This window comes from Diadema antillarum, unplaced genomic scaffold (genome assembly GCF_040938485.1).
Source record: "Diadema antillarum isolate AM-2024a unplaced genomic scaffold, OU_Dant_1.0 seq00000367_RagTag, whole genome shotgun sequence".
In the NCBI taxonomy this organism is placed as follows: domain Eukaryota; kingdom Metazoa; phylum Echinodermata; class Echinoidea; order Diadematoida; family Diadematidae; genus Diadema; species Diadema antillarum.
In genome coordinates this window covers 1611575-1755753 of record NW_027271368.1, presented here as the reverse complement: position 1 = coordinate 1755753, position 144179 = coordinate 1611575, and the positions used below count along the sequence as shown (strand labels likewise).

At 38.1% G+C, this 144179-nt stretch overlaps 4 protein-coding genes across 4 annotated transcripts; 3 read left to right on the top strand and 1 right to left on the bottom strand.

The window, feature by feature from the left end:
- Positions 1 to 36478: 36478 nt before the first annotated feature.
- LOC139731244 (uncharacterized) lies at positions 36479 to 50549 on the top strand. Its single transcript, XM_071642129.1, has 11 exons — positions 36479 to 36556; positions 39027 to 39141; positions 39545 to 39662; positions 40415 to 40516; positions 41144 to 41208; positions 42113 to 42217; positions 43513 to 43709; positions 44779 to 44962; positions 47125 to 47267; positions 48425 to 48593; positions 50490 to 50549. Exons 1-11 carry the CDS (start codon positions 36507 to 36509, stop codon positions 50547 to 50549), a joined length of 1308 nt encoding a protein of 435 aa, XP_071498230.1. The 5' UTR covers positions 36479 to 36506.
- Positions 50550 to 55391: 4842 nt separating this feature from the next.
- Positions 55392 to 64491, bottom strand: LOC139731270 (uncharacterized). Its single transcript, XM_071642156.1, has 3 exons — positions 64110 to 64491; positions 57264 to 57439; positions 55392 to 55826 (listed from the first exon to the last, which is right to left on the bottom strand). The coding sequence occupies exons 1-3, from the start codon at positions 64489 to 64491 to the stop codon at positions 55392 to 55394; spliced, it is 993 nt and encodes a 330-aa protein (XP_071498257.1).
- A 15739-nt stretch (positions 64492 to 80230) lies between these two features.
- On the top strand, positions 80231 to 112494 carry LOC139731269 (uncharacterized). Its single transcript, XM_071642155.1, has 16 exons — positions 80231 to 80944; positions 81832 to 82617; positions 85276 to 85419; positions 85911 to 86396; positions 89786 to 89848; positions 92338 to 92436; positions 93611 to 94042; positions 94623 to 94811; positions 96799 to 97215; positions 101347 to 102063; positions 102678 to 102812; positions 103527 to 104127; positions 107643 to 107926; positions 109030 to 109466; positions 110029 to 110498; positions 111294 to 112494. The coding sequence occupies exons 1-16, from the start codon at positions 80731 to 80733 to the stop codon at positions 111547 to 111549; spliced, it is 5730 nt and encodes a 1909-aa protein (XP_071498256.1). The 5' UTR covers positions 80231 to 80730; the 3' UTR covers positions 111550 to 112494.
- Positions 112495 to 133050: 20556 nt separating this feature from the next.
- LOC139731234 (uncharacterized) lies at positions 133051 to 139497 on the top strand. The gene is made up of 4 exons (XM_071642121.1): positions 133051 to 133329; positions 136867 to 137303; positions 138214 to 138683; positions 139126 to 139497. The coding sequence occupies exons 1-4, from the start codon at positions 133116 to 133118 to the stop codon at positions 139379 to 139381; spliced, it is 1377 nt and encodes a 458-aa protein (XP_071498222.1). The 5' UTR covers positions 133051 to 133115; the 3' UTR covers positions 139382 to 139497.
- Positions 139498 to 144179: the final 4682 nt, after the last annotated feature.

Below are 144179 nucleotides of genomic sequence, written 5' to 3'. Positions count from 1 at the left end.
TCTTATTTGATCATAAAAAACAAGACAGGTATATTTAAACATTTGAGTTTCATCACATTTTTCCTCAAAGTGAAATTAGTCGCAACGACACATGTAAATCAAATGCACAATGAAGTCATCAACTCGCTCATTGATTAGCTCACAAATACATCATAAAAATCATGTTCGTGGTCGATATTTAAGCAAAGGCAACCCCTTCCCCCCTCAAAATTCATCTTTGCTACATATTTACAGAACAGCAAAAAATCACCTTTAGTGACTTTGCTGAAATCTCTTCCATTCTGTTCGTCCCCGTTTATTCGTTTTGTAGAAGCAAACTTTGCGATGTAAGTGGTAAAATAGCATTTGAAGAGCTCAAACTTATATTTATCACTCCCATGGTTTATTGTAACTCGAATCTATGTGTTGCAGCGTATATCGTGAGTTGGGAGCAATGAAGTCATTAGTGAAAGACTAAGGACATGCTTCAAAGCGAAATACAAACAAACAGACCAACAAAAAGTTGTGGCAATATTTGAGGTTTCATAATGAAATCGAGCCCAGTCAGTTTGGGCAAAAAACACTACTGGCTCTCTACTTTCTGTTTAAACTACACCAAACACAACAGCGAACATTTCATATACATACAGTGACAGGAAAATTATAGAAAAAATCATATATTTTCACGATACTGTGATACTTCTCATAATCATTTTTGTAATTATCTACTCACAAAACGATGATAGACTTCTGAGGCAGTAATACTAAACCTCATCTTAAATTGAATATATCTGAAATTGTGATATGACTGTTTCATATACCAATAATAACTATTTTTTTATAATGCTCTAACCCTTTCATGCAGGAACGGTTGAAATGAATATATCCAGATTGCTCGACCACAAAAATCTTCTTTAGATCTATAAAAATAGATAAAGTCGATTAAAAAAAAGAAGAACATCCATAGCATTAATGCACAGTGTTGATAATGCCCTTCTGTAGTGGTATTTTAAAGGTAGAGAAAATTGTCCCTTTCATAATCATCGACAAAGAGAGCAGAGGGAGCTTTCTTTTTATACATTCACCATTGGTGGAGTTGATGTAAGATTATGCCATCAACATGTCCTTCACTTTGTATTTGAGTTACATGACCAGTATCACGCGTCGTTAAAACGTCTTCAAGTTTTATTAAGTTCAATAACTTAGTAATCGTTTATTAATCCTTTTTTGATAAAGATTTGGTTTGATTGATTTTAATCTAAAGCTGTTCAAATCAGCTTAAAGAGGATTGGATTTTTACCTGTTAAGATTGTATGCTTCTCCCGAAATTGATAAGCAAGACTCGGTATTAAGACACATAAGATTAACAGCATTACACTATATAATTCGAGAATCTCTCAAATCTGTATTTGAAAAGGTAGTCAAACCGGGAGAAAGGAAGTAGAAGAAGAACAAAAAAGGGGGTCGAGAAAAAGGTATTCCCACAAGCCCTATAAAGCGACAGAAGGGGGAGGATCCTTGTATTCCTCGGAACAGGGCACAAGATGGACTGAAAAACATTCACAAACTTCGTAGCCCTTGTTAATAATGGTAAAATCTAGACAAATTATACAAAAGAATGTCAAAATACATAAAGTCATGGAATTTTACATATTTTAATTGGTTTTCTGAACGTTAGTTAATCCGGAGGTTCACAATTTCGTGATGAAATAAAGTCCGTTATTCCGTAGGTTCTTCATTCCGAAAACGATATAAAGATCGCAATTCCGAAGGTTCGTTAGTATACACACCTTTTTTTTCCCCATTTTTGGATTAACGAACTTTCGAAATAATAGACCTTTTTTTTCATTTACGGTGTAACCAACCTTCAGAATAACGAACCTTATTTCATTTTCAGATTACTGCCACAAAAAAAAAAAATGTTCGGATTAACGAATCTTCAGAATAATGCCACAACGAATCATACTTCATTTTAGGATTAACGACCATGTAGGGAAATGGGATATGTGTGTGTCGGAATAACGAACCTTCAAAATAACGAATCTGATTTCATTTTCGGATTTTAACGAACCTTCGGAATATCGAACCTTTGGAATAGCAAACCTTATTTCATTTTCCGATTAGGGAGCCTTAAAGGTATTAGCCCACATTTGCAAACCCACGCAAATCAAAACTGCATAAAACAGGTCCAATATGACTTCAAGTACAAGTTATAACAGTAACATACTTCACCTGTTGCTCTTTGTCTATACCGTTCGATAATAGAGAGAAAATCATCGTTTTAAAATCAATTTTCAAACCGGGTCAACCCGACCCAAAATCGAATTACGAGCGCGGGCTAGCTACGTACATGTAACTTACACATGTATCGCATGCATGTAGTACGTACGTGGACCGGAGCTAGCGAGCGTTATACGCATGCATACGGTGCATTTTCATTTATTTTTATGAAAGTAATGGACTAATTGGAACGAAATTTTGCACAGGTGTTACTGCAATCATACTCAAACTCCATGCTAACTATGAGACCAATTGTTGTAGGTTTACAAATGTGGGCTAATACCTTTAAGAAATAGCGAACCCGCGGAATCACGAACGACACTTGTTTTTATTTGCATTGAAAGTGTTTGCAAATACATTTGTAAATTACAGAAAGTGCAAGTGTCATCAGTTCACACCCATCACATTGGTTTGTGCATAAAGCTATGATGAGTGAAAATGAAATCATTTGGTCGATGCTTTGGCAGCTGCAAACCACAGAAACAAAAAAATCTTCAGAAGATAAGTTAACATGCCAAGGGGAGTCTCGTGAGTCCATGATATCATGATAGCATCACTTATCTGTATATAATTATCATAGTAACGTGGTCACGACTGTAGTGTCATAAGGTTTCGTTTCGTTTCGTTTCGTTTATTTCATTTTCAACAAAGAGTGGCAATGTACAAACATATCACGAGAATCGAACAATAATATGGAAATAAAAATACATATTCGCAATACGTCAAAAGGTTAGAGTCATCTATTTCGTAAAGCAAGCGAAACCTTGTTAAAGTCTCATAACTTATCGCATGTTCGATTTTGATGACCTTTTCATCATTTCCTTTGTCTGAATTTTCTCTATCATTATTTTAAGCACACTCCAGTTTGGACGGTATCACTCTTGCAAGAACTCAGTCCTCTATGCAAAACTATCTTCGTAATGGACGAAAAACAATCTCAATTTCTCATAGGACCAGTTGGTGTTCAATAAGAAGTGAAACCATACTCTAAGTTGAATTCTAGGAGGCGAAGACAATGAAGGGTGCGATAGTTCACCTAGGTGAAAAAGTTGGGTGACACTATATCGCGAGGGGGGGGGGGGGGAATGAAAATGATGGATGAAAAGTAGTGTTGGCGTGTGGAATACAGTGAATGAAACCGAAACTTGGTGCTAGGGATTAAGTCGCGTTGATCACACTTCTCCTTAATCTACTCCACGAGTCTCTCCCAGCCTTAGCATTCAGCCCCGGGCTGAGATATTGCTCATCTACATGCAAGCAATTGGCAGTCACTAGACCATGGTGGTTTCCTTCCATTCCTAACTCCAGGCAAAACAGGGACGGAGAAACTGATTTGGGAGGGGGATGGGGGTGGGGGGTAGACTGAAAGACAGAGGTGGAGAGGTATAAGGGAGGGACAGAGGGAGAGAGGAAAAAAACATAAAAAGGATGATATGGAACAGGAGAGGGAGCAGAGAGAGGGAGGGGAGGGGCTTTGCAAAGCCGGTTATCGATCATCAGAAAGAGAGAAAAGGTTAATTAGCAGAAAATGACGTATCGGTACGCGGAAGAATGTCATGAACGATGGTTGTTCATGAGTGAAATGGTCTGCTGTGGTGCCAGGTGAATGTCAGTGGTACAGTTGGCACGGGTAAATATGTTGGACTTAAAGTCATAGATCGAGTCGGAAGTACAAATTGCAGAGATAAGAATGTCATCTGCAACAGTGACAGCGCTAAAAGAGTCAGAAGATTCCTATTCCGAAAAGAAGAAGTGGATTAAGAAAGTATTTGCAGGTATAAAAATCAACTTATAACTTGTGATCAGGGGTGGTCTACAGCCACTGCGAAATTGGAATGCATTGTTATGTGTCTCCAATTGACATTGTTTGGTGGCGTGCAGTTTTGAAACCAACGTCGGACAAGTTACTGTCATCCGCGAAGCTTTTAACAGACCAAAACAGACCCCCCCCCCCAAAAAAAAAAGTAAAATGAATTACCATTTGTGTGTGTGTGTTTATTTTCTTTGCGTACGAAGAGAGAGAGAGAGAGAGAGGGAGAGAGAGAGAGGAAGAAAAGGAGAGAGATCATTGGCAAGATACCACGCAGAAGCGCATGCAACATTATCAAGTTCCTTATTTTTCAACGGAAGGAACAGATTTGTAGAAATGTTCGTTCATAATCCCTTTGTAATCCCCTAAGACATTCAAACGAATTTCGCGTCTGCTCCTTCCTTTAAAAGATACCCCCGAATACACAGTCTCCGGAAAAAAAAATGCAGGAAAATAATACCAAACAAAAAAGCAAGAATACACTTACAATAGCCAGTTTGGCCGCAGATTCCACACAGCGGAAATGGCCGACAAAGAGAGCGTCGGAAATTCACATTTTCCACCTCACTTATTGCCAACTCTAGCCAGGTTTTTGTTTCCAATCTAACTGGCCTTCTACTTAATGAAAACATTGCGTGTGTCTGCCAGCTTCCTTTCGTGCAAGATGACTTTGACGGAAGGGATAAAAGTAAGAATTATTGTTATTTTTGGTTGCCGTGATCTTCACGAGATTCTTCTAGAGACAATAAAAAAGTTCAAGGTTCTGCTAAACTTTTAGAAGGCTACCAGACAGATAGTAATAATTAATAGGCGGATCATGCCGCCTGATTAGTTATACAACCAGATCTATTGATTGGTAACACCGTGGTAGGTCAAGGAAATCTGATTATGAAAACAATTAAAGAAGAAGAAGAAAAAAAAGGCAGACCAAGTGTCGCTATGCATTCCGGCGGTTAGGCCAAGTTTAGATGAACAAGAAAAGAACAGATAAGTGGCTTTTGAAAGATAACATACAATCGCTGAAACTAAACTAGTGTTTTATTGTCTTTTGATGGTATATTCGTGATTCGTTTCTGCAATTATATATCATCATGAGTTCATAATAACTGACAGCCTCTCTACACCATTTTAGTCCACGTAAACCATTGTGAATGTAAAACCATTGATCACGTGAAACAAGTGAGCCCTATGCAAAATCTATGGGGATTTCAGAGTTTTGCAGGGAAATGAGTAAGTTGCAAAGAAGACAAGACTTATGCGATTATGTAGAAAAAAAAACATCCACGATGTTGTAACTGAGTGGCAAGATTGATAATGTACCATACGATAGTTTATTTGTCTGATGTAGTGATATTATTTATTAGGCATCTTCGTAGTCAAGATTATTATACTTATGAAGGTAGTCCCTTGCTACATTCTAGTTATTCAATTAAAACTTTACACTAAATGTATTGTTCACTTTTTCACCTAATGTATGTTCAACGTATCAATCCTTAATATCTTTATTTCAAACGTTTTCTTATCTATGTCTTTCATATTCTGTGTGTTTATTTAACGTAGGGCCTATAATGTGGACGCCTTGAAAGCTTTTGTATCAATGTATTGACACCGGAATGCAGAATTTAACTGAACTGAATTGAACGAGGCTGAACCGATGTATTTAGCGAAGTTCAGTTTGTTTAGACATTATACAGCTGTGCATAGAAAATAATATTCAATGATTTTGAAATTTCCCTCGTTTTGACCAGACCTATTTGTCACAGAAGATTGCTTAGTTAGCACATAGTCTATTTAACTTATTGGTCATACACATCTATTATGAAGCTGAAATGAAATCGAAAAGAAAATCAAACGCCTATTAAAGGTCATCCGCATACATGAAGCTAAAATGAAATTGAAAAGAAAGTCATATGCCTTACCTTTTTGGGTTCCTTCGGCAGCGTACCATTCGCCATTCGTGAATGAGCATTCAAAACGTATTGGGTAAGACTTACATGAAAACGTAAAAATGAAATAATAAAAAGGTAAAAAATAAAACGTTTTAATATGAGCACAAATTGGAAGAAAATTTTTTGTGTCACCACACATAGATTGAAATCCTAACATCTGCTCTACTGTTTTGCTTCAACTATAATTAGTTATTCAGGACAATAATGTTGCAGTAAAGATCGTTCTTGTCGTCTTCTTCTAGTGCTGGAAACGAGTTTCTCACACTGATTTTATCGTTGAAAATTATGGTACCAACTCTGGCGTCGGTGATTTGCTGTGGATTTGTGGATATCAACTTTTTTTAGCATCTCTTGTTTGAGGTGAATATCTAAACCAGGTGTGGCGCCTTTGAATTGTTTCATTTACACGTGCGTTAGGCGTCATCAGGAACATAACAGTAACAATGACCACCCCGAGGACAATGATGGCGCTATACCCTTCAATACCCAAATAAACGCCCGATCGGCCGCGAGACGAGAAGTGACAACTAAACTCCCTATACATAATTATTACGAATGGTCTTAACTTGGCAATCAACTTTTGGGTTGATTACCTGTGAGAAATACAGAGAATTTGTTCTAAACTTAAATGACCAATCGAAGTCAGTATACCTGGATGTATAGGGTTGATATCAATGGTAAATATAACAGTGTATTGAACAAGCTTATAATCTTTAAAATCCCATCGAGTCATAAAGTATTAGAAACGTTTAACGAAGACGTCTATAATCATTGTCATATCAAACTTTATGACACGACTTGTTGGCAGCCAGGTCGCCTTGGATTAAAGAGGAAATCCACCCCAAAAATAATTTTAACTCTAAAAGAAAGAGAAAAAAAAAATATCCTAACTGGAAAAAAAAAATCGGATTTGAATCAAGGAAGATATGACATTTTGAAATTCATATGTCTTCGGAACACATTTCTTGACTAGTCCTAAGGAATATTCAAATTAAAGAGTTAATGGTGGCATGCCCTCACAATTTTTCATGTATGGTATATAATATGAAAATCAGAAAAATTGTTGTTTTCAACTAATACAATTAAAAGCATATTCCCATACCAAAATATATCTAAGTTAACATTTGTTCTTTTTCTTTAATTTGGGTGTTTTTTTTAAGGCAAGTTTTATACTTATATACAACTGAAATATGAGATTTTTTTTCATTTCTGTATGTGAAATGAATAAGAAATTGTGAGAGCGTGATATCATCAACTTGTTCATTTGAATATTCATATCGACTTGTCAAGACGTGTTCGTCAGAAAAAAAAGAAATTTCAAAATGTAAAAATGTCTTTCTTATCCGAATTTGATCATTTTGCCTCTGTTCCGCACGGATTTTTTTTTCTCTTATGAAATTAATAGAATTTTGGAGTGGATTACTTCTTTAAAGTTTTAATAATCAGAGTCTTTAAACAGCTCAACCGCTGCATTTTAGCTGAGAAGCAGGTAAAGTATAGCTGTTCATCTTTATACAATTTTTTTTTCAACGTAGAGGACGTGAAAATGGATAGAATAGCCAAATATGAAAAGGGATCAGTAAAATATTTAAATTTGTATTGCTTACGATGCCTGTAGACTGAGGGTATTGAATATTGCTAACAATTGTCTTTAATAATTCTTGTCCTGCCTGCACTGACGCAGACAAAAGTTATCCCTCGATCGGTATCTACTATCGCAATAAGACTATAAGTGCCTGACTGACAGGTGAATTTAAGTGTCGACATTTTTTGAAGTCATTGAACGCACATCATTTGCGAATAGTGACTTGATTTTAGGCGACGCAAATTCTTTGACATGAAAAAAAAAAGTTTCTGCATCCCGGGATGTTTTTTATGACGGTCGCAATGCTGACGAGAAAAGAATGTTCTTTATTGGGATCACGTTGAGAACAAAAGCTTAACAACCAATTTCAGAATGTTCTTCTTTGTGTGCGTGTGCATATTAAGTGTTATGACAGTATACCGTTTTGAGCGCAGACTTAAAGACACTTATTGTCTCATTCGTTTATTCGATATTGCTTTTTTCTTTACTTTTCGTTTTCATTATGTAGAAAATGATGTGGGAATATCACGTACGAATTAAATGCATAAAAATGAAGTCTTGTTTCAATCATTACGAACACTGTTTTGTTTTAAACTTTGTCTTCAAAAGTGAGACCGAAGTGAATTCTGACCTATTTTAATGTAGTCTGCTCGTTTTATAGATGAATGACAGGAGAGATGGATTTCTATCTTTTCGTTGACGGATGTAAGTTTTGCAGCAAATCTGAAATGCATCGAAGGGAGAGTAACAGCGTACTTTCAGGTGTGATTTTTTTTTTTTTTTTTTTTTTTTTGCATTCAATGCGTTCATGCTTGTGTCTCACATTTGAAAATACAATGATGGCAAAGTGTCTGTGACACAAAATGAAAGATTCAGAGATCGCACTAAAGTGCTTATCATAATCTAGGATAAGTGGAGAAAGTATTTTGGTTATAAAACTATTACTGTTTCAAAGTCTCACTTGATATGGAATACAATGAAGCAAGTCTACTGTTCCATTTGTGTCAACAATCTATGAACGTGATTCATCCAATACCTCAGACGATGGTAGCTGTACAACAAATTCAAATGACAACGTCTGCAGAATTATGGTGAGAAGAAAAACGGCGGGAATATAAAAAAGAAGAAAAATGCGTCGAAGATATGACTATAATTCACTCCAATCGTTATAGATAGCTATCAACGTCCCCTCGGACGATGTTTCAATTCACACCCGTATGATTTCAATTGTTTTGACCATACTTAACACAAATTTGAACATATTGTAATACCTTATACTCCCCCTATCTCTCACTCTTTGGTTTCTTTCTCTCCCTCCCAGCAGCCCGAGGGGCAGGATAGCCCAGCTTGTAACGGCGGAAGCGGGAGGGCTCGGCGGCTGCGGGCTGGACGCTTCCCATTCTTCGTGTGACTCACGTCTTACAGCAGAAGGGAATCACTGTAAAACTTCAAAGAGAGGTTGTACCCTCATTTGCGTTCAAAATGTGTTTGTTTTCACCCCAAATCGAGGACTCATAGTGCAAAACATAGCAGAAACATGTACTGAATTATTTACTCTCACATATAGTGACATTTGCATGAGTAAATCAACGGTTTTTATCTTGAAATGACGCGGAAACAAGTCATGTGTTTGGGTGAGGACTGGGGGATGTTCGGAAAATACGTTTATAATACCCATAACAAACAAACGCAGCCTAAATTTAGAAGAGAAAATTTTTTTCACATCCTATTATGACGCTATTTGTAGCTACAGATCATACTTAGAAGAAGACCAAAAAAAAAAAAAAAAGAATCTAAAAGTGGTAGGAGAGATGGAGGAGAGCAATGGAAGGAAAAAAAACACCTGTAAGCTTCATACGAACTCTCTGAGCTCCCGGAAAGAGCAGGAGGGATTTTTTTTTTTACCACTTCCAAGAGAATGATTCACTTTCGGGACCACAGGATGCCCCTTCTGATTATCGGGATTCCCTGACCCTGCAGCGTGTTAACCCTGTTCCTAGGAGATTTTATAATTTTGGAAGACTCTTTGCATAATTCGGGCCATCGCCGCAAAACGGAAGGGTTGCAGCTATTTCGAACGAAATTTTGCTACTGAAGTGCATGGGCGTCACCAGGGGGGGTGCGTTGGGTGCGAACGCACCCCCCTTCAGATCCTTAAAAAAAAAAAAAAAAAAAAAACAGTCTGCGAGCGACCTCAACGCCGGACGCAAAATAATTATTCTTTTCTATTTTTTTTTAATATTCTGCGCCAGGGACACACACACACACACACACACACACACACACACACACACAATCGTCGGCAAAAACAAAATTGCACCCCTGGTTCTGGCAGCACTGATTTTATACATATCTATTAGTATTGTATACAGTGTTTACTATCTATCGACCGTATTGTACATTCGTACGATACGGAGCACTTAGATACATGTTTGCATGTACTTGTGCTACTTACAAGTATGTAGGGTCTATGTACGTTACTTCTGACCAATCCATATTGCCAGCCCAAGAGCGAGCCTTAGCCTCATTAAAAAAAAAGAAAAAAAATGGAGGGGCAAGCATATCTTAGTTTTGCCCCCCCCCCCTCATAATTAATAATTCCCGAAATGAGAAGATTTTCTTGCTTTTGAAAGAAAACAAAAATGTTGCCACAATACAAATATTGGAAGGCAAGGGCACCATTTGCCCCACCCCACAAAATCATAATTCCCGCGATGAAAAGATTTTCTTGCCTTTTTGTTAGAATTCAAGAAATCTGTCCAATTATTTCACCCAAAAGCAGTGGCGTAACTACGGGGGGGGGGGGGTGCGCCCCCTCCCAATCCGCTGGTGAAAAAAAAAAAAATTACCAAAATAGCAGTTCTAGTGTTAGTAAACTGCTTTTGAATGAACGGGTGATCCAGAAATAAGATATTTTTCTATGATTTCTTTTAACCATAATTAAATAGGTATGTAGTGTGAAACATTGTTCAAAAAGCCCGGACCCGACAAAAGATTGTGATTCCTGGTTGGCATTCTGCACATAAGCAGGATGTGCGCAGTGTACTCAGTACATCCGAACGAAGAGTCGCTACAATGTTGCGCAATGTGATGTAGAATATACACCTTTGTACCTTACGCTTCGTTATATCAAAGCTAGATCATTGATTTTGCAGTGTTGCTTTACATACTTGTCTATATAAAAATGTCTTGCATTGCCAATAAAAAGACTTGACCTGGGCTAATTCCTAACTTTTCCATGTATATAATACACACACACAAACAAACACGCACAATTCGTTTAGGGGATGCTCTAAAGTGCAGATTTTGGACATCCTTTCCCCGCTTGGTCACTTCGACGCCACCTCGCTGGTCATACCTCCCCCAGTCATGAACATAAACCCACACCCTTGACTACCAGTGGCGGATCCAGGGGGAGGGGCGCTCCGGGCGTTCCCCCCCCCCCTTCAATTTCCAAAGCGAAAAAAAAAATAGCTGCAGACGGCAGTTTTTAGACAGTAAAATGTCAAAATTTTCAAGCTCGCTCGCTCCTCTCGCTTGCATTTAGTCGTAATGCCATTCTCCTGAAGTTGCTGCCAATTTATTGCCGGCAGTTGCGCCTGGTGCGCCCCCCCCCCCTTAATTTCCAAAGCGAAAAAATATGGCTAAGAACGGCAGTTTTTGGACTGTAAAATGTAAAATTATTAAGCTCGCTCATTCCGCTCGCTCGAATATAATCATTATGCTCTCCTGATATTGCTGCCAGTATTTGCCAGCAGTTGCGCCCGATGCGCCCCCTTAAATTCTAAAGCGAAGAAATATAGCTACAAACGGCAGTGTGTTTGTTTTTTACTGTAAAATGTCAAAATTTTCAAGCTCGCTCGCTCGCATTTAATTGTTACGCAATTCTCCTGATGTTGCTGCCAGGAATTGCCGGCAGTTGCGCCCGATGCGCCCCCCCCCCCACCCCTCCTTTATTTCCAAAGCGAAAAAATATGGCTCCAAATGGCAGTTTTTGGACTGTATATGTCAAAATTTTCAAGCTTGCTCTCTTCGCTCGATCGCATTTAATTGTTATGCCATTCACCTGATGATGCTGCCAGTAATTGCCAGCAGTTGCGCCCGGTGCGCCCCCCACCCTTAATTTCCAAAGCAAAAAAAAAAAAAAAAAAAAAAAAAAATATGGCTACAAATGGAAGTTTTGGGACTGTAAAAGTCAAAATTTTCAAGCTCGCTCGCTCGCTCGCTCGCATTTAATTGTTATGCAATTCTCATGATGTTGCTGCCAGTAATTACCGGCAGTTGCGCCCGTTGCGCCCCCCACCCCTCCTTTATTTCCAAAGCGAAAAAATATGGCTCCAAATGGCAGTTTTGGGACTGTAAAATGTCAAAATTTTCAAGCTCGCTCTCTTCGCTCGCTCGCATTTAATTGCTATGCCATTCACCTGATGTTGCTACCAGTAATTGCCTGCAGTTGCGCCCGGTGCGCCCCCCCCCCCCCCCCTTAATTTCCAAAGCAAACAAATATGGCTACAAACGGCAGTTTTTGGACTGTAAAATGTCAAAAATTTCAAGCTCGCTCACTCGCTCGCTCGCTTTTAATTGTTATGCCATTCTGCTGATGTTGCTACCAGTAATTACCGGCAGTTGCGCCCGTTGCGCCCCCCACCCCTCCTTTATTTCCAAAGCGAAAAAATATGGCTCCAAATGGCAGTTTTGGGACTGTAAAATGTCAAAATTTCCAAACTCGCTCTCTTTGCTCGCTCGCATTTAATTATTATGCAATTCACCTGATGTTGCTGCCAGTAATTGCCAGCAGTTGCGCCCGGTGCGCCCCCCCCCCCTTAATTTACAAAGCAAAAAAATATGGCTACAAACCGCAGTTTTTGGACTGTAAAATGTCAAAATTTTCAAGCTCGCTCGCTCCCCTCGCTCGCATGTAGTCGTTATGCCTTTCTCCTGATATCGCTGCCAGTAATTTGTCGTTTCACACCGTCATTCCATAATCCATTTATAGGGGTACAACCCCCTCCGGCACTTCCACACCCTCCCCCCCCCCCCCCCCCCATCCTTGCTCGCTCCCTCGCATACTAACCCCCCCCCCCCCCCCCAGATGAAATCCTAGCTACGCCGGTGCCCTTTCCCCGCTTGGTTTCCCTCAAAAAACAGTAAAAGTCTAGGGATTGAGAGCTTCCTATATTCCAAAATGTCTGTCCAAAAAATCTCGTAAACATTTAGTGTCAAAACGCACCCCCCTTGAAAAAAAGCTGGTGACGCCCCTGAAGTGGAAGCGTTTTAACCAATCATACTTCTCGTGTCTGGTCTGCATGGTCCTTGGAGACCAATAGGAACTTGACTTAGGGTTGAATCTCTTTTCTGATCAGAACGTCATTTTATGTAGTTTGGCATTACTTGTATTAAAACCACATTAATTCACCAATTGAATTCATCGTAATATGACAAGATTATACGTTGATGTAGTAATACTTGAGGGCGCACTGCTTATGGATTCTTGTCTACCTGCTGCCGTGTTCGCCGCAGTAAATGATAGCTACACAGTAAAAATTGGTCGATGCATTTATCAAACTTAGATTTTTGCCTTCTGCCTCCATTACGCTTTCATAAAAGGTGACTTACCAGATACATAATGTATGTGGATTCAATGAATGCAGAAATACGAGTAATACACAATAGTGAAGTTTGAGGAAAATCGAATAATCCGTTACAAAGTTACAAAGGTTTACAGTTACAGTTTGGGTTACCCCCATGTGTAGTCATGGCTGGACAAGGATACTACGACAATTCGTGGTGACACACGAGGACAACGATATAAGAAAATATAAAGAGAATTCAACGTATCATCTTAAATTTTCTATGAGCGAGCATTGATTTATCTCGTTGAGAAAGCAGGGGGAATAATATTAACCTTACTATAATTATGTCAGTAACAAGTCGAAGATTAAGTGAAATTTTGTGGAATTCTTTTATATTATAATATTCACGTGAAATTTTGGTGTCCACGAACTGTTGCAGTTTGCTAATCCAGTAACAGCGGCAACTTTAGATTTGAACCCTTCATTTATTGCATTACTGGTCAGCGGCACTGAAACCAGTTGATGACCGAGACAAGTATGACGAACTCAGGACAACGCCATAGCTTTTGGCCATATTTTTTTCCTTATCATCCACTTTATAAGTTTTCCAGGAAGGTCATGTTACATAAATAACTAGAAATGTCGCTATGGCGACTGGTATGCCTCCGCCTTAATGCATGGTTCTCCTAATAGGTCTACAGTACAATGCTTGACAATGTGTGATGAGTTTCACCGCATAACTGGCAAAATATTAAAATGACAAGTTTGTCACAAATGTGTTGAATGTTCACTTTCCTTGAACTAGGTTTAATTGGATGGATGGCTATACTTCCTAAGAGCGCAGGTATTAGGGGATTTGAGGATTTTTACTTCACTTTTGACCCTTTTATTTATAAGTCTACGTATTGATAAAACTTTCAAGGTACGGAGAAAAAGTGTAATTTCACTATCAAATATTAAATTTTTGCATTTTAACTTGACCTTTGACCCTATGACCCTATAATTCCCAAGAGAATCACTGTCAGGTAGAACATGCATGCAGAACTGTAGATATGTACTAAGTTTCATGATGATGCCTTGAGTCACCTTCGAGATACGGACCAAGAAATGAAATTTAGCACTTTCACTTGACCTTTGACCTTTGACCTTTGGGCAAGAAACTTCCAAGAGAATCTCTGTTGGGTTATACATATATATATCAAGTTTCAAGAAAAATCGGGCAGTATTTGTATATGAGGGAAAAAGTGAAATTATGAGGAATTGTGGACCTTGACCTTTGACCCATGACCCCCACATTCCCTAGATAATCACCGCTAGTCATTACATGCATATGTACTAAGTTCCATGAAGATAGCTTGAACCATTTCCAAGATATGGAGAAAAAAGTGAAAATTTAAAATTTTCACTTGACCTCTGGAGAATTTTTATTTGGTATTACATGTATACACCAAGTTTCAAGAAAAAACCTCCAGGCATTGCATAGATATGGGGGAAATAGTAAAATTTCGAGCATTTGACCTTGACCTTTTGACCTTTGACCTTGAGCATGTGCCCGCCTCCGCCGCCCCCCCCCCCCCCCCCCAAAGTTGATAGGTACAACTTCGTCCACTCACGCATACACATACCAAGTCTCATTAGGATATCTTAAACTTTTTTTAGTTACGCTGTCCACAAAATTAATTATGGACGGACGGACGGAAGGACGGACAACCCGAAAACATTATGCCTCAGGCGACACTTCGTGGCGGAGGCATAAAAAAGAGTCCACTAGGAGACTGCAAAATAAAAGCCTGGCTTTTCAGCACGTCTCTTCCATTTCTTGCACCTTCAATTTTGATTCAATATTATCTGAAAGTGATGGGTAGTATTGTTAATTTCACTGTATTTTTCTTCGTTACTATGTATTGTTATTGTGTTATTATGTGTATGGTCATGTTTTGCATTGTTGGAAGTGAAATGAAATGAAATGAAACGAAATGAAATGAAATGAAGTGAAATGAAATAAAACGAAATGAAATGAAATGAAATGATTATATATAGTACGTGGATAGAGTGGGTAATTATGAATAGACGTCTACAGGATCGCATCTGTATTATCATGGACCAATCAAGATAAACAAGTAAAAAGAAGGAGGGATACCTGAACCCTTCTGATAATTTGATTCTTTGACATAATCCTCATAGGAGTCAAAATGATATTAATTTCATATTCCACGCACTCTGATAATTGCACATAACGGGGCAAGATCTGCATTCGAAGGTGAAAAAAAAAGGCGTCTCTATTTTGCATTTCATTCCATGACGCTTAGGTACCGCAGTGCAGATGGATCAGGATATTGTAGACTTGTAAGAACTTGGGCGTTTGTTGTTGTTGTTGTTGTTGTTGTTGTTGTCGTTTGTTTGTTTGTTTGTCTGTTTGTTTGTCTGTGATCCTAATGAAAGATGGGACTCGCCGTTTATTAGGATCGCTTTGTTTTACTTTGTTTTTGAATAATTCAGCCATTCCCAAACCGATTTTCATCACATAAACTTTGAATTCCTCTTAGAATGCTCTTTAACTTTTCGTAAAGTGATTTCTTAAGTATCTAGCAAAAATTTAAAAGCTGAATCCCCACCTGACAACTACCATCCATGCCTTTAATGTGCTGAAACAGTAGGAGAACTGGCATGGTCCTGTATCAGGGCACAACGTCGGGACCAGAGCCGATTAACTAATATATGGTCCCCTGATTGACTGAAATGCAACATATTATAATGGGGTGGCCTTGGGTTAGGGTTAGGGTCAGTGCGCCTATTTCACCTGTTTGACGAATAACAAGGAAGGATATGTACGGGTTTATCATAATCTGAACGTTGGTTCCCCGCGTGGTCCCTATAATTAGGCTGTATATAAGAAGAAATCTAATGAAAGAATAGCAGATTTTTATCAGTATCATCATTAGTATTTTCTTTCATCCACCGTAAAACATCAAGCAAATATCACGAATTGTATCATATATAATTGTCAAAGTGATCAATAAGATTTTAGCAACATTCCCATAGGACCTTTCAAAGGCTCATCAGTGGTAACAGCCGATCATTCGTACAGTTCTATAGGGATTTCTGGTAAGAGACCTCTACAGGTTTAAATCATCAGATAAAGGTTTGCGTTTGAAAATACTACAATTTGCGAAAGAGATCCTCCGTCTTTAGAGCTTTGATCACAGCAAAATGTGCCAATATCATTCTTGACACTCATCCGCCATCCACTCTGGATGCGTTTGTTCCGTTCCTGATGTAATTAAAATCAATATTCTCCACTGTCTGTCAGTGAAACTCAACCCGTTCCTTCCTAACCTGTCACGGTTGATAGCCGCGAATCAGACCTAAACGCGCATTGATATTTGTGGAGCACGGCAAATATCAGGCAACATGGCATAGTGATAGGCTGGGGCAAAATTTATCGGCTGTGGCGGTACAATATGGAAGGAGTTATGAAAAGTATACTCCACGGACCCGCCGAAGAGATTTCGCACAGGCATTCTTAATTGGACGCCACCGTAGAAGGGTAAGTATCTAATTTGCGCTAATTTTAGCCATCGATGCTCATTTGCGCATCGGTGATATCAACGAGAAGTGAGCTGAACATGGGAGCTCATTATCAAGAACATACCGAGTGATAAATATCTCTAATTACGGCTGCTAGAGCGCTAAGTACAGATACTCTCGTCTATGAGCTGGATTTCAGATTTATTTCAGATGATCAGAAATGATGGGGGTAAATTGGAAAGGCGGGCCCTTGGATTCTGCGGTTTCTTCTCACTACCAGGGGTGTCAAAGATATGACTAAGATCTTTGTTTTCTGCGAAGGTTAGATATTAATTGTAGGATTCGCAGAGTATTGACACTCTTTCCAGCGGGTTACGAAAATGATTCAAACCACAACTGGAATATTTATTGCCAACACATTTGGAGAAAGCAAACAAATGGATCGCATATTTTTTGCCTCACTTGGTTAACTATTTTGCCATGTGCATCAATGATAATTAGTAAGGAAAAGGTACAGCAATAACTTATTTAACTTCTGAAGAAGTTCACTTGTATTCTCTCTGAAGAACAGAGTCTGAGATTAGATTACGTATAGAAGACTTGCTAATGTTCCCTATTGTCCAAACGGAAATAAATTACTGTAAAAAGTGTTACCTTGCATTCAGATGACAAAATAATATCTTCTTTAAAAACACTCACACACACAGCAATACTAGTTCTATTCCACTCGCTAAAATTGGTCTTATCCAAGAGTCATGAATGCCTATAAGAAATTCACATGAGCGTGTTTTTTTCTTCTTCTTCTTAGGAACAACTATTCACCGCCAGTAGAAGTTGGAAGACAACATGTAGTCAAATAGCTAGCTTCGCCTCTAATCCTCTTGAATTTTGTACATAGTGTTCTCTTGGAGTGCATCGTTGGAACATTGCAGAATAAGTGGCACATGACATTCTGCTTAAAGGGTGTGTACAGTTCTGGTTGAGGTGAGGATTTAGCTTTGAACGTTTGCGAGATATTCAGAAGCCACTCTATGAGATGTCCAAGAGCATGCAATTCTAAGGGGTATCAAAAGTTTAGTTGATGAAAATCGGTTTTGAAATGGCTTAGATATCCAAAAACAAGGTGAAACAAAGAGATCCTAATAAAAGGCGTGGCCTGTCGCCTTTTATTATTATCACTTTTTTTGGATATCTCAGCCATTTGAAAACCAATTTTCACCAAATAAACGTTAAATCCTTCTTAAAATTACATACTCTTTCATATTTCATAAGAGGTTTCTCATTACCTCACTTAGGAATGTTATAAACCTGAATCCAACCTCAACCAGTACTGTACAGTCCCTTTAAGCGTTAATCTGAGAAGAAATAACATTAGAAAAATGAATGAAATATATCTTTAAGAGGGGTAAAGTTTCAGGTGTGAGTTTCTCCAATTTGTCTCCCTCTACAAACTTAACATAACAATGTCGGAATTTCAGAGCATGGGTATTTGTTCCACGTTCATCGTGTCACTGCCGGCAACAAAGGACAGCCTGGTGGTAAAGTGGCGCTGCCCGGAAAACAGTTAATGACAGGTTCGAGTCCCATCACTGGTTCATTGTTTCCGACATGTTTGTTAATTTACAGATCAGCAGTTGCGATCTAAACAAATTTAAATTGTATAGAGGGAGACAAACTAAAGAAACTTAAACCTGAACCATCATCCTCTGAATAATATCTTTCTTTCAAAATTTATGATATTGAAAAAGTAAATGAATTACAATTACTAATATTTAATCATTATCAATGCATTAGCATGTATAGGCCTAAACAAGTGTTCTAGTCAGATGGTATACAGGCATATTGTGATATTAGCAAGACTATTAATCCAACCTGAAAGGTCATCAAAAGTTGAGCAAATAATCTATCACCATAATACCATTGTCTACAATCATGACAATGATTCATTTAAATGATTTGTCTTCTTTTTTATTTTAGGAGTAATATCAAACTGAGAGATGATTTGTCGAATTTGTCAAAGGTTTTCGAAAATCTTTGAAAATCTATAGTTATCAAGCCTGACAAATCTTACGAAAAGTACGCGTTCCTTCCACTTATTACTGACATAGTTAGGGCTCTATCATTTACCCTGCTTTCTGAAAGAGGTAAAGCCAAGCAATGACAAGTGCTCCTTCATTATGCTAGAAAAAAAAAGTGAAATTTTGAATTCTCTTCACACTTCATTTACATCGTTGCTATTGTGTGACATCAAAAATTATTCTATAGTCTTCTTGGCAAGGATGGCTGTACCGATACTTCAAAAATACAAACAACATAACTTTTTAACAGATTGTCCGATTTTTATCAAACTTCGTCGACGTCTCTTACAGACTGATATTTCTGCATTGACTCAATCTATACATTCGTGTTTCATTCCCCTTTAAATTCGCTATAGGTAGACAATCTTGACTATTATCATATGACCAGTCTCACCAGGATCTTCCAGTTGTCATGGGATCAGAAATAAAAAGTAGGAGGACATTGTTATAAATGGTATATGAAAATATTTTCCTCTCTTTTCCAACAGACGAATATAAGGACAGAAATATCAACTCTGATGTCTTTGGGGGTCAGTTTACAATTATTTTTTGTGTCCACTCCTGTGGGGATTTCGTCCATACCATTCTATTCACCTCATTCTCAGGGTATAAGTTTCGGTGTTCGGACGCGGATTATGGCATCATTATCAAGCTGGGTCATAAAAGGATGTCACGCTCCGATGTCCGCGTGTCAGCGCGCCATAAATTACGGCGCGCTCACAGCTCCCTCGCACCGACACCTCTCAAGGGCAGCGGTGATTGACGGGCAACGCGGCCATGACCTACCGGGTCAGGGCGGTGGGCTTTTGTGGTGGTGGCCCGAATACCTTTCTCCGCAATCTTCTGCCACTTTGACATGGCGTTTATGACATGATCATCATTGGCAGTGTGTATCGTGAAAGCGGTACTGTCTTTTCATCTTACCACGTATAATTACCATCGAAACGATAAGAGACATGTCTCTCCTCGAAAGACACGAATGAAAAATCGCGAAATGAGAGAAATTCAATATCTCCTTGTTTATAATTTATGTGGACAATTTTGGATTTTTGTAGGGTTACGGATTGATGATACTCCTCAATTAGCGCAGATCAAATCACAATGTACCAGATATGCGTTACTTCAAGATCCATTAGATACTGGAACATAATTCAGTAGATGTTTTATAGAATCAAATAAAGAACGAAAATGAATGCAGGGACTGAATGCACTTGAAATGTATCCAGGCCCATCTCCATTGGCTATAGTATAAACCATGGGTGCATTCAGTCATTTTCTACCAAAACCGATTGGGCAAGCTGACCACACTTCGGAACTAAATAGGTCCTACTCCAAAACCAAAAAAGCATTCTTGAGGCCTATTTCGGTGGGGGGTGGGGGGGGGGGGGCATTTTTGAAGACGTGCGGAGTGCGGTATAACTGTTCATCTTTTCTTATGTAATCATACAATGCTAAACGTGTTCAATATTCCTGACAGATATATCATTCCAGAACATTTTCTTTCTCCATGTGGCACAATATGACTGCTTTATACCGTTTGCTGACTATGGTAAAGCGAGTCGCCTATCATGAGGAATTGGGTGGGCATCATTCGTCCGTTTTCTGGTGTGAGTGTAATAATACGGGGCGGACTACTTCGACGGGTTAGCACCCTACTCCTTGCAATGAAGTGGAGTGGTATATTCAATGTGCGTGGGTCGTGACTCTCTCGTACACGGGTCATCTTTAAAGGGGAATGAAATCAAAATATACAAGTAGAATGACTGAATGCAGCAATATTAGTATAACACAGCAGCGAATTTGAGAAAAATAAGACCATCCTTTGAAAAGTTGTGATTTAGATAAAGTTTCGTTGCAGCCTTCGCTAGATGAGAGGACTACTACACTTTGCGATGTACTGCATGTGAAAAACGATACACAGAAAAAAAAAGAAAATTCAACAAAATTTCATTTCTTATGAAAATTACACATTCCTTCGACTTCGTAGTCCCCCTCAACTGTTTTTTGAAAGATATGTCAAATGCTCGTTCATAAACAAGAAATGTGAAATATGTTGCGTTTTCTTTATTCTCCTTATTCATCTTCCATGCATGGCGTCACAAAGTGCTGCAGTCTTTTCATCGTCATTGCAAAAAACAAACAAACGAACAACGAAATTATAGCTTTATAACGAATGATCCCATTTCCTTCAAACTTCGCTGATGTGTTCTGTTGTATTGCTGCATTCCCGCAATTCACATGAAGTGGGCTTCATTCTCTTTTACCATCTGAGGGAGAGTGTTTTTGCCTCTCACTCATTGGTTTATTGCCACTTGGTTTACTAATCAGATGGTTTACTTCCAAGTTCGTCTAACACCACTACGGCTCAACTCACTTGGTCTACTATCAATTTCGTCTAATGCCCGCTTGGTCTGCTTCTCACTTGGTCTAATGCCCAGTTTGGCTCGTACTTATCGTTTCGTCTAATGACCAGATGGTCTAATTGCAGTTTTGTCTCCTTGGACTTTTTTCTCATTTTGTGTAATAAACTGTAGGTATTAAACGAAGTGGGCATAGCCCATCTCGAAATAGACCATCTGGTAATGACGCTAAGTGGCAATTGGACTAGATGGTCATTAGACGAACTGATTGTAGACGAAGTGACCGGATTAGACCATGTGGGTGGAGCCAAAAAAAAATAATGGCTAGTAGACAAAGTGGGTGTCAGACACGATTAGCACTATTGTGCTACGAAAGTATGATAAATCACATTTCCGTTTGTAATACATTGACTTTCAATCATCATTCATATTGTAACACCTCTATTATGTTTGATGCTAATGTTCGATGGCGAATGCCCGTTTGATGGGGAGTACCTATTACATCCAATAGCTATTATATGTTACCTATCATCTTCACTGGATTAGTGTCATATAAGAGTTCTAAAATCGTTATCATAATAATATATTCGTATATGACTTTGGAGCGGATACTCCCTTCGAATAAATAAAGAGCCCTGAACTGGATACTGTGTGAACTTGCATCTTAGTCTCATCTGTCGAGCGGTAGAGAATATACATCACCCATGTAGTACCGACATACGCCATCGAACATCGACACATCAAACATACATGGTGTAACAACATCATTCTCGTATGCATGTATATGTCATGTTCCTTTTTGTAAATGTATTGCCATGTATTGTCGTAGGTATATCTTATTCTAGTTGTTGGTATTCAGTAAACTTTAACACTGGTACTTTGTTCTTAGTTTTGATATTGTTTTAATAAATTAAAACTCAAACTCATGTCTTGTTGGAATGGCTATATACCTGATCACCATGGGGTAATGATGACTGCATGGCGGGCCTCATTCGGAGAACAGTGTGTTCACTGATAAGGTCATTCAGGGAGGTGGTCTCTCCAAGGAGGTACTGGGTCACCTATACTCCTTGGTCTCTCTCACTCCTCCGACCTCCTTGTTATAAATTGCTTCAATAAGTGATTATAAACTTTTCTCTCTTTTTTTGCCGATCTCCCTCTTTGATCCTGATTATAGTTTAGTCCCATTCCTTTGATTTTAGTGCCGTGCTTGTTAATTTATTCTTTTTTATATCTCCTTCAAACTGTGATATACATGTCATTGCCCTCATTTTCACGAGGTCCAAAAGAGAGTGAGCGAGAGAGAAAAAAGCCTGACACCCAAAAACATTGGCCAATTTGCATTGACAACCAAGACAAATTACCCCCTCATGTCGCTCCTAACGAGGAAACTAACAGCTGACACAATTAAACGCGATAGTCGTCTCATTACCTATCACTGATAAATGCTGCTGACTCCCCCTCCTCACTTCAAATTCGATCATTTTGATCTACTGAACCCGTGCCCCGCTTTATTTCCCCAACTCAGACATATCACCGATTTCTCCCACTTGATACGATTTTCCCCTCCTCGTTTTTCTTCCTCCCCTCTTCGCTCATGTTGCCATAGCATTCGGTCGAGAGTCATGGGCGAGATATCACCGGATGTGAGTGTCACGCTACCCTCGACACACCTAATTTTCTCTCGATCTGATTCTATATCCTGTGACGTAAGCACCTGTCGGCAAATCGCAATTCGACCAGAAACGATATTTGTCATGTTTCGATAGGACGGTCCCGCCCCTTTTTTATTGATGAAGAGAGCGGTTTGAGAATGCCGCCAAAGTGCAACCAGGTTCCTGAAAAAATTGCATTTCTCTTTCTTCGCACAGAGAGTCACGTCTTGGGGAAAATACTTTGAAAATATGGCAATGAACGAACAAACGTCAAAAGGGGGGAACCCCCCAAAACGCTGGAACTTGCCAAACTTGTTAACGCTTGACTTGCATCGTTTGGTCTCCACCCTTCATCAATGTTACTCCACCCATAACATTAGTCCTTTCGTCATTATTGCTGTCCTGGATCAAAACTGTTGCTTGTAGGTCCTAGTAAAAGATACATTACCCCAAAATAAGGAAATTATTTACTTTCTCTGGGTTTTCTGTATAAACCACGGGATGATCTCCATAAAAGTGTGAATTCAGCGCTGGGTATACATAATTGCGAATTGTTGTTAGATATTCATGTCAGCATTTAAGCTTTATGGGAGAACAGTAGATATCTTGAAAAGTTAAAAAGTCATGTCAAAAAAATAAAGTCTCCATCTTCATGATAATTTGGATTGTCATGAGGGCTAGATGATGAACCCTATACGGAAGGCGTAATATTATATATAATCATTTTAGTTTAATAAAAAAATCAAAAAGAAAAATAACACGCCCTAATCTGTAAATGGTTCGAAACTGGACGCTTTAATGCCGATCATATACCTCGACGCTGAATTGAGCACAGTTTTGGATATGATTTATTTATCTAGCTTTTTCCCTTTTTTGCAATACTGTCGCCAAAACTATTAGCTGAGTCAAGTCAAACTACTTCTCGATTGGATAATTTGTCAAAACTAATCGACTGTGGACGAGTGTGACTCGATAACTTAATGTCAGTCCGTATGTTCTGTACGGATGGCCAATGTGCACCCGTTTGGCCTTGCTCCACGCTGTAATGACTACCAGCTACTGCTCGCTGCTTGAAGCTGTTAAAATAAATACATTCCAACTGCCCTAAAACATTACGCGGGAAGATGATGCATCTCTCGATGGACCCGACGGAGTGTGAAAACTCGGTAACTTGAATTTCTCCAAGTGACACACAACACAAACGGTAATGTAATCATCATTGTTAGCAAACAAATGCAGGATTTCTGATACCCCATATCTTGATATCGGCATATAGATACTTCTCACATACACGCAAAATAATCATCAGTTGTTTCTATATACACAGCCCTTACTTCATTTATGATTCAATATTCTACCTGTAAATTCCAATAGTTTTTTCAAAATGTTTTCATTACTTTTGTTTCATATTCATATAAACGGTAATTCATGCCTGTGATTATGTGTTTATGATTTGTAATAATACAATGTGTATGTGTGTGTTACGTATGTGTGTATGTATTTGTATGTGTGCAGGTACTATCGTCTTTTTAATTTTTCGCATGTTATCTTTATTTCTTCGTATTACTGATAGATCATAGAGCTAATGAACTTTTTGTTAGTGTTACCTGAGACTACAGTCACCAATAGATGCCGCCTTTATACATCTGTATAATATTGTGACTTTCAATGTTGCTGTTATTGTTATAATTGCTGCCATTACAGTCATTCTACGACTGAAACATCGATAAAATTGCTACCCCTAAAACAGCAGAAGCTGATGAAGAAAAGGAAGAAGAAGGAAAATGAAGGGGAGAGGGGAGGAGGAGGAGGGGGGGGGGGAAGAAATAAGATGAGCTGGAGCACAGAGACCTGTTACTCTCATCTTTTGCCTTTGATACACATAGGCACATTGAGAATGGGGGTAGTCGGCAAAAAGAAGGTATAAATCTGTGCAAAATAACAATAAGAAAGAACAAATCAGTGAACTTAGCATCAACAATAACAACGATAGCAATAGTGAAGAAGAAGAAGAAGATGATGATGAAGAAGAAGAAGAAGAAGAAGAAGAAGAAGAAGAAGAAGAAGAAGAAGCACTGAGCATCGACGGAGGCCTAATGTTTGTACCTCTGTAAAGACGCAGCGAACAAAAAGGAAGGCAGAACACAAAAATGGAGAGGACATTCAAGTGAGAAGAAAACTGGTAAGGGAGGAGGAATGAAAAGAAAGGAGGGGGAGAAAGAAAAAAAAGGAGAAAATGATAACGACGGATAAAGATGGGGGAGAGAAAGATAGGATCTGGAGGATGAGAGGAGGTAGAGGAGTGAAAAACTGATACTAGAAGGAAGAGGTAGACTGTATACGAGTGGTGCCGAAAGTGCGTTTACGATGCTACACCCGAGTGTCCATGCAGTGAGTGCGCAACACTGCATACCCGTTCGCCACTGCAGAAGAATGAGGAATAAAGTTATTAATAAAGGACAAGTTCACCTTCATAAACATAAGGATTGAGAAAATGCAACAATATTAGTAGAACACATCAGTGAAAGTTTGAGGAAAATTGGACAATCGATGCAAAAGTTATGAATTTTTTAAATTTTTGTGTTGGAACCGCTGGATGAGGAGACTACTACAGCTTGTGAGTCATATGCGTACAACAGTATAAAGAAAATATAAAAGAAAATTCAACATATTTTCACTTTTTTCGCATAATAAAAGAGCAACTGACTTGCCTCTTTCTAAAGGCAGGGGGAATAATATTACCCATAACATTTATCGGTAACGAGTCACCGGGGAATGTGTACTTTTTTCAAAAGATGGAATTTTGTGAAATGGTTACCTTTGGGAGCAGTGATTTAGAAAATGTTCAAGATATCACTTTTGATGCATATGTGTAGGTCAGTTGTATCACAAAGCATCCTACCATATAACATTTTCACAATAATGCCTAAAATATAAGGAGATATCACCGTTTTTCTCATCAAACCTTAACTGTAGACGGTTAGTCTCGAAGCATTTTTATTATAACCATTGTTCACATTTTGTATATTTAACTGGATCCTGGTTCAAATTTTTACATTGGTTGTTTCTATCCCTAACTAACATTTTAGAACTATTTTGAAGCACTAACGCTGGGTTTTTGTATTATCTGCAAATGGTAAATTATGCCTTTAATAACCAACGCAGCAATGAAATGAAGGGGGAAAAAAAAGGGGGGGGGGGGAGTATGCATTTCCCACCAGACAGAGAAGCCCGCCCTCAACCGCCGTAGCATTCAAAGAGAAATATCGTTTTCTTTGTCTTTGCCAATTGAAGATTTCCTCGTCAGGGTCTATCCATCCAATTGAGCGTTACCATTACTGACGTTTGCGCGCAGGAAAAATCGGCCAAGGCTAGTCTCGTAGAAGACGTTAGATTTAATGGGAGGGGACAGGGCTTACGGTTCTCAGACGGTCATTGATCACTATCGAGGGAAATCGCGCGAGATGTCTGACGACGAAATTAACCCGTCGATTTCTGACGAACTTTTCCACAAAAGAGAATCAGCCCTCTCTGTGAGGGCTTGTTCAAAAAATAGAACAAGAAGACACAACTAGCAAAGGGAAACAAAGCCAAACATTGATGAATTTCTGCAACCTCCCCCATCCCCCTCCCACACCCTCATGTCCCCTGGGCCGAATCGTCAGGAGATGGGTAGTAAAGATGAGCACTTTCAGATGACAGAATTGGAAGGGGGGGGGGGGGTAGAATTAAAAATTCTGCCCCTCCCGTCAGGAGGGTCTTTCTCAAAATGCTTTCCCCTTTGCTTACATGCCTCTTCGTAGGCGGCAATCGCTCCGGAACAGCAATGTCAGCGTATAGAGCAATATCGCCCCTGGTTTTGCATTAAAATGTCATAATAACCCGCTTTTTGTGACATGTTCACGGCTTCAGTCCCTTAGACGCTTGAACAGTTGAAGCTATGACCCAAGATCAAGATCCCCACAACTTTTTGCATTCTTTTAGTCTTTCCTTCTCGATTTGTACTCGGAGAGTAGAATGATAAACCTTATCAGGCAGCAATTCATTAATTTCTAATGCCCCGAAAAAAAAAAATGTTGAAAGACCATGGTGGTCCGCTGTGAAAATCTTGGAGCCATGGAATGGCTTTAGATCAATCAATCGATGGTAAAGAAATGAAAAATGAAAACCTGAAAATTCAAAAATATATCCTCATGATGTCATGTATAGACTTACAAGAAATGTGCTCGTTATTTTTTTTTTCCCATTTTCATTCAAAGCCATACATAAATCTAAGCACGATACTTGAACAGGATGTCATATATAGCGTTGAGGAAGCCAGGAATCCAGCAGAAAAAAAAAAAAAAAAAACAGAGAGAAAATAAATTCAACTGCGTTCAGAAAGTGCGGAGTTGCAAAAACTGGAGTGACAGTTTATTCCTAAAGTGTGTCAATGAACCCACGTAGACAGCTTTTTTTTTTCTTTTTTTCTTTTTTGCAGTGGGAATGAAGACGGATTTACACAAAGAGTAGCCGAATCTGACCAAATCTGGCTGTAGTTTGGCGAAGAATGTCAAAAACATAAGAAAATGAGCTCTGATATGTCCAGATATCAAGCAATCGTTCGTTTCAATGTTCACCTCTCTCCTTTACTCCACCACCTGTCTACAGGCATGTGGAATGGTCACAAACGAATGAAATAAAGGGAACAAAGCTTTTGTTTTTCGAAACACATCAAATCTACCCTGTTTTCTTTATTGTTTTTAGTATCTTGAAGAGGAGCTCATCAGTGCATCATGGTGTATTTGTCATAGGAGTATTATTTTGTTATTATTCTTTTTGGTTACATATCCTTCAACTCTCCATGGAACTTCCAGTTGATACACATCCATCAAAGGAACTTTGTTGGAAACACCGATACAGTGATATTTAAGACGAGTCTTGATTATCGCCAAGTGCAGATATCATAACAGGAATAATGTTTTTGAATAATTGTTTCAAAATACATGGTAAGCAAAGGCCTCCATAAAAGGACATGAGAAAATTAAGACAAAGGATAGACAAGTTCATATTTTAGCAAAATGCAAGTAGACCTTTGCAAGCGTATAAATATCTCCAAAGTTGCTGGAAGGTTTGTGAGGCGAGTTGAAATGTTAAACGGGAGAATTTGACATTAACAGCATGATAGTCGCAATAAACTCTGAGGAGGAATTTCACACACATCGGATTATTTCTCCTGGATCCCTTGTTTGGTGTTTCCCCCCTTCAAATCTCAGCTTTGATACCCAACACACAAAAAAGAGTAATATCCGGCTCAGCATAAATTGTTGACATAACTGAAAAAGATGACATCTTGGAATAATAATTTGCTCGAGAATCCTCTACGCCCTGGTATTCTCCGGATCATCCCAGGATCGCGTCGAGTCCAACAACGGGAGAGGAAACCCAATACGAGAAAGAATCACTCCAAATTAGAACCACGCCACGTTTTCGCCTAACCTGCCATCGTCCCCGGGAGCTAAGAGAGCGGCACACGTGTGAAAAAGTCGAAGCGTTCGCCGGCTAGGGGTTGATACCCAACAATCCGGTAATTTTAAAGGATAAAAGCAGTCCTGCGAGAAGGAGTAAGAAAACGTTGTACGACTTACCACATGGATGATGCCCTGGATTGTTGCAAAACAGGATGGTTTTAGGCGTTAGTCCACCGAATTCATGGACTAATTTTGGTCTCGCGGATTGGGCTTGTCATCCCGTTGCTCTAGGTGTTCGGTTTGGTGCCAGCCGGAATCTCATCCGAAATGAATGAAGAGAAGACTGAAAGGCGCATCAAATTCACGCCACGGAGAACGACCAATCCTCTTAGAGGAGATTTGTCTTTATATCAGAAGCAGATTTCCCTTGTATTTTACGAATAGTTCGACAGTTTTAAGGTGAAAATAACAATAAGACCACACCTAGACTTCGCGCCGAGGCACGGCAGATGTTCGCCCGTGAGCGAGACGGGCAGCTTCCGGCGGAGCGATGATGATGGTTCGAGATGATGTTGGTAGACAGGAGGAGAAGTTTTCTTACCTCGTCTCTGATTGGCTCGACTCGGCGTGACAATTCCCTCGGTGCTTAAAACGCTGGCCGTGATTGATCGAATTTATGTTTGATTGACAGCAGGTGAGATGCGCATCGAAACTTACCAGTGATGAACAATCCATCACAGATTACATCAATTTCTCGGCGATTTTTAACCATCCCCTCCTTTCTCTCTCTCTCTCCCTCTCTCTTCTCCCTCCATCTCTGTCTTCTATCCCTTTTTCTTTTCGTCCTCCTTTGTATTTCAGACAGAAATTTAAAATTCACCGTCTGGGAGTCAAAAGAAATTAGAGACGTCCTCATGGTGGAAGTGTAGACTCGTGGGTGTTTAATTGGAATGAATGGTCTTTCTGGTCAAGTGAATATGATTTACAGCTCTTGTGGTGAGTAATCGCGTATAGGCGTTCCCTCTCCTTTCAGCGGGATCACTACTCGCTGGGGAGCGGGAATCTTTTCTTGATATCTACTCCCGGTTTCTGTCATCGTTTGTCATCGTTTGAACTTTCTCTGTCGGCTTGACTCTCACAACAATGAAAATAAAGAAACATCTCCGGCCAGGTGAACGACTTCCACAAATAATATGGGCAAACTAAAGGTGGTAGATTTAGTGAGACTCAGCTTTACCTCAATGACTTGCTGTCATCATTAATTACATAATAAACAGGCTCAATTGGATCGACGAGATGATCGCTTTGATTGATCAATCTCTATTGCTCATATACCATGTAGACGTAATGGTTGTTTAAGAAAAAAGAGGTTGATCTTCATGCTAAGTAGTAAAATGTACATTCCACGTCGATCTCAAGTCTAATAGAGATGGATATTGACACAATGTAACGTCTGTTTATCTTTGCTCTCATGAATATGACGGAATTCACATGAGATGCCGCACAAAAATGTCGTTCTTCTATCAAACCATTTTTATTTAAGCATGAATAGCTCGTAGTGTCCAATGCAGGCGCCAGTGAATTAATGTATTAATTTTTGTCCTCTCGGCGATTCTGCCAACTTGTAAAAAAGAACCGTTTTTCCTGATTGTACTTGCTCATCTAAACTTTAACAGTAAATACAATTCATAGACATCGGAGAATGAGACTATATAAAGAAAATGTGACGCCACTGCGTACACGTCTCGGGATTCTAACAAAAATAAAGATTCATCTAAAAATCGCAAGCTTACAGTAGCTGTGAAAATACACAGGAGGGGAAGTTATTTTCATATTTATGCGCGATGCAACACGATTCCACCCAAATTGTTATTCGACAGCCCGCCATGTGATAACGATTACCGTCTTTCGATGTCGCTGGAACATTCCGACGTCGTTTACATACCGAGTAAACGATTGAAGACGGCACAAGGGTTAAGCATCCGAGGTATCTCGTTTGCCACATGTAATCGATTACTATAGAGTGAGTCTAACTTCCTCCGTATGGCGTCTCATGGTCTCCCTGCAAGGCACCCTCATTCATTATTCTCGTCTAACCCGAGGCAAATAACGTTTGGTGTCACTCGAAGAACGGAAAATCACCTGGTTGCGAGCCTAAGACTATTAGTATTAACTTACAGAGCAAAGTGTTGGGGAATCAAAAATGGCGTCAGAAGCTAATTTTGCCATATCTTCGGAGGGAGGGTGATATAAAGGATTTTTAAAGGCAAATTAAGTTCTCTCATTTAAAGACAATCGTCTAGATATTACACTTTACGTGAAATTTATTGCTTTTACCACTATACAGTTGTGTATCCGTGCGCTATCTAGTCTCTATATTACCCTTGAACAGCCTCATGAAATTCGTAGAAACAATATCTGCATCTTGACCCTTGCCAGATTATATAGCCAACAGTCTCGACTTCATTATATTCCATTTGATACAAGATTTGTCGACGAAGAAGGGGATTTCATATTTAGACGCCAATTCTCCAGTTATCCACAACTGTGATTAAGTCTGTCAGGTCGAGATTCAGGTTTTGATGGTAATAATCTTGATGGAATTCACCACAGAGCAGCTACTCACCAAGGTGATGACGTTCTCGCGTTGGATATGGACAGACTGTTCTTTTTTTCGCTCGTGGCACATGAATTCACACAAAAGTCATTGATCTAATGAGAGATTCTTAGAGTCCTCCTTTTGTTGCTACTGATGTCATGGTAACGGCCAAGAGTGAAAATTTAAAATAATGTTTTCTCGTCCTGTACACCTCTTTATGTATGTCCGTAATACTATGTCTGTCCAAGGAAGAACATTGTATCCTCCTTGGTCTGTCATCTGTCTCCCTGTCCCGCTATCAGCTATACACCAGGTATGTTACAAACGTGTATGCAAACATTACGAATGACGACAAAGCCGATGCACGCCCGCACGCGTATTGTGTGTGTGTGTGTGTGTGTAGTCGCTGAAGTGTTGGTCATGTTCAGCGCAATAACATTATTCAGTAGCGGATCCAGGGAGAATCGCACCAGGCACACGCCCCCCCCCCCCTTTTTTTTTTTGAAACAAAAGAAATTAAAAGAAATTCCTGGATCCGCCCCTGTTATTGATGTATCCATTCTATCATTTAACGCTAAAACATAGTAGGCCCTAGGCTACTCGTAAGTGCTCAAAATTCATCGTTTACTAATTCGAATTTGTTTGCAATATATCGGAAAGCTCTACCAAGAAACTTGTCTGGCCGATGCGGTTTGCCAGGATAATGAGTTATTTTTTGTAGTATTTCGAGTTCAAAAGTATGAAATGATAAAGTTGATACAAGTTGATAGAAGTTGTTGTTATTCCGGAAGCGCCCTCTCCGTTCAGTAGTGGCTTTGCAGAAAATGACTCGTGTCCAAGCACTAGCAAAGGCTAGCACAAGCAGTAATTGCTATAGCAGGGCTCCACACTAACTTTTATTTTTGGTGGCCCAAAGGCAAACATCCGACCTTTTTTGGTGGCCCGATCAGGCCACCAAATTCTTCATTTCTGAAATTTTGGTGGCCCGACTTGCGTTTTTGGTGGCCCCGGGCCACCGGGCCACCGTTAGTGTCGAGCCCTGGCTATAGTTTTCATGCATCAGGCCCAATGAATCGCAATTTACTCTCGCCGACGATGGATCCCTCTATATGGCCCGATATTGTAATCGATGCAATCGAATGTAAAACAACAAGCAACCACGGTTGGGTAAGTTCTAAGCCTGAGTACTTTCGGCGAACCGTTTTGGTTAATACACTGTATTTCGCCTTTCGTCATTATCCATCGGGGTGTTATCATGGTGGTCTATCACAAATAAAAGTGTATGTACATCAGAGCAAAACCAAACAGTAAGTTGTGCAAGCACACAGGAACTATGAAAACCATTAATGTTAGCGTCTTTATCCGCTACCAAATTCCATGATTGCATATCATGAAGAGTTTCATCGCAAAACGAGTTAACTATGTTTGTCAAATTGAGGTATTTGCGATTAAATCTGCTTAAAAAAACCACCACAGAATATTATAAGAAACTATAGGATATTTTTAATCATAACTTTAATATATTCCTCGTTAGGCGACAATTAACTTATCACTTGAAAGGTTTTATTTTGCTCTATCTGGGGATGGACTTACTGAAAATTTTTTAAAGTGGCGCTTAACCAGTTTTGCGATCAAACTCTTTATATATCTATTTTTATGCCCGTCTATCTGCCTATCTGTAATACCACTATATATCTCTCTCTATCTATCTATCTACTTATCTATCTATCTATCTATCTGCCTATCTGTAATACCACTATATCTATATCTATCTATCTATCTATCTATCTATCTGCCTATCTGTAATACCACTATATAATTATCTATATCTATCTATCTATCTATGGATCTGTCTGTCTGTCTGTCTGTCTGTCTGTCTGTCTTTCTGTCTGTCTGTCTGTCTTTCTGTCTGTCTATCTGTCTATTTATCTACTTATCTATCTTCTGAATAGCCCATTCTCTTTATCACGGAGAGTGTTCGAATTGGTTATCATGGTCTCCATGTTTTGATCCACTCAATAACGAGTGCCCATGACCATTCACACACTCACCCGTTCACATCGCTTACACATTGCAATGTTAATCATGCCATCCACAAGAAGATGCAAAGATCTTGCGAGAAAAGAAAAAAGTAATGGTGGAAAAGAAGGAAAAGGGAGGAGAGATCTCGAATATTTTGGTCATGGCCGTTCGCTCGCTCGATGCCACCACCGCCGCCTTCGGGGCCAGGAATCCATACCATCGGTACGTGACATTACCATGGGATTAGCTCCAGCTCGCTCCACCCTACATGCATGGATGGCTGAACAGCGGTCCTTATTGCCTGCGATGATGGATTTGACAAAAAGTCCCCACTCTCTTTCTTCTCCCCTTTCTCCTGTTTTGAATCCAATTTTTCATAATTTTTCGTCCACCGAACAAAGTCACTCTTAGTCTTATCGTGCCAGTTTTTTACCCCTGACTCGCCATCCAACTCAATACAAGAGTTATCTTTTTACGCGACATTTTTTTTTTTTTAGATGAGAAATAGGCCGAACTGTTCAGTGCGCCAGTTCCCATTTGCAGATGAAACAAAAACCCAGCTTTAGTGCTTCAAAATAGTTTTGAAATGTACGTTAGGGATAGAAACAACCAATGTAAAAATTTGAATCAGTGTAATCAATGATAAGTATTGTTAAATATACAAAATGTGAACAATAGTTATAATAAAATTGTTTCTAGACTAAACCGTCTCCAGTTATGGTTTAATGAGAAACACAGTGGTATCTCCCTATCTTTCAGGTTTTATTGCAAAATTTTTACATGATAGGATGTTTTGTGATACAACTGACCTACACAATGGATCAGATGTAGAAACTCGGAAACTTTTAAAATCACTGCTCCCAAATGTAAACTGTGCCTTTAACCTATTGATAATTAGGCCCTACATCTTACATTGGCGGAAGGGTCGAAGTGCCACTCTGCTTTACAAGATGGCGAGATACTTCTTCTCGTCAAGTTGACTTAGTACCCACACTATGTCGACATGTCAAGATATTATTTTACTTGACCATTTCGAAGTACATGTATCAACATCTATAAGTCGACGTGGCCCTACTATGAATAACAATCTCGCTGAGTCGACTTCTGAACACTTTCACCCTCCGGCTAATATGTTTATTTGTCTTTGGACGATTAAGTTATGACAGAGGTTTTAACGTAATTTCATTTTTGTTTTCCCAACACTTTCAATTTTATTGGAATTAAATTTACAGGCATTCTTAAAAGATACCATTATAATTCTATATTCCAGTGTTTCTTCATCTATTTGAGTATTGACACAAAGCTCTGTCCACAAAATTTGACCGAGTTTTCGTTTGTTTGTTTGTTTGTTTGATATTTTTGTAAACATTAGTCATTGTCTCTAAAAGTGACCTTCCTCACGTGTCGTGTTCAGTTTGGTGAAAGAAGCAGAATAGATGCAAATGAACCGAATGGGAGAGGCGTCAGGTAATATAATTATCAAACCAATCAACACAATCGATGTAGGGCTTGCATCATGGTGCCATGGCCACACAAGCCTCCAGTTTATGTATAAACTCCTTCACCATAGATTTTCCATTCTTTGTTGACATAAATTCAACAATTAAATGAGGCATCAAATCTTTATTTGTTGTGTTGCATTGACTAAATAATCTAAAAAAAATCTGAAATACATAGGCCCAATTCATTGTATCATATTGACAGGTAAAGCTTTACTGTCGTACTTTTTTTTCCCGTACGCATTTACTGAGGTAGTGGCAGTTTGCACCCAAGAAGCTGCAGCTTCTCCCATTCTTCAGAAATTATGAGGGTTGAATCGTATGACGTTTGTTTTGCCTAATTACCGAGTTCAGCCATTGTACTAGGTTACTACGAATAACAAACTTCAAGTCTACTCGCTTGTGACATTTTCAGTGACAGAGTAGGCTGCTGGAATAGTACATTGTTCACGCAGTGTCACCATTACGATTCACCAGCAAAACGTATAATTATTTTGTACGTCGACTCAGACTGATGAAAATAAGACGCGTTCGATGGATATTCCATCCAAACTCGCGCCCTAAAACGTTGTTGTTGTTGTTTTTTTCATAAGTTGCCACCAGACAGTTTTTGTTGACAGTTTTGCTTTAATGTTGTATGAAGGATTACTACTGTAACCTCTATTTTGCATTACATTACTCTTCCTGACACACCTGATTGTGACAAAAAAAAAATCCACATACAATACAATGATTAATCTGTCGTATCGAATGGGTGAGAATGAAAAAATGATGTAATTGGCAACTTGTTTCTCAGAAAAATAAAACAGAGAAACAAATAAATACTTCTTTTGTTTTCCACAGGACATAAGTCTCTAAGCAAACAAGAAAATATAAAATTTGCATCTAATAGTGAGATGTACTTGGTATTCGCATAAAACTTTACATGAGCATAGGCCTGCTTGCAGTTTTAGCTGTAGCCCTACTCAAAACCTTTTCATCGCTGTAATCATGAAAGTGCATGTGGGTCTCTGCATTTCAACAATATCTCATTGAGGAAAACCAACTTGAAATTGAATTTCAGAAGAAAAAATATTAAGGTCATCATTTTTACTCAATTTGATTTAAGCCACTCGATATTTGTTTTAACTATTCTTTATTTTTTTGCCATGGTTATTACTGTTATTCGTATTGTAAATATAGCGATAGGTCTGCAAGATGTGTAATTACAATGTACTTTAAAAGATAATGTTATGAGAGATGTGTATTTTCAGTCAGTTTACAATCAACATGTAATCAACCTTATGAGGCTAACCTCGATTAGCATATTATTATGCTATTTGTTAGCACCCTTTACCAAGATGTATGTATCATTGAAATTCGGTGATTCATTCATTCATTTACAGTAGCAGAATATAATTTTTTTTAATGTAACTCTAGAGGGCTCGCTGCTATTTCGCTGCTCGCGTCCAATTCACTACGCTTGTCCCAACGGCAATAATAGCAATATTGGGTTCAGCGCATCGCGGGTGATTCAACTGACACACTACACAAAACACAAACGAGGAACATCATCCTCCCTTCCACCACTTTGTAGCTATGGAAAACTTGGCATTCTAGGGCGTCTGACTTGCAAGTTGTACGACTCAGCAACTCAAGAGTGTGAGCCGCATTTTCATTTACACGAGTTCTCTTTTTTTTTAACCCGACGTTGGCGTTACTCCTGCTGTTCCTACTTTGTTCACCCACAGACAAGCAGCTGTTAAAGCGCAACTCCCTACGCCACGGACGACCACTGACCGCAGAACACTGGCGGGATGTTTCTGGCTGGCTCAGCACCGATGGTCTGCTGGTGGACGCACGCCTCCTCATTTCTGCGGCAACTGCAGGCATCAGGATGAAGAGCGGCTACTAGCTTGATCTGTTGATGGTCTAGAATAAATTGCACTGTAACTACCTCGTCAACCAAGCAAGGAAATAGACCAGTAGCCTGCCTGAGTGAGTAGGCCCTACTTGTTATAGCCTGGAGTGGAGTGAAGATTCTTCACGAGTGGTAAAGACAAGTTTAAACCACATATTTATAGGTCTTAAATCCGAGACCGAGTTTTTAGGCGTTACGTTATCAATATCAGTTCAAGGACGTGGACGTGCGTGGATAAAATGGATGTGGACAAAACTTGTGACACTGACAGTATCAGTAATCTTCGAAGGTGAGTAGTTTGAACCTACATGTAAACACAACAATACTCAATAGAATAACACTTTTACACTATTTAACGTTACAGATTCAGTAACTGCGACAGCCGCCACACGCAGTGTGGCGGCTGCGCCGTGCTCCCATGTCAGATCTTCATGTTGAACAAACGGGTGCCTTTGCGGCGCTATATTTCCTTACATTTTCAACAGAAACTACTAGGAATACTTACATGGGTCGATGAAACCTAAATGACTATCATCGGCGACTGTTTGAGGCATTTCATTGCTTGTGATGCACAAAATGATGTCTTATAAGCAGCTCACCGATGTTCACAGAATTCACAATCACTCACACAAGCACACAGAATAGGGGAGCTCTCACATTAGCGAAACTGGGGGGAAGCCGCCAGGACCGCGCCTGGCGGCGCGGTCTCCGGGGCTACAGATTCAGGAGCTTCGACAGTCAGTAGCAGCAGCACTGTTCAGGGGTAGCTAGGGATTTTTCCATCATGATGCCATTCTCAACATTACCAGCTCATAGTAAAATTCCAACACTGATTAAAACTCGATTTTTGAAAAAAAAAACAAAAACAGGATTTTTTCTTCTTTTCATCATGGATAGTGGACATGTGTGTGTAACAAAAAATCACTGCAAAGTTGCGACAATTTATACGTCAGATGTGAGATGAATAGAAATGAATAGGGGGGCCTCATGAGGCGTTCCCCCCGGGCCTCATGAGGCATGGGGGCGGTCCTCATGAGGCGGGGCAGTCCTTGTACGCGGGAGCGGTCCTCATGATCCATGAGCGGGTTTCCCGGACTGATTTTACTGAGACAGAGAGTACAAATTATGGTACTACATATTTGTGCTACAGATGTAGATAGAGTCTAGATCTTTTTACTTGACCGAAAGATCGGTCTGTATCTGGTTGTTGGGGATATGTTCCGCGGAGACTGCGTCTTGGCAGGATCCCCTCCTACGGAAGAGAGTGATAATCGTCAATAAGAAATTAAAAATAAAAGACTCCTCCGGACAGACGGATCTTTCTGTCTAGATCTATAGTCATACACTAAATGTGACTTCTTCATCACAGGATTCACATTTCTTTTTAAATTATTTGCAGATCAAGATGTTATGAATATGTTAAATAGGTGCCTATTTATTGAGGCACATGGATTGTGCTGGTGTACAACAATACAGAACAAGAAATAAATTGTATACCTGTTTTATTTAATAATCGTGTCATGATGTGTGCATGGAGCATGGAATGGGATACATGGTACAGTACCTGCACTGTTTTGTGTTGTTTTGTTAAAATTATAAAGACTGGTTCACAGATTATTGATATATAAAAGGCATCTTGACATTATTATGTGTTGGCTTTGACACTGGATAGTCTAATGTATTGTGCTGTCATGTGTTTGTAAGTTTACATGGTGATGTAAATCTCATGAGGAAGAGAGATTTGTATTAAGAGTACACCATACATGTACAGTCTCTTTAAAGTTATCTGCATGATTTTCCAACTTTTTCCTTCTGCCTCTCCTCCCTCTTATCTGGTTCATAAAATCTTTCAAACTCTTTACCCCTTTGATTCTCACTCTATTTTGCCTTTATTACAGCTGTCCCTGTCTCTTATTCTCCTGTCCCCACTAATGCAACCTCAACATCCAGCTCACCACTGCCCTTTGACTGTCACTACAGTGCACTCCCGTTATAACGAAATGCTCGGGACCGGCAGTTTTCTTTCGTTATAGCGAAATTTCGTTATAACCGAACAAATACAGTTAACGAAAACAAGGAAGCCACGCATACATGATATTCTGTTTGTTGAATACTAGTCATACACTGGAAAGCTATGTGAACATTAAAACAAATAGTTAATCAATTTCAGATTTAGCGCAAGTTCCCCTTGGAATCTCTGGGTGACACACCAAGCGAACACACAGTGATGTGACGCTTTCGCCCGCTACGTATTTTCGAAAGCGATCCGCATTTCGTTAAAACGGAGCACATTTCTTTTGTTTTTCTTTGTCAGTGGTGCTCGGAAAAGACTTCGTTATAACGAAAATTTCGCTATAACCATGTTCGTTATAAGCGAATTTTGTACCATAGACTTTAATGGCGATAATTTGGGGACCAGAAGTTTTACTTCGTTACAACGAAATTTCGTTATAACCGTGTTCGTTGTAACGGGAGTGCACTGTATTTGAAATCCTATACACTCTTCCCATATTTTGCTTCCCTCCAACCTCCTCTTTCTAGGGTATTCTTTCACCAAACAATGTCAGCCTTACACTTTCAAGGACTACTTGTACATGATGTCAGTCTGCAAATATCTCTTCCTAACTTGCTTGCAACTCATTCAAAAAGTACTGTCTCAAAGACTTACCAGATCGACAGATTTACCAAGCTTCTCCATTTGATCGTAGCTGAAATATCAATACAATGCTTTGTTCTTTTTTTCCCCCTCTTCTATGCAGGGTTCTGGGAGAGGTTGGTGACCCCCAGAACATGTTCGCAGGTCTGGTGCAAAATGAGGCCGATGCGACAGAACACACAACAACAAATGTCCTCCTCAAATGTAACAATGATGAGGTGAGATATTAGAAGGCTATCAACTTGATTTGAAAGATTTCCTGTGGCATTTCACAGTGAATACACTGAAACATACCATTAGATAGTACAAACAAGCAGTATAACACGTTATTCTTTTTCATCCAGGTTTGAGAGACAAAAACTTCTTTTTCTCTTTGCAAGGAGCAGCTCTAGCTTGACATTTTATTTGTTTGTTTGTATGTTTGTAAGTGCTATTGCATTTGTTGCTTGGGTGCATGGAGAACCATAGGAAAATTTCCCATTGACAGCAATGAAGTTCGTTCTGCTAAGTCAAAAGATTTATGTACAACAAATTTTTCTTCATCAGTAGGATGAGAGTATGTAAATATATTGTTCCACAGTCATCAGTTATGACATCACATTTCATTTTTATCTGATGTAGAGCGAATTCACCAAGCTGAAAATGGCATTCATTCACCTGGAAACCAAGGCCAAAATGATAGACTACCTAGTGAACACACCCCCAGAAGACTGGCCTACAGCACACCAGAATCAAGACAGTGAGTATACATTCAAATTGCATAAGCACATATACATACCACTTTAGGGGGACTGACTGGGTGCACTTCAGAGCAAAAATAATCAGATGCAAAAGGATATGGAAAAAGTCACAGGATTTCAATTCATTTTCCACAGATTCTGTTGCTTTTGGTGCTATTTTTTCCCATGAAAATATTATTTATTAGTGGCTAGCATGCTAAAGTTCATACGGTGTACTCCCATTATAACAGAGTCCTTGTGACCGGCATTTTGTTATATCAAAATTTCATTATACAGGTCTAACCAAACAGTATTCTACAAAGATATATAGATGATGATTTAGGGGCCTGAATTTTGATTTCTTTGTAACATGAATTTCGTTGTGACTGTGTTCTTATAACAGGAGTGCACTGTAGTAGTTCAGCTTCAGTACTTTCCTACTTTTCACCATAAAACAGTGTTTGTTCATGTTGTAATTGGCATGAACGGTCAATATATTGTGCTTCTTTGGCTTTAAAAAAAAAGATAAAAAAGTTTGATTAGAACAAAACAAAACACAAAAAGGGCTATCCAAACAAGGCTCCCATTTTTACAGATTGTGAGAAAAAGCTGCTGTGATTGTATGAATAACTTGAGATAGAGCTCTGAACTATTGTCAAGCAGTTAGAAATAAAGCACCATAATATATTCAAACCGTATATAGTAGTAATATTTTGTATACCTCACATATCACTTACAAGTATATCTTTCTTTCTTTCTTTTCTCCCACCAGAGGAAAATTTTGCCCAGGTAAAAGAGGATTTGAAAAAGGCCAAGCGACAAGCGGAACATGTAGAGGATAGACTGACAGACCTGATTGAAACCATACAAGAAAGTGAGAAACAATTAATCAAGAATACATTTCGCTGGATCTGCTCATTGTGAAGGGTTCACAATATGAATCAGAAACTTTCGTCAGATATAAATGCTGATATTATTTAAGAAACAGTAAAAATGTGGAGACATAACTGCAGAACAGAGTATATTCTGTGTAAGTAACTCTTCCCAAGGCCAGCACAAAATTGTCTTCTGTTACCCTTTTGTGCTATTACATGAAGCTGGAAGACAGTTGTACCATCCAATAAAGGATGAAATCTGGAACTGTTAATCGTTTGCACAGCCTTACAAATGCTACTGGAGTGGGCTCCTATTTTCATCCTATTTCTGAAAGTATATGAGGTTGTCATGCAACATTGTTTATAGATCATGCATGTTACTATGGTTGTAAACACTAATTTTGCAGAAGAATGATTATTCTAATGACAGCATTTATCAAGTACCTGTAAACTTTTTTTTCAGTAAGTGGTAAATAGCTGTGTTGAACTTCTTGGTAGAGTTGAACTGCATCTGTGTCACTGTGACAGGATAGTTAATTCCAAGTAATGGAATTTTCTATTCTAAGCTCGGATGAACCAGCAAAATGGCGAAGTGTTTCTTTGAATTTCTCTTTAAATGTATTCAGAGGTTGAAGAATTGGAACAGAAGAAGAAAGAGGCTGAAGAAGCTTTGCTAAGGGTGGAAAACAAGGTAAGTACTCTTGTTAATCTTAATGATTTCCTTTCTTTCCACAGCATTGGACTTAATGACACTGCATTCATGCACATTTCTGAGGAGCTGGATTAACTTTTGGCATTCCTGCATTATGATGTGACATTAAGCTGAATCATATGAAAGGTTTTCATACACATGTGAGATATTGTAGCAATAAAAGTGGCAATATCAATGCCTGGACATTGTTTTGTCATGTCAAATTACACTGTGTAAGCACCATTAGGCAGCTATGAAATGTCACACCTTCACTTAAAATAGTCATTATTCTACGAGCATCCATTCATATAGTTTTCTTCCGGATTATGCATTTGACCCAAGTGGCAATTTAAGATTTTTTAGACATCTGTGTCCCACTTCTTGTAAAAGTGTCCCCTGGAGGAATGTTATAATTTATCCTTTATTTGGAAGTGGAGAAAAGCATAATGCTCCGAGAATTCCTGTAACCAGATTGCATTGCCAGTTTCTATCACAGACACTCCCTCTTTTACACCTTTGAGAACTGATTGGTATGATGTGTAATCAACTTTGCTTTGGCTTAAGTCTTCTGCAACTCAAAAGGCTGTGGATTGCATGACATTTGTTTGTTTATCTGTTCGGCCTCTGTGTGAGACAACTGAGTATTTTTTAATCATATGGCAGCTTTGTTTTTGTCCTGTAGTACAAGATTCAAAGTCTATAGTATGTTACCTTGTCTAGAGGAGTATAATATTCCAATAGTAATAGTAGTAGTAGTAGTAATAGTAATAATAATAATAATGATAATAATAATAATAATAATAATAATAATAATAATAATAATAATAATGATAATGATAATAATTATTAATAATTTTTATGGCGCATTTCACACAAGTTAAGTATAACAACATCTCTCCGACAGAAAGCCCAGCTGGAAGCTCTCAAGGAAGAGATTGGGAGGGCTATGTCAGGGCTAGAGGGAGTGGATATGGAAGGCATGGATGTCAAGACAAAACTACAGAAGCAGGTAGGAATGTTTGGTGATTTTCCACGCTCATGAGAGTAACTTGCTAGACTGTTTTATGTCAATTGAGTTGGTACTGTCAAACAATAAATTTTTGCATTCATGAAACTTTTGCAAATTTCGCGATGAGCCAAGATTTGTGAAAGTTAAGTGCACGAAAGTGTGTATGCACTGAATGCTAGTGGCGATTCGCAAAAGTTTAATGCTGCAAAAGAGGATGTCCGCTCTAACTTGTGAAATTTTCATGCCGCGAATATGTCTGGTTGTACAGTAATTCTCCCCCTTTCCCAAGTGTGACCATGAAGCACGTTAGGGAAAGCCCCCTTGGTGTAACAAACTGAGGGCCTCACCAACCCCAAGGCCTCTATGATACAAGTGGGCAGTTTTATGACGTCTTTGCTCTTCAAGCAGAGGTGCTGAGATCAGGAAGCAGAAATGTCATAAAGCGTGAATAGTACCCTTTCCTTTTCCTAAAAAGGATGGTTGCACTACGAGTGATTGTAGTCAAGTCACTGTCCTGTGGTTGACCCATTAGACATTATATATATCTTGTGACAATAGATGGCGCTGTTACAGCTATTCTTTGAACTGCTCTGCTGCTGTCAGCTGATTTTGTCAATGTCTGATAAGGTTTTGTTGCTTAGTTTTCCAAACCTTCCTGAGTATTACAACACTTTTGTAAGAAATATTATTTTATGATGAAGGAATGTTTCTGCATTAAATCTATCAAATCTTGACCTAGATGTGAGTTTATAGCAAACCCATCCAGGTATGTTAGCAATGAACCTCAGTCCAACAGGTAGACCATGGTAAGACAGTAGGGATTAGGGGGATGAGATATCTTTACTATTAACAATTAGTTTCTGAGACATCCATTTAAGATGGCTAAGAAAGCATCTGAAGCATGAAATCAAAGCATGATAAGGGTTGCGAAGTTGGACATTCAAGATTTTTAATACTTTGATGCCTTTCCAGTGCCCGTTTGACAAATATTTCTTGATGGACTATTGGAAAAGATACCATCAAAATTTTTGCCAGTCATCCTCTAACACTCGCACCTAATGTGTGATTCATTTCTAGGTGTGCGAGCAGAAGTGCGCTATATTCAGTGGGACTATAAATTGCAAGCTGTGAAAAATTAAAACACTGAATGGGTTTCCTGCAGAACTATGATATTTCTCTTGCATAATTGTTACAGTACAAATGTGTATTCTGTAATTCTCATGACACTGACAATATGGACTTTTTTCCCCTTCAAGAATAGCAGCAACTGAGAATGATTAAATTTAAACCCTCAGAGAGAAACACTACAGACTTCCGAGATGGCACTGGAACGATGCGAGCTGATCCTGTCAGAACACAAGGGGGCGCTCTCAAGGTTGACGGAAGACATTCGTCTGGCACAAGCTATTCGCAAGGAATGCCAAGGTATTGTTGCAACACTGAGGGCGCACAAGACGAGCTATGAAGAGAAGCGAGCTGAAGAACATGCCTGGTGAGTGACTGTTGAGCTAGCTGCAAAGTCTCCCTGACTCAGCTGGAGTCGTGCTGAAATAAAAATCAATTATCTCAAAGTCCAAGAATCAAAGTCTCCCAAATATGTGAAATTATGTTTACCCATTGAAATGAAATTTTCGCACATTTCACGCAACCAGAAGCTAGTGCGAAAATAAAAGCCCACAAATATTTTTGATGACATATGTTCCAGCAGTTAATCTACTAATTCCATGGAATTGAAAACACACGAAATTCATCTTACCCATTTGAGCGCGAAAAATTTCTCACACAAAAATATCCACTTTTATAACTGTACAAGTATCTCTCCAAATGCGTGCACAAACTCTACATAACAAGAATTAGATATGACTGCTACACTCACAGACCATGTATTTCAGGGTGCGCATTTACGAAATCACAGTAAAAATTGCTTCCATTCACTCATCATTTTTCACTTTTTTTGTGCATCATTAACTCTTTCATTTTCTTCTGAAATATGAGAATGGACATTCAGAGGAAAAGAATTGAAGACAGAGAGCTCTGTCATTGTCTGAAAAGACTTCAATTTAGAACCCTGAATTGTAAGTGTGTACCCATAAAGTATGGTTCTGTCCCTACAGCCATTGTCCAGACATCACCTGATTCCCTTAGGCAATGGAATGATTGCTTATGCATACATGTCAAAGGTCAAAGTTACTGATACTTTGCCAATACATATACTAGATAATGTGTTACTTCAAATATTTCAGGTATATTCCATGCTCTGTAATGCTGTACCTGAGATTTTGCAGCGTTTTTGCCAAGATTAATTTTGACCTTTATTCCTATTGACAGTGAAGTGTGAGAAGTTGTTTTAAAATTCTCCTTGCTTATGTTACATTCATTATAAACTGGACACGACTTTAACTGTTGTAATGCATTTCTTATGTGACACTTGATTGTGTCTGACAAATGAAGGCTTGCGTAGCTTGACTTCTAATGAAGTTAAATGGCACTTGTTTACTAATCATGGATGGTACTCATGAATCACTGTTTTATTTCTCTGGTTCTTTTTCCTCACTGTTCAGGTTTAATCAGTGCCTGCATTCACTCAGACAGATATCAGGGGTCAGCGAACTGAGGGTCGATGACCAGACAGTGACCCTTGACCTGGTTTCTCAGTCCTCGGTGTCTCCGGTCAAGGCACAGCTGAAGATGCAGTTCGCCTGCCCTCCCAACTCGAGTAAAAGCTGCTCCCTAGTTTCTGCTGAGGTGACTTTGGTTGGCACATTTAAAGGGATCTTATAGTTTTGGTTGAGGCCTAACTTCAGGTTTCTAACATTTTGGGGTGAGATAATAAGAAATCTCTCATGAAATATAAAGGAGCATGTAACTCCAAGTGAAATTCAATGTTTATTTGATGAAAATTGTTTTTTAAATGGCTAGGTTACCCAAAACAGAGCAATACTAATAAAAGATGGGACCCATCTTTTATTCTGACTGCTTTGTTTTACTTTGTTTTTGGATGTCTTGGCCATTCCAAAACCAAATTTCATCAAATAAGCTCTGAATTCCTCTTAGAATGGTATACTCTGTACTATTTCATATTAAAGGGAAGGTAAACCCAAAGAGCAATGTGGATTGAGTGAAAGCAGTAACATTAGTAGAACACATAAGTGAAAGTTTGAGGAAAATCGGACAATCGATGCAAAAGTTATGGATTTTTAAAGTTTTGGTGTTGGAACTGCTGGATGAGGAGACTACTAGAGGATATGACGTATGAGTGGACAACAATACAAAGAAAATATAAAGGAAATTCAACAAAAATTCACTTTTCTAGAATTATGAAGGAGCAGTGGACCAACCGCTTTCAGAAAGCAGGGGGAATAATTGCTACCCTTAACATATGTCAATATCAAGTTGATGGAATTTGTAATTTTCATGAAAAATTGATTTTTGTAGTATTTGCTTTATATTTTCTTGGTATTGTTGTCCACTCATACGTCATAACCTCTAGTAGTCTCCTCATCCAGCGGTTCCAACACCAAAACTTTAAAAATTCATAACTTTTGCATCGATCGCCTGATTTTCCTCAAACTTTCACTGATGTGTAATACTAATGTTGCTGCTTTCACTCAATCCACATTGTTCTTGGGGTTTATCTTCCCTTTAAAGTGGTTTTTTGATATCCTAAAAAGTTAAAGCTCATTTCTCATCTCGAGCAATACCATGCCATCCCTTTTAAACAAAAGTTTAAGGCAATAATGTGCCCATGCACTGAGCCAGAAATTGCAAAAGTAGATTGTTGTTTTCCATCAATTCTCCTCTAAACCTTGAAAGCCATGAAAGTTGAGTAAAGCTAATAAGGCGATATAATGTCATGATAATGTATTACCACACAGAGAGTTGCCCAGTGTGGATTTATAACATTATATACAGGCAAACCTGTCTATTTAAAATATAGCGTCGGCCACATAAGGGAGACAAAAAAGGTGACCGTAATAGATAGGTGAGCGCTAAGGCAGGTTTGACTGTAATTGCTATTAACCTGTTTTTAGTTCCAGGACAAACTTTGGTGGAGTACAGTTAATTCTGAGTATACCAACAGAACTGAAACAGAAACAGAAACTTGGCCTTTTAGCAAACAATCAGGGAGAAACAAATAATTGTCAGTCTGTCGCTCTGATGGTATCTTATTACACTTTAGTGTTTATGAATCAATGTTTAAACAAGCATAATAACATTATAGTAATAATATATGAGGAATATGATCTAAGTGCATAGCTGGAGTAGGTAATCCACTCTAACTTTGCAAACGTCATTCAAGGCAGTATAATATATTGCCCAAATAATGTGTAAGGACATTGTGGATATTGAATTTAGAGGTTTGAACAAAAAAATAAATAAATACGAAAATATGCATTCTGTTCTCACCTGCTAACAGTCTAAGACATATCTGTCAACTTCCAAGACTTTGTCTGGAAAAGAAGCAAGGGCGACAAGTTCTTTCCTTTGAGTGTTGAACATGCTTCAAGACACGAGAGGATGGGTGCTCCATGCTTGATGTGCCCTTCCACCTTTAACCAGACCTCCTTCTACCTCTGCTGCAACATCTACAGCAAAGAGTTAACCTCATAGGATGAGATCATTTGACATGACTGATGTTACAAAATTCTTTTTTACACACCCAATTACAATTCTGTTTCATGTTTGTGCTGAATTTGATACTGATTAGTATGCGGGATTGATGTTTGGACAATGATATAAGGTCTTCTTACCTTCTTGTCTTATATGCCACATCAATGCCATGAAATGCGGCTGAACATCTGTTGCGTCATAGATGCACATGGATCATTGATGTACGGGTAGTAGGGAAGTTCATGTAGTCTTGTGATTCAGACTGTATTTTGTTCCCTGTGTCTTTTGAACTCCAGCTGGCTCATGACATTCTCGACTGCAGATATGTTATCACGGAGTGTGTGACTACCAACGACCCCATCCTCCTCATCACTGAGGTCAAACGGAGGTTGAACAGCCACGCCCCAGTCCTCCAAGAAGTCGAGGAGCTCAGGAATCAGTGAGTTGACAGATAACACTCTTTTAGCAGACCAACTGGCTACCTCTCGTGTAATAAACATGATTTGATTCTACAAGGCAGGTATATGTCTGTGAATATTCTCAGTCATCCAGGTAAAGGCAGGGATGTAATATTGGTTATGTATTTGTCTCTATTGACTTTGTTCTACTGTACAAGCTGAAATTTTCGGGTACAGATATTTTCGCTAATTGCTACGTGGAGGACATTTTCACGTGTTGTTAATTTCGCGGTTGCGAGGGTCTAACTGAACTTAGTTATTCGCGCGTTGTTATTTTTGCATGTTGTTATTTTTTTGGTTCAAAGGCGATTCGCGAAATTTGCAAAAATTAAACCAACGCGAAAATTTCAGCTCGAACAGTATTATGCCTTAAGCGAAGAACAAGATTTCTTTGAATGTTAGTCTAATTAGTTTAATGAATAAAAGGTTTCCTTAATTACCAACGGAATAGAGAGAGTGATGGCTACATTGCATCGTCAGTGTTTATGTTGAGAGTCTTTTTTTTGTACTCTATGTGTGAGAGTAAATGTATCGTACACTGTATTTTGAATATTATTATGTTAATAAACCCCAATTATAAGCCATGCTCCTCAGGGTCCCTAGCAATTATTTACAATGTACTTATTGTCATGTAAGCATGCATGTACATGTATTACAATTTGATTGGCACATCAAATCCTTATTCAATACTGTTCATAAATGTGATGTTGTATTAAAGGGTGTGTACAGTTCTGGTTGAGATGTCAAAGAGCATGCAATTCTAAGGGGTATCAAAAGTTTATTTGATTAAAATCGGTTTTGAAATGGCTGAGATATCCAAAAACAAGGTGAAACAAAGAGATGCTAATAAAAGGCGTGGCCTGTCGCCTTTTATCATTATCACTTTTTTGGATATCTCAGCCATTTGAAAACCAATTTTTATCAAATAAACGTTGAATCCTTCTTATAATTATATGGTCTTTCATATTTCATAAGAGGTTTCTCATTATCTCACTTAGGAATGTTCAAAACATGAATCCCCACCTCAACCAGTACTGTACAGTCCCATTAATCTATGAGAGATTGATTCAAATAGATTGAATAAGAATGAGTTGTTAATGCATGTAGTTATGTGTTTTACCTTCCCTCCGCCACTCAGGTATGCCATAGACTATGTTCATGGAGAAGGGGTCTTGAGGGCTATGCTGGGCAGCAGTGGTCAAGTGGTCTGTACACTGACCATTGAGAATGGCTATCCCAGCAGGGGCTGTGTCAAATTGACCAAGATTGAGGGCAACGGCCATCACAAAGATATCAGTGAATACAAGGTAAAAAGTTTGACAACACATTTGTACTTGAAATATTAGGATCACTTCATTTTACTTTGTTTTTGGATGTCTCAGTCATTTCAAAACCGATTTCCATCAAAGAAAGCTCGAGTTCCTCTTGGAACTGTATGTTCTTTAACATTTCATAAAGCTGTTTCTAAGTATCTAATAAAAAAATTTAATCTCAAACATTACTATACTATCCCTTTAATGAAAACAGAAAAAATGGTGTGTAATCTCTACTGCTGTATACTTGTACAGTCGAACCTGTCTTAGCGATCACCTATCTATAGCGGCCACCTGCCATATTTACAACCTCTAAAAACAATTTCCTCCTAGAGGAAAAGCATGTTAACCCTTACTGTACTGGGCTATTTGGCTCCATGAAAATACTGGGGGGGCCTGGGAGGCCCCCCCCCCTTGATCTCGGAAACGCAATGTCCGATGAACTTAAAAATTTGCATGCTGATAGATCTTCGCGTGCTGAATCTGATGGTGTAATTTATTTTAATCAGTTATGCAAAGTTTTTGCATAATTAGCTAATTAATTATTCATAATGCATATTTTATGCATTTTGGGGATATTTTCATAATTTCAGCCTAAACAAGTACAAAATTACATGAAAACTGTGTAATAATGAAGAATGTTTCCCAAATGTGAAATAAATCAGAGAGAGAAAAAATGAGAAAAAAACAACTTTTTTGTTGTTTTCTATTGTTTTTATTTCTTATGTTTTCTATTGTTTTATATTCCTTATGTATATCATTGTTTCTAAACTTTGCCCAATTAATTTCAGAACAACATAGAAACATGAACCAAGTGGAAAACCAATTCCTGAGCAAAATTTATAAAGTAATGCAAGCCATGGTCTATTGACAGTATGTAACTGTACACAAATATATGCAGCGATTAGCCATTTTAATGACATGTGCATACTAATTGGCCCATAACACCCCCTAGGTAGGTCCGATATGGACAAATGTGGTATCAAAATGTGCGCAAGACTTCAGGGGAAAAAGTTATGATGCGAGAATCCGAAATTCCCAGTGGTCGCGATGCAATCGGCAAAAGTATGGGGGGGGGGCCTCATCGCCAATCCCAGCCCCCCCCCCCCCACCCCCCCCCCCCCCCCCCCCCCCCCCCCCCCCCCCCCGTGCAGTTAGGGTTAAAGAACCTGTCTGTTGCAGCCACCTGTCTATGACGTCCACTTTTTTTTTCGTCTCCCTTGGGTGGCTCATATTGACACGTTTGACTGCACAGTGCACGTTATAACAAACACGGCTATAACAAATTCCGGTTACAAAGAAGTAAAAATTCAGACCGCAACATTATCCACTCTATGTATTTTTATTGTTTATTTGTTCGGTTACGAATTTCGATATAAAGAAAGAAAACTGCCGATCCCGAAGACTTTGTTATAACGGGAGTCCACTGTATCCGTGTTTGTAGTTTGTAGCCATCATACTTTCCTATCATTTTTCTCTCATTCATATTTTAGAATTTAGGCATCATCATGGCACTTTCTCTCAAAATTGCTAGCTTTGACCGCAGTGACCACTTGAAATGATCAAGCCGGGATCAAATAATAGGGCCTTGATGTAGCTACAGTGCACTCCCATTATAACGAACATTATAACGAAATTCTGGTTACAACGAAATAAAAATCCAGGTCGCAAAATTATCAGCTCTCTATTTTTTTTTTTGTTGTTTATTTGTTCGGTTATAACAAAATTTTGATACATGTATAATGAAAGAAAACTGCTGGTCCCAAGAACTTGGTTATAACGGAGTCCACTGTATAAAATTGAGAATTGACTAGGTTTAGCTGTTGGGGTCTCACTCATTTACAATGGATGGTCATTATCTTTTGTCATGCTAACCTTCCTATTCCACAGCCGCCAACAGACAACCCAACAATGCGGGACTGGCTAGTCTACCTACAAGACCACCTCTGAATCTGCTGCAGTGCCTCACATACCTATGTAGGACTCATTGGTATCACATTGGAGGCAACCTTGCATGCTCCTTGTCAATGTCAGATATGCAATACACGAGAAGTGAACAAGTGTGTTTGCTCCTAAAAATTGGTCAGAAGGAAATGATTTGGAAAGGTTTTTTTGATAGCCAGTAGAACAGACAACTGATTTTAGTACTGTTCATCATTTCTTGACAGTCAAGAACCTAATTCTTTCTCTTTTTTTGAAATAATTTTATGTACAAATCAGAAAATGTATGCATAAGTGTAAATGCATATTACATATTACATATGACAGTAAGTAAAGGTTTGTATCATTATTTCTTTGGAATTCTAAATTCTCATGGGCAAGATGAAATTGTACGTTTTCTTAAAGGGATCGTGTAGTTTTGGTTGAGACCTAATTTCAGGTTTCTAACATTTTTTTGTGAGATAATGAGAAACCTCTTATGAAATATGAAAGAGCATGTAATTCTATGAGGAATTCAATGTTTATTTGATGAAAATTGGTTTTGAAATGGCTGAGATATCCCAAAAAGAGCGATTCTAATAAAGTGTGGGACCCACACTTTATTATGATCGCTTTGTTTTACTTTGTTTTTAGATGTTTCAGTCATTCCAAACCCGATTTTCATCAAATAAACTTTGAATTCCTCTTAAAATGGTATGCTCTGTACTATATCATAAGTGTTTTCTTGGTATCTCGCAAAAAGTTAAAGGCCCAATTCTCATCTCTACCAATACTGTACCATCCCAAAACCATGCACTTGAACAGTTATGGCAGTCTGTGAAAAAGTTTGATAAATTGTGATATTGAGCTTTAGTATATTGCAGACTTCTCATTTTATATATTTTCTTCTTATTTTTATCACTTTGGTAAAAATTTTTGACATGTCTGCTGTGTTTGAAAGACAATGTGTACTACAATTGCTTGCTTGTATCTTTTCTCCCTACCTTTGTGAGGGAGAGTAATTGCTTTACTTTTATTCTTTATTATGGCAGTGTTTCTTGAGTGGTCATCACCATTCTGTGACTCTACTCAACTTAATAGGAATTATGTATAAACTGTATAGGCTATTATTTTTGCGAGGGTTTAATTTTCACGAATTTTGCGAATCATTGTTGGACTGCGAATTTAACAACATGCAAAAATGTTGCCCATGTGCTGGTGTAATAGTTTTGTGTCAATTCGCAAAAATAGCAGCTCGCAAATATGTCCATGACCTGGTTTTTTACGAAAATAGCTGTATGCAAAAATAATGGCTTGTACAGTGGACTGAACAACCATTCTAAAGGCTTTCTATTTTTGACAGATGTTATTCTGTTAGTATGACACCTCTTCCTGGATGACACTGGTCATTTAAAACAAAAATGCATATGGACTTTTTACATTTTTGTCTGTCACTAGCTGAATTTTATTTTCATGACGAGATTGTTTTGTTTTCCTTCACTGAATTTAAGACCCTACTTTTGGTCAACAAAAAGTCTATTCATTGATTTTGAGAAGCTGAGAAGCATTGGTGGATACAAATTGCAAACACGTGTACCTCCTTTCTAATGACAGTCAACCCCACTTGAGTCAAATTTGTAAGTTAAAATGTCAATCATCCACAAAGAAGAGAAGAAAAAACAAACAAACCAAGACAAGGTTTTTGAAGCATTGATTTTGCAGGTTGTTGAAACTGCGCATTTTAGTCCGTGAAATTGTCCGCCATTTCAGACATTTATTGCTGGAAATATTTCTCTGTGATAGGCAATTGTTTTATCTTTGTACATTATTTAATTATTTTACAAGTCACAAAAATGATTTATTTCTTATTTGATCCCACCTCCGTTGAGTTATGATTCCAACAATCTGGATATCTTTATTTTTCAAAAATAGTTGATTGTATCAAAACTAAACAAAAGGAAAGTGAATAGTAAATAAAATGATGCTATAGAGTGTCAGTATGGATGTGAAAACTGAGGATAATGACAGCCCTTGTCATTCACAGTGTTTTCACTTTCCATATAATGCCCTGAAAATTATGAGCGTATACCCAGTCATTACAGATTAAGTGTATCGTTTCTTTCATATGTAAGCTCAAAAGAAGATATATTTCTAAAAATATACTATTTCTTTGCTTCTGTTAACATACGAGTGTAGCAATTAATGGCAATCATGACAACTTCGAGTTGATCACCACCCACTGGTCTCACAGGTGATAGCATTGTATGTTCAACCCCATACAAGTGTACCACATGTTCCACCCATTCAATGTGAATTTCGTTCACAGAGACAAGCAGTTGCTCCATCCTAAACCTGTAGATCAAAGCATTGTGAATAATCTTGCTATACAATGAGAGCATTGTATGGGATAAGAAGCCAACAAATGGTATCACGTGCACTTGAAAACCCACAGCTTGGGGCTCAAACAAATTGTAAAATATACCTCATTAAATATTCAGTATAAAGGTAGGTATGGTTTCACGACAGCTTCAGTGCACCCACATCGAGTGAGCATCCACAGAACTGGAGGAGTTCTGTGACAACACAGTATCAGTATTCATTGAATATCTGATATCACTAGAAAGCATGGGATATACCAGTACTGTATCTACACCCTTTCTTTGTTTGTTTTTGTAATGTCATTTGTTTTTATTAATTCTTATTATTTTCAGGCTAAAGGTACTCTTTAAGAACTCTTCAGTACCTACTTGTAGTAAAGTCAAAGCATCCCTATGTATTCAAGAGTTGACATGTTCCCTTTCATTCTGATGTACAATGTATTTGTAAAATGTATCCTCTTCTGTATTCCTGTAACTTTCTTAGATTTATCTACAGCACATTTTTTTTTTCATCATCTTCAAATGAGCGCCCAAATAATGTATAATTCTCGAGACACTTACTGCATTCTTACACAACACACACACATATACACACACACATGTTTACTGTATACAAACACCAGCACACACACACACACACACACACACACACACACACACACACACACATACACACACCCATGATGATACACCCTTGTAAAGGAGGTTCAACCAATAGAATAGATTGCAAACCATTTATCATGTGGCCCTGTTGTACCTCTCCAAACACGCATTTTGTTGCAAGCAAATTCAAATACAAACAGCGTACATAATTAAAAGAAAGATATTATTCAGAGGGGTGAAGGCTCAGGTTTGAGTTTCTTCAGTTTGTCTCCCTCTACAAATGAAAATTTGTTAATTTTTTGTTTGTTTGTTTACATGTTTGTTAATTTACAGATCAGCAGTTACGGTCTTTAAAAAAATTTCATTTGTAGAGGGAGACAAACTGAAGAAACTCAAACCTGAGCGTACATAATTGTACCATAAAAAGTAATTATTTTATAAACAAGCAAATGTTTCCTGGCTTTTTGTACATAAATGCATACTACATAAATGCATAGCCTACATAATGTATATGATTTGCTTAAATGCATTTTTTCCTAGTTACAAATCTGAATTGTACTCATGCAGGAAAAAAACAACCACTGTACAGCAACATGTTGTAAATAAAGACTGAAAATAAGCATGGAATTGGTTGTCTTGAGCTTCACTATGAATCATGATATTGTGCTGAGTTTTAGCCCTAGTCTTAGTGATTGTTTTTAATGTTGAAATGTCCACTTGACAAACCCAAGTAACCTAACATGCAACCTGTCTATAAGAAGTTTCAGCATGGACTAAATTTTTCCAACTATGCAATCACAGAAATCAACAACCTGTTACTGTAAAAGTGGACTTTTTTTTGTTTTTGCACCAGTAATTGTTCATCCTCAGCCTGGGTAAGATGAATTTCTTGTGCTTTCATTTCTGCGTGATCAAAATGTAAAATAGTACAATTGTATTCAGGGGCGGATCCAAGAATTCCGTAAAGAGGGGGCGCGTTTACAAAATTAAAGGGGGGCGCACGCACCCCTCCCCCCCCCCATTTTTTTTCTTTTTATTTCTTTTGTTTCAACAAAAAATAAAGGGGGGGGGGGGACGTGCGCCGGTTGCGGTCCTCCCTGGATCCGCCATTGGTATTAATCTACAGTAACAAGCAAAAAACTTGTGTGATTTTACCTTCTCACTTTTTTTATGCTGCCTGAATGTTATGCAACAAAAATTTCCACACTGTGAACATAGACGATAATATCTATTTTTACAGTAATCCTTTGAACATGTGTGCACAGTGATGAACATGGTGTGTTACACACTGGGTTCTATATGCCAACTGAATGTCAAGCAAGATGTTGTTTTAATTTTCCATTTGCAAAACAAATTAATGACCGATTAGCGTTCAGACTTGAATGTGATTTAATCTCGTATAAAGAAACACTAACTCTAACATAACTTGAAGTGATTTCTTACATCACAAGAAATCTCAGGATTCATTGATTTAAAGTTGGAGTCTCTTGGTGCCCTGCTGCAGAACAATTTGTTGATTTTTTTTCCCTAATGAAAAACATCTACACTGTATTCAGTGTAGTGACATTTACAATTACACATGTATTTCAAGTTAAACTCGTTCTGTAGCGGAACCTGGTGGCCTGCGTATTAACTGTCTATGGGCATTTCAAAATTCAGTTTAGAATGATTAATAACATATGTACAATGTGGTACTCTTACCAGGCCTTTATGCAACAGGAGTTGATTCCTTAATGCAAAAAAGGAGGATTTTCAGTTGAACACAGTGTGTATAAAACTAAAATATCTTTGTTTTGGAGAAAAGTTTTCTTTTGCATCAGCATTATACTTTGTAAGCCTACTGCTCCACACACTTAGAGCTTTAGTTTCTCATGTGGTATAGGTAAGCATGTCATGTACTGCCTGTCATTTGGCCATTTTCTGATGATTCTGAGAGAATGATCGGTTGCATCTCGTCCCGGAGGCGGGAGTAGACCATGACGAGGATGTGGGCTTGCATCTCCATCCTCACATCGGCTGGAACCCTCAGCAAGGTGCAGCGGAGATGAGCCAAGAAGGAATCAACCTCCTCCTCATCTGCCTCCGTGGCCCTGGCCCTCTTGGCTGGAATGTCTTGCTTAGCGGCTGGACTGTCTTGCTTCGCGTCCTTATTCCTTTTCCTGCGGGACTCTGGCTGGAGCCTGGGCACCGAGAATGTCGAGCCGTCCAGGATGCTTGACATCGACTCGCCCTCATTGTCGCTGTCTGAGTCTGGGAGTGCATCCATGGCGATGGCATCCTCGTTTATTTCCGATTGGGAGTCCTCTTCCGAGCTGCCTTTGTTCATCTGAAATTTCATTACATGATTGTGATACAATAAATAGGGTTTGCTGACACAGAAATTACGTTTTGCATTGATACAAACAATTTTCTGACTGACCTGAGGGGCATTTCACGAAGTGTTTTGTCGTACAAATTTGCTCTCAGCCAATCAGATGCAAGGATTTCAGTAGCTTATAACAGTTTGTCAGACGAAATGTCTGACAAAACGCTTTATGAAATGCCCCCCTGATCTCCTCAGTCTCCATGAGTCTGCAGGAGGCTTCCTGATTCGATATCTCTTCATGTGTGGGAATAAAAAGAAATTATGAATCTCACTGATTTGGGAATCATTTTGGGATACAGTGCACTCTCGTTAACATGAACATGGTTAGAATGAAATTCCAGTTACAACGAAGTAAAAATTGAGGCTGCAACATTATCCGCTCTTAATATTGCTTATCCATTCGGTTACAATGAAATTTTGATATAATAAAAGAAACGTGCCACTCCCGCGGGATTTCATTATAACGGGAGTCCACTGTGCATGTAACACAAGACTCCCTGACTTCCCGAGTGTGATTGGTAAATGTTGACAGCCTTGTGAGTCTATGAATTTGCTATGACTTCCTCAGCAAGTAACTGAGTGAATCAATCTTCCTCCATGCATCTGAAGAAGTATGCTTTTTTTATAAACTTTGAATCTTGTGATTTTTCATGTCATTGTAGTAGAATAGAATGTGTCATTTGCAGGGAAAAACAAAAGCATAAAGCACAAACTTTCTCTTTTCATAAATTATCAATATCAGAGCTGTCACCATACCATTCATACAGCAAACTGTGGAACACTCCACAGAGCAGTCAGTGAGATACCTGTGTTATACCCCCATTCCACCGAGATTTTATCTCATCGGTCACTCATCGGAAGCTAAGATTATTGCTTCCGGGCACCCACCCACGTGTATTAGAAATGCAGCCTAATGGGTCCAACTTGTGTTGGTCAACTATCTGGTCAGTGTTTGACATTTCAGGATCACACGCGACATGTCTGACACTCGACTGAATATTTACCAACTAAGTCGGATTCATCAGACTGCGATTTGATACACTTCGATGGGTGGCCAGAAACAACAATCTCTGTTTCCGAAGAGTGGCCGATGAGAAAAAAAATCTTTGTAGAATGGGGGTAAAACATGGTCTATCAATGTGTGAAATTAATGGTTAAACAAAGGATGCTTTCCATAATAATCTTGTTGTCAGGGCATGGACATTTCAAGGAGTCTCAAGCAGAATTAGGTAGACTTGGCAGCTCTTACATGTAGATATCACAAGTAGTCTTGAATTCAGATGTTATCATGTCTACAAATTATTTATCTTTTCTGAAAGCAGGAAAAAGCAAATATCTACATTATAATATGTAATTTAACTCCATCTCAACCTCTGTACAGTACATCTTTATACTAACCTTTGTACTTGGTTTTTTATCTCTGTGAGAGATGAATGGTCGGATGAAATGCAAACGGTCCCACACCCATTTTTCTCGCGGTGTTTTGGGTTCTCGCCACTTTCCATGAGTGGGATGTTTCAGGATATGGTTCAGTTTGGTCCGCAAGCTACGAAGATGTGTTTGCACATCTTTACCTAAAGTGACATCAGAATGAAATGAAATTTTATACTTTAAGCATATAAACAGATACATTGTATATTCTATAATCTGAGCAAAAAGGAAATCATAACGCACAAAAATGACTAAATACATTAGATAGTAAATCATATATATCTGTTATCATGAAATATATATTAGCAAATATATAACACTGGTTATATTATCTAAATGAAGAATTGATTTAAGGGAATTCTAAATCAGCAAAAATAAAAAAATAAAAGATACCTATACGATAATTAGCTTTATACTCTTTAAGGAAAAACGCTTTTTTTCAATTAAATCATTGAACATCCAATATGGCCATTTTTACAATCAGTGGTGTAAAACCCGGTTTTGGTACTAATTGGTGTATAACTTTCTTATACACTGACAGATATGCATTATTTTTTCTCATAAACTTACCACCCACAGTGTCTACCTTGGGTACCTTAATGAACTTTCCTCTCTTTTTCTTTCAGATGTGGCATGCACTTACATGCTCGAAATCTAACACTTTTGGTGTATGCACTCTGACATGTTTTTTTTGTCAGACCTAGCATATTAAATTGTTTATTCCTTTTCATTATTTTTGTTGTTGTGGTGATAGACAGGTATCCAACATTAAGAACTACACACATGTATTATGTTTACCAGGTTCTGCTTTGTCTTCTTTAAAGACTGAAATTGTCCAAACTTTATGTTTCGGAGGTGACATTTTCCGTTAACAATTAACCCCTCTTTTGAGTTAGCTCTTGCTCACAATTATAAAATTCAACTTTGCTAATTTCCATCAAAACAGAATAGTGTGTTAAATCAGTCTGACTTAACTTTGATCCAAAGATTATTTGATTCAAATAGCTTATCATTTTTTGGTGAGTGTTTACAAATTTATGCAACTTTTCCGTTAACTTTTCTGTCACCTCCGAGACAACAGATTTATGTATTTGATTTTTTTATTGTTGACATCAGTTATACATTACATTTACAAAAATGTAACATGTCCCCTCACATTATCTCTGAAGGAAGGTAGTAGAAATATAGCCTGTTGTTTTCATTTCGGAGCAATTTACAATTTTCCGTTAACACTTGTCACCTCCGAAACAACCGTCACCTCCGAAACAACAAGCGTATTATATTTGATAATTTCTCGAAGACAAAGCAATTTTGTTTGATTCTGTCCAATTGACAGGAATCTCTTTTGGATGAAAATAGTAATATGGCAACAGGAAGTGAGAATTTTCTAGAGATTAATAAAAGATCTCATAAAAACTAAGAATTACTGTTTCGGAGGTGACAAAACACTGTTAACAAGAGTTTTTGCTCATTTCTATTGAAGAGAAACCATATCATGTACACCAATGGTTTCATTTATTTTAGTAGCATAAGTCTCAAAGTGGAGTAATCAACTAACACCCTCTCACTCTTATTTTTATTACTATACTGTACGTTTTAGGGCAAATTTACATTTTTTCACTTTTTTAACAAAGAGAATGCACAAAATACACACATCTGTTGTATATATAATATTGTAATCAAGATCAATTCTCCTGCTTTAGTTAAGTAAACATATAGATGCTTTCATCTTAGAAGCTTGATTTCCATTTTAAGCAATTTAGTTGTGAAGATTTACCAATCAAAGCTTTCCATGTAGGTTGCTTTTTCTTGTGTTTCGGAGGTGACATTGTTTGTTAACACCATATTGTTATGTGATAGTGAAAGGCAAGACTTCAGTTCCTTTTCACTATCTATTAACATTTTCAAATACATTTAATATCTACAAAATCATCACAATAGAAGTTACTTTTGTATACCTAGCTCACCAGAATTCCCTTGATACCAAAGTGATACATGTGGCAGTTCATGCATGCCCTAGTCCACAATCTTAAAAAAAATCATAAAATAATCAAACTCCACAAAAAGGCAACATGCCTATAGCTGGTGCACAACTTGTTCTTGAATTCTTAGTTGTTGTTTTTCCATGTACAACGTGGTAATCATAAACAAAATTATGTGATTTTTTTTTTAATATGACAATAATTATTACATTTTCCAAGTTGAACCAACTGTTTATGACATTGTATTTTTTAAGATTATTTATTGAAGTTATCTGACAGCTAAAGTGAACAGAGGAACAAGTCCCTAGGACTGGAAAGGGAAATATCCAAAAACAAGATTTGTACTTGTAGTTCTATCTCAATATGATTTTGATGACATGTTTACCTTGTTTTGTCATTGTGTTCTATCTTAGAATTTGGCGTTAAGTACTGAAATTTCAAGGAAAAGAAAATGGTTTCTTAAAGGACAAGTCCACCTTCATATAACTACATGTGGATTGAGTGAATGCAACAACATTAGTAGAACACATCTGAAAGTTTAGGAAATTGGACAATCCATTCAAAAGTTATGGTTTTTTTTAAGTATCTATGCAATCACTGCTGGATGAGACGACTACGACAGTGTATGATGTCACATGCATACGATGTAAAGAAAATATAAGTGAATTTCTCAAAACTTTACTTTTTGAAAAAAAGTGCACATTTCTTCAACTTGCTACTGATGTATGTTAGGGCAATATTATTAACCCTGCCTTCCAAAAGAGAGAAGTCAAGTGTTCTTTTGTTATGCAAGAAAAGTGAAAATATGTTGAATTTTCTTGATACAAATGTACTTTCTCTATATCCTTGTACACGTGTGACATCACAAGCTATTCTAAGTCTTCTCATTCAGCTTTGACTGAGCAGAAACTTCAAAAATTCATAACCCTGGAACGGACTGCCTTATTTTCCTCAAACTCTCACTGATGTGTTTTACTAATATTGCTGTATTTACTCAACCCTCGTGTCTATTGAGGTGAACTTGTCCTTTTTCGGTCCCTTATAGGGTTATTTGAGACCAGTTTGTGTCCGGGACCTTCTGTGAAGTTGATGGGTAAAATTACTGAACAAAAACAAATTTCCCCATAAGTTCACACAAAAGCATTATGCTGCTCTCTTCAGCTGGGAAACACAAACTGTTGTCTGAACCAAACTGTAAAAACTTGCTAAAGATTAGTATGAGTTACAATCTAAAACAAAATATGAGCTGGTATCCACTATCATGAAAGAGAATAACGAAACAAAATAACAAGTAAGAACTGAAAGAAAGAGCTTATTATTTGAAAATTAAAGCCATGAGGAAAGACATGAATGTTCACAAGATATTAGTTAACACCTGAGAAGTTGGGTTGTCTCTGTGTTGTGTCACCTCCAAAACAATAAAATGATTTTTTCTCATCTTATACTTTTTACTCTCAAAAGTGATTAATATATATGATTTGCTGGTAATTTTCAAGCAATTCAGAAAGATACATGAAATATATTTTAGTAATGTCAACAGTTTAAATGAATCTGGTACAGTGTATATAGAAAATTTATCCCAGATGAACTAAACACCTTTCACCAGTATCATAATATTTGTATGGTGGCTATCAAGAATGATGAAGAATTCATGAACATCCTTGAATTAATCTATTTATAATACTATGTGCAAACAAAAACATAATACAATTCAAATAAGAATTTTTTGCTTTTGGCATTCATAACCTATGTCCCCACCAAAAAATTATAACGGTACCCTCTGCAACGATAACTTTAAAGATAATGAATCAATCTAAAATACAATTTGAGGGATTGAAACTATAACTCATTGCCCACACCTTACAGAAAACCCCATTCAATTTGCTTCAGAGGTCAAAGAGAAATGAGGATTTTGTAGAGCATGTCAGGAATCCCTTCCCTCCAAGTTCTATATATTGTGTTTACACATTAATATGCAGTTCCAAGAGCATCCAAGTGCTAAACTTGGAAGAATCAGACTCCTGACATCCTTTATAACAATCCACATTTCTTTGAGACCACTTAACCAAATTGACTGGGGCTTTCTGCAAAATAGAGCTAAGATGTTATAATTTAAGACCCCAAAGTAGATTTTAGCTGATTTAATCATATTGGGTGCTATCAATGCAAAAGTCTAATTGTAGTTTGTTTGTTTTTTGTTTGTTTGTTTGTTTGTTTGTTTGTTTGTTTGTTTTTTTTTTTGGGGGGGGGACATACTATATGAATACTTGAACACAATGTTAACATTGAATGTCACCTCCGAAACAAAGTGATTCTTCCCTGGTGTTGTGGAATAAAATGTTCTGAGAGCAAAGAAACATTACTAAAATGATCTCACACTTTCATCTCAATTTAAGGTAGAAAATGGAATGCCATGTTTCTTATCAGATTAAAATATTTAGCTTACAACCTTCGTCCAAATGGAAGGCAAACTACCGGTGCCCATGCTAATTAATGAAGTGTAAAAAAACACTTGTTCTGTGTGGTTTATCTGCTTGAAATAGGAGTTAATTTCTAGTTATAATTATTAAAAACATTGATAAAAAGAAGAAGTTTTGTGTTATTGTCACTTATTCTCAAAAAAAACCTGAGTGTTAATATTAATGTCACCTCCGAAACATTCTATTATGTTAACTGTCACCTCCGAAACATCCATGTGTGAAAAATCCAAGATTTAAAGAAATGATTGGAATTTCATTTAACCTACATGTTTACATAGGAAGGTAGCCCTTCTTAAAGACTTGTTATAGTATAGAGTTTGACCTGGCTTGCCCTCCAATAAATAGTTAAAATCTTAAAAATTGCATGTCAATTGGTATTTTTACCAAAAATCTATAAATCTCATGTACTTTTTTTTAAATTCACTTTATATTCAACCCCCAAATAGTTTTGATTCACAAACTATATATTGTTGTTAACCATATAAACTTTGCACGGTGAAGTTTGACTACAGAGTTTTGTCATTATGGTGCAATTCATGAAAACAAAATTTTGCTTAAATTTACTTCAGGTGCCAGGGTTTTCCTTAAATTACACCAATAACTCTTCAGCTTTAAGGTCTGAAATGTTATTTTTTCAAAAATTTGAATACTTTCCAACAGGAATCAAACAGAATAATGAAAAAATATTTTGTTTGAAATTTTGACCCTCTGAGTACAAAAGTTACACCACTGATCGTAAAAAAGGCCATATGTATTTTGCAACAAACCTTTTTACATATCTAGCACAGAGGAAACAAAAACAAACAAACACACAAACACACAAACAAACAAAAACCCCACACCAGCACAAATAACAGTATATTATCAATCGAGTGTACTTTAACCCTAATTAGGGAGGCGGGCTCCAAGGCCCCCCCCCCCCCACCTCTTTCTTTCGAGTCTCCCACATCTTTTGACACCAAATTTGCGATGCCTGGTCACTCGGTTCCGAAGTTACGCATAAATATGTATGTGCATGTCAGACCAAAAATTGCTCAAATACGTGAATTTGTGTACAATTTCAATGCAAGCTGTGCTTTATACAGGCAAATTTCCTAAAAGCATGATTATTTGGGGGTTTTATTGATTAAAATCAATAACATATTTTCTTGTTCGGAACAATGTCACAGACAAGTTTCATGGAAAAAACAATGAAAAACATAGAGTCAAAAAATCAAAGAAATACATAAAAAAATTTTAAAAATGAAATACTTAAGAATTTATTCTGATGGCACAATTTTTTTTCTTTTATTTGCTCAGGACACTAAAGAGAATATTTACACAATTTACAAAAAATTTGCCCATTTTGAGCATTATTTAGTGATTTATAATACCAAATTGTATGATTTCATGCATCATTATGCATAAATTAGAATAATTTACACATTGTAGCATAAATGATATTTTTTTTTTAGAATTTAACTTTGTGGTTCTTTAGATTACATCATAGGCAATGTGTGTGCCAGTTTTCGTCATGATCGTGCGGTCGACGGCCGAGATCTGGGGGGGCCTGGGAGTCCCCCCGGCTCTATGATACCTAAATAGCCCGGCCTAGTTAGGGTTTTAAAACCTATTCATTCAGAATGGGATATACTGTAAAACAAGAAATTTTCGCGTGCATTTTAATTTCGCGAATTTTGCGAGCGCCAAAATTCGCGCAATTAAAATGCACACGAAATTTTTTGTCTACACTACACGTATTGAACGCCAGTGGCAATTCGCGAAAATTTCATGCCGCGAAAAAGGCTGTCAGCTCCAATTCGCGAAAATTTCATGCCGTGAATATATCATGTTTTACAGTATTCAATGCAAGACAGAGTGCATGGTCAATGCAGCTACATCTGAATTGAATGATAGGCACTTAAATCAGAAGAAGGACACTTGATGTGCATTTTACTGAAAAAATCTCACTGACAAAGACCCACGACCAGTCCTTCATGTTTTTGGTCTTAGAAGTTGAAAGTACCACAGGGCAGTCCGCACTGAAAAGATCTACAGGTGTATATTTTTATTTCCTATTTTTCATTATTTTTCTATTCTTTATCATTATTATTTTATTATTTTATTCATTTATTTATCTATTCTACTAAATACAGTGAACATGGAAAAGTGGGTTTATTGAATTGGGCATTACTAATCTTTTTTTTTTCCTTGCTCTTATTTCTTTTTCCCCAGTTACACCCCAGCAAATTTGCATTGAATCATAATCATTGTTATTGCAATAAGATGATTGATCTGTACAGCATAATTTCTAAAGTTTAGTTTGACATTTTGCCAGCAGAAAGACCATCAAATATTATATAAAAACTTACCGGTACAACCACTTCCTATTTCCTTCGCCTTATCTGCAAACAACTTATCCTTCCGCTTCTTGTCAAAGAAACCAGCACCCAGATTGTTGTACAGAACAGTGTGTCTCTGCCACCAAACAACCAGGTCCTCTTCCTGGGTGTCAGTCCACGGGAAAGTTGCCTTTGGTCCCGATCTCCTCCTGTTTACTCCAGCTCCTCTGCTGTCAGCCCCGCGTTTGCTCTTGGGAGTGCGAGCGGTACTTTTTTTAATCCCTTCCTTCTCATCTACTGGTGATGATGCTGCCGTCTGCTCGTCCTGAACTGTCGGGCCAGGAGAGGTTGGGACGTCGATATCACCATTCTCATTGTTGTCTTGAGACCTTCTCTCCGTTGAACTGGACATCTTGCCCAGTTGCAGTTGTGTGTGTGTGTGTGTGGGGGGGGGGGGGGGGGGTCGTACACTGGATACCACTACCACCAGTGGTGATATTAAACGCATACAGAGCTCTGCACTCCTACTGTAAGTCCTATCCTATAATCCTTAACCCTCTGCTCTGGTAGGGTACGCTTCCATTTGTAGACGTCCTGTAGTTTACAACATAAAGAAAAAGATAAAAAGAAATATCAACGATCGAAACGCAACTGCGACTGGCCATAATCCTTTGAGTGTTGATGATAAGGGTTAAGGCATTTCGACGGTCGTCATTGGACAAATGAAAAAGCCACGCCGCTCAGTGCAATATCTGCACACGGCATGCAAGACACCTTGTCCTTGCATTAACGCTGTACTGCGTCGATTTACTGCATGGGCTAAATGACACATCACACATCATTCGACGGATAGACTCGATCTACATCTTGCTTCAGGACTTCAGCTGTGCAGTTCGCAGCAAGAATGAAAGTTTGAATTCAGGCATTACAACTTAACATTGACAGCAAAGATTTTAGGATGTCACATGTATTGATTTCAATAACGTTAACTAAAAAATAAGGAGGAAAAAGTTAAGAATGCACGCATTTATCACTTACCCGTCGAAGCTGTGCGTGCATAAAACGTTTTGTAATGCCGCACGCATCAGCGCAGCGCAGTGTGTGTAGTAGTGTTCCGCTGATAACCAAGCCGACACACACGCTAGTAGCGCTACGGCAAAGCTAGGTACGGTACACATACGTATACGCTACTTGCAATACACAAGTCATTCGACAAGCCCGAAATCCGATTACTGAGTACACACTGTCGTTTGTCGTGGCAGATAGACCGGATGTTCTTTTCGACGCGTCGCCGTGACGTATGTTGACGTAAGAATGTATGCGTCAGCTGTACACGGTTCATCACCGTACAGAGCACTTTAGCAGACGACACCCGGCAGTCTCCCCACGTCCACTCAAGTGCACAACGTATACAAGGCAAGGGAGAGTCATGGAAGAAAAGAGGTCTACAACTGGGCCCTGTTGCATAAAACCCTTACCGCTGGACTTACCGCTCCTTTCTAGCGGTAAGTCTTCAAATTAGCGGTAAATTTTATAATCCTTGATGCTGATTGGCTGTGACGCCTAATTTTGACGGTAGTTACCATTGAAATTCCAATGGTAAGTTTTATGCAACGGGCCCCTGGTGTACAGGTGCATAACAGTGCGCAAGCACCAACCCGCTCAACCAGCTCCGCGTTGTGAAAGTAATGGTATTACATGTATTGATAATAATGATAACAAGCCAGCCATGCAGTTGAGGCAGTTTCGACAAAGGTGTTCTCGTTGTATGAAGCCATCGACGTGATATTTCTCCAAAGAAGAAATTGAAGACAAAACGAGTATAGTGTGTGAAATTATCCATGGCTCTTAATTGCCCCGGAGGACGATATACGGTTCATGTAAGGAAAACAATAAATGTTATAACTTCGGATTGAGTGAAAGCAGTGAGTGTTAGTAGAAAATTCAGAAGTACAAACCTGTGGAAACTTGAAGTTGTGGAGTTTTGAACGTCGGTGCCCCCTCTCACTGGATAATAAACGATCACTATACCACTCTGCATCGCCATTATGGACAATATATAGTTTTTGAAATATCTCTCGTTTCAAACCAATTTTCATTAAGAAAAACAAACTTTAAATAGGGTCTATTTCGAAAAATATTAATCATGCTCTGTAGGGTTTCTAATGCTCTCACAAACAATTAAAATATAAATCCCCATCCCAAACAGAACTATACCATCCCTTTAGAACCGATTGGATAACATTTTTTAGGAAAGATGACAATTGTAATAAAACAATTTACTTGAATTTGGAGGTATAATCCGGACCGCAGTGAATTATTCTGGATCCAGGATTGCCATTTTCACTGAAAGGATTATTATTTTTTGTCATTAGAAAGGTCCACTATGAAACGCTAGATGACAGGCTTGTCTTTGCGGGTGCTGTTCGTTTAATATTCCGAAGGTTCGCTATTCCGAAGGTTCGTTATTCCGAAAAGTCGTTGAATCCCGAAGAAACGCACAAATTCCCTATTTTGTATACCTAATGAAAAATGGTTCGTTGATCCGAACATTTTGTGGTGCTATTCCGACTGGCGGTTCTTTATTCCGGAGATTCCTTGGCCGAAAATGAAATCCGGAATAATGAAATAATGAACCTTTGATTCGGAATAACGCCCGCATCTCCGGACTAAAGAGCCTTTGGAATACCGAGCTGTATAACCGTCTTTGCGACCCTCTCAGGAGCATTAATGCGCTATATAATATACGGCATATCAGATGGTCGGCTGCATGTGCAGTGGGTAATGTTTGACGGTCAAGGAATCAGTTTTATATACAATGCAAGTGATTTGGCATGAAGGAATGTTACTAGCCATCCCCTTTAAAGGTTATGAACCATAAAAGGTTAGGAAAAAAAAACCTAAACACAAATCCTAAACACAAAGCTGCATTCGTACAGGCTGGCCTCTTTGGCCACTTTCATTGACAGATGCAGGGGGACATGCATTATTCCTTCACAATGACACGCAAACTTGGAAAAAGTGCAATTTGTCATTATTGTCTTTAAAGTTCATGTGCTCAGTCATGCATGACATTTATCAACATAAACAGGTATCAGTGGAAAGAGGAAGAGTTTCCCTTTCCTCACAACTAACAGTGTGCTCTCTTCTTCAGTGCATGATGTTGCCCCATGTCCCGCCTTTATTTTATAACGATCAGTAGAGGCCAGGATAATGTCTGGGCATTTTAAATGATTTAATCAAGTTCGTGAAACTTTGATGAAGCGTTTGAAGGTGAAAGTGCAAGCGCCTGTAACTTTCGGTGGTACAATGAGGCGCCCTCGCTTGCTCAATTTCAATGCAAAATAATTGATTTTCAGCACTTGTTCAGGTCTTATTGTCTGGAGGCATAGCTCTACTGGCCCTATTCATTTTCGCCGGGTTCCGTTCAGTTATTATAGATCTAACCTTGAATTCGATGCTGAGTTGTATCATTGTTAAATCTTGACCTGCAGTTATTTTCTTAAGCATGCTCCTCCAATTTCCGCCTCAAATATCGAAGGCCGCCGTCGTCTTAATGATCTTTTATTGCATTATGGATTTTGTGTGCATGCATTTCTTGACGATTTTTTTTCTTCAAAACTCATCCTGCCGGCTAGCCCTTCATCATGGCGAAGTGTTTATGTAGACCTCACTTTTCATAATCATAATAATAATAATAGTTATTATTATTATTATTATTATTATCATTCAGTATTATTATTATTATCATTATTATTATTATTATTATTATTATTATTATTATTCAGTATTATTATCATTATCATTATTATTGTTATTATCATTGTTACCATCATTACCATTATTATCATCATCATCATGACATCATCATTGATTTTTTTGTATGGCCATGCTGCTCTTATGCCCGTATAAGATTTCCAGGACCTTTACAGCCTCAAAGGTCTCCATCTCAGTACTATACAGTAGCGGGTGCGCAATATACTAAATGGTGTTTTGTGAAGGATGATTGTTGACATTTCGTATAATAAAATTCTGCTCGTTTGTTTTGAGGCATTGATCACTTTGATATATTCTCATTTGCCTATCCATGCCATTATATTAGGTGTTTCAAAAAACATTTCCCACTTTTGATTCTAAATAATTCATAAACTATATATCGGATAACACTGTCATTGATATGAGTAATAGCTGAATAGTGTACAATTTGGTTGAAGGTGGTTTGAATATGAAAACATAAATCAGTTTCATGAAATCCATGATTAATTTTACAGTTAGGTTCCAGATTTTGCTCTATTTTCAACCCTCTGTACAAAATTTCACTTTGCACTGGGGTGAATGGGTGTGTATGGGAGTGTGTGGTTAACACCCTGACAATGGTCCTGAACAATGGTTAGGTTTGAATGCTTCATTATTTATTCATGAGAAATTCCACTATCACAACTAGTCTTTATTCAGCCTCTGGCAGTATCTGTGTAAAGTCAAATGCCTGCTGATACTGTCGTTGGGTCTCGACAGTGCTCTCCCTACTTCTGAAAAACGACATTATAATGAATGCCTTCTGTTCTATCGTAAACATGGTGACAGGAAGCAAAGAAAATCAATTAGAGTATACACTGGTGTAAATGGAGCCTTGAATAAATCTACTGTGAAACATATCACCCCAATGATAAATGCTGCTGAACTCTTTACCAAAAATGATTTCTTTTTATCAAAAAGCGAAAAATTTGTCAGACTATTTAATTAGTAGACAGTTGTATTAAAATGAGGAACTTTAGATCATTTATGATTATTTATATCCCAAAATTAGTGATATGTGAAGCAAAAATTGAAAATGATTGCCAGCTGGAATGGGATGTGGTGTTTGCAAGCACATGGAAACGTGTGCTTTCTTTTCCCATGTGCATGCAGTTTACCCTTTACCGTGCATGAATCCAGACTAGCAATGCCCAGGGCAATCCACATGAATTATTGATTAAGCATTCATGTGCCTGGGAGCACGAGACTGACGCCTAGTCAACAGGTGGTTCAGGCGTGTCCATTGTTCAGGGCCATTGTCAGCACACACTCACATACACATCATTGGTTCCTGTGCAAGGTTCAATTTTTGTACAGAGGGTTAAAATTTGACCAAAATCTGAAACCTTACTTCAAAACCAATCTTAGATTTAATGAAACTGATCTATGCTTTCACATTCAAATTACCTTCAAACAAATTGAACACTATTCAGCTATCATTTATGTCAATGACAGTTTTATCGGATCAATAGTTTTTGAGCTATTAATGATCAAAAGTGGGAAATGTTTTTTGAAACACCTAGTACAAACAAAATGCAGCCGCCGCATTACCGGGGGCTACGACGCACGCAAAGCTGCACAGATTGTAAACGTCAAGATTCGTGATGTCGTATAGCTCTATGTGCGTGATGAGATGGCGGCGCGGTGACTTCAAGCGGCTGACCTATGAGATTATCCATCAGATTACTCTTAAAGATATCATAATGAATTCCTCTTGATTTCCGTGATGCTACCTCTCAGTGTTCTATATCTTTTATGGTCAAAAAAGGTCACTGAAATTTGCTGAGTTGATTATTGCATGATCTTAGATTAAAGGGCCCGTTCAGTTTTGGTCGAGACCTAATTTCAGCTTTCTAACATTTCTTTTTTTCGGTGAGATAATGAGAAAACTCTTATGAAAATATGAAAGAACATGATTGTACTTAAATAAGTAAGTTTATATTCGCTGAAAATTGGTTTTGAAAATGGCTGAGATATCCAAGACAGAGCGATTCAAATACAGTGTGGAACCCAACTTTTTTTTTGTTTTTGGATATTTCAGCCATTCCACACCCGATTTTTCATAAAATATAAGCTTTGAATTGCTCTTATAGGTATCTGTACTATTTTCATAAGTGTTTTTCTTGCAAGTACTCTTTCAAAAAAATCGAGTGAAAAAATCCAATATTCACTCTCAAAGGAGTGATATACAAAAAAGAGTGAATTTAGAGTGAAATTGGTTGTGAATTTTGAGTGAAAATGTCCATTTTTCACTTCGTTTTAGAGTGACCTCAGGGAGCACTCCAAAGTCTTCGAGTGATCCCTGAGGTCACCCCCAAAAGGAGTGAAAATGAACATTTTCACTCAAAAATTCACTCCAATTTTACTCTAAATTCACTCTTTTTTTGTATTCACTCCTTTAAGAGTGAATATTTTCACTCGATTTTTTTTTTCAGAGAGTATATCTCGCAAAAAGTTAAAAGCCTAATTCTCATCTTCACCAATATTGTACCATCCCCCCTATACTGTTTAGGTCACACTTTTATTTATTTATTTTCTTACCATCTTTGACATGCAGGATAATTTCGGTAGATATTCTTAATACTTTCTGAGAGACCAAATATATTACTACATGTGAGCGCAAGGTTGGTATAATATTGTCAGGTCTGATGGGGTTCTACTTGACTTCAGGCATTAGGCGTCAGTCACAGCTATAACATTATAAACGTATAGGCCTATTATCACTAATTATTATATTATTATTATTATTATTACTATTATCATTATTGTTATTATTATTATTATTGTCGTTTATTTAAAATGCACAATGCAGGGATCGCGGAAGGGGAGGGGCGTCAAAATAATGCCACTGCACCCCCCCCCCCCCAAAAAAAACAAACTATAGGGAGTATATTGGAAATACAGGGTATAATGCAATGATAAAAGTTCACATGGTCTTGCAGAACTGTCCATTTTTTTCTGAAATATACTTAGGTCAAGATAACCCATTAGAAATAATATATGACATAACGCCGTAACACAATTTCAATTAGGTTATTGAGAAAAGGAAAATAGAAAAAAAAAGTTCGCCGAAAGTAGTGTTAGAGCATAAAGCGAAAGTGATCTATCAATATTAATCATAATGCTACTTTTTGTTGTTTGTTGTTGTTGTTTTTGTGTTTTTTACACCATTGCTCGGGCGCGATCATTTCACCACTCAACAAGTTCATATTTACCCATTAGGCCTACCAAATGAGTCTTTCTTCCGTCCGTTTTTTCTTGTAGCGTGACATTTTGCCGATTGCGGCAAATCAATTTATGCTAATGATGTGCGTAAAAATGTTCTGATTGCGCGCACAAATTCTCTCGTAGGCCTATCGCGTGTTAAATCTCGGCGTAATATCGCAATCATCAGAAGCCACGCCCTCTTACGGCTTGTCGCGTAGGCTCTACACTGAAAAAGGTCCCTTACCCTATACTCTAGAGAGTTCAGAAGCTAGACTACTGAATATGGGGAGGGCCCTTCAGAACACTGCACATCTGCACTATTGTGGATACGATCGGATCTGAATTATTTTACTCTTTCATAATTTTATGTCTAATATAAGCAACACTGCATTTTCTTAGCAGACTGCGTTGACCAGCCAGATAAATTCCATTCGGCCAATTCGATCGCTTGCAAGCAGATTCCCCAATGGTGAAAGATCATGACTTTTGAGGCTGCTTCTTAGGTCTATGCTTTGACTTTAATATTATATTCATAAGATAAAAGTATTATATGATATACCGATTATTAGTAATTTATTGAAAGTGTGTGTGTGTGTGTATGTGTGTGTGTGTGTGTGTGTGTGTGTGCGCACTGTAGTAAAACTTCTGTCGTAGCGCGGCCCCCATAGTGTCATGAATTAAACTACTGGCGTATTTTATGAGAGCATGCAGAAATTATGTCGTCACTGAAGAAAATCTTCGTATCGTTATTGTTCGTAAAAAAAAAATGATAATAATAACAAATTAAAAAAAAAAACTTCGGTAACTAACCGTCCCAATTCTCTTCGTTCTTTAAAGTGTCTAAGATAATCGCATTATGGCTAAGACTTTATGCATATGACGGGCTATAAAGTATGTGTATAACGGTAGGGTGCATGGCCGTAGTTTTGTAGTTTTGCAGGCTTATAGGTTTTCTTGCCTCTAATGGTTATCTCCGACTCGACTGGACAGTGCGTGGACGGGCGAGGCCTCTATCTCGTATTTTGCGGCGCGTATGACGGCGCGGCCCACTTGCTCTCAAATCTTGATGGCGTCGACCACCACCGTATAACAGCCTCACCGAATCCTGTGTTCCATAGCAGAGCATGGACGCACTGTACTGGTGCGCGCGCACTCCATCTATGTGTGTGCGACCAGCTACGTGTCTGCGTAGACCATGTACAGTACCCGCGCCATTGTAGTGCGACGATATTGCGCGTCGTTCTCTCTGAACTCCAGTACAAAACGTATTGCTTGTGTACGTGCGTAACGAGGCTAGCGCTGTTACGTACGTACGTGAAGTATGCAGGCAGGCCAGGCAGCGTTATCATAGCATGCGATACTATCCGCGCGTTGGCTGTGAGGGCCTACTGAATTCTGTCGTCGCGTCCATCACAAAAATGGTCAACTCTGGACACAGGAAGAATTGATTTTTCCTTCAAGTCAGTTACACCAAACCAGACATCGTGTCATGTAGAACTGTAGCAGTTTTTGTTTGGCGGGCAGGCAATTTGCCTGGCATACATTTCGAGACGAATTCCAAACCATGTCCCTTACTCGTCAGTGCACTGCCACCGCCGTGTATCGCGAACGTACGTATTGATTGTGCTTCTGTGGTGGGTTGGCGCTTTTCTACTGGGCCTGTGCAACGCGCGGAATATTGGTGAAACAGTTCCTAAAAGCGACCAAGTCCAAGCGGCTGACTTCGAGTTTACCCTCTGTTGTCGGGTTATAGCTTTTGTGTACTACTTGTACAACACGGGATTTGGTATGTATAAGTGCATCTAAGGCATGAAAAAAGCAGTATAAATGTAAAGTTAGCCGTGCATTTTGGCATTACATTTGTAACGTTCTTTCTTTGTCGCTAAGTTATAACACACGTACAATGTGTGTACGGCGCTCGCACTTTGTGCTCTCTCCGCGCACTCGACTCCTCGAACGTCGTATTCACTGTGCATGTGTGCCTACAATACTGTACAATACACTATGCTGTGGTTGTACGTTAGCGAGTGACCACGCCACGCAGAATTAGACGCGAGGCGTGGGCACCCCAAGCAGGGCCGCTAGGAGTCATGTGAAAATTGGTACGGCGTTGAAAGATTACAATCTAGGTCCTGCTTTTACACCTTCCGTGGCCTTCTTGAACCCTTTCAGACTGTAGCAGTGTTAGATGAAATATGTAATATTAAAAAATGGTGAAAATGATTCCCGCTATAGTGTATTCATGTCAATTGTTGTGATAATGCATGAATAAAAAGTCCAGCGATGTATAGTTCATTGCGCCAGGCAGGGTGTGCTTCGCCTACCATCACAGACTACACACAGACAGTGCGTGCAGTATGTATGTTGGAGCTACGTAGTACAGCAGGTACGAGTACTCTAGGTGTGCAATGACAAGTTAATGACTAAAACTTCGCAACACAAGTGTTAAGAGCTAACAATTAGAGTGTGAATTATTTTACTTGCTTTTCAGACTAATGTATGTAGGTTAGTAGGTATCGAATTATAGAGATCTATCCAGACTAGAGCTAGAATTAAGGTTGGGTTGTACTTTCTCTTCTCTCTAAATAATATGAGCTAGTTCTCTTTACGAGATGTTCTAGTCCTTGGGCCTTTTATACATGTATAACAAATTTTTCCATCAAAATCAATGGTCAGAATGGTACACCCCTTGGTGTTCCACAGCAAGTTTTTCTATATGGTATTGGTAATGGTAACCTCTTTTTTCTCTTTCCATCAGCTAGTACCTTGCCTGGATGTTATACATCATTACATGTATTCTATAATCTTTCTCTTGTGGTTGTATTGTCAGTATGATTATAGTGTCTGTTTTAATGTGATGTCTGTGTGTGTTTGTATATGTGTTTGCGCATATTTTTTGTGCTTTGAATATCTCTTCCCCTAGCTTCCTATTGTTAGACTTTCTCTCTTTCCTTCTCTAACTTTTTTTTATTTCTCTTTAATACTGTTATTGTCGCGCCCACTGGAGGTGAGGGGAGACTAAGGCAGGGATCTCCTGCAGCGTCTGTCCGTCCGTCATCTGACAGTCGTCCGTCCGTCCGTCCCTCGTCTGTCCGTAACGCTACAAAAACTTAAATAACTCTTGCCTCTTGGCTTCAATTGCAATCAAACTTCGAGAGAAGAGGGCTGGCCACAGGTCATACAAATTTTCACATTTTACCATATATGAAGGTCACCTCAAGGTCATAGGTCACAGGCAGGGGTCAATGAACTTTAAAGACCAATGTTAAGTTTTTATGGCGCATTTCTATTATGGGTCATAACTTTTGATCCATAACTCCATTTGTGACCAAACTTGGATGGTAATGTCCCTTGGGGAGGCCCCGGATGGTCACCACAAGGTCAAAGGTCACAGGCAGGGGTCAATGAACTTTAAAGACCAATGTCAAGTTTTTATGGCACATTTCTATTATTGATGGGTCATAACTTGATCCATCACAAACTCCATTTTTGACCAAACTTGGATGGTCACCACAAGGTCAAAGGTCACAGGCAGGGGTCAACAAACTTTAAGGGTCCAATGTTAATCTGTTATATCTCTTTTTATCTGTTATATCTCTTTTTTATAAATCTGTTAGGGAATGTCCCATTTGCGTACAATTTCTTGAATGCGAACGGGCGAGACACATTATGGCACTTGCCTTGTTTTCTTATTTTCTGTTCTTTTAAAGTTTTAGGCCATTATAGGTCTAAGGTCAAAGGTCAAGTGAAAATGCTAAAATTTCACATTTCTCAGAAATGGTTTGTACATGTGCAAATCTTTGTGGAACTGAGAGTATACATGTAGGCCTACATCTGTCAAAATGCACATGTACATACCCCATATTCCACCTGACTGTGATTCTCATAGCAATTCTTGGGTCATGAGGTCAAAGGTGAAGCATCAAAGGTCAAGGTCAACCCTCTAAATGTTACCGGTATTTCCCTCATAACTACACTGTATGCAATGCCTGAATGTATTTTCTTGAATCTTAAGTGGGGGGCTTACACATTTGCCCCATAAAGATTCTTTAGGAAAGTTTTTGTCCAAAAGGTCAAGGGTCAAGTGAAAATGCTAAATTTCACTTCTTCTTCCATATCTCTATAAGTGTCCTCAATGTACTGTATCATTGTGAAACTTCCATATTTATGTAGGCCTACTGCCTGACAGTGAATTTTAGGGACATGGGATCAAAGGTCAAAGGTCAGGTGAAAATGCTAAAAAATTACTCAACTGTTTAACATTATATCTGTCATGTAGGCCTTCCAAAGTAGGATTGTTGATTGCCAGTTCTGATCATTATTGTTGTGTCATGTCATAGTCCTCATTCGAAAGGTTGATGGTCTAAACTTTCATATTGTACCTAATAATCTGAGTGAGGGCACCCTCAAATTTTGAGTAGGCTGCCCTCTTACATGTATGTGTATGTAATTATTTTCCAGTGGAAAAATGAACAAAGAAAATGGGATTCCAGATTATAAAATATACAGCTGTATATAGAATCTCATTGTACATGGCTCAGATACTTGGTACCCTATTAAATACAGCTGAAGGGCACAGTTAAAAAAAAAATGCTGTACATACCAAAATAATTGTTTTCAAAGATAAAAACTTACTCGTCTCATTTGGTCTGTCAACAAAAATTACTCAAAGAACCAACACAAACCATTTTTAGCATTTTTTTTGTTTGTTCATGATTTTGCTGAATTGCGGAGGATTATGGGGTGATTTATGATATATTTTACACGTACAAGAAAATTTGTTGCATGTGATATTTTAAAATATTTTTCTCCTTGTCCCTTTCTAAAATGAGAGAATATGCCAAAGAGTAATAAGTGATGAACTGGTAAGAGAAGGAAGTTTCTCATGACAACGCTTTCTGAACAATTAGGAGTTCCAATGCATGGTTTGGGGCCTGCAGAAAAGAGTTGATTATGCTCATAACTTGGGGTTTCCAAGGGTGAGGAAAAAAAAGATAGTGGACACTAACAGCTCACAGTTCATACAACTATTGTTCCTAAGTTTTGATACAGTGTTGGAAAGAACTCGTATTACAAACAGAGAAATGAAGCAAATCAATGAATCACAATCATTGAAATACACCTATTTTCTCTCTCATATTTTTTTTTTAGGCCTCCACCCGAAGGGTGCAGAGGCATTATGTTTTTGGGTTGTCCGTCTGTCCGCCCGCATTTGTTTACGCGATAATTTGAGTAATATTGAGTGGATTTTTACCAAATTTGGTCCAGGTGTAAAGTATGATAGGGCATTTTTACATGATGAGATTTTGGGTGAAATTGGCTGAGGTCAAAGATCAAAGGTCAAGGTCAAATCATGAAATTGTATCCGTTTACGTGATAACTCAAGACTGGATGAAGCAAAGTTTACGGGCAAGTCCAAGATAATGTCCCCTCAGATGCTCAAAATTCATCTTGATTTAATCAAAAAGTTATTGATATAATGTTGTAGCCAAAGAGTTAAATTATATATTTCCAGCAAAGAAAATATTGAATTATGCAAATTTATGCAAGAAATATGGCCTTAATTTGCATAAATTAAAAACAGACCTTACGTATGGGACAAATCAAAAATATTCATCTAAAATCAGTTGAGTTTGTCCTTGACCTAGTTCCTTTATGGACATGACCCCTGTATGAGCTACAGTAGTACAATTTCCAATTGGTAAGACAAGGTCAGCACATTAATTATGCAAATTATGCACTTTCCCAGAACAAAGTGTCCCATACGTAAGGATTTGAGTATGTTTTTTTAAGTTTTTTCTAAAGATATCTAACATTGACCAATCATACTTTAGGAAGTTCTAATTTATTCATTTTAACTCCAGATTAGCAAAACTAAATGTCAAAATTTAATTAGTCCTTCATCTTATAACTAATTAAAGTTTGCTTACGTATGGGACAAATGCCTTACATATGGGACATTACATGCAAAGTGAATGGGAAAACCGCCTTTTGACATGGATGCTATATGTCCTTACATTTGTTTGGTTAATGGTTATCTTTGCACCTATTCTGAAGGATATGTCTATATATCTGCCTCTCCTACTCAGTTGACCTCAGGGAGAGTGTAAGAACAGCATTATTGAGTCATTCTATGATTAAGAAAGGAAAATAAAGAATATTCATATGTACAGGTATTTTCTTATTTTCGTTACAGGCTGTGCAGCTGGCCTTCAAGTAGTTCAATTAACATTCCTCCTTTTAACATATTGATATTGGACATTTTCTTAATTCAGTTATCATTTTCCACTTTACCTCCCTACAAAATGACTTTGTCCAAGAGAATGGGATTCTCTGAGTGTCATTTTATGTAGGTGCAGTACACTGTTCAGCATGTACTACAGGCTGTACAGCCTAAAAAGGGAAATAAAAAAAATTGTGCTTGTGGCGCTCATCAATGACAACATTACCGGTCTTACTGAAAAGAAAAATCACTTGAGGTGACAGCAGGTAACTTTATCATTACTAGAGTTGATAGCAAAGGAAAAACCCTACGAGAATACTTTTTATTTTGATATGATGTTTAATATTTAAACTGCACACCCTCAGAATATGTCACGACTTATCAAGGTCATGAACATGATTTCCGAAAATCCTGTAAAATGAAGACTTTTGTAGTTTACATTGCCATGAACCACAATATCAATACTGGTTCTGTGGTTGGAGTGCTAAAAACACAAATTACACAAACAAATAGGGAATTCAATTTTCTTTTCTACTTTGTGTTTGAAGAGACAGATGTGCTCTGAGACACCTTCATCAACTCATACTTTGTATACACGGTCCCCACATCTACACAATTATCAACATGCATTCCAATTTGGTAGTGTATGATCAAATGAGGTTATTAGAATTTATCAAAATTGTAAGTTTCAGATCAGTGAGTTACTTAAGTGTTTCAAATCTAGAATTACATTTTCTCTTAAGATTTGAATGTACAATTAATGATAATCTTTCCTGTATCACTACACAAGCATGTACAAAGTATAAACACAAATTTTGTCGTCTTTGGTTTCATAGACCTGAAGCCAAGCAATTTGAAAAAGAAAAGCCAGCATTGTACATACATTTGTCTATCTCTTTGTTCTACCACAGCTTTTAAAATCTAAAAGTTTCATTAAAATTTGATTGATTTTGCAGAAGCTAAAATTCACATGGCAAAACATGATGATTACAGAGCAAAATGAGTTACTCTTGTTGTTGTTGTGTTTTGTGCTGCATTTCAAACAACTGTAAAGCTCTATAAAAACTTACACAACTTGCAAGATAAGCCTGGAACTACTGAAAGTACCCACTTCAAACTGTATTTGCAAATTACACTGTACATGACATTTGATTTTACAGTTGAAATGATCAAGACTACAAATTAGTCATGGTACATGTGCACGTATGCTACATCAAGGTCGCAAGCTAGAATTCACACATTTTTTTTTTTTTCATTTGATAAAAAATATTGACCAGAGTATTACAAATGGGCTAGAAATAGAGTGTCAGTATATACTGTCTGTATGTGTAGACATCATGAGGACAGTGTTAATGCATGGCGGAATCCAAACTAAGACATTTAATTGTAAATTGGTAATTACTTTTATTTGTCTTATTTTAGCTTTTGTTAGGTACCTGAACCGGGAAAGTACCCACTTAGAAGTCTATTTCATTTGTTACATGTTGTAGTATGATTTGTGGAACTGAATATGACACTATGGGGAAATTTAAAGTCATTCCCATGAATACACTTGTGCACTAAAGACAAATGTCCCATACGTAAGTTGAGCCATGTCCCATACGTGAGGTGTACTTTCGTTAATTAAACCAACTTCATGAAAATATGCTTTATTCTTTTGCAGTGAAACTTTGCTGAAAGATACAGTACTTCAGTATTGTACCTTTCTTCACTTCTAAACAGAACTTGATCAGTAAGGTACTTTCAGAGAATTTTCAATTCAAACTTTATTTTGAAAAATCCAGTTTTTCTCTGGTCCCATACGTAAGTTGCAATATATTTTTCTTAATAGAATAATTAACCCAAGGTCAAATGACATCAAACTTCAACACAATATTCTTTTCAGGGCTACCAGTCCTCCTGATGATAAACAGTAAAATCCAAGTGCTCCTTCATTACTTTTCAGGGGTTTGAAATCTCTGAATGTCCCATACGTAAGGTGCGCGATATCTTGGACTTGCCCTTACCAAACTTTGTTCAAAGATGACAGATGATAGGGCAATTACATTATAAGTTTTTTAGTGAAATCGGCCAGAGGTCGAAAGGTCAAAAGTAAAGATCAAATCCTAAAATCTATCTGTTTATGCAATTTAATTCAAGACTGGATGAAGCAAATTTCACTAAACTTGGTCCAAGGATGATATTTGATGGGACAATTAATTTATTAGTTTTTGAATGAAATCGGCAAGAGGTCAAAAGGTCAAGGTCAAATGCTCAACATTTTACAATTTTCACCATATCTATGCAATTCCTGAAGGTATTTTCTTGAAACTTAGTGTAAACATGTGTACACCGTGTACTACCAAAGATTCTCCAAAGAAAGTTTCAGGTCATGAGGTCAAAGGTCAGGTGAAAACATTAAAGTTTCACTTTTTTCTCAATATCTCTCGAATGTTTCAAGGTATCTTCATGGAACTTGGTACATGTGTATGATGTACTGACTGGCAGGGATTATCGAGGGAATTTAGGAGTCATGGGTCAAAGGTCAAGGTCAACTCCTCTAAATTTTATTATTTCCCTATAGGAGAACCATGCATTGTGGCAGAGGCATATCAGTCGCCATAGCAACATTTCTAGCTTTTTTGTTTTGTTTTGGTGTCCATGTGTTCTGAGCGAATCTCTACATGAAGCTGGACTTAGTTTTCATAAACATTGAATATATTTAATCGAACTATTCAGCTTAAGTCCAAGGAGTAATGAATATGAATGAAAAATGATGCAAACTCTTTATATGGCTTGATTAATTTTCTGAATGAGTCAACATTTTTTCATTGGTGTCCAGTGTGGACACAAAATGTTACATTGTATAAGCAAATCAAACATGCAGAATGACATCCTCTCCTTCCAATAATAGGGAATGTTTGATTAATTTGTACATTTTGGTTAGTAACAGTTTTGAAAGGTTTTAATGATTCAGTTATTGATCTTATAAATTTACCAAATGTGTATTGATGTGGCTTAACAAGACACTTATATGAGCGTGACCATTGCTTTCCATTTCAAAAATTTGCAAAATTAAAACACAAGCCAACATTCCATGTTTTACAGTGTATGGCAAGTTGTGAGGGTATGACATGCTCACCTTGCCATTTGCATACTGTTCAAGATCTGTTTCCCCCGAAAATAGCGAAACTTCAAAATGCTACAATTGTATTACCTCTTATTTTTCAAACCAATTTCGATCAAAATTGTACCATGGAGCTCATAATCTGTTTTACTCTTCCTTATCAGACTTTAATATTTGGACTGGGTTTCTTCTGAAATAAGAGTATGTTTGTTATCATTTTTATTACCTTCTCTCTCTCTCTCTCTCTCTCTTTTTTAATGGTCTTTATGTACTTTATGGAAAATCTTGCAGGAACTGTGCGAGAACTGTAGCCCAACACCATGGATGTCTCATGGATTAAACAGGAACCTTTTGAGGAAGGAGAGCAAGGGGAAGGCGATGGAGGAGAAATTGAAGGCAGGAAAAGTGACATAGAAGGAAATGGAGAAGATATTGGAGAAGACGATTTTGACCTCGTGTCGGCAGAAGTGACAACCGGAGAACTGGTGCCAACTTTTTTGTCGCCAGCAACATCACCAGAAGAAGAAATGCAAGGTAAATCATCAAGTTAGAAGAGAGGAGGCTCTCAAAGAGGCCACTTGTCACTGTGTCTGTTTTTCTCTTAATTTTCTGGACTGTAATCTTCCTCTCTCACTGGCAATTATGAATTCATAGGATATCACTTGCATTGCATGCTTGTGCATGTGCAAGTGTATTTGGTAATCAAAGTTGAGGATCGTTTGGTCCCTCATGTAAATATATTATTGGTGGCTGCAGGGAGGTGAGTCTCACCTCCCTGGTGGCTGCGTGTTCATAGAGTACTTCTTTCACTTTTTTTTTGTTCTCTTTCAAAGGATAGTTTGTTATAATCATTTGTTGTCCATCATACATTTAGTTACATTTTCAGCTTCACATTGCAAACCCCCAGATTTTTAACCAAATTTAGCAGGGAGCATCCATACATTTGTAGGTGGATGGAGTCTTACTTTAGTTTCAAATTGACACCATGCCCCACTTTGGGGCCCTTGGTGGACCCAGAACCCGAAAATTAATAGAATCTTTGAATCAGATATATTCCATTCAGCTACTTGCTTTGGATACTGATGACATTGTTAGTTCTGTGTTTCCCACACACTCTCTCCCTAAAGCTGAATCCAGAGTTATCTCGGGGTTTGACACTAACATTATATGATGGCCTGATTGGGCCGTTTGAAATCCTAAAATTTGATATTTTCTTTGCCCCAAAATAACAAGAATATATGTTTTACAACATTCCATGTTGAATCCTCGTGTACTGTTGGGCAGTCAATAGATAACCTTTTTGGAAATTTGTTGGCCCGACATCATTTCTGCTAACATTTAGCCCTGTACTGTACATACAGTATGTTACCTATTTTTTTCCTGTTCCTTCTTTTTTAATTATACTGTGTACATAAATCCAGATGATATAGACTCTGACGGATTCATTGAAGTCGACTCTCACAGTGAAGGCTCAAAAGTACTGGTGGAAGAGGGAGATTTCCCTTCAGGATCTGAAGACCTATCTGATGAAGAAGGAAAAGAAGAAGCTCTTGGAAATTCCAGCACAGCTCACATGCTGCCTAATAACTCTGTTAACATTGATGATATTCCTGGCAACAGTATAGATACTCTTGGAAATACTGTTGTAGTTCCTGGTAATGCTGTTCACAACAGTGACAGCAGTGCTGATGAAGGGGAAGACGACAACGAATTGTACATTACGTTCGTCCGAAGGGACACTGGAGGACAGGCTTTCAAGTGTAAGGAGTGTTGCAAATGTTTTGCTCGCAGGTCTGATATGATCCGACATGTTGTGATCCACATGCGAGAGGAGAATTCTACCAGCCAACCTAATCCAAAGAAATGTGCTACTTACACTGCACTGAGTGGACGCTATTGTCAGCACAAAAAGGGTAATGTCCATGAGGAGCGCCCTCCAATACCAGAGTTATCAAAGCTAGTGAGTGCAGCTGGAGAAACGCCTACATCTTTCCGTTGTCACAAGTGCTCGAAGGTTTTTGGTCTCAAGTCCTCCCTTCGCTTTCACCTGCTTGAGCATGGAATCAAGATGCAGAGCGAAAATATGAATAAATGTGATGTGTGCAAGAAAATATTTGGGAGGCCCAGCAAATTACAGAGACATTTAGCAACTCGCGCACACCTTGAAAATGTTCAACAAGCTGCACATGTACAGGATACAGTCAGAGGTAACTACTTTAAATTAGTTTGTGAAGCATGCTAGTTGTACAGAATTAACAATTAACTTTGTTTTGTCATGCAAAATTATTGACGTTCACGGTACACAGAGAAAGAGACGTACCTGAATGGGTCAGCAATAGTCAAAATGTATTGAGCTCTGCCTTGATTGCTCTGTATATCTTCATATAAGTTTTACAGTATATTAAAACAAGTGCACACTACATTGGACAAAAAAGGTGAATAATACTGTGATACACACAGTTTTTGTACAGAAAGAGAAAAGATATTGATAAAAGAAACTCAATCTTCCTATCGAAGTCATTTTTGTGGGCAGCATAAAAAAAAATGAATTTAGGCTGCAAATGCATGGACTCTTGTCTACATTTTGGGAACCTGGTATGCCAGATTCCTTTTATATCAGTTGATACCATGGGATCCTTGTACAATGTACACCAAATTCCAGTAAGGAATGGGTTTCATACATGTAATCGGCATTAACCCATAAACTGCTACAATGTACATGTGTATGGGGTCCCTTTAGTGACTGAAAGAATGTTGGTACCTTTTATTAAAACATCAGCTATTATTTTTTTAATTCGGGTCAATGAGCAAGAATCAAAGTAAACTACAATTAAATGCAGGGTTCTTGAAAAGCGGTCAAATGCACTGTGCCTGCAGTACTGGTATTTAAAGGGATGGTACAGTATTCATGGAGATAAGACTTGTGAAATAGTACAGAGCATACCATTTTAACCCTAAAAAGACATTTCGTGCGATTACTCTGCGATATGCAATGCTCTCGCTGCGATGCTCTATGACTTTTTTCTTTCGAGTATCCCGCACACTTTGACACCAAATTTGTGACACCCGGGGGTACGGTTCTGAAGTTTAAATACATAACTTTTTGGACATGCCCGTGAGGCCGAAAATGGCTCAGAAATGTGATTTTGTGTACAAAGTCAATGCAAATTGAGTTTTTTCACATGGTTAATATAAATATGCTTATTTTTACTCTCAATTGCTAAAATTAATTTGTGTTAGGAGTATCATGCTTCAAAAAGTGTCTGCCACAAGTTTTGTAAAAAAAACCAACAAAAACAAAAGGTAAAAAAAACAAAGAAATACATAAGAAATTCATGAAACAATAAAATAGATAAATTAATTTTGATACCGATTTTTTTTCAAGTACATTTGCTGAGAATGCCACGAAGAATAATTACACCAAAATTGAGCACTTTTAGAGCTTTATTTACTGATTTAGATCAAAGAGTCTGATTTCTCACATGTATGAATTACCATAATTAATCAAAATAAAATAAAAAAAGGCTATTTTGGAAAATTTGAATATACCGTCTTGTAGATTACATCGCACACTACCATTGTGCAAATTTTTCCGCGGCGATCGCGCGATCCACGGCCAAGATCTTAAGGGGGCCCTTTAGGCCCCCCCCCCCCCCCCCCCAGTCTTTCGAGCTACCAAAATAGCCCAGTCTTTTTAGGGTTAAGAGGAATTCAAAGTTTATTTGATGAAAATAAAACATCCAAAAACAAAGTAAAACAAAGCGATTGTTATAAAATGTGGGTCCCACACTGTTAGAATCGCTCTGTTTGGGATATCTCAGCCATTTCAAAACCTATTTTCATCAAATAAACTTTGAATTCGTCATGGAATTACGTGCTCTTTCATATTTCTTAAGAAGTTTCTCATTATCTCACCAAAAAATGTTTGAAACCTGAAATTAGGCCTCAAGTATCAAATCCATATGATCCCTTTAATAATAATAACAATAATAATAATAATAATAATAATAATAATAATAATGATAATAATAATTATAATAATAATAATAATAATAATAATGATAATAATTGCATTTAAATGGCACTTCTTACTGGCGTGATGTGAAGTTGAGTTTGATAGCAAGTCAAGTCTCTTGCAATGTGGTCCAGAGGTTTTTTTTTATAATACAGGTGTAGACCTAATGCTGTTTTCTGCTACTCATCTTACAAGTATGTAACTTTCTAGTAGGCCATATCCCTTAGAAAATATAGGTGTACACCGTACATATTTTTTTTTAATCTTTAAATGTTTTTTTTTTTTTGTGTGAGTATGAGTTTTGTTTGTTTATTTGTTTTTTGACAGCTGATGTATGTTTCCTTGAGGTACAATCTGGGGTCTAATAATACTTTCTCTTTCCAGCTTCAATGAGCAGAATCATGTAGATGTAAGTCTGTGTGTGTGTGTGTGTGTGTGTGTGTCTGTGTGTAAGGGGAGTTTTGCCACCACCATGAATTCTACAAAGATTTTGAAATGGTGGTATTCTAGTATGACATTTTTGTTTTTACATAAGGACAGTTACATTTTGTACATTGCCGAAGTGCACTCAAATTTGTTGTTCTCATCCCATATCCTTTTATTCCCTCTGTGGTTTGCTAGAAGTGAGTACAGCTGTAGACATCATCATCTTGTTTGAATATGAAACTGCATGCATTATTGAAGCATAATTTCTCTGTATTCTGCAACCCTTACAAATCAATCTGTCAATAAAGCACATTTTGGTACTCCTCCATCTGACTACAGTATGACTGCAGTGTATTGCGCATTAAGGAGCTACAATTGTACATTATCATGATTAACGCTATGCTCACTATTAAACTTCACTCAGATGCAGGTTTACAAGTTGTTGAAAGGGTATCTTCTCAGCCAGATGTCTCACTTGCCAGTAGTCGTCAACAGAAGGATCAAGTTTTTCCGATGCACCTCTCTCTTGCAAAGGCAGAAATCCAGGATTCCCCTATGGAGAAACAGCGTAATGTTTATGTTGCTTTTCTATGAAGAATTTTAAGTAAACCTATAAAATATAGAATCGATGGTTGTTTGTACTTTTAAATCTTAATGGTGTCATCTATAATGATATGTAAATACAGGGGATGAGTGTCTTGATATCTTTGAAAAAATTATATATACTTACAAAATGTGTAAATATTTCTTCACTTTGCTGTGAATCTCTAGAAAATTGTTACTAGACATGTATTGTCTGATTAAACATAGAAATGATTTCTCCTCCTTTGTACATTATGACATAAAAAGAGTAAATGACAAAATGTTAGTGATGTCCAATGTGCATTGTAAGGTCAGAGGGGATTGCTGGTGAATGCGGTCAAGACCTTTTTCTTCAGTACAAATGTCATACATCTGTAATCAAACCATGGCTTTTTACCCTTCTCACTATTTCCTAGTTTTAACAGCAATTGTGTACACTTTTTTTTTTCTCTCTCTCTCTTTGTGTGGATCAAACAGGTTCTCATGCCATCCATTTCAATACAAATTTTGAACCAGCTGTGCATTCCTTTCCTCGGGAGAATGTTTGGCAGAACAGAGACAAGCCGCACAAGCCTTTGAGTAGGCGTTCGAGACCCTGTAAAATCTGTGGCAAGTTCATCTCCAACATGACAGTACATTTGCGAACCCACACAGGGGAAAGACCGTATAAGTGCGATGTGTGCGACAAAGCTTTTCCCGACAATGGTGGCCTGAAAAGACACATGCTGATACACACAGGAAAGAGACCCTACAAGTGCCACATTTGTTACAAGATGTTTACCCAGTCGTGCTCCTTGCGCGTTCACATGAGCATTCATGGAGGGGAACTCAACCAGTTCAAGTACCGGTGCAACCTGTGTCCGGCTCTCTTCCACAAGCGGAACATGCTGCGGAAGCATTTGAAACGGGAGCACAAACAAAAAAATCGCAAGAAAAGTCGCCGTAAGGATCCGGAAGTCAGAGGTAATCAAAGTCCTGATTTTAACAATCTGAAGATAGGGCCTACTGATTTACTAGGTAGATTGTGTTCCAGAACATTCTTAGTGCTCTCTGACCCAATTGCTTGCGGCAAGTGAAAAATCAGAGTCGGGGAAAGTGTTTCAGAACAAAAGAAAAAATGCTTACCAGGGGGGTGTTTCATCAACATTTGTCGGCGCTGACAACTTGAATCACCATAGTAACAGTTAGTGACCAGAGCATCTCAGCCAATCAAAACCAAGGATATTGCTGAAATTCGTCAGCACGACAAGCGTTGATGAAACACCCCCAGAATTGGCTAGCAAAAAATTTTGAAGGCACTTTTATTTTTCACTTTTCCCCCTTCAAACCCACAAAGTCAACCATACAGAAACCCAAAGATGACTGTTTAGTGATGCAACACACTTCCATTTCATTTGATCAACTGTCCAACACTTAAATGAAGAAGCCCCAATGCATTGCAACACTAACATTTGTGAGAACCAAGGTTGTTGTACTTCAATGTGCCGAAATATTTAATATGTGCCATGTTCGCACGCTTGACTTGGTCAATGATGAACCAAGTTCTCATATTTTGTTCAAACGGACAAACCAACCCAAACCAATTGATAGATCATTCCTGTCGCACTTACACATGTGTACAGTATGTACTGTATCACACTATGTCGTAATTAAATATTAAGGGGTATTTTCTGTTGGATTTGCAATCAAATTCTAAGTTTCTGTCACTCTGTTGCAGGGTTCGAAATTGGCGATGGTCCGCTGGCCATTGGCTACCCAAAATCACGTCGGACTAGCCAAAAATCATAAAATTCTGAAGTTACTAGTCCGTCTGGCTAGCCAAAATATTGCTTCAGTGTCAAAATTGATTCTAAGTAGTCCGCCTGGCTAGTTCAAAAAAAAAGTTAAGTGCGACCCCTGTATTGTGTGCAAAAGTCATACCTGGACAATAATGTAACTGGTCATTTGAAAGAAAATGATTACAGATTTGTCACAAGATTTACATCAAGAGCTTGCCGTATTCTCTACAACTTTGTCCGTAACAAACCAGTGTAACGAAAATGTATATGAAGTTACATAGATTTGAAAACCAGAATGTTTTTCCAAAGTACATTGTACGCCTGCACTGCAGTCTTAGAATAATGTGGCTCACAGGGGGTTTAGGCTGTGGTGCATAAAGAGATAAACATGTGAATCAACGTGTGCTGTTTATTCAAATGATTATGAAAAGTCCTGTCTGCTCTTTCAGACCAAACACAGCAAGCGTCATGATCTGGCACTGATAATGTACCTCCTTAAAGGGGCATTCCAGATGATTTTCATAATTTCTCATCATGTAGTACATAAATCAACACCTCCTTGTATAGATTTGTGGAATTCATTGTTCTTGAGCAGAGAAACAATACTTTGAAAAACCTTAAACAGATTTCACTGAACAAGGATGATGACATACAATGTACTGTGTAACAGGCTCACATATTTCAGAAATTTAGTGTAATTCCATTACAATACCACTTGCTTGCAAGTTCACAGTATGTATACTCTTTGCATGCCTTCTTCTGTTGTTTTGCTTCTTAGAGCCCCAACTCATGCATTCTTACAGTGACCCTGCAATGCCATCATCCTTATTCATTGCAATTTGTTATAAATTTAGAATTATTCTTATTCTGCATCCCAGTTATCATAAATTCTGAAACTCTGTCCTCAGTATAACTACTTTATACATGTTCAAATGTAAAAATCTGAAAATCATCTGGAGTTTTCCTTTTAACACAGTACATGTATGCATTCTCACACAATAGGGACATAGTCACCAAATATATGTGTGAATTGAGTAAATGCAGCAAGATATAATAGTAGAACCCATCAGTGAAAGTGTGAGGAAAATTTGCCATTCCATTCCAAAAGCCATGAATATTTGGTTTCAGTGTCAGTGTTGCTGGATAAGAAAACTAATTTTCAACTTTTAGTGTCACTGCAGGAATACACAAATTTTGTCAGAATTCGACATATTTACACATTTTGTAGTGAAGTTAAACTTGACTTTGATACCTCTCTCAGAAAGTGGGGGGTGGGACGGGGACGAACATTACCAGAGACTCCAACTCTCCTGTTTTTGACAGGAGATCTCCCGCCGAAAACCCATTTTTGCAAAATCTCCCGTTCTCCTGCTGGAGATTTGATTTCTCCCGCCCTGGCTCTGTGTCTCCCAGTGGAAAGGATTTCTTACTTATTGCTATCGTAAGTTGAAAAAATAAGCCTTAGATAGCACCAGAGAACAGCTAGAACCCTAGGAACTTCGTGCTTCGCACACATCAACTTGGAGTCTCCTGTTTGCTAGGGGTTTCAGGCGGTAGAATCTCCAGATCAGAAGGTGCTTGGGGTTGGAGTCTCTGCATTACCCTCTAACATGTATCAGTAGCAAGTCAAAGGAAAGTATAGTGTTCATGATCAATTCTCTCTATCTTGTCTTTGTAATGTCTGGCAGTGATGTCATAAACTATTTTAGTCTTCTCATCCAGCAATGGCAGCACTGAAATTTTAATATTCAGTACTTTTATACTTTTAGGCGCTTAGAAACTGTATTAAGCGCTGTATACATGTAAATGTTTATTATTATTATTATTATTATTATTGTTATTGTTATTATTATTATCATTATTATTATTATTATTATTATTATTATTATTATTATTATCATTATTATTATTATTATTATTATTATTATTATTATTATTATTATTATTATTATTGTTATTATATTGTCTGATTTTCTACAAATTTTTTTTGATGTGTACCAGTATTGCTGCAAACACTCATTCCAAGTGTATATTTGGGTGAACATTTTAAATGGTCTCTTCAGGCCATATCAGCAAGAAAAGTGTAAGTGCACCAACCCTCACCAGTTTTCTCTCTGAAGTTCAAGATTTTGATTTTTTTCCCCTGCACACCACACATAAAGGGCAAGGAATCTTCTTCAAACTCTTTAAGCAGAGCCACTTAAGTGTGCTCTTGATAGACCTGATTTAAAAAAAGCATTGAAATGCCTTGAGAAAAAAAGTCGCAATGTAAATGACCCATGACATACAAATATACAATGTGTAGTACAAAAAAGTTTGTAGGCATTTGATAGTCACACAATATTTATTTATCAAATGTTTTTGTTTTCAACACATATGCGGCGACTTCTTTGAAATGTAGAAAATGTTGTGACGTTCAGGATATGAACAGCTACACTGTACTTTGGAAAATTGTGAAGAAATTTGAAAATCTGAACAAAACTTTTACAATTTCTTTATGTTGTGAATGCAGGTTGTAGGCACAGGTTTTAATGTGATTCATTTATTCCTCCCTTGTTTTTTCCTTCAACCCAGAATATAAGGATAATGACCCAAATGATGCAGGTCCACAAAATTCTATATCCATCCAAGTTGGAGGTATGACCAACAATGCATTACATTTTCTAAGAGAGAGACTTATAGTGAGCAACACACTAATTCTAATGTCTTTACTCCTTAAAAGGCCCATAACATCCAATTCTAGTCCTGTGGTCATGCTGATTTCTTTGATACTAATATGTATACAACATTTGTAGGTCTTCACCTCATCATCATCCAGTTTTGATGTCGGCTTGTCCCCCAAAACAGCCTTATTTACCTCACTCTAACAGTAACCACACCTGACTAATACCATTATGCCCAATTCGTGGCATCATCCTTTGTCAAGCCAAGTTCCTCCTCCACCTGTCTCTGCCATATCTTCTTTGGTTGTCCTTGCTTTTGTCACTCTAACTACTAGATGCTGTAGCACAGGATATTAAACATCTTAAACATGATCATCACATGAAATTCTTCCGTCGAGATGTTTTCATTGCAACTGATTGACAAATTGCCCTACATCGACGTAAATAAGCACTGAATTGATCAGTGATAAATTCAGTGCTTATTTACGTCGATGTAGGGCAATTTGTCAATCAGTTGCAATGATCATCACACTTCTCATTCAATACCCATATGAACCGTACTGTAAAAGTGGACATTTTCACGCGACTAATTTTTCACGTTTGGCCACGTTTCATGTGTTTTTAAATCCGTGGAGTCAAGCCATCACGCATAGGAGCATGTTATTATGGCAAGCAAATATATTCACGTGCTTTTATTTTCGCGCTAGTTTCTGGTTGCACAAAATGCGTGAAAATTTCAACACTGCAAAAATTTCCACTTTTACAGTACAGTTGAACCTCTCGTATCCGGACAAGTCGGGACCGGGCTCATCCGGATAAGGGATTTGGCCGGATACGGGAAACTCAATGCTTTATACATGTACATATACATACACATGTACTGATATAGCCCATTGTAGTACCACATGTAGTAATGTGTATACCGCAACCTTTTCATTGTTACACTCAGTAACATACCCCAAAATAGAGGTTCGTGTTTGCAAGAATGAAATCATTTTCTTTTATAAATTCTTGGGATGATTTACCTAAATAATTATTAAAAAATGTATCAAGTATATGTAATTTATGTGTGTTTGTGTAGGAGTTCTCAAGGAGTTGGGAATCCCCCTTTCCTTCCGTAATTCTTAAAAAAAGATTAAAAAATCACGGCGAGATTGCGTCCGGATAATAGCGAGATCCGGATAAAGGGAGGCCGGATAATAGAGGTTCAACTGTACTTCATTTTCGCTTTTAACAGATGTCTAGTTAATTCCTTCAACTGGAACATCTCTATCATATCCTCAGTCTTCTCTTTGTCCATTAATTTCACTCCACACATTGCTCTCATCACCGTTTGCTCACTTGGTAATCTGTGGTCTTAGTCTATGAGATCTGTTTTGTTTAATGTAATTTAATGCATTTAGTGAGGTGAATAACATGTACATTATGTAACATGGTTGTGAGTACACTGATTTCAGTTGATTTTACTGTTGATGACATCACAAAAAGCAAAATAATCATTTTGTTGAGGCAGATCTTGAGTGGATACCCTGTTCATTTGGTTTCAATATCACTCATAGACAGGGCCCAATATTAGCAGTGGCTCTGCACTACTAAAATATTGATGTTGAGTCACCAAATTCCCCCTCTCCCCCCCCCCCCCCCCCCCCCCCAAAAAAAAAAAAACAAATGTATCATTTTGTGGCCTGATCATGCAACTAAGATTCAAATTATATTGTTTTATTTCCCTTGCTTTTGGCCCAACACATTTCATTTTCAGGCCACCAAAATTTTGAAGAGGAGTGTCAAGCCTTGTCAAAGTGATGACAGTGTACTCACATGCCATAGATCTATATACAAAACAGTGGACAGTTCTCGGAACTGGCAGTTTTTTTTTTGTTTTCGTTCTATGGAAATTACGTCATAACCAGATAAATAAGTACTGTATACGTCGAATATTTCACCTGCTTAAGGTTTTTATTTTTTGTGAATTTGGCAAGTCTGGTGCTATTTGCAAAATTCAAGACATGCGAAAATATTGACTCCGATCCTGATGTGAGCGTGACGTACGCGTGTACATTTCACTGTTCAGTATGACTCCACAATTTAGACTCTCGAAAGATATGGCGTATACATTGTACATACAGTAATACAAATACTATACAGTTGATAATGTTGCGTCCTGAATATTTACTTTGTTGTAACTGGAATTTTGTTATAACCACGTTCGTTTCATGTAAACTAGCAAAAGTGGGAAAATATTGAATGTAGAAAACTGTGGACATTAAATGGATGCAGTTGTTATGTATAACCACAGTGGCATAGAGTACATGTGGTATGCATAAGGCATAGTGTAGAAGGGTGTATATGACAAGAAATGTGACAGAGAAGGGAATTGGTAGGGATCTATAAAGTGTTCAGTGTCGTTTTTCATTGTTGAGATGCTTTCAACTGTTTACATGTTTCTTGGCTTAAAATCAACAGGATTTGATACCAGCCGAAAAACAACTTCATACACAGACACAGACCGGTTGAATGTAACAAATGTTTATAAACCGAAGCAAGCCCCCAACCAGGTTAAAGGTGAGAATTTAGTTCTATGCACTTAATATACTGAAATATTCTTAACTGTGAGAGATTATTTGGCCTGACCCCCAGGTGGTAAAATGGAAACTTTGATCATGCAACCATCCACACAATCTTACTATGTTGTATGTGTGTCACATTTTTTCCCATATTTTGACCTGCTCTCTCAAACACTTTAGCCATCCATCCAGAATAAACCCAGTTCAAGGAAAGTATGACACTTACACTGTAGCACATTTGTGACAAGCATGAAATATTTTAATTTTGTCCAATCATGTGAAGCTGTCATCTCACATTGTGAAGACATACTCCAGACCTACTTGGAGAACCATGCATTACTGCAGAGCTGCCAAGTCTCCCTGATTCTGCAGGAGTCTCCCTAAAAATGTCAAAATCTGTTCATGTCTGAATAATAGAATATTAAAATCTCCCTGATTTGGGAATTATTTTTGCCCATTGAAATGCATGTAACACACAGATATCTCCCTGATTGCTGTGTGGAATCTCCATGATTTGGATGTGGGAATGTTGGCAGACCTGTTACTGTAAAAAGGGAAATTTTCGCGGTGTTGAAATTTTTGCACATATCGTGCAACCCAAATTAGCATGAAGATAAAAGCACACAAATAATTTTGCTTGCCATATGTTCCACTAGTTGATGTCTTGATTCCGCAAAATTCTTTGAAAAAACATGGGATTTCGCGGGAAAACATGCTAAACTCTTTACCCACCAGTTGTGAAAAATCAGTCGTGCGAAAATATCCACCTTTACAGTATGGCGGAATCATACCAGTCGACATTGCGACATTTCTAATTTTTAAAATGTTTCTTCATTGTATTTTTGATACTTTGTTCTCCATGTCCTCACCAAAATGGTATCACAAAATAAAGATTCTGATAAAAGCTGCCGTTTATACTTGTATGGATGTATGTATGTTTGGATATATATGGCAATAATTATAATTATTGAGCAGTGGGATAATAAGTGCCCAACATGATGTTCGATTGTGTGTGTAATCTTGCAGCCAAAATGATAGATGAGAACCTCATAGTCGTATCAAAATGTGCTAGAAACATCACAGAAATACACTGCATTTTCATAGCAAAATCTCATCGGGAGGTTGGGAGGTCTGTATGTTCTTCATCATATTTCCTGTCCTTGAATCTTCAGGCTCCCGTACATACCTTGCCCCACATGAAATCAAGTCAAAACTACGGATGGGTCAGAGGCGGCAGTTGAAGAAGTGCGAGGAGTGCGGGGAGTTAACCACCAATCTCTTCGTGCACAAGCGGATTCACACAGGGAAGCCGACATACTCTTGTCAACTCTGTGGCAAACTATTTGCTGGGCTCTATGATCTAGAGAGGCACATGCGAACCCACACAGGAGAGAAGCCCTTCAAGTGTCCATTGTGCTCCATAAGTTTCACCCAGAAGTCTTCGCTTCGCATACACATGCGCAAGCACGGGCCGGAGTATGCCTGCTACAGTGAACGCATCTGTGCCATTTGCTTCAAGCTCTGTGGGTCAAAGGACAAGCTGAGGCGGCATATGCGAGTATGTCATACACAGCGGCGGCGGCTGGCTGTGCAATCAGTGCAAGGTATGAGTATATGTTTTACAAGATGACTGACAACTCAGTTGATTATAAAGTTCTTGAAATGATGATGGTCATTGAGGGCTTGAACTCTACATAAATCATCCTTATCAAGGTTGTAAAAGTGTATAAGTTTCGTCACGAAGGATGTTCGTAGTTGGACCATAGTTTTTTTTATATTTGTGCAATTCTTCATATCATGTATCTTACTAATTGATAAAGTACTTCACTAATCCTGAAGTAATTTTTTCCTCCGATGGTGGTATTTCTAGCCTTATCAATACTTATAACTGAGGTGTTTTAGTGGCATTATGCATTGAACTCTCAAATTCTTATATCAATTTAGACTCAACAAGATAAAAGAGGAGAGAGACTAGCTTTCCAAAATGATTCTTGATGTAAAGATGTGCAAGACATATTTTTCAAGATCACTGGACTGTGTGTTGTCATTGTAATAGTACATAATGTCCCCCAAACCAGGTGAAAGCCTTGTTGATGGAGCTCCTTTCCCCCTTCATCTATGTTTCCAGTTTTGTTCTCATTTATAAGACTGTGTATAATTTATTTTGTTGCATTTCTCTCACAGTGGGAAGACCATGCTCCGTCAAGGTGAGACGCTTGCCATTGTGTGGAGCCTGTGGACTTGCATTCCTGACCACTTTTGAGCTCAAAATGCATCTTGCCGGAAGTGTGCACCAGTCTAACCTAGCCACAGAGAGTCAGAGATCTGCCAAGCTTGAGGAGCCTCAAACAGGTGACAGCTGTCAGAAAAAAGGTAGCAATATGAAAGAAAACCAAAGCACAAATATAAATGTGGGTTGAGTGAAAGCAGTATAAAAATTTGTGGAACACAATAGTGAAAGGTTGAGGAAAACAAGACAATCGATCAAAAAGTAATGATTTTTTAAAAAGTTTCAGGGCAGCCATAGGCATTGTTGGAAAAGGAGACTACTGCACTTCATGACGGCATGTATGGATAACAATATAAAGAAAATGAAATTAAAATTCTACATATTTCCACTTCTCTTGCATCATAAAAGAGCATTCGACTTACCTCTTTCAGAAAGCAGGGGGGAATGATATTACCTTAACAGTATGTCAATAACAAGTAGATGGAATGTGTAATTTTCATGAAAAATGAAATTTTGTGGAATCCTGCTTGTGTCTTCTTTATATTGTTGTCCAAAATGATGTCACAAAGTGTAGTAGTCTTTTCATCCAGCAATGATGGCACCGAAGATTTGAAAATTCATAACTTGAACCAGTTGTCCGACTTTCCTCAAACTGTCACTGATGTGTTCTATAATAGCTGTGGTAGCATGTTCTTATTTCACTGAAAAGACGATCCATATTTCATGAGATCAAAGGTCACAGTTCAAGGTGAAAGGCTGCTTGTTGCACAACGCTTGGAATGAGTAGAGGGGAGTTTGAAGAAACTCAGCCAAGCTTGTTACAAGGATTACAAGGATTCAGTCTCGGCAAACACTGAAAGCCATCTTATGCACTTGTCAATGTAATGACTCGCCCCACTACCCCCGGACATGGGTGCGTCATTTCCTCGTTTGGTCCGTCAAATTTGTGACCCAGGTGTTCGTCATTTTACCAGCTTTGTCCGTCAAATTTTTGACCGAGGGGTGTGTCAAAATCCCATCATTGTCGGTCAAAATTTTGACCGAGGGGTGCGTCATGGTACGTCACTTGGCTATGGAAAATAACACGCATTATTTTAAACCGAGGGGTGCGTCCTGGTGCGTCACTAGTGCACTTGGCTATGGAAAACTGCACGCATTTTTGCACGCTACTACCGGATACACGTACCGCGAGTGAAATTACAGTGAGCGCGCGCTGTCCCGCGGCAAGTGAAAATCAAATTCGGGAAGTGTTTTGGAATAAGAGGGAAAAATGCTTGCCAGAATCTGGCAAGCACATAATTTAAAAGCCACCCTTTCTCCTTACATTTTCCCTCCAACAAACCCATGAAATCTGTGGTGACAAAGGCGAATTCTTGACAGTAAAAGAAGCGGCAGCAGAAGAAAACTGCCTGCCGCATGCCATTTCCTGCTCGCGGGATAGCCCAACCAGTCGCGCGACGCTGTTAGCTAGCTGTGCGATCCGAATCTCTACGTACAGCGACTAGGCTGTATGTAGTTACTCGCGGGAATGCCGTGGCGTGGTGTGTACCTGCGCTGCAGCAGTATGCATCCACCGCACTAGCAATGGCCGCGCACGTACACACAGCGCATCTGCACATGTGATTGTCATGTATGGATTGCATGCACAGAATACATACTACTGTACGGAATATCGTAGCAGCAGCGTGATGTACGGTGAATGACGGTATGGTGCTTACAGGGCCATGGTAAGGGAAACTTGCCGAAACTTTTACAAATTATGTTTACGAACCAAAAGAAAATGAAATTGCTTGAATAATACGTATGCAAAAATCGTTTCAGTATTTACGGGGGTGCGTCAAATGTACCGAGGATGTCCGTCAAAAAAGTGACCGAGGTGTGCGTCACTTTCAACGTGTTGTCCGTCAAAAAAGTGACTGTGGGGTTCGTCACTTGCAGCGTTTTGTCCGTCAAAAAAGTGACTGTGGTGTCCGTCAAAAACCCCGTGTGGTCAGTCAAAAAATGACCATGACGCACCCATGTCCGGGGGTAGTGGGGTGCGTCATTACATTGACAAGTGCATTATATTGTGATGCTTTAATGTCAATCAACACACCAATTGTCTTCTTCTTGTTTCCGATCATTACACAGAACACAGATTACACTTGGGTCTCCGTAAAGTTGCATCATCTCCAGAAAATGGTCCTGCTCACACCTCTGCCACGTCCAGCCAGACAAAGGTCAAAGGAGGGAAACCACAAGACAAGTCGTTCCACATGTGTAGCATCTGTTTCAGAGTCTTTTCAAATCGGTACAAACTACTCATGCACGAGGACACTCACTTGAAGAGCAGGCCATATCATTGCGAGCTTTGTACAAAATCCTTCACCCAGAAATCCTCCCTCAAAGTCCACATGGCCCTGCACGGATCTCAGTATTCCTACTACACCCAGTATGCATGTCAGTTTTGCGGGAAGAAGTTTGTTGGAAGGAGCAAGCTGAAGCGACATATACACTGTGTCCATCGGAAAGAGCAGTTGAAATTAATGATGTCCAAGCCATCAAATGGTAATTCTTTTATCTTTTTATTTGGATTTCAATTTTTATACAGCTAGTGATGGACAGTATTTAACCTGTTGAAGACAAGTCTCGAGTATACTCTGGCAAGTGTCTATGGGAAATGCGTGTTGTAGCAAAATCAAACCGTCCTCAACGGGTTAACCCAAACCAGGCCGGGCTTTTTTGGGTGTTCTGTGGCCGGGGAGGGGTTGATTCAAACCCCCCCCCCCCTCCCGAGGTCTTGGCCGTCGCTCGCGCAATCGCCATGAAAATTGGCACATACATTACCTGTGGCGTAATCTACCAAACTATAAAAAAAAAAATTGAAATTTTCATCATAATGATTAATTATGTTAATATATGCATAAAATCATACTTTTTGCTTTAAATCAGAAATTAAAGCTCCTAGAATCCTAATTTGTGGTGATAACATTCTTTGTAGCATTCCTAACAATGTACATGAAAAAAAAATCTGGTATCAAAATCAATTTCTTATATATTTTATAAATTTCTTATGTATTTCTTTGTTTTTTCAACCTTTTTTTTAATCATTTTTTTCTCAAAATTTATGACAGAACCTATTTCAAGCATAATTATGCTAAAATTAATTAGTTTCAGCCTATGAAAGTGAAAATAATCATATCTTTATGAATAAGAAGAGAAAACTCCATTTGCTTAGACTTTATACGCAAAATCACATTTTCGAGCCATTTTTGCGAAAATAGTGTCAAAAGATGCGCAAGACTTGAAAGTAAAAAGTCAGCGAACGGCGCGGTCAAAAAATTTCGCGTGGCGGAGTAGTCGCGAAAAATGTCGAGGGGGGGTTGATTCAAACCCCCCCCCCAGCCTTTTTAGGGTTAAAGGAGAACCAGATTTAATTGTGCATACAGACTTCTACCTATGATTGTTTAAGCTTACGAGTGGTGTTTTTATCACTCTAAAGCTGCGTTCATGCGAAACTAGTATTGCGTTTCTAAACACGTTTAGTCCCTAAACGTGTTTAGTTGCGTTGCGTTCATGCGATTTTTCCATTTAAACGCGTTTCAAAACGCCGATCTGAAAACGCAGAAAAAAGGGCGGTTTGAATCACGATTCTGCCAGAATCACAATCGCAGAAGCCGCATGAACGCAACTGTGATTTCAATCATGATTCTGTGACGTCATTGTGCGCTGTGCGCATGCGTGTCTCATGGGGTATCCCACAGCTTCTTGTTCTGTTTGCGCGCTCCTGTACGTCTTATGAATCGTGTGTTTCGGTACCATACTTGCATTTGTTGGTTTACATCACCGCCATACACGGATTCTATGCTAGTATCTAGCTGTTTAATATTATAATACATGTAATTACTCTCCGATTGAGTTGATAGTAGTAATTATGGCTGCAGCGCTGTGTCTACCAAGGGAAAAAAATTGGAGAGACAAAGAATTAAGATTTTTCGATCTGTGGGCATAGCCTGAATGCCACAGCTTATTGGAAATTATTCACCGAAATAAAAATGTAAATGCCTATAATGAACTGACTGATCAGTTGGCATAAGGTGGTCTGGCTAGAGTTGCAGAGACAAGGTCAAACTGCGCAGCAATGGCAAAGAATGAGCAGAGCCAGAATCAGCGTTGCGAAAGCCCGCATGAACGCTCTTCTGCTGAAACCATGATTTGAAATGCCGTTTTGAATCAATTATCATGATTCATGTTTGTGATTCTGGCTATGAAATTCGCATGAACGCGGCCTAATTTATGAGTACTGTGGAAGTCTTGGCAAACTTCAACCTTGACATGCTTTTCTGTTCACACTGACATTGCAATATCGACATGCTAAGGAGTGTTGTTTATTTTACATTTTTTTCTGGGGGTTGGAGGCAGAAGGTAAAGCAGGTGGTACAGCAGTGTCGCAGGAGGCATTACTTACAGATGTCTGAAGCATGCGTCAGTAACAAGTCAAGAGAATACATGTACATTGTACTTCCCCCCACCCCATCCCCCCCCCCCAAAAAAAAAAATCAAATTTTATAGAATTCTCTACACATACATTGTATTTTCCATCTATGTTTATGTGCACATGATATCAAAAATTCTAGTAGTCTTTTTATGCCTCCGCCATGAAGTGGTGCCGGAGGCATTATGTTTTCGGGTTGTCCGTCCGTACATCCGTCCACTTTCGTTTACGCGATAACTTGAGTAATATTGACTGGAATTTTACCAAACTTGGTCCAAGCATAAAGTATGATGGGGCAATTATTTGACAAGTTTTGGGGCGAAATTGGCCAAAGGTCAAAGGTCAAGGTCAAATCATGACATTGTATCCGTTTTCGCGGTAACTCAAGACTGGATCGAGCAAATTTCACCAAACTTTGAGGATGATGTATGATAGGACAATTACTTGATTAGTTTTTTAGTGAAATCGGACAGAGATCAAAGGTCAAAGATCAAGGTCAAATCCTAAAATTTATCTGTTTACATGATAACTCAAAATTGGATGAAGCAGCTTTCACCAAACTTGGTCCAAGGATGATGTATGATGGGACAATTAGTTGACTAGATTGTAGTGACATTGGCAAGATGTCAAAGGTCAAACGGTCAAGGTCAAATGCTATTTCCCCCATATCTATGCAATGCCCAAAGGTATTTTCTTGAAACTTGGTGTAGACATGTACTACTGCGTAAAGATTCTCCAGAGAGAGTTTCATGTCATAAGGTCAAAGGTCAAAAGGTCAAAGGTTAGGTGAAAATGTTGCAATATCACTTTTCTCGCAAATGGTTCAATGTATCTTTATGGAACTTGGTACATACGCATGAACTGACTGGCAGGGATTATCTAGGGAATTTAGGGGTCATGGGTCAATAGTCAGGGGTAAAAGGTCAAGGTCAACTCCTCAAAATTTTACTATTTCCCTCATATACTAGTATATGCAATGCTTGCATTAACAAATGTATTAGTTTTAAAATTTAATATATACATGCATTACCTAATGGAGATTCTCCGGGAAATTTCCAGCCAGAAGGTCAAAGGTCAAAGGTTAAGGGTCAAAGGCTAGGTTTTAATGCCCTCCACCCCACCCCCCAAAAAATCTATTTTGTACTGTAATTACACTCTTTCTTCATACCTTGGAAATTACTCAATGCATAAACTTATAAAAGGGTCCGTCAGAATTCAAGTAAAAATTCTCATATCCCCAAATATGTGTACCTGCAGTCTTAGATAATTATAGCAAACCCAGTTTAAGGAAAATGAACATTCAAGACATTTCTGACAAATCTGTCATTTCAATATTTTGCCAGTTATGTGAAACTGTCATGGATCACACATTGTGAAGACATTGTGCTATACACCTATTGGGAGAATCATGCATTATGGTGGAGGCATCAGTCGCCCTAGCGACATTTCTAGTTGTAAAGCTGTGACTGCCCAAAAACGTTCTAATTTTATAACTTGCGAATGTTTTGCCTCAAATGGTCACACTGCCATTTTGTGCCAGTCTGAAGTTTCTTCTGTTACCATAGCGTAATGATTAACAAAACTTGGACTATCAAATGTGAGGTTGCCTTTGATATAAATTATGCATGTTCAGTTACTCTTTGATTATCAAATAGAGTTGATATTAATCATTCATTAATTTTCAGTGCTCTCTAATGTCTTCTCTTATCAGATGTGGATGTAGCTTGTTTGTGATCAGGGCCCCGTTTTATCAAAAGATATAATCGATTATAAATTTCCTTAACAAACAGGCTGCCATAGACTATCAACTATATAATCAATTATAACTCTTCATAAAACAGGGCCCTGGTGTTGTTTTTACTAAAACGATCAGTCACTTCATTTTAATCCACAGCTGACTAGAGTGAGAAATGTTTCTAATTAGGTCGGTGGTAGACTATCGTGAATGGGAGTCTGTGGATGAGCTGACATGCTCTACAAAATTTCTTTTATCTCTTTGACCACTGAAGCAAAATTGAATGGGGGTTTCTGTAAGATGTGGGCAATGAGTTATAGTTTCGTACCCTAAAATTGTATTTGGATTGATTCACTATTTTCAAAGTTATCATTGCAGAGGGTCCCATTGTAACTTTTTTTTTTTGACATCTTGTACGTTATATCTTCGTTTTTGATTTATGTACATTTGTTGTTGTTTTTTTATTCAGCTTCTGCTCGAAATATGTATGGAATGTCTCCTGTGAGAAGGAGAAGAAGAAGAATTTTGAAATCACCATCAAATCAGACATTGCTAGATGAGGAGACCCTCGGTGAAGTCTGGACTGCCAAAGATTACAAATGCCAACACTGCGACAAGACATTCCCCGATGAGCCAAGTCTCACAGCCCACCAGGAGGTTCACGTCGTCGAGAAGCTCTTCAAGTGCCCCTTGTGTGCCAAGGGTTTTATCAACAAAGAGCTCCAGGAGAGGCACATGGCAGTGATTCATGGGGAAGAGAAGCCATTCCATTGCCGACATTGCTCGGGGTGCTTTGAAACCAAGTCTGAGCTGGAAGTCCACGAGACCGCACATCACATCTCCCACTCCGAACTGCTCAAAGAGAATCAAATGGACAAACTTGGCTCGAAGAATCACTTGCAGACTCCTGATTCAAACTCGGGCTCTGAACACAACTGCCAAGTGTGCTCTATGTCATTTGTGGTGAAGCAAGAGCTGGAAGACCACTGGAAACGTAATGTAGATCAGGCAGTGGCTAAGTGTAGGAGCTGTTCAGAAAAGTTTTTGTCCCAGTGTGAGCTCTACAAGCACGTGAAGACCAATGCAGCGCTTGAGGAGGTGCAGCCCTCTGCTAGGAAGGTGCTAGTGGAGAGTGTTGTGCAGTCTAGTGACACCATACTGTGTACTGAGGAGGAACCTGCCAAAGGTAAATTTTGATAGTTTCCCCTTCTCGTCAAGATTTAATTCAAAGGATTCTTTGCATCGTGCAAGAAATAAGTTTCTGCAAATGTGAATGAAATATGAAGAATTTAAATTCTCACAAACCCCAGGCTCATCAGAACATTTGGGGAAGGCTGTTACCTGTTTATAGTCCATTTGAATAACTTTCCATTTGCTGTTTGAATTCTCGCGTTTCATGTTGTGCAAAAATAAAAGAGAAAGTTTCTGCTTTTGCAGTTTTGCATGTGTGCTGCCCCTTTGCTAAACCTGTAACGTAAATGAACATGCTGTCATGATGCGTGCTAATTAACTGATAAGGGCAATGTACAAATGTATATGCTGCCAAAGGCCTTAAATGCCATTGCAGCGAAGAGCTGTTTTAGAGGCTAAATTGTCTTGACTGCCTACAGAATAAAGAATTATTGCATCGTAATCTATCTCACCGGTCCGATCACAAAAATCAATCCCTTGAGAACTTATTCCTGCTGTTACTGTACCAGAGAACTGTTCATTGTGATATCTTCAGGGTGGCAACATTACTTGGGTTCCAGCATCAAACAATGTACGTATGTGTGTTTGTTTGTTTGTTTTTTCATTTAGTGGGTTGTACATCAGATGATGATGGTGAAGGTACCAGCCCAACTCCAGAAAAGACTGCAGTCAACAACACACTACAGAATGACCTCCAGGATACATCCTCTGGGGAAGAAGACATTGAGGATCTTGGTGTTTCAGGTATTACATTTTTTTTTTCATTTGAACAGAAAGAGTGATACAGAATTACTGTAAAAATTGATATTTTCACATTACTAATTTTTCGCGCTCGGCGGGTAAGAAGAGTTTCACATTTTTTTGATTCCGCGGAATCAAGAGACAAAGTACAGGAACATATGGCAAGTATTGGTGTGCTTTTATTGTCATGCTAGTTTCTGATTGCGCGAAATGGCACAAAAATTTCCACTTTTACAGTAGTATATTTGTCTTGTGTCTTCAGGAGAAAAAAAAGCAACAACAGCAAAGGATAGTATTGAGATCTCTTGGGAAATGACAGAAAAAGGCAGTATGAAGATCTTGTGAAAACAGTTGTTGGAGCTTTGAAGAAGTAACGCTGCAGAGCAGACAGGAATTAGTAACATTGATCCTGTTTAACCCCATAGGGATTCAGTTTGACCAAGTGGGTGACCCCTCCCAGTAAAACGTTGGTGTGACATAGCCCAGTTAAAATACTGTTTACATAATTGGAAGATGTTCATGGTATTTAAAAGATTGTAAATTATATAAAGCTGTGTCCTGTGAACAGCCAGTGCTTGTGCTACATGTACAGTACCTTTGTTAGTTAAGTTTATTTCACAATACGATCAACTTAGTTTTCCCGGTGTTGTAAGATTTAAGGGATTGCAGTGAATTGGGCAATTTTACATTCCAAATATATTTTTCTTCATCCCCAAGGATCTTGCTCAGATCGGCGACATGAAAAAGAAATGGCTGCTGCTGTGGAAGGACTCGCTGCTGCAAATCTGCATGAGACAGGCAAAGAGCTTGTAGCAGAATGGAAAGACGTCCTCTTGGACTACTTCTGTAGTCCAGCAACCTCTGCGCCTGAGGTCATTAAAAGCTACATCGGGGATGGAGATTCCAACCACAATCATAGCTATGAAGGAGAGTCTGGCGAGGGGGACATTGAGGAGGAAGAAGAAGAGCTTGGGGAATCCACGAATGAACAAGCTGAGCCTCAGAACCATGACACTGCCATATTCTCGGCTGGGACCATTGAGCGCAGGTTGGATGCGTGGGACAACTGCAGGTGCGCGAGGAAGTGCAAGACGCTTTTTGCACGCCGTGAAATCCTCGACCACCAACTCCAGATCCTGTCGCTGACGTGGGTGGAGAAAAATATTGCAATCATGGCCCAGCTGGATGCTGTGCAGAACTGCACTGCATCCTTAGAGTGTGCCAAGCCAGCTGGGATAGAAGAGAAGAAGCTTGTCCGTGCTAGATACTTCTTTCATGGAAAAGACATATGTGGGGACATGTTTGCCTTTCTCCATGGGTAAGTGGTCCGCCAGTCCGATGGTATTACCCGACAAACATTCTCTCTTTTTAAGCCATGGGGGTAAATGCACAAAGTTCAAAGATCAAACGAAAATGCTAAAATGTCACTTTTTTTCCCTCTCCATGCCTTGGAAATGGCTTAAGGAATCTTTCTGAAACCTAGTACTAATGCAAGCACTGCCTGTCAGTGTTAAGGGATTTTTAGGGTCATGGGGGTCGAAGTTCAAGGTCAAATTCTCAAAATTTCACCATTCCCCCTCTTGTCTGCGCAATGCCTGACGGTGGTGGTGGGGGTGGGGCTTGAATATTGACCGCAGACAAATTACATTACCATCCTTTTCACATCTTGTACTCATATTCAGACCCTATCCATGGAAATCATGGGTATGCTTGCAGAGATATAACAAAATTTTTGTGACCTATGCCACCAAAAATTGCAGTTTTCAATGACTTGTGTGTGTGTGTGTACAAAGCAAGGGTTTTACAAGAATTGTTGTCAGATGAATTTTGTACTTGTTTTTCTCAGATAACTTCCGTTTTTGTTATAATCAACTATTATAGCTATAAAGAAGAAGCGAAAGCTATGAACAAAAAATACATAAGAAATATAAAAGCAATGTACATTAATTTATTTTGAAATTGCCAGTTTCATCATGTAATTTTGTTTATAGTACTACAAAGAATATGTAGACAACAAAAAGCCCATTTGAAGCCTTATTTAGGGATATTGAGATTGAAAATCTGAGGCGCACATCAAAAAATATGCGTTAATTATCATGTATGCACACATAATAGAAATATGCGTAAATTATCATGATTACCATATAAAGAAAGAAGGATCTACCATACTTTTGGAAAAAGTAGTGATTCATTCCTTGAGATTACATAATTGGCAACCTGCATGCTGATTTTTGCCATGGTCGTGCTATTGACAGCCTAAATCTTTTGCTGGGGAGTGCATATTTACCCCCTGGCCTATACAATTTCAAAAGAAACTAGACTCGGAATTTGTCAACACTGACAAATTAGGTGATCCGATCTACAGGGAAATCAATGATTTGAGTCCTGATCCCAATAGGCATGACCATACAGGTTCCATCTGTGTTGAGGGGACATTGGCCATGTGATGTTTGGAGTCTCATTTAGAAAAGGGAGTCAGACCTGCCATCTTTGGTACCGAATTCCGTATGCAATAACGAAGATACAGAATGAAGTATATTTGACCTTTGACCCCATTTTGCACACCAAAGATGGCATCTGAGCAAAAAGTAGTTATTTTGTGAAATGATTCTTGTAAAATGGTCTTTGCGTGTGCAAAATATGGGAAAGATAGGACAAGTATTCACCAAGATACAGGATAAAACATGTATGACCTTTGACCCTAATTTACATACCCAAGATGGTGTCCGATCAAGTAGTTGTTATTTTATGAAATAATGTACGTGACATGAACTAAACATGTGCAAAATATGGGGGTAATAGAGGCTGTTTTTCTTGAGTTATTGCAAAGAAAGTTGCAAAAAGAAAGAAATATCTCAATACGTCAAAGATAAGCTTTAATTTCAACCAAGATTTTTAGCACAATCCCGACATTGTATGAAAAAACAAAAGGCACAACAACATAGCGCAAAGTCTCAGCTACAACATATTAAAATCTGGGAGAAATTCACCAAAGGGTAAGTGAGCTAGTGCTCGATAAAGACAATCATGTCAATTTTCACAGCTAGAAAAATTCCCTCCCATAGAGATAACACGTCATAACGAAGATACAGAAAGAAGTACATAATGACCTTTGACCCCACTTTGCACAGACAAGATGGCATCTGAGCAAAAAGTGGTTATCTTGTGAAATGATCCTTGTAACATGGTCTTTACGTGTGCAAAATATGGGAAAGATAGGACATGTGTTCACCAAGATACAGGATAATACATTTATGACCTTTGACCCTAATTTACATACCCAAGATGGCGTCTGATCAAGTAGTTGTTATTTTGTGAAATAATGTACGTGACATGAACTAAACATGTGCAAAATATGGTGGTGATAGGATATGTTTTTCTTGAGTTATTGCAAAGACAGTTGCAGAAAGAAAGAAATATTTCAATACTTCGAAGATAAGCTTTAATTTCAACCAAGTTTTTTTACACGATCCCAACATCGCATGAAAAAACGAAGGGCACACTTACGATAGCCCAAAGTCTCAGCTACAACATATTAAAATCTGGGAGAAATTCACTGAAGCATAAGTGAGCCAGTGCTCGATAAAGATAGTCATGTCAATTTTCCTTTCCATAAAAACTGCACTCCCATAGAGATAACACGTAAACTGGTCAAATTTGACAAGGTTACCTTCAATTCATTTTTACGAGGTGATACCATCATCCAATCAAAATTGTGTTATTACATTTATGAAAGAGCATTTAATAAGCTACAACATACTGAAATTTGGGTGAAAATCGGCAAAGGATAAGTGAAATACGCTCATGTGAACTTGAAATTTGATGACGTCATTTTGAAAATTTACTTTTTTTACTTTATTAAGAAATTTGATATCTTTTAATCATTTTTTCAGTATCGCCAACCCATGAAATGACATGTACAACTCATCAGCTTTCAAAATATGTAAAGAAAATGGGGGGTCACCGTCCATCCTGACGAGTAAAATCGGATTTAAAATTGGCGGTTTTTTGGCATTGTTGCACTGTATATCGCCATTGACGCGCGCGCGGAATTTCAACTTTGACGGGCCCGTATGACGTCATATTGAGTCGGATTGACTTGAAACTTGGTAGAAATATTCCTTGACATTTCAGGCATCTGTAAAATGTGAAAAAACAGGAAATTTCTATTGCATATGAGCTGTGCGTGCGTATATGTGAGCGCGTACGCGTCCGTCCAATTTTTTCAATTTTTCAAAAAATGCTCCAAATGGTCTGAAACGTGTGCAAAAAAATTTGAGCTCGATTTGAGCATACGAATATTTCAACGCGCGCGTACGCGCACTTTTTAATAATGAATATGAATTTTAATATATGAGTAGAATGCGCTTGACTTGAAATATATGTGACGTAAATTTCATTGAAAAATTCCTTTCCATTAATGAGATATGCATGAAAATGTGTTTTCATATAATGACGTCATAGTGACGTCACGGTCGACTGATCACTATGATTTTACTTGCGCTGTCGTCTTTGGGACATGATACATACATGGTATAATTTTGAAATTGATAGGAACAGGACTTTCTGAGCTAACCTCTGCACAACTTTTGGGGAGAAATAAAGAAAAAGAAGAAGAAGAAGAAAGAATCCGTACAGAAACAGAAGGTAATCCGAGAGGATACTCGGATCACTTGTGTAGTATGGTATCCTACAAGCCTTCACTTTTGACATTTGTACCCAATTAATCTTTTCTCAAGTTTGGCAGCAGGATATAAACTTGAATTAATAAGATTGCATTCATCTTCCAACCTGGATAGTTAACTAATGCTCTGTTTGTTTTGTTGTTGTTAGCATCTCCTTCAGAAAGCTGCATGGATTGCAGAGGTGGGTAAAGAAGTATGGCCTTGTCGAAGGGATGCTGAAGATGAGGAAACCTGCAGCAGCCAAGTCCAGGAAATTCAGCTTAGACGAAACGAGAAGTACCGTGCGGTTCATCACCAACTACGCTGAGGAGTCGGCTGTTCTCCTGCCGGGTCGTATCCCACGATGCAAGACGTCTGGTATCCATCTTCTACCAAGCTCGGTTTCCAAGCTTTCTTTGTACAAGCTGTATCAAGCTGCAAGTCAGCAGAATGGTAGGCATTTGTTTTGTTTTGTTTTGTTTTTGTTTTGCTTTGTTTTGTTTTGCTTACTTGTGGGCATGTATGCTCAAATTCAAAGTTCATATGTCAAGGTCAAAGATCAAAGAGCAGACTTTAAAGGGATAGTACAGTTTTGGTTGAGATGAGAATTTGGGCTTTTAAAGTTTTGCAAGATACCAGAAAACACTTATGATATAGCACAGAGTATACCATTTTAAGAGCATTTCAAAGTTTATTTGATGAAAATCGGGTTTGGAATTACTGAAACATCCAAAAACAAAATAAAACAAAGCGATCGTTCCAAAGTGTGGGTCCCACACTTTATTAGAATCGCTCTTTTTGGATATCTCAGCCATTTCAAAACCAATTTTTATCAAATAAACGTTGAATTCCTCATAGAATTGCATGCTCTTTCATATTTCGTATGAGATTTCTTATTATTTCACCTAAAAATGTTAGAAACCTAAAATTAGGTCTCAACCAGTACTGTACAGTCCCTTTAAGCTTTAAAATGATGTATGACTCACTTGAAATGAATTCTCTACAAACCTGTCTAAATACTGGAAAGAAAATACACGCTAGAAAATTGTATGCAGAGAAAAGAGACTCTGAAGTACAGGGCCTACTCAAGTGTTTAATCTTGCCAAGCTGTGGTAGCTGTGCAATGAAAGTTACAAAAAAAAAGAGTACATAAAACACCTTTAGCTGACACTGAACATTGAAGAGATGATCAGATTGATCTGAAATAGAGCAAGCGCTATGAGCACATTGTATCCATTACTAATCCCAACTTCCAAAGCAGTAGCATCATCCTTTCAAAAGTGAATAAAGTTGAAGTGAAGAGTGTATAAAGGATTTTTAACCCATTGAGGTTTATATGCATGTATTACCCTAGTGATTATTTGGAGAAAGTTTACTTTGTAGACACATAGACATACTGTAAAAGGTATATATCACCCATGAAATGAGCAGAAAGTAGATATTGATTTTTGTCTTTTTTTGTTTTTGTTTTTTTTTCTTTACATTTGTTTGTGTGTTTGTTTGTTTTTGCAACCGCTATAAACTTGTCCCTTTTCTACCCACTTAATTTGCCAAAGGGTCCCGAGCTATGCCGTATGTTGCCTTCTGCCAGACTTGGCGACAGTATGCTCCCTCTGTTGTGACTGCCAAACCTGAAACCGACCTTTGCCCTACGTGCCAGCGGAACTCCACCATATTCTTGCACTCAGCCAACGAGCCAGAAAAGCTGAAGTTGGAGAACATGAAGCTGTATCGACATCACATCAAAGGTATCATGAATGCCATTGAGCATTATAGGGAAGAGACGACAGCAGCACAACAAAGCATCCAGGCAGACCCTGCTGATTTTGGTCATCATTCTCCATGCTCTCGGGTTGGGAAGATGCACTACAGTTTTGGCTTTTCCCATCGGCTCCACTATCCTGCCAACCCTCAGTGCCCTGGCCCAGCAAGCTTTTTGAGCGCCAGAAAATGTGGCATCTTTGGCATCAACTGTGAAGGCATTCCCAAACAGGTCTGACACTCACGACACATCTTTTTTTTCTTCTTCTTCTTCTTCTTTCTTTTTTTGTTGTTGCAATGATTGAGTATATGCTTCTGCAAGATGGTCAAGGTCTTTGCTAAAATGACTATATGAGATGTCAAAAAGGTGTAGTCATATCAGTTCTTTCTAATGCTATGATTTGTCCTGTGATATTGTTATTACAGCTTACTCACTTGTTGAAATGAGAATGTTATAAACTTTGCCTTTTAAGAGAAGTAGATACAGAACATTAACCCGTTGAGGATGAGTCCCGAGTATACTTGGGAAGGGGTCTATAGGAAATGCGTGTTGTAGCAAAATCAGTACAACCTCAACAGGTTAATGTCATGAACTTTACCACAAGATATTCCATGGTGATCTCCTGTAGACAAATTTTGCTTTGCAGAAATTTTGCTCTTATAATCTATTAGCCTCCTTATTGGTAACAATGTATGTATACTACACAGGTATAGTCATGTCTCTTGTTGTGCATTTTTCTCTGCATTCTCTTATGCATTTTTTTCTGTATTCTTATTTTTTCTTGACACTGCAGGTGAACTTCCTCATTGATGAAGGTGTCCAACATGCCAAGGGCTCTGTTGCTGTTCTCTCCTATCTCCACCACTTCTTTCAACATTTTGGGCTGGGGGAGAAGATAGCGAGTCTCCACTGTGACAGTCCGTCAGGGCAGACCCGGAACCACTTTCTCCTGTGGTATCTGGCCTGGCGATGTATCAGTGGCCTACATGAGGACATCACACTGAATTTCATGGTGGGCAGCCATGCAAACTTCGCCCCACAGTACTGCTTTGGCCTGCTCAAAAGGAAGTTTCGCTCGTCAGTCGTGTCCACACTGGCAGACATTGCTGGAGTCATTGAGGCTTCATCTTCCCGTGGAATCAACATCGCACAATTAGTGGGAGATGAAGGAGGGCAGCAACAAGTACCTAGCTATGCCTGGGATGAGTTCTTGGGCCCTCACTTCCAACCTATCCAAGACATTGACTCCTTCTACCACTTCAGGTATGTAGTGTGCGGGGTTGAATTAACCCCCCTTTGACATTTTTTGCGACTATCCCGTGCAAAATTTTTTGACCGCACTGTTCGCTGACTTTTTACTTTCAAGTCTCGCGCAACTTTTGACACCATTTTTGTGAAAATCGAGCATACCGTTCCCGAGGCTACACAACCTTTTATACATGCCTGTCAGACCGAAAATGGCTCAAAAACGTGATTTTGTATGTAAAGTCTATGCAAATGGAGTTTTCTCACCTTATTCATAAAGATATGATTATTTTCACTTTCATAGGCTGAAATCTATTAATTTCAGCATGATTATGTTTGAAAAGGGTTCTGTCATAAGTTTTGCGAAAAAAAAGGTAAAACAAAAAGTCGAAAAACAAAGAAATACATAAGAAATTCATAAAACAATAAAATACATAAGAAATTAAGTTTGATACCAGATTTTTTTACAAGTACATTATTAGGAATGCTGCAAAGAATGTTATCACCAAAAATTAGGATTCTAGGAGCTTTACTTTCTGATTTAGAGCAAAATGCATGATTTTATGCATATATTAGCATAATCAATTAATATAATCAAAATTTCCTTTCTTTTGGTATAATGTGGTAGATTATGCCACAGTTAATGCATGTGCCAATTTTCATGGCAATTGCGTGATCGACGGCTGAGATCAGTTTATATCTTGAATGAAGAAAAGCATTTTGAGTTTTTGCAGTCTGATTGTCATTGCAGTTTAGAATAGAAAATTGAACAGATAAAGCCAATCTTTCCACTCATCTCTCTCTCTTCCGTAGGTTTTCAAATTCAGAGCCTGGAGTAGTGTACTGCCGTGAATTTGCCAGCCACCAAGAAAAGAAATGCTTTCTTCTCAAGCCGGATGTTAGTCTCCCACATACTCTTCCACCGCCCATTCCAGCACCTGGACTTTCTGTCGACCGGCAGCGCTACCTCGACACAAAGATACGACCGTTGTGCAGACCAGAAGCAAGGGATGTGACCAGTCCATCCCCTGAGAGTAAAGAGTCGGACTCTCTTGATCCACTGAAATAATTGGAAGCAAGAGATGTGACCTGTCAATCCCCAGATAGTAAAGAGTCAGACTCTCTTGATCCACAGAACTAATTCCACTCAACAATTTAACCTTTGTGCAGTTTGTGATGTGAGAGAAATGACCTGACCATTCCCTAAGAGAGAAGGGTCAAATAACTTAAGTGTGGCGCTCTATCAGATCTTTCTCCCAGCTGGGTTAATGCTTTGATATGTTGGAACAATGCAAACATTATCTCAATTGATTTACAGTTGATCTATACTCTCCCTTGCTGCATGAAGAAAAATTGCATTACACTGTAGATGTTTGAATCTCTTGATTTACATCTGAGTAACTTATTTCAACAATGTTACATAATTCCTACTTTCTTCTCCAAAGCCTAGTTAAACCATCAATTTGGCTACAGTGAGTTACCATCTGTGAATTTCCGTATAAATGTCAAAATGTCTGCCACCAATTTGGCTACAATTACCACCCGTGAATTTCCATGTAAATGTCAAAATGTCTATCTTTGCGGAAAGAATCAACCTATGCTGTAGGGATCCTGTAACATGCTTATCTGCGTGTAATAGAATTGGAAGATGACTCCATAGAACAAGGCGTCTTTAGTGTCCAATGTCTTTCTATCAGCCCCAACTTGTGTTGATGTCAGGCAGTAAACAGAATACCTCACCAGTGTTTGTCTCTCAAAAATATTTGCCAGCAAGAATGATGACATATGAATGAGTTCCTATTCATAAAAGTGGAGGGAAATATTCAAATTTTCAATGAATTTAAATTTGAGGGGATTGCATGCTGAAATTCAGCTCTCTTCGTTGAACTTTCTGTCTGTAAACTATGCCTCTTTCATTTTGAGTACAATCTGCACAATTTTTCTTTATCGAAATGTTGCTGCTCTTTTTCAAATATCCCTCAAAGGACTTTACTGACAGCCACAGGTGTGGATTTTTGCTAGGTCAAATAAGTGACAGATTATTTTTCATCTGTAAATCCAAACTCATGATTCTAGCTTGCAGATCCCTCAGTATCTAAGCTGCAGAAAACTCTGAAAGACAATATCTTTATCACCATGAATGTGGCAAAGTGTGAAACTATATATTTTTTTGTATTTATGGCCAAAATCGTAATCAACTGTTTTTCACATGAACTTATATAATTATCTACAGAGCACTTTAAGTTATGTTGAGAAGAGTCTATTTCTGAGCAATCATTCACTGCAGTGAATGGATCAACAGTCGTATGTAAAATCATGCTATTGTGATAAGTGATAGAGAGTTGATACAAAATCATGTATGATAGTAATTTCAAGTCATGAATGCAGTTAATTTGAAATATATGCATCAAAATGTGAGAAATGGAGTACAGTGCGTGTATCAAGAAATTGGTGGAATACCAATGCCGATTAGGCAAAATCCAGAAGATTTCTTTATCAAGGTTGATGTGACTTAAGATGTCATGGTCTCTTTGTTGATTGCAATATTTTGTGTAAATGTTCAAATACCTCCGTGTGATATGTAAAACAATGGATCCTTTGATGTATATATTGTAATTATATTTGTATCCCACACTTGCAGAGATTCTGCTTGTCTATGTTTTCAAAAGAATGAAAACATTGAAACGCATCACATTATTACCGCTGTTCTCTATTTTGTTATGCAATCAGCATCCAAGGTCTGGGACAGACAAACTACAGACAAACAATACTGACAGACACTTTAGGAAAAAAAAAAGCATGCATGGCAGACCAATCCCTCACATTCCGATCCTGCCAGTAAAACAATATCTCGTGTATTAAAGTGTGTATGTTGTAGATTAGCATGAAATTGCCAGAACTGGGTTTGAATGCAACTCCGAAACCAGTCAACACTTGTGTGCCAATCAGAAGCATTCGTTAGAAGAATAACATTTTAAGTGCAATTTAATCTTTCCCATTAAATCTTACAGACCACATTTGTAACTCAAGTGAGCTAATGAGATCATTCAGCGTCTGCTGGCATCTTCTGTTGTGTGTTGTGCATAATCTTTTTGTATTTTCAGCATCTGCTTGGAAACCCCATGACAGATTGTCACCAAACTAGACGGGTAGCATCCCTATAAAAAGAGCGATAGAATCTTAATTTGTTCAAGTGGGCACCATACCCCTCCCCCTTTTCACAGATTTCTTGTGTAAGAACAGAAATTCTGAGTTATACAGCATTCTTTTGTAAATCTGCTTTAAGGTTTGTTTATAGCACATGTATTCGCATTTGATCTTTACAAAGTATATGTTGTTTTGTTTGAAATTGCAAGGTTGAATTTTCTACAAACATGACTAGTATTATTACCTGTGTGGCAGAGTATACAACTAGATGCCATGCCCTCCTGGAACCCCCCAAAGCTCTCCAAGTTAACCATGTTCTTTTGGGGTATTCAATAATTTGCAGGAATGTGTGGAAAGGTAACTTGCGATACACAAGTGAGCACAAGATTAAATTACTTCTTTCTTTCTTTTTTTTCGTGCTGTTACATAACATTGTACTTATGTGTAACTCTGATGTGCCTTGGAAGAAGATATGTACAAAATATTGTTCTCTCCCCCTCTCCCTACAGTAATGTGTGGGAAAACCATGAATGATTACATGGTAAATTTGATGTCTTGTGTCTCTTTGTATATGTTCTGTATAGGTGTGTTCAAATGTAAATACAGTAGCATTGTCTCTGGCAAGATACAGCAAATGTGCCTGGTATGCACCACGAGTGTATAGAACAATCAGTGATTTCAGTTTTTCAGCTGGAAGGAAGTACGTCCGAGTATGTGTAATAATTTCAGCAGAAAGGAAGTACATTCAAGTGTACATGTATAGGCAGAGGAAACGATGCATTTAGTTTCCACCAAGCGCATGAGCTTTGTGTACCGGTACGTTGTGTGTTCAAGTAGCCTGCTGTAAGTGATTTTTTATTCCGTCATTTATTGCGAGTGGCAAATTTGTTACATATTGAATAAATCATAAATCTAAAGTGTGTGCACTTCAGCTGCATAGGGAATACTGACAATAAAGCAAACTGTAAGTTATGTATGATTGTCTTTGCTTTTGTTTCCCTTTATTACTAGTATATTTCTCGGATGACATTTCAGGCTGAAAGTGCACTGAACCACGTGTAGTGATCAGATTATCATCTAAATGAAATTTAATTGAAATTTTGTTCATTAAATTTGTTTCATATGCATGTATTACAGACATGTCCTGGAAAGAAAAAAAAAATGAAGAAAATTAACTAGTTAACCCGACATGGCAACTTGCCTGCCCATGATGCCGAGGATAGTTGCAACGTATTCTGTACCCCTCGCTGGCACAAGTGTTTCGTCAATTATCACAGCACTTATGATATCCATGTTTCAATGGAATGGTGGCTTAGTGAAAGATGTGTAAATAATTTGTGTGTTTTTCAATAACCTTGAACACAAGTCAGCTTCATTCTTTGCCACATTAGGAGCCTACATGTCATGATTTATGCGAGTGGAAGAGAAATTTCAAGTTTAAGTTTAAAATGCTGGTCGTTGTGAAAATGACATAAAGTGACATAAGCATGAAGGTAACTTCAGCTTGCATAATTCTGTTATGCTTACTGTTCCTTTAAGTGGTAACCCAATAAACGGATGCTGAAACTGATACTCTGCAGTGTTTTTCACTTATTTTTGTGATCTGTTGAGTGCATCACAATATTGAAGTACTTTTGGGAGTGCAGTGGAATAACATTAACAACATTTACAAGATGTGTTTGGTTGCTTCGGTGACAAGACCTTGTACTTCAAGATTTAACCCGTTCCTTACGGGAACCTGGTTTACCAGGTTCCCGTGGTAGCAACTGATATACGGGAACCTGGTTTCCAAAATGAAGACAAGGGTGCCTGCTTCAGTGGCCTAAATTCATGTTTCTTTGTGTTAAAATTCTCAGAAAAGTGGGTTTGATAAAAAGATCAGAGTTTATTCTATCAGGATTTGTTCTCCTGCTGTTTAAAAAAGGGGGTTTTACAGTATTATGTACCTTTTCCTGATTTAGTTTTTGGCTTGTTCTGCTGTAAACTCGTACGAACATGTACATACATGTAATGATCAAGGCTGAAATCAGTTAGAAATGCGGGTTCGCTGACCCCAGTCACCTCATTCAGGTACCTGGTTTTGTGTAGAACAAAAGATTCTGAGAGCTCATCAGCGCACGCTCTATTCATACCTCGCACCCGATCGATATTTCCATTGTTCACGGGCACATGTAGTTGACCGTAGAAAGGGAGACACAATGAATCGCTTGACTGCCTTCACACAGCTGGATTACCAACCTGTGTGCCTCTCTGTCGACGGGCGAAAAGAATCTCGTTTGGGGGCATTAAAGGCACTCAGAGAATTGCGGAAGGAACGGGTTAATAGTAAAATCACTTTTTGGGATAAGTTCTTGCCAGCTGAGTAGGACAACAGACCATAAATACTTCTTCAAATCAAGATATGCCTATGCTAATTTCAGCTTGGTCAAAAAGTGCACCCAAAAAACTGTCCCCAGAAAGACAATTTTTAGTTCAGCTAAAGGGAATGCACCATATAAAGGTACGATGTCCATACAATAGTCCAGTCTGTTTGTGTGTGTGGGTGTTCTTTATTTTATTCATCACTTTATGGAATATTCAAATTGAACAGAAGAGAGGAATAGGCAAAAAAAGAAAGTCCAGGACATAATTCTGGAAATACAATCATGCAGAGCCCAGGTACAAATTTTTACAAATCAATGTTTATTCAATACAAGTAAGAAACTGATCACATAAAACTGAACTAAATATTGGTAACATTTCTCAGTAAGTTAGCAAGAATGTTTGCTGTACTTTTAGAAAAAAAAAAAAATATATATATATATATATATATACACACATGTATATATATATATATATATATATATACTCTCTCTCAAATTATATACATATATAAAACATAACTTTGTATTCGTCTTGCCCTTGCATGAAAGAAAATGAATAGCTGTTATGATTTACTGCTTAATTGTGTCTTATAGTATGTAAACTGTGTGTGAATCACTGTAAGATTATTATTTTTTTTTATTAGTAGTGGTGTCAGTAGTGTGATAGTAGTACATGTACCAGAGTACACTTGTGGTAGTAGCAGTAGGCTAGTTATCATTACTACATTATTATTATCATTATTAGTACTACTACTACTACTACTACTACTACTACTACTACTTAGTACTAACTGTTATTATCACCATCATCATTTTTACATTTAATATAGTTATTAGGATCTTTGGTGGTACATGTAGTATGATTAAAGATGTACAGGTTTTACCTGATAACTTCACCCATATCTTCCATTATAAGTACATGTAATATTATATTAACGAACTGGAGGGCCGTAGGGATGAAACACATTTATGTCCCTGAATTAAAAATGTATGAAAATTTTTATTTTTCATCGAAAAAGCTCGTGTTCAAATACATGAAATTCTCTTTTCGGCTCCTCGCATCACACAGCATCTATAAGGCGCATGCGCGAAATATTAAGCGGTGTGTTCAAATTCCGTGTTCAGTCGATCGACTCTCTGCGGGCGCCTCTCGGAGCCCCGCCGCCGCCAGAGAGCTAACTCGTACCCACACACGTGGCACACGGTGGCACATGTGGGTGCAGCTAGCCAGCGATAGCGCCGTGCAATGCCCATACTGTCAACACGTACGATCGTGTACGTGATCTGCTTTTTCTGCAGAGTCAGCTGTTGAGTGAGGGAGTCGACCGAGTTTGGAGACGAATCATCCGGCCGAGAAGCAAGACAAGCGGCAGGCAAGCAACTGAGCTTGCTCGAAATCAGAGTTTCTCGTCCCAGTGCGAGCTCAAACACCAGAAATCCCACACAGTCACACCTTGCATAGGAGGTAGGCCTACAGCAGCCATTTGATTTACTGAGTACGGTGCCACTCTACCACGCCATCGCCACTCTTTGACTCGCCATCATCAGGCAGTTGTTACCGCAGTGAGGCCTGCTGAGGTGTCATGCAATAGGCCTGCTACACTGTGTTGTGACACCAGACAGAGCGCTGCAAACATGCCAAAGGCAAAGGCAAAGGCGGCAAAGGCAAAGGCAAAGGCAAAGGCAAGGGCAAAGGCAAAGTTCCAGAAACACTCTGGCAATAAAGCTAAAGGTAAATATAGACAAACGGAGTAAGATTTGACTCATAACAGTCAATGGATATCAAGTCCTTATGCAAAGGCAAAGGGAGTAAATTTACTGTTGACCTTTGTTAAATCAATTGTGTATAGATCTAAATGACTTGGTGCCAACGCAATGGCAATTGTCAATGAATTGTTGAACTTTATCCCTGTTACTGCATGTCTTAAACGTTCGATCTATAGAGTCAAGATATTTCAATTTCACCTGAACCGTAGTGGCTAGTGCACCAACGGCAAAAAGGCAAAACCACAGGTGACAGGGCATGCAACTTACTTACAAATTATTAGTTTTATAGGTCTAGAGTTTTATCCTATAACGTGTTAGTAGTATGGTAGGTGTTCAACCCACCGACCGGGTCCATAACGACCGACCGCGCATTATAATGGCATTGCGCGTACAGAAAGAAAATGTGCGCATGGGACTACGCGCAACGGTGCTCGATTCTTCACTGGGCTACGCTACCGAGTAAAATGTGAAAACAACTAAGTATTCCCTCTAAATTATCGAAATTTAGCAAAATCGAATAAGGTTTATCGTGTAACTACATATAACTAGGCCTACCTTTGCTGACTCGTTAGATGTAGAGTACCGGTATCCTTCCGTAATAAATTTGACGATTTTGACCGCAAAATTGTCACCGCCGCTTGTACGATCGTGCACACACGTTACACATACACATGACATGACATAAACATTTTGTCGCCCGCTACGACCGTACGAGTTGATGCAGAAACGAGAAATGAATGTGAAAAAACAAACCGACTCATCTAATTTATTTCAATTACGATGAAAAGTTTCCTAATGAAAATCAAGTCAAATTCATCAAACAGTCCTTCAAAAGTAATATCGAAGGATTCAAAATATATTCAAATATTATTGGGGAAAAAATGACGGCTAGAAAAAACCAACGGCCTGTCGAAAAAACGCATTTAAGTGCCCTTTATACGTATTGTCAGGGTGGTCGCTTGAAATGAGCAGGGCAACTGAGTGCAGAAAAAATGACACCCCACGCGTTCGAAGCCGCCATCTAAGAGCGCATACCTCAGATCGCATTTTCAGTGCACGCTTGTGAATCCGGAGTATTTTCTCCACACGTGAGTAAAATTTCAGGCAAATTGTGAGATTTTTCACGTTTCTATTGGGGTCAATCCATGTCAAATCATCCAGTGCTTGTCACCCGACCCCCTCCGATTTTCTTTAAAATCGCACCAAATGTTCCCCAAAGTGTCTGACGGAAAATCCCAAAATGTTTTGCCCCAAGGTCAATTGGTTGCTAAGATACAGCCTCACATAGCAACCAATGCGCATTCCAAAATATTAGTTAAAAGAAAATTATGCATTTTTGATTGATTGTGGTAGCATGGATATTTATGCAAAAGTGTTCATTATCTGGAAATTGAGAGAACTTTATAGTCTTTGCAAGAAAAACTGACAGTGACGCGAAATTGACTTTTCGTTAACGTGCACGAGGTCACCGAAAATGGTGTTTAATGTTAATTTCCAAAATTTTGATGCCAATTTAGAGGCTAATATCTTCCACATTTCATCACCTTAGGTTCTAAAATATTATGCTGTTGAAGGCTTTGACTTGCTCAGTAATTTTGAAAAAAATCGGCACATTCATGCCCACAGTTTTTACGGAGAGCGCCCTCAAAGTTGACAAAAATGAAAAATGTGCCAAATTCAAGGTCACGGATCACCCTTCGTCCCACCTAGGAATGGCATCAATTTTTGTGTATTGATAGACATTTACCTATATTATCTTGGGTTACCAAAGAAATATTGCTACCGAAATGTTCAATGGTAAATTTACCCCACTGAAAATGGTCATAAATGGCCAAATTCCCATGAAATATCACATATTGGGTTTAGAGGACATTTCAAATGTCCATGCTTTCAAGATGAAAAGCCCTAGCCCTGTGATATTTGCTTTAGGGGTAGTCTGTTACACATGTTTTAGTAATATATACCACAAAACACTTTTATTACATAATAATGACCGTGAAATTTAACCCAAAATTTGATAAAAACAATTGGTCGCTCCATTTTCCTCATTGCACTGCATGTAATATGTGTTTTGAAAGACTTTTCACAGAGCAATCTTTCAAGAATTATGAAAGCTGACAGCCTACCATATCAAGGTTCTAAACTATTTGTGCTCTTCTTTCAGATTTAGTGTCAATTTGATCATGAATGTTATACCCTTGACCTTGAAGTGCTTCTAAAAATAGCTGTAAATTTGTTAACTACAAATTACACACATGACAGGTATTTTATGGCATGATATACTTGTGATTCTTTCACAAACACAAAAGCTTTTTATAGTGTAAATGTTATATACTGGAATTAATCTATACATGCTTGCAAGTATGTTACAATAAATTACTTTGTTCTGACAATGACCCTCAATTTCAATCACAAAAGGGGACAGTAATATTTTGTGATTTTGTGTGCATTTCCTATGGAAAACAGTGCTGTGTGGTGAAACTCATAAAAACTTGACCATTTTTACTACCTATCACTTTGATTGATTAATTCTATTCAAATTATGGTAAAGTGGGCTGTTACAATTTCCAATAAAAAAAACACACAAATGCTGTAGAAAATAAAAAACAAAGAAATACATAACAAATTTTCCAAAAACAAGAAAATACATAAGAATGGAAATGATTTTGGAAGTTGTCATTTTTAGTTACAGAACAAATCCCCCAAAAAAGAAGACTCTCAGTGCTTTTAATGTGCGTTTCACAGGCTAGAATAAGAATCTTATGTGTTGGGCGCAATGTCCATAATATCAACTATTATTATGTACTTAAATACAGGTCTTTATGGGCAGGAATAGGCCATTTCTCCTGATTTTGAAGGTCATAAATTCAGGGCCATTGTCAGAACAAAGTAATTAATTGTAACATATCTTGCAAGAACCTATAGATTTATTCCAGTATATGACATTTACACCATAAAAACGTTTGTGTTTGTGAAAGAATCACTAGTATGTTATGCCATAAAACACATCTCGTGTGTGTAATTTATAGTTAACAAGTTTATAGCTATTTTTAGAAGCACTTCAAGGTCAAGAATATAACATGATCAAATTGACACTAAATCTGAAAGAAGAGCACAAATAGTTTAGAACCTTGATATGGTTGGCTGTCAGCTTTCATAATTCTTGAAATATTGCTATGTGTAAAGTCTTTCAAAACACATACAATTTTGTATTACATGCAGTGCAATGAGGAAAATGGAGCGACTAATTGTTTTAATCAAATTTTGGGTTAAATTTCAAGGTCATTATTATGTAATAAAAGTGTTTTGTGGTATATATTACTGAAATATGTATAACAGGCTATCCCTACAGCAAATATCACAGGGCTAGGGCTTTTCATCTTGAAAGCATGGACATTTGAAATGTCCTCTAAACCCAATATGTGATATTTCATGGGAATTTGGCCGTTTACGACCATTTTCAGTGGGGTAAATTTACCTTTGAACATTTCGGTAGCAAAATTTCTTTGGTAACCCAAGATAATATAGGTAAATGTCTATCAATACACAAAAATTGATGCCATTCCTAGGTGGGACGAAGGGTGATCCGTGACCTTGAGTTTGGCACATTTTTCATTTTTGTCAACTTTGAGGGCGCTCTCCGTAAAAACTGTGGGCACGAATCCGCTGATTTTTTTCAAAATTACTGAGCAAGTCAAAGCCTTCAACAGCATAATATCTTAGAACCTAAGGTGATGAAATGTGGAGGATATTAGCCTCTAAATATGCATTAAAATTTTCAAAATTAACATTAAACACCATTTTCGGTGACCTCGTGCACGTTAACGAAAAGTCAATTTCGCGTCACAGTCAGTTTTTCTTGCAAAGACTATAAAGTTCTATCAATTTCCAGATAATGAACACTTTTGCATAAATATCCATGCTACCACAATCAATCAAAAATGCATAATTTTCTTTTAACTAATATTTTGGAATGCGCATTGGTTGCTATGTGAGGCTGTATCTTAGCAACCAATTGACCTTGGGGCAAAATATTTTGGGATTTTCCGTCAGACACTTTGGGGAACATTTGGTGCGATTTTAAAGAAAATCGGAGGGGGTCGGGTGACAATTTTTCTGAAAATTGGATGATTTGACGTGGATTGACCCATTGATAGAAAAACGTTAGGTGTCCGGTATTATGAACACCCAACCATACTACTAGTAGTAGTAAAATACATGTAACGTTAGAATTTAATGCAAAGGTAAAAGGTAAGGCTGCCTCATGCATATAAATTTAGCTGTTTATTTTTCCCAGTATAAGATAGGCTCTATAGTTTCTAATTCTAACTAAACATGCCAAGTTCCTCGACCAGCTGGTATTGACTATGGAATTGGTATGGCTGGGACTCGAGGAGTAAGAAACTGCAGTAATTTGTACAATAGTGAAGCAACCGAAGGTGGGGGTGGAGCAAATGTCCCTCTCCCGTTTATTTCATTTTACGATTAAAGGGGATGGCGAGTAACGGATCAGTGGGAATGTTGGGGGATGATTGTTCCAATCCTTGTGGGATTCATTCAAGAGTACATTATATCTCTATTGTTGTGTGAAAATTGTTTGCTTCAGAATGGTCTTAGGTTAGCATGCCTGTACAGTGACGGGGTGATCGTTATTAAACGATCGCCCCGTCACTGTACAGGCATGCTAACCTGGAAACATTGAACTGCACATTACTTGAATATGAGACCATTCTGAAGTAAATAATTTTCACACAACAATATGTAATTTTAAATGAATCCCACAAGGATCGGAACAATCATCTTCCAGCATTCCCACTGATTCCCACTGATCAGTTACTAGCCATCCCCTTTAAAATTAAGAAATAGTGTGCAATTTGCCGCACACTTGAAATACAGCTGTACATCTAATGTACAGTACTTGCATACCTCATCTGGATGGAAAATAATCCTGCAACTGCAAGACATTTTTAAATATAGACCCTAGTCGGCCTATGATATGACTGACACAATTTTCTTAACATTCTCTTTAGAGGTCTGGTCCTGTCATGTTGGTGTACATTTGTAAGTCAATTTGCTATTGAAGTTGTATTAAATGCAGATTGTATGTATCATTTATGATGAAGACAGAGTATTATGTGCTTCCTAAGGCCTTAACTGCCTTGATACAGTTTGTACAATGAGCTGTCAGAAATGTTAGCACAATTGTTGTGACTGCCTGTGAAATTAAAGAACATAGGCAATAGCTCAACCTGAGTGTAAGAATATTAAAATCATTGCTGTGATTCCTTGCCTTTACAGTACTGTAATTGTACGTAATCTAGTGACACATATTAAAGGGACTGTACAGTACTGGTTGAGGTGGGGATTCATGTTTTGAACATTCCTAAGTGAGATAATGAAAAACCTCTTATGAAAAATGAAAGAGCATGTAATTTTAAGAAGTCCCAATGATTTAACACTTATTTGATGAAAATTGGTTTTCAAATGGCTGAGATATCCAAAAAAGTGATAATAATAAAAGGTGACAGGCCACGCCTTTTATTAGGATCTCTTTGTTTCACCTTGTTTTTGGATATCTCAGCCATTTCAAAACTGATTTTCATCAAATAAACTTTTGATACCGGTACCCCTTAGAATTGCATGCTCTTTGACATCTCATAGAGTGGTTACTGAATATCTCGCAAAACGTTAAAGGGGAAGGCTAGTAACTGATCAGTGGGAATCAGTGGAAATGCTGGGAGATGATTGTTCCAATCCTTATGGGATTCATTCAAGAGTTCATTGTATATCTATTGTTGTGTGAAAATGATTTGCTTCAGAACGGTCTCAACAAGTAATGTGCAGATTAATGCTCCGTCACTGACCAGGGACGCTAACCTGGAAGCATTAAACTGCACATTACTTGATTATGAGACCATTCTGAAGCAAATCATTTTCACACAAATGAACTCTTGAATGAATCCCATAAGGATTGGAACAATCATCTCCCAGCATTTCCACTGATTCCCACTGATCAGTTACTAGCCTTCCCCTTTAAAAGCTACATGTAAATCCTCACCCGGACCAGAACTGTACTCACCCTTTAACTAGAAACTATTGACAGATATCTTCAAGATGGCAAATTCACTGTAAAAAGAATTCACACAACAAGCAAAACAAAACAACAAAAATTTGAGGCGCAGTTTGTACTTTGCACATATTTTTTTTTCTTCACATGATGATTTTTGAAGGCACCAATCCGACTTCAGAAACGAGTGCTGTCACCAACACATCACAAAATGACCCACAGAAATCACTCTCTGGAGCAGCTGCTCAAGATGGAAGTAATGTTTCAGGTATGCTTTCCCATTTGAACAGAAAGGAAAATAATTATTCCCTTGCGTCTTTAGCAACTTAGGAAAATAACAAAACAAGGCAGCATTCAGATGTGCGGTGATATTTATTGATGCATTGTTTTGTAAAGTCTGCCAGCAACTGCATATTCAATTCCATGATGTACTGGTAGGCCTACCTGTACTTGTTTTTTTTTTTTTTTTTTAATGTTCTCTTAATGAAAGGCAACTTTAATGTTTAAATCCATTGTTTGTTTTTCAGCCCTAGAAAAATACCTCATTAGGGTCATATGCTCTCTAATTTGGATATTTTGTGATGAGACAATGAGGAAGTTACGAGTGTCAAAATTGCAATTTTTGTTTTAGATCATCTATTTTTTTCTAACTGAAATTTGACTTTACATAGTGATGAAATTCTGTCATCAAGTTGTTTTTATTGCAACTGATTGACAAATTGCCCAACATTGAGGTAGTAGCCATAGTGTGAAAAACAAAAATTGGCTGCTTCTTGCAAAATGGTCCTGTGTATTGCATTTGAATGTATAAAATGTAACTTGTTGTTAGCAGTGTAGTGTGATGTCAGTACTTGACTTCAATTATTATCTTAGTGTGTTCTGTGAACAACTATTAGGGCTTTTTGTAACTTCCGTTGATGAAGTTGTAAATTCATCATTCCTGCCTTGTTTTCCTAGTTTTCAAGAATTACAGTATATATAGCATCTCAAACTTTTTTTGGTGCAATTTTGCAGTTTAAATATATTTTTTCTTACCATGTCTTTGAAAGGATCATGTGAACGTCATTCGGATTGGCTACATGAAAGACAAATGGCTGCTGCTGTGGAAGGACTTGCTGCTGCAAATCTGCATGAGGCAGGCAAAGAGCTTGAAGCAGAATGGAAAGACGTCCTCTTGGACTACTTCTGTAGACCAGGAACTTCCACCCGTGAGGTCGTAGAGAGCGACAGCGAGGATGAAGATTCCGACGACAGTCAGGGCTGTGAAGGAGAGTCTGGCGACCAGGACAGCAATGATGATGATGAGGAGGAGGAGGAGGAGGAGGAGGAGGAGGAGCTTGGGGCGTTTGGGAGTGATCAAAGTGATAACATCATGGAGCGCGCATTGAATGCATGGGACAAATGCAAGTGTGCGAGGAAATGCAAGAGGCAGCTTGCGGCCCACGAAATCATCAATCACCAACTTCAGATGCTGTCACTCACCAGGGAGCAAAGAGACATTGTTCTCATGGGCCAGCTGAGTGTTAGCCGGCCCTGCACTGCATCTTCAGGCTGTGCCAAGCCAGCCAGGAAGGACGAGAAGAAGAAGCATGTCTGTACCAGATATTTCTTCCGTGGAAAAGACGTATGTGGGGACATGTTTGTCTTCATGAACTGGTATGATTTATGTAAACTTTCAAAAGGAAACTCCGCTTCATACACAAATTCAATAAAAGAGGACATCCAATAAAAGAGGAAAATGCTTAAAATATTTTCCTTGCGTCTCTGCAATGCATTATGAAGTTATTTCCATGAAATTCGGATGTTTCCCGTTCTTACCAGATATGATAATGTGGAAGAAAGTTGTTGACCATGGGGTCAAAGGGTAATGAAAATGCTAAAATTCCCAAACACTTGCTGTCTGAATCAATATAAGGGCAAGTCCAAGATAATAGTCTGGGTGCCAGAGGCTGAACCTTGTTTTACCGTCCACCCAATGTTTTTTGATGGTTTTACCCTATTTCGGGGGTGCTGAATCCGAATCCGGATGATGCAACTCTTGCATCCTTGAGGGTTTTGAGATATTCAAGATGGCCGCCAAGATGGCCGCCAAAACCGGAAATTCCCACATATTTCCTTCTAAATGGTGAGATATTGAAAACAAGTGATGGTTTTACCCTATGTCGAGGGTGCTGAATCCGAATCCGGATGATGCAACTCTTGCATCCTTGAGGGTTTTGAGATATTCAAGATGGCTGCCAAAATGGCCGCCAAAACCGAAAATTCCCACGTATTTCTTTCTAAATGGTGTAAAATTGAAAAGAATTGATGATTCTCCCTATTTGGAAGGTGCTGAATCCGAATCTAGATGATGCAACTCTTGCATCCATGAAGTTTTTGAGATATTTAAGATGGCCGCCAAAATGGCCGCCAATTAAAAGCGGAAATTCCCATGTATTTCCTTCTAAATGTTGAGAAATTAAAAACAATTGATGGTTTTACCCTATTTCGAGGGTGCTGAATCCGAATCTGGATGATGCAGCTCTTGCATTAATGAAGTTTTAGAGATATTCAAGATGGCCGCCAAAATGGCCGCCAATTAAAACCGGATATTCCCACGTATTTCCTTCTAAATGTTGAGAAATTAAAAATAATTGATGGTTTTACCCTATTTCGAGGGTGCTGAATCCGAATCTGGATGATGCAACTCTTGTATCCATGAACTTTTAGAGATGTTCAAGATGGCGGCCAAGATGGCCGCCAATTAAAACCAGAAATTCCCACGTATTTCCGTGTAAATGGTGAGATGTTGAAAACAATTGATGGTTTTACCCTATTTCGAGGGTGCTGAATCCGAATCTGGATGATGCAACTCTTGCATCCTTGAAGATTTTGGGATATTTAATGTGGCCGTCAAAATGGCCACCAGAACCGAAAATTCCCACGTATTTCCTTCTAAATGGTAAGAAATTGAAAACAATTGATGGTTTTACCCTATTTCGAGGGTGCTGAATCAGAATCTAGATAGTGCAACTCCTGCATTGTTGAAGATTTTGAGATATTCAATATGGCCGTTAAAATGGCCGCCCAAAACGAAGTTCCCATGTATTTCCTTCTAAATGGTGACAATTTGAAAGCAATTGGTGGTTTTTATCTTATTTTGAGTGTGCTGAATCCGAAGCTCATGATACAACTCTTGCATCCTTAAGGGTTTTGAGATGATAAAGATGGTCGCCAAAAATGACCGTGAAAAACGGAAATTCATATGTAGACCCCCTATTTCCTTCTTAATGGTGTAAAATATAAAACAGTTGGTGGTTTTACACTTTTTTTTATTTTGCTGAATTTGAAGCTCCAGTATACAGCTCTTACTTCCTTGAGGGTTTTGAGATAATAAAGATGGCCGCCAGAATGGCCCCTAAATGGCCGTCAAAAACGAAAATTTCCATGTAAGCCCTATATTACCTTCTAAATGGTGTAAAATTGAAAACAATTGGCGGTTTTACTCTATTTCGAGGGTGCTGAATCCGAACCTGGTTGATGCAACTTTCGTGTTCTTTTTTAAGGGTTTTGAGATGTCCAAGATGACCGCCAAAATAACTGTCAAAAATTGGTAAATTTTAGGCCCTATTCAGCACCCTCGAAACTTGGTTGTTGAAATTCGTCCATTCTTTAGGGTTTTTAGACGTCCAAGATGACAGCCAAAATAAGTGGCAGAAATTCCAATGTTAATATATTTTTTCTTAATGGTAAAAATTTTAAAATAAATTGATGGTCTTATGCTATTTGGGGTGCTGAAGGTTTCTGAAGGTTTTCGGACATCTATAAATGTCATGTATGAACGGAAACTTCTTAACATGTTCTTATACTGAAATGGTGAAGTATTGTGTTCCAACGAGAAGCGGGAGATTAAACCCATGCAGGGTGAAAAGCAATAATTCGTATTCTTGAATTCAACTCAGTGGAGCGAATTTGTCAAATCAGCCAAAATTTATTGACAGTCAAAATGACTGTCACAATGGTATTGTAATGTACTGAGATATTCCGATATGTCTCAAACGGAACTTTGACACGTACTGGAAAAAAAGAAATGATATTGACATAATACTGAAACGTATATATACGCAAAGAAAGATACGACTGAAAATGTCTGTAGCATAATTATTATGAAATAATGCTTTTGGTTGCCAATAATATGGCTCCATAGATGTAAAGTTAATCCTTTTCGGCTATCAATAGAGTAAAATTAAATTATGGCATGTTGGCATTTGGTGTTGAAACTTGTCTTGTATTCTGACGAGTCTCGCCTTGTATTCTTGTGAAACTTGCCGCATATTCTGATTAGGTCATTGGAAATGGTTGCATCCATGACCACTATAGTAGATATCAATAAGGGTAATTTCAAAAGCACTCTGTGCGATTATGATATTCGTAAGTACTGGATTATCAAGTATTACCTTCCATGTTGTCGTTTGATTTTTATTTAGTTTTTTTTTTTTCACGGCGCGTTACCTGTGATTTGTCCGTCCCCTCGTGTGTGTTTGTAATAGATTATATATACATAAGTATATACATATACACATACATAATGTTACATCATATTGAAGAAAAAATTGAAGCATAACAATAAAAATGTCCCACTCGTGTCTTCAACAATGTCATCAAGACCACCAATATAAACCAAATAACCAATTTGAGTGTTCATGGATAAAGAGATTAAAACTGCTCATGAATTAAGGCAGGTAATGTTGGGTAATTTCAGTACACTTCTCTACATCACTATCACAATATGATTTAGATGAGCATGTCTTGTCCATTAATTGTTAGAGTTCAAAACTTATCCATTATATGTAGAGGAAACAGTGTAATCTTGCAATTATTCAACCGTATCTGTAGTTTTGAAGGGTTAATTGCTGGCACACTTGTATCGTACCAACTCAAAGATATCCAGTAGATCTGGTTTCACTGTATATACAGCAAGTTCAAACTGTGCCATTGACGAAAACCATCAATTGTTATCAATTTCTCACCATTTATGAGAAGAAAATACATTGGAGTTTCCGTTTTGGCGGCCATTTTGGCGGCCATCTTGACTATCTCGAGGTGCATCATCCAGATTCGGATTCAGCACCCTCGAAATAGGGTAAAACCATCAACTGTTTTCTATTTCTCACCATTTAAAAGGTAATACATAGAAATTTCCGGTTTTGATTGGTGGCCATTTTGGCGGCCATCTTGAATATCTCAACACCCTCAAGGATGCAAGGTTTGCATCATCCAGACTCGGATTCAACACCATAGAAATAGGGTAGATCCATCAATTGTTTTCAATATCTCACCATTTAGAAGGAAATACATGAGAATTTCCGGTTTTATAAGATTGGCGGCCATTTTGACAACCATTTTGGCGGCCATCGTGAATATCTCAAAAACTTCATGGATGCATGAGTTGCATCATCCAGATTCGGATTCAGCACCTTCCAAGTAGGGAGAATCATCAATCATTTCCAATTTCTCACCATTTAGAAGGAAATACGTGGGAATTTTCGGTTTTGGTGACCATTTTGGCGGCCATCTTGAATATCTCAAAATCCTCAAGGATGCAAGAGTTGCATCATCCAGATTCGGATTCAGCACCCTCGAAATAGGGTAAAACCATCAATTGTTTTCAATATCTCACCTTTTAGAAGGAAATACGTGGGAATTTCCGGTTTTGGCGGCCATTTTGGCGGCCATCTTGAATATCTCGGAATCCTCAAGGATGCAAGAGTTGCATCATCCAGATTCGGATTCAGCACCCTCGAAATAGGGTAAATCCATCAATTGTTTTCAATATCTCACCATTTAGAAGGAAATACGTGGGGATTTCCGGTTTTGGCGGCCATTTTGGCGGCCATCTTGAATATCTCAAAACCCTCAAGGATGCAAGAGTTGCATCATCCAGATTCGGATTCAGCACCCCCGAAATAGGGTAATATCATCAAAAAACATCGGGTGGACGGTAAAACAAGGTTAGGCCCAAAAAGTGGCTTTGGCACCCAGACTATAATGTCCCCTCAGATGCTCAAAATTCATCTTGATTTAATCGAAAAGTTATTGATATCATGTTGTAGCCAAAGAGTTAAGTTATATATTTCCAGCAAAGAAAATATTGAATTATGCAAATTTATGCAAGAAATATGACCTTAATTTGCATAAAGTAAAAACAAACCTTACGTATGGGACAAATTAAAAATATTCATATAAAATCAGTTGAATTTGTCCTTGACCTAGTTCCTTTATGGACATGACCCCTGTATGAGCTAGTATAATTTCCAATTGGTAAGACAAGGTCAGCACATTAATTATGCAAATTATGCACTTTCCCAGAACGAAGTGTCCCATACGTAAGGATTTGAGTATGTTTTTTTAAGTTTTCTCTAAAGATTTCTGACATTGACCAATCATACTTCAGGAAGTTCTAATTTATTCATTTTAACTCCAGATTAGCAAAACTAAATGTGGAAATTTAATTAGTCCTTCGTCTTATAACTAATTAAAGTTTGCTTACGTATGGGACAAATGCCTTACGTATGGGACATTACATGCAAAGTGAATGGGAAAACCGCCTTTTGACATGGATGCTATATGTCCTTACATTTGTTTGGTTAATGGTTATCTTTGCACCTACTCTGAAGGATATGTCTATATATCTGCCTCTCCTACTCAGTTGACCTCAGGGAGAGTGTAAGAACAGCATTATTGAGTCATTCTATGATTAAGAAAGGAAAATAAAGAATATTCATTCATTTTCTTATTTTCATTACAGGCTGTGCAGCTGGTCTTAAATTAGCATTCCTCCCTTTAACATTTTGATATTGGATATTTTCTTAATTCAGTTATCATTTTCAACTTTACCTCTCTACAAAATGACTTTGTCCAAGAGAATGGGATTCTCTGAGTGTCATTTTAGGTGCAGTACATTGTTCAGCATGTACTACAGGCTGTACAGCCTCAAAAGGGAAATCAAAACAATTGTGCTTGTGGAGCTCATCAATGACAACATTACAGGTCTTACTGAATAGAAAAATCACTTGAGGTGACAGCAGGTAACTTTGCCATTACTAGAGTTGATAGCAAAGGAAAAACCCTATGAGAATACTTTTTATTTTGATATGATGTTTAATATTTCAACTGCACACCCTCAGAATATGTCATGACTTTATCAAGGTCATGACCATGATTTTTGAAAATCCGGTAAAATGAAGACTATAGTTTACATTTACCATGAACCACAATATCAATACTGGTTCTCTGGTTGGAGTGCTAAAAACACAAACTACACAATTTTTTTCTATTTTGTGTTTGAGGAGACAGATGTGCTCTGAGACACCTTCATCAAATCATACTTACTTTGTACCCCACATCTACACAATTATCAACATACATTGCAATCTGGTAGTGTATGATCAAATGAGGTTATTAGAATTTATCAAAATTGTAAGTTTCAGATCAGTGAGTTACTTAAGTGTTTCAAATCTAGAATTACATTTTCTCTTAGGATTTGAATACAAATGATAATCTTTCCTGTTTCATTACACAATCATTATGTATGTACAAAGTATCAACACAAATTTTGTGGTCTGTGGTTTCATAGACTTGAAGCCATGCAATTTGAGAAAAAAAAGCCAGCATAGGTACATACATTCTTCTAAGTAGATCTCTTTGTTCTACCACGGCTTTTAAAGTCTAAAAGTTTCATTAAAATTTGATTGATTTTGCAGAAGCTAAAATTCACGTGGCAAAACATGTTGATTACAGAGCAAAATGAATTACTCTTGTTGTTGTGTTTTGTGCTGCATTTCAAACAATTATAAAGCTCTATAAAAACTTAGACAACTTGCAAGGTAAGCCTAGAACTACTGAAAGTACCCACTTCAAACTGTATTTCCAAATTACACCGTACATGACATTTGATTTTACAGTTGAAATTATCAAGACTACAAATTAGTCATGGTACATGTGCATGTATGCTACATCAAGGTCACAAGCTAGAATTTGCACATTTTTTTTTTTTCAGTTGATAAAAATATTGACCAGAGTATTACAAATGGGCTAGAAATAGAGTGTCAGTATATACTGTATCTGTATGTATAGACATCATGAGGACGATGTTAATGCATGACAGAATCCAAACTAAGATATTTAATTGTAAATTGGTAATTACTTTTATTTGTCTTATTTTAGCTTTTGTTACATATGTAGGTACCTGAACTGGGAAAGCACCTACTTAGCAGTCTATTTCATTTGTTAAATGTTGTAGTATGATTTGTGGAACTGAATATGACACTATGGGAAAATTCAAAGTCATTCCCATGAATACACTTGTGCACTAAAGACATATGTCCCATACGTAAGTTGAGCCATGTCCCATACGTAAGGTGTACTTTCGTTAATTAAACCAACTTCATGAAAAAATGCTTTATTCTTTTGCAATGAAACTTTGCTGAAAGATACTTCAGTATTGTACCTTTCTTCACTTCTAAACAGAACTTGATCAATAAGGTACTTTCAGAGAACTTTCAAGTCAAACTTTTTTTTGAAAAATCCAGTTTTTCTCTGGTCCCATACGTAAGTTGCCATATTTTTCTTAATAAAATAATTAACCCAAGGTCAAATGACATCAAACTTAAACACAATGTTCTTCTCAGGGATACCAGTCATCCTGATGATAAACAGTAAAATCCAAGTGCTCCTTCATTACTTTTCAGAGGTTTGAAATCTCTGAATGTCCCATACGTAAGGTACGCGATATCTTGGACTTGCCCATAAAAAGATAGCAATCTGCATTTGACCTGGGGCCCATTGCATAAAAGTTACAATTGTGGTAACTTTGCCATCCAATGGTAACTTCCATGGAATTCTTGATTTTGATTGGCGGTTGAGTATTGTTACCATGGTAGTTACCATTGGATGGCAAAGTTACCATAATTGTATACTTTTATGCAACGGGCCCCTGGTCCAAACCATGCATGTGAATACAAATACCCAATACACTTGGGATTGTGCAGTCAAACTTTGAAACATGTCATTTCAATAATTTTTAAATCATATGTGAATTTGCATGTCGTCTCACATTGTCAAGATGTGTACTTCAGACTTATTGAAAGCATATTATCCAAGATGGTGGAGCCATACCACTCACCACAGCGATACTGCTAATTAAATGTTCTTTTTTTTTTTCTCTCTTTCTCTCTGAATAGGATCTCCTATAGAAAGCTGGATAGATTGGAGAAGTTGATAAAGGAGCATGGCCTTGCAAGAGGGGTGATCATGATGAGGAAGCCTGCAGCAGCTAGGTCCGAGATCTTCAGCCCAGATGACAGGAGAAATGCTGTGTGTTTTATCACAAACTACGCTGAGGAGTCGGCTGTTCTCCTGCCAGGTCATATGCCACGATGCAAGACGTCTGGTATCCATCTCCTACCAAGCTCGGTTTCTGAGATTTCTTTGTACAAGCTGTATCAAGCTGCAAGTATACAAAATGGTAGGCATCTCTGAAGTTCCATACTTTTGTAGTAATACTGTATTACCTTCAATTTTGTTCTAGCATGAAATTTAGCACAGGCACGTTGAAATCTAAATCAAAGGGCATATCTATTTTTGGTACTCCAGCTGTAGGCCTATTCTTACTTTTTGAGTAAAAAAAAAAAACTACCAAAAAAAAAAAACCTGTCGCAACAATATGTTGATCAGAATTTGCACTGGTACTAGTAGGCATTAGTGAAAATGCAAAAATTTTCCTGGTAAATTAATTTTTGCGTATTTCGCGCTACATCTGGCTATAGCGTGAATTCTAAAACCCGCAAAAATATCTTCACAATTTTCTCTATACGCTTTGAACGAGTTAATAATGGTGCAACATGAATTCAAGAACCCACAAATATATATGTGACCCTGCATCACAAAACCAACACAAAGTGGCCAGACATGGATTTTTAGTTACGAGCAGACTCTAAGCTTTTAAATGATGTATAACTCAATTCAAATGGACTCTAACTTATCTAAATATTGAAACAAGGAAAAGTAGAAATTACGCGGTGCGTAATATATGTCCCCGCCGGAAGTAGCATTTTGTAGCAAAATGTACAATATATAGGTAAAAAATCAAGGTCAAAGGTCAAAGAAGTCAAAGGTCAAAATTCTGTGTAGAAGTTTTGAAGCCCTCACCTACATGTGTAGTGCCATCACATAAAGCAAACGGAATCATAATCGGTTGAGAAATGGCGAAGGAGTAGCATTTTGTAGCAAAATGTACAATATAGCTCAAAAATCAAGGTCAAAGGTCAAAGAAGTCAAAGGTCAAAATTCTGTGTAGAAGTTTTGAAGCCCTCACCTAACATGCCATCACATAAAGCAAACGGAATCGAAATTGGGTTAGAAATGGCGAAGGAGTAGTATTTTGCAGCAAAATGTACAATATAGGTCAAAACTCAAGGTCAAAGAAGTCAAAGGTCAAAATTCTGTGTAGATGCTTTGAAGCCCTCACCTAGTGCCATCACATAAAGCAAACGGAATCGAAATTGGGTTAGAAATGGCGAAGGAGTAGCATTTTGTAGCAAAATGTACAATATAGGTCAAAAATCAAGGTCAAAGGTCAAAGAAGTCAAAGGTCAAAATTCTGTGTAGAAGTTTTGAAGCCCTCACCTAGTGCCATCACATAAAGCAAACAGAATCGAAATTGGGTTAGAAATGGCAAAGGAGTAGCATTTTGTAGCCAATGTACAATGTAGGTCAAAAATCAAGGTCAAAGGTCAAAGAAGTCAAAGGTCAAAATTCTGTGTAGAAGTTATGAAGCCCTCACCTAGTGCCATCACATAAAGCAAACGGAATCGAAATCGGGTTAGAAATGGTGAAGGAGTAGCATTTTGTAGCAAAATGTACAATATAGGTCAAAGGTCAAGGTCAAAGGTCACAACTGAAATTCTGTGTAGAAGTTTCAAAGCTCCCATGTAGTGCTATCATATAAAGCAAACAGAATCAAAATTGGCTTATAAATGACAGAGAAGTAGCGAATTGAACATTTTGATCACACACGGACACACACACGGACGGACACACGGACACACACACGTACGGAGCCGGTTTCATAGTCCCCTGCTCGAACTCGTTCGGCGGGGACAAAAAAGGACACTCTGGAAAGAGTGAACTGAGAAGGCAGGTTCCGAAATATAGGGTCTTTTCAAGCACTTAATCTTTACCAAGCCATGCTAGCTGTGCGATGAATGGAACAAAAACAGGATGTTGACCAGCAGAGTAACAGCAATGAAGGGATTATTAGATTGAAGTGAAATTGAGCATGCGTCATTAAAGGACAAGTTCACCTTCATAAACATGAGTATTGAGAGAATGTAGCAATATTAGTAGAACACATCATTGAAAGTTTGAGGAAAATCAGACAATCCGTTCAAAAGTTATGAATTTTTGAAGTTTTTGTGCAGTACCCGCTGGATGAGAAGACTACTGCAGTGTATGAATAACTTAGATGTCACATGCGTACAACAATATAAGGAAAATATAAAGAGAATTTCACAAAATTCCATCTTTTGAAAAAAGTACACATTCCCCTGACTCGTTACCGATAAATGTTATGGGTAATATTATTCCCCCTGCCTTTAGAAAGAGGCAAGTCAATTGCTCTTTTATTATGCGACAAAAGTGAAAATATGTTGAATTTTCTTTTATATTTTCTTTATACTGTTGTACGCATATGACTCACAAGCTGTAGTAGTCTCCTCATCCAGCGGTTCCAACACAAAAATTTAAAAAATTCATAACTTTTGCATCGATTGTCCAATTTTCCTCAAACTTTCACAGATGTGTTCTACTAATATTGTTGCATTTTCTCAATCCTTATGTTTATGAAGGTGAACTTGTCCTTTAATGCATTCTGTAGACTAATGCCGACTCTCAATGCAGTAGCATCATTCTTCACAAAGTTATTAGAGTTGACTGTGAAGAGTATGGACAGGGTTTTAATAAAATGAAAAGAGGGCTCTATGAGAAACACCTAATGACACTATTCCACCAAAAAGTATTTGAGAAAAACTGCTGAAAACATAAGTTCCTGTTTGTTTTATGATCCAAAACTCTAACATAGTGTAGAAGACTTGCTCTTTCAGAAAATACCTGTATGAAAAACTCAAGATTGGTTTAATTTGACCCATTTCACCTATTTTCAGTCCTCACACAAAATCACTGCGTGCGACTTTTTGTTCATTTTGTGATGCACTATCACATATGTTTTGATCTTCTCAGCGTGAAAAATTAATGGCATGTAAATACAATATCAGCATTACTGTAGAGGTCATAGAAAGGCATAAAAGTTAGCAACAGATGACTTGAGACCTGTTCTATTTACATGTAATAGCAATTACGCTTTATTTTTTTCTTTTCACATTGATATCCTGTATGATGTATATGTGACTGAGCATAATATGATAATACTCTCATAATCATAGAGTTAAGAATTACCTGTGGTATTTACATGCAAGAGGAAAATACCTCAATAGTGCAGTAATATGCCCATTCAGTCATAATACAATACATTTGGCTAATTCTCGGTGCAATAGATAATTTGTGAGCTTTGTATAAACATCGCATAAAATTTGGAAGCCAGCAGATGTATAACACTTTGAAACAAGCAGGTATTCAAAAGTTCCAATGAAAGGACAAATCTGTGTCAGTCATTTGCAAAATTATATGTAGTTTCTAAAACTGCAGACTTTGCATAAGACAGATCACATAGCAGTATTAAGTTCAGTATCATTGATGTCAAACATCTTTTTCATCCCATTCCCTTAATTCCTCTTGTATAGGCTTCTTATTCAAAGTCACATTTTCTTTATTCCCAAGAGATGTATACATACAGTAAAAAAAAAAGGAAAAAAAAAAGAGAGAGACCACACATTCATCATCCATAAAACCAGCAAAAAGTAGCTATTTACAATGTACAGTATATTGTTTTAAGCTTCTATTGTTAACCTTAAACTTATCCTTGTTCTACCCAATCTATCTGCTAAAGGTTCCCGAGCTATGCCGTACGAAACCTTCTGCCAGGTTTGGCAACACCAAGTTCCCTCTATTGTGACTGCCAAACAAAAAACTAACCTTTGCCAAACATGCCAACGGGACTCGACTGCTCTCCTACGCACTGCCAACAAGTCAGAGAAGGTGAAGTTGAAGGTATGGAGGCTGTTAAAACGTCACATCGATGATGAAGAGAATGCCATTGAGCATTATAGGGAAGAGACGACAGCAGCACAACAGAGCATCCAGGCAGACCCTGCTGATTTTGGTCATCATTCTCCATGCTCTCGTGTTGGGAAGATGCACTACAGTTTCGGCTTCAGCCAGCAGCTCCACTATCCTGCCGACCCCCAGCGTTCTGGCCCTGCAGGCTTCTTGAGCGCCAGAAAATGCGGTATTTTCGGCATCAACTGTGAAGGCATTCCCAAACAGGTCTGAATTTTATGATACATGTCTTCTTTTCTGTTATCATCATGATGGTATTGAGGCCGTTCACGAGTCAACTGGTGCTCTATATTGTTAAAAAAAAAACAAAAAAACACTGTGAGTTGTCACAGGGTTTTATAGTCTAATCAATTCTTTGTATCATTTGTTTTGTTATATTGTCAAACATTTCACTAGCTTATCGCCATGATGAATGCCATAAAATGCATATTTTTAGACTGGTTTATGTTGAAGAGTCAAGCCACATGATATTCCTTGACCACATGAAATTTATTTGGTGTCATATGATATTCCTTGTTGGTCTCTTGTAGAAAGGAGCTCTTTTCGCTGTGCTCAACTTCTGCTGTTCAAATAATATTGATGGCACCCTATGAGTTAAAGGGATCGTACAGTTTTGGTTGAGACCTAATTTCAGGTTTCTAACGTTTTTTGGTGAGATAATGAGTAACCTCTTATGAAATATGAAAGAGCATGTGATTCTATGAGGAATTCAACATTTATTTGATGAAAATTGGTTTTGAAATGGCTGAGATATCCAAAAAAGAGGGATTCTAATAAAGTGTGGGACCCACACTTTATTACGATCACTATGTTTTACTTTGTTTTTGGATGTTTCAGTCATTCCAAACCCGATTTTCATCAAATAAACTTTGAATTCCTCTTAAATGGTATGCTCTGTACTATATCATAAGTGTTTTCTTGGTATCTCGATAAAAGTTAAAAGCGCAATTATCATCTCCACCAATACTGTACCATCCCTTTAAGAGACTCCTTATTCATGGTTACTACACGAGCAATTGCGCTATATGTATTTTGTTATGCAATTTTTTCCCAACATTCTGTCTTTTAATGCATTTTTTTCTGCATTCTCTATTTTTGTCTTGATCCATTTTATTAGGTGAACTTCCTCATTGATGAAGGTGTCCAACATGCCAAGAACTCTGTTGCTGCTCTTTCCTATCTACACCACTTTTTTCAGCATTTTGGGCTAGGGGAGAAGATGGTGAGTCTCCACTGTGACAGTCCATCAGGGCAGACCCGGAACCAATTTCTCCTGTGGTATCTGGCCTGGCGATGTATCAGTGGGTTACACGAGGACATCACACTGAACTTCATGGTGGGCGGCCATGCAAACTTTGCCCCACAGTACTGCTTCAGCCTGCTCAAAAGGAAGTTTCGCTCGTCAGTCGTGTCCACACTGGCAGACATTGCTGGAGTCGTTGAGGCTTCATCTTCTCGTGGGATCAACATCGCACAATTAGTGGGAGATGAAGGAGGGCAGCAACAAGTACCAAGCTATGCCTGGGATGAGTTCTTCTGTCCTCACTTCCAACCTATCCAAGACATTGAGTCCTTCTACCACTTCAGGTGTGTATTATATGCTTTGCCTACCTCGGATGCACACTCCCGTTTTTAAGGTCCTTAGTTGTTCATTTTGAAGGTGTCTGTGGGTATATCATGTATATAGGATTATGAATGAGTTAGTAATTTTTATGCATGGTGTGTCTCTTTTAACTGGACATATGGGATTATGACAGAATTGCGGAATATTCATACAAGGTGCGCCTCTTTTTACTTTTGTAATATTATTGTCACACAAATGATGGAGTGGCCATTGCTAACCCATGTAAAGTTGTAGTGTTGCTAAAGTTTAACAGTAGTTGAGTAGAGAGCTGATGAACAGTGTTCAGTCATTCATCGATCATAATTTATGTCTTGAATTAATTGTTGCTGTCTGATGGACTGTATAGTTAGAGTAGAAAATGAAGCAGATGAAGCCAATTTTTCCACACATCTCTCTCTTCCAAAGGTTTTCCAATTCAGAGCCTGGAGTAGTGTACTGCCGTGAATTTTCCAGCTGTGAAGAAAAGAAATGCTTTCTTCTCAAGCAGGGTGTCAGTCTCCCACAGACCCTTCCACCGCCTATTCCAGCGCCAGGACTGTCTGTCGACCGGCAGCGCTACCTCGACACAAAGATACGACCATTGTGCAGACCAGAAGCAAGAGATGTGACCAGTCCATCCCCTCAGAGTAAAGAGTCAGACTCTTTTGATCCACAGAAATAATTGAAGCAAGAGATGTGTGACCTGTTAATCCCCAGATAGTAAAGGGTCAAACTCTCTTGATCCACAGAACAAAATTCACTTAATGAGTCAACCTTGGTGCTGTCAATGATGTGAGATTGATGACGATCATCCCCAGGAGAGGAGTCAAACTTCATATAGAATTTGGCCTCCTGTCAAGTGTTACATTTCTTGTAGCTTGGTATCTGTTGATAATACACCATGTATGCAATTCAGTGCACTGCGGTTCTAATAAACATGGTTATAACAAAATTCAGGTTAAAACAACATGAACATTCTGGCCACATTATTCACTCTGTGTATCTAAACTCTGTTGACTCGTATCTGAATACATTTATCAGTAATCTATTTCACTCTTGTTACTCATACTTTTGAATTAATACTTAATTTTCGGATTAATGAACCTTCGGAATAGCAAACCCTATTTCATTTTTGGATTAACGAACCTTTGGAATAACGAATCTTCGGAATAACGAATCTTCGGAATAATGAACCTTCGGACTAAAGAACCTTCAGAATAACGAACCTTCGGAATAACGAGCTGTAACCATCCACTCAATGGCTGTTTTGTGTTCAACCGTTCAACTCAAACTTTGCTATCCCCAAGCACAGTTTCTTCTTCTTCTTCTGATTAAGTCTGCCTCCTTCAATAGACTGAAGATTCTTGCAGACTGGTGCTATTTACATTATAATACAATTTATTTACAGATATTTACAAGCACATAGAAAATTTGACGAAAATAACTAGCCACTGTGATCAACCGTTAGACGGTTTCGAAATGATCCCACAGATGGCGCTGAAACAATTTCTGACGACAGGGAATTCCAAGGTAAAATGTACACATATGCCTAAGAAATGTGTGGAGCAGCGCTGTAATGAACAAGGTATTCGTTGGGTAACAATAAAATTGTGAAATATTAACCAAAAAGGTTTGTTGGAGTTGCAATCTCAGAATGGGGTCAGGCTAACTCGGACTCAGTGACAACTTGGCCTTGCTTTGATGGCGGGACCGAGTTGTCCCTCTGGATTATACAGTGTTGTGCTTAGGGAGTGTTATGCATTCTGGCTTGTCAGAGTTCAAGGCCGAGTTGATACAACGTATCAAAGAACCTCTGGCGCTCGTACAAAATAAACATGCACCTATATATAAAATATGGTGATCACGAACTGCTTGTAAATTGTCTGAAATTGGGTCAAGTTGTGCCTGAGACCAAGTTAGCTTGGATCCTTGTAGAATAAAATACCAATCCGCCCCCCCCCTCGACGTTTCGCGCTATAATTCTGTAACGCGAGAAGGCCTCATCGCGAGGCTTCTTGACTTTCTTCATTCAAGTCTCGTGCAACTTTTGAGATCAAATTTGCAACGTCTGCGCATACTTTTGCGAAGCCACACCCATTTTTCTAATGGAATGTCGCCCCAAAACGGGTATAATTTTATGATTTTGTGTACATTTCCTGTGGAAAACAGTGCTCTAACATGAAAGTCATAAAAACCTAATTATTTTTACAATTAATCACTTTCATTGATTAATTTTGTGCTAATTATGGTAGAAAAGTGGTCAGTGACAATTTCCAATGAAAAAACAAAGAAAAAAACAAAAGTTGAAAAACAAGAAATACATAATAAATTCTGAAAACAATAAAATACATAAGAATTTAAATGAGTTTTGGAAATTTTTGTGAAGTACAATTGTTGAATATGCTAAAACAGATTTGCAGATCAAAAATTAGACTCTCATTGCTTTTAAATAGGCTAAAATATCATCTTGAGCTTAATTTGCATAATTAATTAATTAAAATTAGAAATTGATTGTTTCAAAAAATCTTATGACACAATCTTGTAGATTATGATGCGGGTCTCACGCATGCAAAATTTCATCGCGATCGCACCACCGATGGCTGCTATCTCCGGGGGGCGGAATCCATCACCCCCCGGTCTGAGCATAGCCAAAAAAGCACGGCCCCTTTAGGGTTAAAATGGTATGCTCTGTAATATTTTGTGTGTTCTTGGTACAATGTGTATCTCGTAAAAAAATTAAAGCCCAATTTTCCTCTCCACCAATACTGCACCATCCCTTTAAACAATATGTGTATACTGTTTGTCTGCATGAGGTAGATTTAAGAGATTATTCCCTCCAACAAAGCGTCTCAATGCTTAAAGACACTCGGTCGTGGCGAGTGGTTTGTGCGGCACGGAGACGAACGCAACACGCTGCCTCCCCCATTCTGTATCAAATGTAGTGACCCCCGAATGAGAATAGCGCTGGCTCAATGGGTCAGCGAAAATACGGTAGGCTACAAGAGAGCTCCCTGTGCTTATCTCCTAACCCAAAATGGCTGTCCTTGGCATGTATGTGTATTAGGGGGTGAAGTTGTGCCTATCAACTTTTGGGTGCACATGGTCAAGGTCAAAGGTCAAAAGGTCAAGGTCAAATACGTAAAATTTCACTATTTCCTCCATATCTATGCAATGCCTGAAGATATTTTCTTGAAACTTAGTGTATACATGTATTACCCAATTAAGATTCTCTGGTGAAAGTTTTGGGTCATGAGGTCAAAGGTCAAAAGGTCAAGTTAAAATATTAAAACTTCGCTTTTTTCTCTGTACCTTGGAAATTGTTCAAGGTATCTTCATGGAACATAGTATATATACATGTACTGACTGGCAGTTATTATCTAGAGAATCTAGGGTTCATAGGGTCAAAGGTCAGGGGTCAAAGGTCAAGTGCAACACACATTTTTAATATTTCCCTCATACATGTATTTATGTAATGCCAGCAATTTTTTATTTTTTTTGCACTTGGTGTATGCATGTATAACCTAGATTATGTAGAAATTTTCTTTTTCTCTTTTTTTTTTTTTGGGGGGGGGGGGGATTTGCCTCAAAGGTCAAAAGGTCAAAGATCAAGGGAAAGTGCTGAACTAACTTTTTCCTCCATATCTCAGAAGTTGCTCAAGTTATCTTGAAACTTACTACATATTTATGCATGTTCTGCCTGACAGTGATTATCCTATGAATTTTAGGGTCAAAGGCCAAAAGAAAATGGTAACAGTGTACTTTTCAATACAGAAATTACACTTTTTCTCCATACCTTGAAAATTACGGTATTCATACACTTATGAATGGGTCAAAGTCAAGTTAAAGTCCTTGAATCCCCAAATACATGCTCTCCTATTCATCTAATTAAACCTAGGTAAAGGAAGCTGAACATTCAACACATTTGTGACAAACATGTAATTTCAATATTTTGCCAATATTGTGAAAATGCAATTATACATTGTCCACATGTACTATAGACCTATTAGGAGAATCATGCATTATGGCGGAGGCATAGCAGTCGCCTTAGCGACATTTCTAGTTCAATGTGTCTTGAGGAACTCTTACACAAAAATTTAGCAATCATTCAGTCGTTTTAATGGAGTTATAGGTGAAAATATGATTTCATGCATAAATTTGCATAATTAATTTCCTAAAAATAGAAAATCTAAATTTTTCCTTTGTATGACCATGTAATCTTGTACAAATGTGTAGTTGACATCCGGCTCTATGTTAAGGCAAAATTTTGCGGCAATCGCGCGATCGGCGGCCGAGATCTGAAGGGGGGGGGGGGTCAAATTGACCCCCCCAGTAAAAACTTGGTCTCAAATAGCCCAGTTAGAATAGGGTTAAATTGAAGGCCTTTCCAAGTCTTCTTGCTATATTCTATCAATTTTAATTCCTCATAAGCCAAACCTGTATTAAATTTAAGCCATTTCTTCAGTCCAGATAGATTTGACGATGGCAAGGTGGATTGTACAGTGTATTCTCTGAACTACATGTAGGCTATTTGTGTTTTTTAAATGAACATGTACCACGGTGGGCATGCAGCGAATGATTCAGGCCATCCATACATCTCCATGTTGCTTGTCTGTGAACTTTAAGAGATGTTTACATTTGCAGTGACTATTGACAAAAAAAAGTACAGTACCGAGTATATGTAACTGTAAAGTGATGTATGACTGTTTCTGCATTGGTTCCTTTCTTGTTACCTCCGCCAAGGGAGGTAGTGGGGCAGATATGTGAAAAAAAATGCTCACATACGGCGGAAAGTATGAAATTTTGCATATTGGGGTATTTTGAGGCACTGATTTCAAAAATTGCCGGATCCAAGAGATCTGATCACGGGGTCGGCCGCCATTTTGAATTCCAAAATGGCCGCCGTCAAAGATCCCTATCTTCAGTTCTGAATGACATTAGCCATTGGAATTTGATATATAAAAGCATGAAGATATGATGACTTCAATAACAGACTTATTTGATATGTCTGACAAGCTGCACGGCAGCCAATTTGAATTTAATACATATCTGCCATGTTGGAGTGTTGAAAATCTCTATCTCGGGTTTGTAAATTAGGCTACCTGATTGAGCGCGCGTTTGTAACTGATAGAGTGCGCGCTGATGTATTTACATTGTGACGTCAGTGAAAGGTGCATTATGCTTCCTTTTTTCTGCACTTTTTGACATGCCCGTGAATGTTAGTCGTGATGTTTGTCTTCGTAGCCACATTGGAATTCAAAATAGCAGGCATTGCGTTTGTCAGACACATCACATCAGTTAATAGTTTAACTCAGTATGTTAAAATACTTGTTTACACCTAATTTCACGGTCACTCACCACTTAGAAATCGAGATAGATATTTTGAATATTTCGTCGAGGCGGCCATATTGGAATTCAAAATGGTGGCCATTCGATGTTTGTCAGACACTCCGAATCAATCTGTCATCAAATTCAATGTGTCA

What these genes read in the sequence shown, in the direction of transcription:
- LOC139731234 (XM_071642121.1), top strand. Translation starts at nt 133,116, where the DNA reads ATGATGAGGAAGCCTGCAGCAGCTAGGTCCGAGATCTTCAGCCCAGAT. An exon ending in AGCTGCAAGTATACAAAATG is followed by an intron (nt 133,330 to 136,866) that starts GTAGGCATCTCT and finishes TATCTGCTAAAG; the next exon opens with GTTCCCGAGCTATGCCGTAC. An exon ending in GTGAAGGCATTCCCAAACAG is followed by an intron (nt 137,304 to 138,213) that starts GTCTGAATTTTA and finishes CCATTTTATTAG; the next exon opens with GTGAACTTCCTCATTGATGA.
- LOC139731244 (XM_071642129.1), top strand. Translation starts at nt 36,507, where the DNA reads ATGGATGTGGACAAAACTTGTGACACTGACAGTATCAGTAATCTTCGA. An exon ending in GATTGAAACCATACAAGAAA is followed by an intron (nt 40,517 to 41,143) that starts GTGAGAAACAAT and finishes AAATGTATTCAG; the next exon opens with AGGTTGAAGAATTGGAACAG. An exon ending in TGCTAAGGGTGGAAAACAAG is followed by an intron (nt 41,209 to 42,112) that starts GTAAGTACTCTT and finishes TCTCTCCGACAG; the next exon opens with AAAGCCCAGCTGGAAGCTCT.
- LOC139731269 (XM_071642155.1), top strand. Translation starts at nt 80,731, where the DNA reads ATGGATGTCTCATGGATTAAACAGGAACCTTTTGAGGAAGGAGAGCAA. An exon ending in TGAGGATCTTGGTGTTTCAG is followed by an intron (nt 102,813 to 103,526) that starts GTATTACATTTT and finishes TTCATCCCCAAG; the next exon opens with GATCTTGCTCAGATCGGCGA. An exon ending in ATGTTTGCCTTTCTCCATGG is followed by an intron (nt 104,128 to 107,642) that starts GTAAGTGGTCCG and finishes TGTTGTTGTTAG; the next exon opens with CATCTCCTTCAGAAAGCTGC.
- LOC139731270 (XM_071642156.1), bottom strand. Translation starts at nt 64,491, where the DNA reads ATGTCCAGTTCAACGGAGAGAAGGTCTCAAGACAACAATGAGAATGGT. An exon ending in AATAGGAAGTGGTTGTACCG is followed by an intron (nt 57,440 to 64,109) that starts GTAAGTTTTTAT and finishes ATGTCACTTTAG; the next exon opens with GTAAAGATGTGCAAACACAT. An exon ending in ATAAAAAACCAAGTACAAAG is followed by an intron (nt 55,827 to 57,263) that starts GTTAGTATAAAG and finishes ATGAAATTTCAG; the next exon opens with ATGAACAAAGGCAGCTCGGA.